Raw genomic sequence first — 144,179 nt, forward strand, 5'->3', positions numbered from 1 at the left:
GAACCCCAGAGATTCTGCCTTCTAATCCTTGCTTTAGTAATTCATCTTGCTGGATGGCAAACGTTCAGACCTTTCCTTCTCAGCTTCCTATCCCCAAGTCCGGCCCAGTGTGAGGCTCCTAGTAGGTACCCTGTATATAAATGTGCATGTGTGCGTTTAATGATGAGAGAATGAGCACACCAGTACCTTCTTTAAAATCAACCACGTCAGCACAATCAGCCTTATACAGACTCAAAAGTAAGACAGGGAGGGCTCCCCCGGTGGCGCAGTGGTTGAGAGTCCGCCTGCCGATGCAGGGGACGCGGGTTCGTGCCCCGGTCCGCGAGGATCCCACATGCCGCGGAGCGGCTGGGCCCGTGAGCCATGGCCGCTGAGCCTGCGCGTCCGGAGCCTGTGCTCCGCAACGGGAGAGGCCACAGCAGTGAGAGGCCTGCGTACTGAAAAGTAAGATAGGGAATACTTTTCTCACAGAATAACATAATATGATTACTGCCTCTGGCCGTGTTCTCAGAAATGAGGGAGATGTATCTCAGGCTATGAAATATGCCATAGGTGCTAGAGTTTACTCTTCCTCGGCCGAGGCAGCTTCCCTAGGTCTATTGTCTGACCAGATTTCAAATCAGGCAATCCATGAACACATCCAGGATTCAGACCAGAGACAATGCAGACTTAAGGAAATAAAAGCCTATAGGACCTGCAGAAAGAGAGGAAACAGTTTGCTTACACTCACTTACGGACAGATGAGGTAGAGACAGCAGCTTGTCCCCGCTCCCAGCCCTCCGCTCACAATATCAGAGGCTCAGGCATATCAAAGGCAGAGACTCCCTTTAAGTTCTCATCACTGGACCCTGCTTTGTATTTTACTTCCCCTACATTACTAAAGTGATGACAGAAAGGCCCCACAGGCCCCATAAAAGATAGGCATTTTGCAACTTTGCTGAGTCCTTGAAATAATTTCCAGACCCTCTTTCCCAAAAGAGACAGGCGTAGTCCACCATGATGCTTGGTGTTACGTCAGACGAGATTGTGAGTTACGAAGGAAGCTGGAAGAGGGATGCCTTCTGCTGTGTTAGGTCTAATCCAGGTGTTTCATGGGGGACCCAGGGGAACACGGCTGGGCAAAGGGAACTAGAATCTAGACACAAGGGTTGCAGAAGTGTGGCTGCCCCAAAGTAGGAGAGGGGGAGCGAGGGCCATTCGCGCCTCAGACACCCTTGGCTCTTCTTGTCTGGGGTTGCCATGGGATCGAGTTCATCTTCCTTAAGTGGTCTAGGGCTAGCTGCTCCTCAAAAGTATTTTTTCCTTCCTTCCATTTTTAAGCCAAACTGTTCAATGGGAAGCATTAGCTATCGATGCCTAGGCTGAAAGGCCCCAACACAGACTGGAAGTCCTGGGACACATCCTAGCTGGGTTCCACTGCTCCGTGACCCCCTTCACGCCAGCATCTCTGCAGTGGACCTTCTCCCAGGGGAAGGGGCTACAGCTCTTTTTCCTTGCTCTGCCTCATTCAAACATCGCCTTATCCCACTACCCTGAAAGATTTTTAAGAATTAAGAAAATGTAAGAAGAGTTCCTTTTACAAAACAAAGTCTTAAACTAGGCAATTCATTCTTTCCTCACATATTTATTGAGTACTTAGCCCGTCTAAACCAAATTCGGACCCCAATATCCCATTTGGGGGGATCAGTCAATATCAGCCCAATGTCAGTGTAACATCTGTCATTTCCCATATTTTCCCTTTCCTTTGGCTTGCACCTGGACACTGGCCCCTTACAGGTGTGTCTCCAAAGACGTGTGTTATTGTGTGATTGTGTGTGTGTGTGAGTGTGTGTACAGGGGACAGGAAAGGCGTCTGGTTATCATTTCACACCGGTTACCCTCGGCATCACTCTGCCTTTGCTGCACACTGCTGCTGCTAACTGGCCCCTGTTTCAGCAGATCTCCACCTTCACTAGAGGTCTGGGTATAAGGGCCCAGCTCACCTCTGAAGGCCAGCAGAGTCATTTGGCATCTGGCCTCTGTAGGCATCACACAGGTCCTGCTGGTCAGACCCTGCCCACGAGGAACACACGCCCTACCTCTCTCCTAGTATCCTGGAAACCAACGACCACAATAAGAAAAGGTGCTCTCTTTTATCTTCAAAATACAAAAGGCATTCTCCATGCAAGGCAATTCTCCATGCAAGGCAATACTTTGAGAGTAAGGCCTCTTTGGGGTTGTCTGGCAGTTTTCCTTCGGGGTGTGTGTGTGTGTGTGTGTGTGTGTGTGTGTGTATGTAGCATCACATATAAAATTTACAAAACCACTGTTAATTCCTCCTTGAAGGTTAGAATAAAGGGCTAACTGCCTAGCCTTTCTTAGTGGAGAGAAGGGGGTAAAATTCCCTTTGTTTCTTTCCAAATGTCTAGAGTAAGGAAGAGAAAAACAAACAAAAAGGCAACAATTCATATTATAAGAACTCATCTTGTTACATATTAATTCATTCCAGACTCAAAATCAGGTTACATCTGGATTCCAAAGCTGAAATAAATGTGAGCCAAAAGAAAATACTGGAGTGGTGGGAGAATTTATGTCAGTAGAAAAGGCGTTCACAGCGAGAGGGGGCAGGGCCTAAACGCTCAAAGATCTAGGCTCCTAGATTCTAAAAAGTGGAAGGAATCATTGAGACACAACTTCCCTCCCCATTTCAAAACCAATTTCATGATATCCCTTGCAAGTGATGACCTAGTCTCAGACTATCTACACATAGTAGGAAAGGGCTTTTTCTTCTTTTGGAGGAGGTTTATTCCTTGTCTTAAATCAAAACATTCTAAGTTTCATCCCTTAGCCTCCGTTTTGCTTTTCAGGAGTAATGTGGAAGCAGGCGGCACAGCTCGAAGGCTGAAAGTCAGTTATCACCCTAACCCACCTGGCTCCCTGAGCGCCCCTGTTTCCACAGCTGGAACTGCTTCCTCCTTACTGCAGGCCAGTTAGAGACCCAGAGAAAAGCAGCCTTGAAGTTCAGCCTCTGTGCTTCCCGTCAAGCAGTAAGATGGTTTGTTCTACTTCACCAATATACCCTAGTTCTAGTGACTCATGTTAAGAGCAATGTTCGCAAGGCTTAAATATGCCAGAGTCGCTGGTGTAAGTGCTTTTTGCATGTGTGTTTGTGTATGTGAGAGGTTTACTCCTCACAACTACCCTATGAGGTGAGTACTACTTTTATCACCATTTTATAGATGAGGAAATTGAGATCACCCAGCTAGTTACTGGCAGAGCTGGGATTTAAACTCTGGCATTCTGGCTCTAGAGTTCCTGTGCTTAATCACGAAGCCAATGGTTCTCAAGTGTGAGCACGCATTAGAATCACAGAGGGCCTATTCAAACATAGATTGCTGGGTGTTTCTAATTCAGTAGGGCTGCGGTGGGCGTGAGAATTTGCATTTCTAACTAGTGCCTGGATGATACTGATGCTGCTGGCCTGAGAACCACTAGTTGGTGCTAACTGACTCCTTCTCTTGATCCCCACTTTGATGCCTGCCTGGTAACCCAGCTCCTCGGGAACTGGACAGCTCCAAGTACCAGAATACGGCTGGGTCTCCTCTCTCTGCTGTCAGATGCCCCTGATACTACTTGCTTTCCTGGACCTCTGCCTGTGTTCTGTCATCTGCATTATGTTCCTGTTTCCATCCACCTTCCTGGGCTTTCAGATGCTAGAAACTTCCCCAGTCATAGCCACTCTGTGGTAGGTTTATCTGGTCTGTGGATTCTACTCTGTCCTGTCCTACGACTGACCGAGCTGTGGCTGACAACTGTCACATAACCTTTAACTTTTCTCTGACCTAGAACAATTAACCTAGGTCCTGTGTTCTCAAGTGACATGGTCTTCAAGATCTGTCACTGTTCACATGACCCTCCTCTGACATCAATGCCTGTCTTTAGTGTGTGGAGCTCAGAACAATGCCCCTATGGGATCTGACCAGAATTCATTGGAACCACCGCTTCCCTTCTCCCAGACTCTTCTATTTTATTAATACTGCCTATGATTGCATTCATCTACCCTTTTGGCACATATAGACTTTGAGCCCAAGACGTCCAAATATTTTGCAAATAAACTGTTCTCAGGCCCATCTTTTTCCCATTTTATGCTCATGTAATTTTTTTTACCTTAACACAACGCTGTATAGTTATTCTCGTTAACTTTCATCTGGTTTGTTTTTATATTGTTCCAGACAATGGAATTTTTTCTTTTTGAAATGTCCCTTTATTATTTTTCTTATTACGAAAGAAATACTTGTTCATTACCAAAAAAAGTCATAAAATATAATCTAAAAGAAGAACATTCAAACTTTTATTATGCCACCCTCCCAGAGTTAATCATTATGAATACCTTGGTGTATATCTTTCCAGACCCTTAAAAAACATCTCTCCAAATTATCCATAAATAAACTTCTGTACATAAATGACCAATAGAGATCATTTTTAGACTCATTCTTACATCCAATATATTTAGTATATATCTCTTCTAGCTCTAAGTCAGTCACAAAGTGACTTCTCTGTTTTGGTATAAGTTGTCAAAAAATATTGTATACGGGGCTTCCCTGGTGGCACAGTGGTTGAGAATCCGCCTGCCAATGAAGGGGACACGGGTTCGAGACCTGGTCTGTGAAGATCCCACGTGCCACGGGGCAGCTGGGCCCGTGAGCCACAACTACTGAGCCTGCGCGTCTGGAGCCTGTGCTCCGCAACAAGAGAGGCCGCGATAGTGAGAGGCCCGCGCACCGCGATGAAGAGTGGCCCCCGCTCGCCGCAACGAGAGAAAGCCCTCGCACAGAAACGAAGACCCAGCACAGCCAAAAATAAATAAATAAAAATAAATAAATTTATAAATAAAATATTGTATAAGACAGGCAAGAACAGACTCCTGCAGTATAGTCCAAGATCCTGCCCTCCAGAAGGCTGTTGATTCATCATTCAGCATGTATTGTACAGCAGTTTTCAACCAGTTAGAAATCCACGTTAGTACTTTTAATCCAGTTTTCCATCTTATTCTGATAGACGGCGTGAGGAGATTCACTTAAGTTGTGATAATCACTACATAGCCCGCAGGTGTGATCTAAGTCTTGTAATTCCCAAAACACCAGGCTTCATATTAAGTAGACTATTTGTACATTACAAACCCCAATATTATACTATCCTACCTCCTTTCAGGCACCTTTTCCATTCCATTTCTAATTTTCAGGCACCTTTTTTATTCTTCTTGATTTTCCAAAAATTACTGGCAATAACTCTGCAGTTACTTTGGTTAGTTCTCTCAGCCCCCTTGGGATAGAATTCATTCAGGTCTGGAGACTGCAGTCTTTTACAGAGAGACATCCTGTTCTCTTACTATCTTGGCTCCTATCTTGGACGTCAATGACCCCCTAACCATGTTTATTCCACACAGTCAGGTCTGAAGAGCTTTCTCTTTTATTGAGAAGATGGAAGCCAATTAGGGGCTGTGAAGAAATTCTTTTCCCCTCCTGTCATCCACTGGCCTTAGGACATTAGCCTCAGTCCACAATCCTGGCCATTTGTGCTCTCATCATATCCAACAAAAGACCACTTTGATGACTCCAGATTTTTCCATAAAAAAATTCCTTTCTTGGCTTCAGCCTTCCAGCTACATTTTTTACTCTTTTACACCAATCTTTCTTTTTCCCCTTAGTAATGCACTGTTCTCGGATCTTGTGTGTGTGTGTGTGTGAGTGTGTGTGTGTGTTCTTTTACAATCTGATTTCATTGAAGTGGCCCATTTGCTTCCTATATTCCTCTCTCTTTTCCTTCACACCAAGATCATTTTTTAAAATCATTTTTTCAGATTTATTTCTTTATAGTCTTAAGCCACTTCTCCCTTTATAGGCTCTAGATATACCAACATATCTATCTCTTTGAGGTTTTGAAATATCAGATAGATGCCTCATTCATGCCCTGTTTTCCTCTGGGCTATCACAAGGATGGTATAGAGTATAATATTCAATAAAGAGTGTATGGATGTCATATGCAATATGGTTATTAGGTTAGTAGCAGCAGAAACAGACTCTGGCTAAGTTAAACAACAATGGAATTTGTTGGGAGGGTTATCAGGAAGCTCACAGACTAATAAGAAGATTTGGAGCCAGGCTCTGAAACTGACAGAACCAGGATGGCTCCAGAAGTTCACTTACCAGGAATTATTCTCTCCTTGTGTCAATCCACTTAAAAGTCTTAGGAGAGGGCTTCATGGTGGCGCAGTGGTTGAGCGTCCGCCTGCCGATGCAGGGGACACGGGTTCTTGCCCCGGTCCGGGAAGATCCCACATGCCGCGGAGCGGCTGGGCCCGTAAGCCATGGCCGCTGAGCCTGCGCGTCCGGAGCCTGTGCTCCGCAACGGGAGAGGCCACAAGAGTGAGAGGCCCGCGTACGGCAAAAACAACAACAAAAAGACTTAGGAGAGGGCTTCCCTGGTGGCGCAGTGGTTGAGAGTCCGCCTGCCCATGCAGGGGACACGGGTTCATGCCCCGGTCCGGGAAGATCCCACATGCCGCGCAGCGGCTGGGCCGTGAGCCATGGCCGCTGAGCATGCGCGTCCGGAGCCTGTGCGGAGAGAGGCCCGCGTACCGCAAAAAAAAAAAAAAAAAAAAAAAAAAAAGTCTTAGGAGAGACAGTGCATCTGATTGGCCTAGCTAGGTACGACAGCCATCCCTTGGCTAGGGGAAGGCAGGAAACCTTGACTGACATGCCCCAAAAGACTGCATGCAATGCGGGGGGAGGGAATCACTCCCCAGGGGATTGGGGTGCAATTACATGTCGTGGGATGAATAGAGTGCTGAAGAATAACAAATGTCCACTAGCTACCATCTCCCAAGGATAACCTCACTTCCACTTTACCAATAGGATCTAGCTTTTTTCTCAAAATTAAGCATTGATCAGCATTGATTTTATCTGCTTCTGAAAAAAAGATGTTGTTAGCAAGGGGCATTAGGAATTTATGAGATGCTCTGTTTTGAGCAAGGAGAGGCTTCCCACAGGTATCTGAATAGTGGAAGGAAATCCTAGGAATACCAGTAATCTCTGCCAATGTTAATAATATCTCTGAGATTCTATTTCCCTTGTGCTCCCAAATCTTCAACAAACAAATGCATTTACCTCATATTAAAATACTAAATTAAACCATAGTTTGGGCTTATTATGTAGACACATAAATGTTGTTCCTGAACCTTTCCCATGATTTCTTCCTTAAAATTATTACTTGTCCTCTTAATAACATTAATAACCCTTTTCATATGGTGCTGAATATGGACCTCCTGATACTCTGTTTCGTCTTTCTTTCATTCCTGTACCCTTCATAATATTCGATGTTACTTTTTTTCTTAGACATTTTTTCCCCTCATCACTGTTTCAGGAATGTCATTTATTATTAACCTATTAAATGTGTTCCTTCCAGGCTTTATAAGTGGCCCTCAACTTCTGCCAGGAACTTCTGCCAGTCATGCGTGTAGCCATTCATTTCTCATGACTGTCTTCCTTTAAGGAGAGAATATTCAACAAGAAGGAATAAAAAAATATTGTGATGCTTAGCTCTTCTCAGTTTCCTATCTAGAATCCTATCTAGATATGCAAGTTTCTTCTAATTTTACCATTTGCTCCCACGTGGCAGGTGACTTATGACAGGCTTTCCTTTTCAAACACCCTCCAAACAGATAACCCAGCTCTAAATTAACCAGGACATGTCAGCTACAGTCATCTCCTTATCCCTCACCACGGAAAAGCTCCACAAGACACCTTCGCCTGGAAAATCATTGAGCACGTGGATATTGGAGGAGTAAGCAATTCTTAGAATCATTGATTCAGAGGCAAAATCTTACAGGATAATGATAGTGGGTGGAAGAATGAGATTAAGGGAGTAACGGGGTAGTAGAACAGCAAAATTCCTTGATGAGCTTTTCTCGTATCATCCTGGAGATCTCCTCCTGCCTCACAAATCAGAATGACAGTAGAACTGGGAGATTATTTTTTAAAACTTCATACTTCCAGGGACTGTATTTGAAACTGAGGAAGGGCACACAAATAGCCTACATGTCATACACAGGTGTCATCAACCCCAGAAAGGCTTGGGCTTTATAAGAGAGGCTGGTGACTTGAGCCAAGACACGCTGAGAGCCCTGTTAAAATTTTATATTGGGACCTGTCATTGGGATGCCCTTTTAGTTTCAAGGACACACTAATCTGGAAATTTGAAACTTGCCCATGACTCAGTTTCCTTTCCTTTCAACTGTCTTTAATGAAGTCATGAGATCTGACAATGGCTAAACAACCAGATATGGATGGACCTAGGCTCTGGCACTTACTAGGCAAAGTAGCCTTTGGGGGGTACTTAGATGTGAAGGAAGTGAGAGTGAAACAACGTTTGTCTAAAAGAATGCTAAGCGTCAAATGGGGGAAGCCAGGTTCATGGTCCAGGGATTCAAGAACAACACAAGAAGAGAGGAGAAAAAGCAGGAATAAGGAAAGACCATTTTGTCCTGAGTGGGTCTGGGAGACTGGAACTCTCTCTCTTTATAGGACTGACCCTCTGGGGTGTGGGTAGGGCAGCCTGGGTTAAAGGTGCTGGGCAGACTGAATAAGAACCCCTGTTTTCAAAGAAAGAAATACCCTTCATTCTCTTAACCTGACAGCAAAGTAAAAATCAAGAGACTTTCTCCTAGAATGCCAGCCACTCAGCTGATCCCCTTATCAATAGAAGCTGAAACATCAAAGGCACGGTTTGTCACACAGTGTACCCAAACCAGCAGCTACCCCTGAACAGTGTAGGACAGCCTCGGGATGCAAGCGTTGTTGGGAGAGGGGCTAGGAGGCTTAATTGAAGCTAGATTGAATCAGATTGTGTATTTATTTGGGGTCAGCTCTAAAGTTGATGGAAATGAGGGCTGATGCCTCTGGAGAGGCCACAGTCCTCAAACCACCTCTTGGAACCACTTCCTTTCACAGTCAGATTAGCTTACCCCACCGATGATTAAGGCATGCGAAAGATGCAGAGAACTGTGGAAGAGATGTTCTTGGGGAGCAGTGATGGTGGTGGAGAACGGGACACACAATGATACCGTCTGACCCCAATAATTTATCCAATGATTGTAAGGGAATACAATTCAGATTTCCAGTCTATATTTCCATTTTCACTCATGCAAACAGGAACACAATGAAAAAGATGGTGAAGGAAAAAGATATCATAAGAATGAGATTATTTCATCATATCAAGGAAAAGAGAGAGAAAGTGTTCATGAGTAAGTCAAAAAGGGATGTTGGGTAAATAATGAGCACATATTCTCCGTGACGTCAGGGTACACATAATAAAAGCAAACAGACTGCAGCCACAGCCAGAGGGGACATTGACCTGGTAGTAGAATTTCCTCCTCGGGAGCTCTTTAGAGCAGAGGGGATGCTCTTGTTTTAACATGGCTTCCGGCTTAGTTGCAGTCCCTGCCCCTCACACACATCCTCACTGCCTCGGGCGTGGTAAGCTCACCTCAACCGAACACCTCAACCAAACACACCCCGCCGCTGTCACCAGTCTCTGCCTGAATTCCTGACCTACAGGGTAACAGTTCACATTGTTGCTTAAGATGTTAAGTTTGGGGGTGATTCATTACACACACAGAGAACCAAAAGAGCAACCTGGGGGGCAGGAGGGAGGGAGGTGGGTCCAGGCAGTGGGAGCAGTTGAGCTGTGAGAGCCTTAGCTGTCCCTGTGAGAATTTCTGAAGCCGGCATGACCCTTTAGAGTAACATGTTTTCTTCTTTTAAATTATAGCAATTTTATTTTTTCACCTCCTCCATGTAAGTAGATAAATGGCTTCATTATTCTTTTCCACAGCTATATAGTATTCCACCGTGTGCAGGTAGGTACCATCATTTATTTAGGAAATCCCCTATTGGTAGGAATTTAGATTGTTCTGATATTTCAAAGCATGCTTCACAGTACATATGTACACAGTCCTTTCCATGCAGAAGCACAGGTCAAAGCATAGAACAAAACCCTAGAACTGGAATTGCTGATACGCAGGTTTCTCACTCATGGTCCAGTACTGATCTATAGGAGTTGTGACCTGGGAACTGCCTACAGACCCCACTGTACCCATCACACAAGGGGCACTTCATGTGAGCTCAGAGGAGATGCCGTTAAACCTTACGGGTGCATTATACAAAGACATTAAAAGAGAACTGCCTCAACAAGTCCTCTGCCGTGTCCTGCACAGACTTTCAGGTCAATACAAAGTTCTCAAACACCTTCTGTGCTAGGACACCGTGAGACAGCCAAAAGAAAGAAAAGACTTCAGGAGCTGAAGATCAATCTACCCACTCAGTGGGACCCAGAAGAGCTGCATCCAATCAGCTGGGTTTTCTCCCTCACTGAGGCAGTTCCAGTTACCAGGGGAGAGGCTGCCCTGAGGTCACTGAAAGATCATACTCTGTGGTGGTCTTTCCCTCCCTCTTACCTGCTCTCTCTCTCTCTCTCACACACACACACTTTTTGTGATAAAGTACACAAAAACAAAACAGAAGACACTAGCTGAATGATTTGGGTTTCCCATTATCTGCATATAATTCTTTACTCTGGAGTGGGTATTTTCATTTGTTTTGATAAAATGCACATATGTATTTCTGTACATCTAGTATTTCAGTGGCTTTCAAACTATTTTGACTATGACCAAAGATAATAAAAACATTTACAACACAATCTATCCATCTATGTATATCTAAAAAAAAGTAGCAACCACCAAAAGCATTTAGCTTTGTTGTGCATAAGACTCTCGGATATTTTCAATTCTAGTCTATTCCATTTTGTAAAAATGCTGGTCTCAACCCACTTGATTTCATGACTCACTCATGGGTCAAGATCTGTAGTTTGAAAAACAGGGCACACCACAGGCCTGGGGTAAAACTCAGGTGTTTGTCTTGTGTGATAAGAGCCTTAAAAGCCTGTGCTGTCTGCTCGCTAAATTGTTCTTTCTTTCAAAGTTAAAAGTCATCCTCGTTAAATGTACAGGAAGCAACATAAATCTGCCTTTCTCAGAAGTTGGCATTAATGTGCTGTAATTTGGTGCCGGTGCTGGGAATATCAGTAAGTGCACCTGGCTCTGCCATTCTGCTTGTCTCTCTGTCACAGTTGGGGCATCCCTCTAGATGCCCTTTGATGCAGCTCAAATGAAGAGAATGCAAATGCTAGTAGGCCTGGGCCAAGAATCTGTCTCCCTGACTGGCTCCGTGGCAGAGAGAGGCACGTGCATGTCTCTGTCACTCGCAAGAGTGATTTCTTGTAAGGGGAAGCCAGGCAATGGAGTAAAATGAGAAGCAAGGAAAGGGGTGCAGGTGTGGGAGAATTCTCCCTAACCATATGCTATCACCCCCAAAGCAGTATAAATGATGCCACATTTGTGTTCAGGTCAGTTCAGGAGGATGGGGGAGAGAAACCGACATGGTCTGTAAGTCACCCGTGTGTCAGGCCCTTTGCCAGGCACATCCCCATGTGGTCACTGTAGTAAGTGTAATAGGAGCTAACTGTATTGAGTGCTTATTTTGCTTGAGGCATCTATAAGCATTATCCCTCTTAAATCTCACAGTTCTATGAGGCAGATGCTATGTGATTCCTAACTTTGCAGAGAGAAAACTGAGGCTTCAAGGGGGAGAATCGCTTCCTCCAGGTTACATCACTGGTGTAAGATGGAACCAGGACCACAGTCCAGGTGTGTCCGAGCCCAGAGCCTGTGCGTGTCACCACTGATACGCACCATCTCTATCTGGCAGATAGGAAACCAGCTCAGGAAGGTTAAGAAGTCTGCCCAAGGTCACACCTGTCGAGGTGACACAGCCAGGATTCACATGGAGTCTGCCTTGACACCATGTTCTTTTAATAGAACCACTCGGCACTGCTGCACCCCAAGCCCACAGTGACCTGGAGTAATCTAAGGGGAAATGCGGTTCTTCCAGGAATGCAAGCATGAATGTGGTGGGGTGGACCGACCCCAGGGCTGCTGCTGAGAAACGTGGACACCGCTGTTGATTCTCCATAAGATGGCTGGGCGGGGGGCGGAAGGGGGTAAGTCTCAGATGAATCATCCCGTGTCTTCAGACAAATAGCTGTGCAAGCTCATGGACATTTCTGAGCTCCCTAAGGGTCAAACGCAAAGTTGTGATGGCTTTGAAAATTTTTCAACTCAATCTAAAGCCTTGACTTAAAATTCCGTCTTAAACCAGGCACCTTCTGAGAGGCCAAGAGAAATATCATACTTCATTGCTTAGATAAATAGAAGCAGATCGCTGCAGGGCAGGAGCCATGCTGCTTGGTTCTTAGCAAGTCTTTCTTCACTGTTACCTTCTAAAGCCCCAGAAAAGGAATTTCTAATGCCAGGGAAGACATTTAAAACGTGGGGGAAGGGAGAGGTGTCTAGACAGGTAACCTCTACCAATTCCACTGAAGGCATTTGAGTAATAGTTTTTAATATTATACATAGTTAATTTACATGAGTAGAATTCTAGAATCATCCCCTCAACAGGAACTTAATTATTCTGCTTGTAATTTGAGAACTTTCTATACGCCTGATGTATAGTTGTTTATTAGGGCACTCACATCAATGGTCTTTTTATTTATTTATTTAAAAATTTTTTTTTTACCATATGATATCACTTATATGTGGAATCTAAAATATGACATAAATGAACTTATCTATGAAACAAAAACAGACTCACAGACACAGAGAACAGACTTGTGGTTGCCAAAGGGGAGGGGGATAGAGGAAAGGAAGGATTGAGAGTTTGGGATTAACAGCTGCAAACTATTATATAGAGAGAATGGATAAACAACAAGGTCCTACTGTATAGTACAGGGAACTATATTCAATATCCTGCGATAAACCATAACGGAAAAGGATATGGAAAAGAATGTATATACGTTATAATATATATGTATATATAACAGAATCACTTTGCTGTATGCCAGACACTAACACAACATTGTAAATCAACTATACTTTAATAAAATAAATTTTTTTAAAAATTGATTTAAAAAAAATTGAATTTAAATGATGTTAGGTGGGGATGTAGCTCCCAGTTCATCACAGTTCCCCCAGCTCTACATTATCTCACACAAGCCCCAATTCTGATTTTATGCTACTTGCCTGACCCTGCAGGAGTCAGTGTTTGCAGCCTTTCTGTTCAAGGCAACCCGTCCCTTTGCAGAGAAGGAGCGTGAAGCCCAGAAGGGCTGGGTGACAGGTCCAGGGTTGCTCAGGGATCACTGTCAGGGCACAGAGGAGGGAACCCAGGGGTCCTCCCTTCCAGCCAACACTCACATCTAGAGTTGTCAATGGCCTTTTTATAAAATGGCCTCCTGAGATCAGTGGGGATGGTGACTGTGTGATGCTCATTCTGGTATCTCCAGAGCCTCCCAGCACAGTGCCTGTCACATAGCAGGCACTCAGTAAACATTCATTGAATGAATAAATGAAGTCGCTGATGCCCCTTTTTAAAATTTCAAATGGGAAAATAATGGTTGGTAATACTACAGACAGATTTTTAATTTTAAGAGTAAGGATCAAGGTTTTGATGAATGGATACCGTTCCCTAGTTTTAGAGGCTAAGTATAGACTTTGATCACTAAATGACTCATATTAGTACTAAATTAGCCAAACACGTTCTTTCTCTCTAAACAAACAAACAAAAGTCTCATAGAGGTTTTTTGTTAAAGTTTTTTAAAGTTTTTACAGTGTAAAATTGTAAGCTTGGACAAGGGGATAGACAGTTCCCAGCAACTTGGCTCCTGGTTGGATGCAGGTTCTACTGCGTCCGTGTGCATGGGTGTCACCACCCTCCAGTCTCACCGAAATGGAAGGGGCAGCTCTGCCCACTATTCACAGACAAGTCCCAGAAAAGACTAACCCCAATCTATTTGGTACAAATTTTACAAGGGCCAACCCAAGGTATATCCATCCAGCTTACTGTAGTTATTAGCTCACCTGGCAATTCAAGGTCAAGGGAAAATAGGATCAGGAAACAAAAAAGAAAATGGACTAGTAAAACAGAATAAAGCAACTGGGATAAAGACTTCTTTTCAAAACTCAAGCAGAGTCATTGTCCTTTGAAGGACAGGAGGTACCAAAAAACAGCAAGACAACAGGAATAAACCCCATATAAATCACTGGAGCATCCACTTTCTGTTTACAGGGAAAAAGCTCTAGTCCATCTTTTACTTTCTATTTTTATATTCATGAGAAACAAACAAGTAGATTATAAAATGAATTATGGATCTCAGCATTAACAGCTGAACAGATAAAGGAATTTAAATAAAAAATTATGATCACGATGAGATACCATTTCACACCTATTAGGATGGCTCTTATCCAAAAAATGGAAAATTACAAGTATTGGAGAGGATGTGGAGAAATTGGAAGCTTTGTGCATTGCTGATGGGAATGTAAAATGGTGCAGCCACTGTAGGAAACAGTTTGGCAGTTCTTCAAAAATTTATACATAAAATTACCATATGACCCAGCAATTCCACTTTTAGGTATATATCCAAAATAAATAAAAGTAGGGACTCAAACAGATATTTCTACACTAATGTTCATAGCAGCATTGTTCACAATAGCCAAGAGATAGAAACAACACTATGTTCATTACAAGACAGATGAATGGATAAACAAAACGTTTATCATACAATTCAGTCTTAAAAGGGAATGAAATTTTGATATGTGCTACAACACGGATGAACCTTGAAAACATTGCTAAGTAAAATAAGACAGACACAAAGGACAAATATTGTGTGATTACACTTATATGAAATTATCTAGAGTAGTCAAATTCGTAGAGCCAGAAACTAGAATATAGGTTACCAGAGGCGAAGGAGAGGGGATACTTATTGTTTGGTGGGTACAAAGTTTCTGTTTGGGATGGTGAAAATTTTTTGGAAATGAATAGTGGCGATGTTGTACAACATTATGAAAGTACTTAGTACCACTAAATTGCACACTTAAGAATGGTTAATATGACCAGTTTTATGCCACACATCTCTTACCACAATAAAAAAGAATATACTGTAAAACCTGTGAATATTTCTCCACAATATCGTACAAACATCACCACCAGCTGCTGCCACCTCCCCCAGAGTAGGTGTTCCATAACACAGAGTCAGGCGAAATGGGATCTGCTGAGGTTCACTGGATGCTCGGCTGGCCTAGAATCGTTTTCCTACACCAGGAACTGGGGGAAACGGGAGCTGCCCCTCGGCTTCTAAATCCCCTGGAATAGCTCTTGCACAACGCAGGGCTGTGGGGAAGGAGGGGCTGGGCTCACCACTGCCCCGCTCAGCTCCTCCTTAGTGAGCAAAGGTTTGGGTGGGGGGGAACTGACACCACCGCCTGGTCACCCACCCAGGATAGGTCTTCTGCACGGAGCTGGGCAGGTGGGAATTACTACCTGGCTGTCAAGCCCATGGCAACAGTCTTGCACAACATGGATCTGGGCAGGTGGGGGGCGGGGGCGGTACAGACATGCCTACCACTGTTCCTACTGAGTTTCTGCAGATTTTGTTGAATACACATTTCTGAAATTGTAAGTTCTTTGGTCAGTCTCCAGAGATTTTAAATGGTTATCTTTGCTAGTTTTTACCAGTTTAATAAATGTCTCTCTGGGAGTGAGGTTGCACTGGGATCCTCACACTGCTGTTCTGGGAGCCCCCTCCTTCGCCACAGAGTTTTAACCATAATGGAAAGATGCCTGTTTTTGAATAGCAGCATTTTGTACAGGTCCCCTTGAAGGATACTCCTGGTAAGTTCATGTGTCGATTTTATACCCTTCTTACAGTATTCCAAGGAGAAGCAGAGATGATGGCCACATCCAATCTCAAGTCTGTCTAAAACCCTGCTGGAGGTGGTGCAGTGGTGGCCAAGTCCTTGGCTCAGAGAGCTAACAGTCTGAATAAGGAGAAACACCTGATTAGATAAATCTGAGATCAAAAGTGAAGTGTCCCTGCAGGAAGGTAAGAGGATTAGCATCTTGGAGGCACACAGAGCTTTTGGAAAGACAAGCCCTTTGAAATCCACAAAATCACCTGTGTTCTTCAGATAGGCACTCAGAGTGACTTCTGAAGGGATTAGACCTGTCTGCGGTGCTTGCTTCACAGAGATGCATCATCACATTTGATGAATGTTTATCGAATGTCCCCTGGGAGAGTGACATTGTCATTACCTGTTTCTAAGGCTCTGGATAACCTTGTTTCGATTTGTGCTTTCTCTTCCTGTAAAGATGTGGCTATTGCTGGGGATTTCATACTTCTTTTATGTTTAGTTGGTTTTTAAAGAGTGAGAAGAGGTAGCTGACTCAATGCTCTATACATGCAGTCTTGCAGAACCACAGCTGAGGGTATTAAATCATATTCTGACTTGGATAAACTGCCACTCAAAGTGAAGGTGTTTTCTTCACTAGGCTTGCTACAGGTTGGAAGGGAAACTGTCCTTCAACAGCGGCAAATGACACAGCCATCATGTCTGCAAGTCCAGAATGATTGATAGATTTTACCTCATCTATTCCCTCATCTCACACAGGTTGGAGACCAGTTTCATTATTACTACTTTCTAGAAGAAGAAATAAAATTATTTTCCGGCATGCTCAATGTGATGAATCGCTAAAACGAACGAAGTAACCCCTTTAGATTTCTCTTAATGTATCTCTCCATTTTCCTTCCAAAGGCCATTTGTTTATTAAGATCTGCCCAGTGAAGAGACTTGTAATGCATATTTCAAACATCAATTTAAAATGATTCTTCAGGTACGCTGCCAGAAACTAATAGCCCCCCCTTCACATTGCCTCTGTGATCTCCGGCATGTCCTTCCAAGTACCCTCCCCCTTTCCCCCTCCCTGCCCACGTGCATGCTGAATAGCAAGGATTTCTGGCTGCACTTATTGTTTGGGTCAAGTTCAGAGAGTGTTCTTGTGTTTCTTTCATCATCTAATAAAGATGGGGGGCAGAGGTCAGGGGAAGTACGTCTTGGAGATGAAGGGCAAATTGAGATCTTTGGTTCAAAGACTGTGGCTCCATCACTTTCTCTTACATTGAAATGGTATTCATCCCACACTTCCTACTGCAAATCACTCTGGTACGACGTGACAATGCAGCAGATACACAAGGACTTTTCCCACATCACACTACAAACACAGACACCCTCTCCGGGGAACCTAAGAGAAACTTTTGGGCTTCCACTTCCCCTCGTTTGTTTGAAGGATCAAGAGAACACAGTTCCATTTTCAACAAAAATTAAAAAGGAAAATCATGAAAAGAGCCAACCTCCTTTTTTTTCTCTCTTAATATATTGTTGCATCCAGGGAAGAGGAAACAGTGAGCGCCACTGATACTGGGTCCCCAGAGACCCTGTAAGAGTCACTCCCCAGCTCTCAGATGAGCTCCTCTTTCTCCACTTGCAGAGCAAGTTCCTAATGGGGCTGGAAGTTACTCTTGGCTCAGGGCTGCTGTGCAAAAATGAAATGCCATGGTGCTTCAGGGGACCAGGCTGCGTTCGCACCTGGGATTTTACAAGGAGGACAGTGTTTAGCTTTAAGGCTTTGGAGATTAGGATAAGGAGATTTGAAAAACTGTGTTCCTGCCACCCTCCATAGGCCTGTAAGAACTCTGTGTTCCTTAAGGGCAGGGACAGACTCCTGCCACACATTTTTGTTTTTTATTTCTTCTTAAGGTACTTACTGTCTGTGGTGCCGTGGACCAATTCACTTTGGGACGCAAAATATGACAACATCTTGTTCATTCTGCAGTGTTGCAAAATAATCTGTGCACTGGATAAAATTTTCCAGATAACTGGACTGTCACCCTTTGAGAATTGAATAGTTTAAAATGAAAATGGATTTGGAGTACATTTAGTTAGTAAATATGGTAGAGAGGATGAACTGTTCTTTGACTGTGCAAGTCCGTTATCATGAACATGTATTATTTTACTGGCTGGATCAGAGATGTCCCCAGGGCCTGGGGAGATGAAAAGGACTCTTTGAGCCTCACCTTACAGTCTTGGAGTTCTAGCCTCCTTCCCTTGGTTTACTGAGTTCTAACTCTGTGTCCCTTTCTCTTCACTGCTGCCATTTCTTCCCAGGATCCGTGTAGTAAGGTTCACTGTCTTTTTCAGTCTCAACTATTTTCTTTTTCGCCAATCATAACCCAGAACAAAATTGAGAGAAACCAGATGGACTTACTTTTACGTATATTACTTGGAAAACAAGCTCTTGCCAAGAGAGTAAAGAGCGTGGGTTTTATGATAGCTATAAAAATCTAATTCATCCTTTCTGTCATTATGTGAGGAGATGGACTTTATATCAAGTGGCATTCTATTTTGTACTTAGAAAAATATGTTTATCTTGTTATTAAAATTAAAATTTGCTTTAAGCAGAACAAGTCGATGGGACCTCCAAAACCGATTTGGAACCATCCATTTCTAACTTCCTCTTTGCTACCTTTTAAATCCAGGCCAGTATTATCTTCTACAGACTATTAAAACTGCCTCTTACGCAGACATAGAGAATGGACTTGAGGACACGGGGAGGGGCAAGGGTAAGCTGGGACGAAGTGACAGAGTGGCATGGACATATATACACTACCAAATGTAAAATACATAGCTAGTGGGAAGCAGCCGCATAGCACAGGGAGATCAGCTCGGTGCTTTGTGACCACCTAGAGGAGTGGGATAGAGAGGGTGGGAGGGAGGGAGACGCAAGAGGGAGGAGATATGGGGATATATGTATATGTATAGCTGATTCACTTTGTTATAAAGCAGAAACTAACACACCATTGTAAAGCAATTATACTCCAATAAAGATGTTAAAAAAAAAACAGAATTAAATGTAAGACCTGAAACCATGAAACTTCTAGAAGAAAACATAAGAATAAAGCTCTTTGACATGGGCAAAAAAACCCTGCCTCTTAATGGTCTCCCAGCATCATCCTGGCTTCCTTCCAACCCACCCTTCACACGACAGTCAGAATGAGCTTTAGAAAACGTAAATCTCATTATTTCACCCCCATGCTCAGTGGCTTGCCGTGTCAGCCTCACCTTGCACCACCTTCCCGCTCCTGCTGTGCCCTCCGCACTGTCCTTCTTTCCTTGGCCACGTGCCCGTAAATCACAGACCTTTGCAGATGCTGTCTGCTCTGCCTGAAATGCTCTTGCCTTTGTTTTCTCCATGGCTGGGTCTTTCCATCCTTCAGCTCTCAAATTAAACGTCACTCCCTGACCACTCTAATTAAAGTAGATATTCACTATTATTGTCTATCTAGAGTAGAGGTGTGTGGATAGACATATGGGAATGAACACAAAGTATGAAAGTCTTTGTATCACATGCTAACACCCATCAGATAGCATCCACCATGGATGAACATTAAATAGTGAGGCAGACAAGTGACCTTGCCAGTTGACTTCAGCCCTCTGTCAACAGCCACTCCAGTGCTGTAACAAAGAGCATATGAATGAAGTGGCCACAGTGGCAGAGATGGAGGCTACACGTGAGCACAACAGCATGAATTGCATTTACCAAGGCTGATCTATCGCTGAATATCCAACATACTGATGCTGAGCTTGCAATATGGCACCATTGCTCAAGAAGACCAATTAGTCACTTGGTGAGAAGTTGACTATACCGAGTCCCTTTTGACTTGAAGAGCCAGTAGTTCTTTGCCTCAGGAATAGATGCACAGTACTTCAGGTGTAGGTTTGCCCTTTCTGCTGGTAGGACCTCAGCCAGCAGTACTTTGCAAGGGGTAGGGTTATGGAGTGTTTGTTCTATTGGCACAGAATCCTATATAATATCACATCAAACCATAGAATTCACGTTACAGTAAATGAGGTGAGAGATGGGCCTATGACCACAGGATCTATTGGTCATATCACATACACACCACCCAGAAGTGGTTAGCTCCCTAGAGCTCTTCTTGGAGAAAATACTCCACAAGGATGGGGTGTCATCCTCCAGTGCATTCATTGAATCAAAGGCTTTTATATGGTCCTATGTCCTCAACAGGAAGAATGCCTGGGTCCAGGGATGAAGGGTGGAAGCAGGAGTGGCCCTACTTCCCTTCACTCATGTGACATGCTGGGAGACTTAGTATTTCTCGTCCCTGTGACACTGAGCTCTGCAAGGTTAGCAATTCTCCTCCTCAAAGAGGGTACACTTCCACCTGGGGCATAGCAAGAGAACCACTGAATGATAAGCCATGTCTGTCACCAGGGCACTTTTTATTCCTTGTTTCCAGGGACCAGCAGATAAGGAAAGGAGTCACCATCTTGGCAGAGGTAAACCACCTGATCAGCAGGAGAGAGTAAGGCTGTTGTTACACAAGGGGTCAGGGAAGAATGCGTAGGGAACCCACTTAGGGTTCATTTGGCATTTCCTTCCCCACCTGTGACTGTAAATGAACAGGTACAGCAACTCCATTCTGAGAAGGACATCTGTCTTAGTACGTTTGGGCACAGGCTGAGTGGCTTACCCAACAAACGTTGATTTCTCACAGTTCTGGAGGTTGGGAAGTCCAAGATGAGGTGCCAGCAGCTCCTGTGTCTGGTGAGGACCCTCCTCCTAGTTTGCAGATAGCCACCTTCTTGCTGTGTCCTTACATTGTAGAGAGAGAAGACTCTGATCTTAGCACTGATCCCATCATGGGGGTCCCATCCTCATGAATTTATCTAAACCTAATTATCTCCCAAGAGTCCTACCTCCAAATACCATCTCACTAGGGGTTAAGGCTTAAGGGGCGTGGCGGGTGGGGAGGACAAAGCCATTCGGTCCAGGGCAATATGATGACCAAGGCTCAGACCCTTTGGAGATGAGGGTCTGGGTTAAGCCACCTGGAAAGCCACTGAGCCTGGCAGAGAGGGATCTAGACAGGTAATGGAGGAAGGAGAAAATGAACATCAGTGTGTCTCCTAGACTAATGGCAGCGATGGGGCTGAAGTTTATCCACTACTCTCCCCTTTCTTAGTTCTCCCTCAGGGAGAGAGGCCCACTGGAATCCTGGAGAAGATATTCTGTGAGTGTACGTGAAGAAGTGGATTGGAGTGATGCAAGAGGTGGGCTGCGGCAGACGCAGAGATGAGTGACCCAGTCTCTCTTCAAAGACGGCCTTGTGCTAAGCTGTGGGCAATGCAGTCAGCAGACGCCTCCAGCCAGCAGCTCCCTGACGCCCTCAGGGTCTGTCCCTGCTGCAGGGTCACACCTTCCTGAGGTCACGCTCTTCCTGGACAGCTCACATCTGGAGACTGAGCAATGAGATCGAGTGTATAAGTCACCTGGCACAGTGCTTGGCAAATAACAGCATATAACGTTTAAAAGGGAGGCTTCCTGAGAAATGGACAGCTTCCCATGCTGACACAGCTTTGTGAGTGCTCTGGTGAAGAGAGAGAGCTGAGTGTTCAGTTTTCTGGCCAATTCACTGATGGTAATAATAATGGCTAAGTCTTACAAGGCATACACTGTGAGCCAGACACAGGAGTGTCTTCATATATTAACTCATTTAACCCACAAAACAATCTGGTGAGAAGGTGCTGTTCTGGGTCCCATTTTACAGATGAGGAGACTGAGGCACAGAGAGATGCTCACAAATTCGTCTCAGGTCCCAAGACTGGAAGTGAGAGAGCTGGGCTTTGAATCCAGGAATCTGGCACCAGAATCTGTGCTCTTGCCCACGAGAACATACACTGTACAAAGAACTCGACGCAGAATAAAGTAATCCTGCCTCTAACCTCCCATTTCTCCATGACACCCTTCCAGAACTAATTTTTCTAAATAGGAGAGAAGAGGATGATGAAGATGTCACCTGCCTGCTGCTGAGCTGAAGTTTATTAATCCTTTTTGAAGCCTTAAGGGAGGGAGACATCACCCGTGTCTCCCTGGGGCCAAGATGCCCACCAGTAGGAACTGCTCTGGAAGATCATCTGAGGGCAGGAGTAAGACATTGACAGTGGCAGCTTCCTTGCAAAATTTCAGGTATTCACAAATAATTAACTCAGTTTTTTCAACACGTCTTTATTTGCTTAAATTAACAAAATATAGGTTACATGCTATTTTCAGGTAAACTGCTTTTTCACTGAAGCAGAAAGCAATATTCACAACTTGGGTTGCTACACACTTTGAGTTTTATTTTTAAATAGCAAGCCAGAATTCTGTACAAAATCAACATTTGGTGTAATGTTGTCCAAATATGTGAAGGATTTTAAATGTTAGCTCTGTTACATTTTGTTCCAGCAAAGCAGACAAAGATCATAATTCAAAACACGATGTTAATATTTTATTAAATGTCCTCAGGGCTTAATAAATACAGTATGCACATTGGGTTGTCTCATGTAACTACTCATATACAAATATACCAGTTACCCTTCTGGGGTCATGGAAAGTCAGCCTCAGTCTCATGGCCAGTGGGGAGTCAAATTTTTAAAAAGAGAGAATGAGTTGAAAGGCAACAACAGGGGGTAATCATAGGCCAGAATAAGAAGGATAAAAGAAAAATATGCCAGTTGGCTGGGTCAGTTGGTTGGTTCGAAGACAGTGGTCAAAAGCCTGGAAAGCATTTGGTAGTGACCTATTTTCAGAGTGTCACAATGTGATGGATTTCATGCTATCCTGGTCCTGGGATTGCTGATGACCTTGGATGGTTTCCTCCCTTAATTCTCTTGAGGATGGCCTCATGGCTTCTCTTTCAGACTTGCATCCTGGTTAATTAGCTCTAGGCAAGTTTGGCCAACCCTTCCCTTAGCTCTGCACTTAATGCATAGGGTGCCTTTTTTTTTTTTTTTTTTTTTTGGCGGTACGCGGGCCTGTCACTGTTGTGGCCTCTCCCGTTGCGGAGCACAGGCTCCGGATGCGCAGGCTCAGCGGCCATGGCTCACGGGCTCAGCCGCTCCGCGGCATGTGGGATCTTCCTGGACCGGGGCACAAACCCATGTCCCCTGCATCGGCAGGCGGACGCTCAACCACTGCGCCACCAGGGAAGCCCCCAAACTGGAACACTTTTGAGAGTTAAGGTGACACTCTTAGTAACTACCTGGGGACAACAGGTATAAGCCCGGGTTGTCCCAGGCCAACCAGGATGTTGGTTACATACAAAACCAAGGTTTTAGCCTTGGTTCTCAGAAGGTCAGTGCATATGAACCAGTGGGTTATATGTAATTAAGTCTCTCATATCCAGAGTCAAGAATGAAAAACAGGCTTTAGAATACATTCCATAACAATTTTTTATGACTTTTCCTAGACCCTTTTCTCTTCCTCCAAATGAAATTTTACTTGGAAGGCTAACACATAAAACAGATGGAATCTGAGCTGCTCTGAGTGAAGTGGGAGTATGGGTTGAGAGTTTTCCCTCCCCTGGCAGCTCTAGAAGGGCCTAAGAGGGACCGCTTGCTTCTCAGCACACAATGTGGAAACCAGCATTCTAGACCATACTCTTTCCATCTCAACATTAACTTGTGCCTCAAACACCCCCACATGATTCGTTTTGGGTGGAAAAGTCTACAGCTTGCTATTCTAGATTTTCTAGTTCCTATTCCAGCCCTGCACACCCAGAACAAACTGGAAAGCTGCAGCCTTTGTAGCAGGTCCTCAACACCTTGCTGCTGAAAGAATGAATATGTAACAGGACCCTAGGAGGAGGCCTCACAGAACACTCTGCCAGCCTCGTCAGAGGCACTGCTGAGCTGTATTAAAAATAATGGATGGAAGGCAAATTGCCCCTATGAAGATCTGGATGGATTCTTGGCCCAGAGTTGTGCTGGTAACCGCAGAAAACCACACCCTTCCCTTCACCATCCCCTTTGCAGGTGCTCTGACCTTGGGGCATAGATGGCAGTAGCCAACACAAGCAGCTTTGGCACGCTGTAGTGGTGGTGAGGCTGGGCGAAGGAGGCTTAAGCAAGGCAGCGGGAGGAACGCATCAGGGATTGACAAAGCTCACATGTGACTGATGGGGACTAGATGAGGCTGATGGGGAAGCACCTTGGCCAAGAGAAAAAGCCAGCATTCCACAGGCAGAGATGGGCCAGATCGTCTAAAGAAATGTACTGGTAACTTTGGGAGGAGAAGAAGCAAATAATAAACAGTACCTAGCTCTACAAATACGAGTTGAAACTACCAAGGGACAGTTTTTACATAAACACAGACACAGTACCAGAGGGTCACTGCTTATGGTCAGGCACACATATGTGACATCCTGTCAGCACTGCTTTATTTGTCAGACGCCGGTGCCTAAGGGAAGCCTACCTGTGGGGCTCGACCCACCCTTTACAGTCACTACCACTCACTGGACTCACGATTCACACATCTAGGAAGAAATAATTAGTCACTGTAGGCTGGCTATGTATTTTTAAACATTAAGTGACCATAAGCAACACAGGCATCATTTCTAGTACAAAAAGTGTGTGTTTATACAGTTTGTGTGTGTGTGTGTGTGTGTGTGTGTGTTTCCTCTCGTGAGGCTCTTACAGAACAGGTAAAAAGGTCTAAGTCAGCAGTATGATTTCAAGGTTTCCTGCTTTCTATCTTAATGAGTCTAAAGCCAGAAGCTGAAATATTTATGGAGTGCCTGGGAGGGCGTCTTGGGAGCCACTATTTTAGCCTAGTCAATCTTTCTCAACCCTGGCTGCACGTAAGAGTCATCTGGGGCAACTTGGAAAATAACCAGTGCTAGAGCTCCACCCTAGACCAATTAAATCAGGACCTCAGGGGGTCAGGCCCCAGCATTGGTATTTTTTAAAAGGCTCCCTGAGATGATTCTAATGTTCAGGTAGCATTGAGAATACAGCCCAGAAAATCCTTTACCAGTGATTAGCCTATGGTTATTCTAATACTCTAAATAAGTTAGAGCTTAAATTTCAGGGAGAATTCCTCCCCCCACACACACACCCAGCTCCAGCACTGAGGAGAAATCCACTGCTCATGGGGTGACAACTCTTCCTGCAGCTGCTTTATGAGGCATGAAGCCTCGAGCAAGGTCTTCAGGAGGTAGCCTGCAGACGCTGAGCACTGTCGGGCTATCTGAAAATATGCTCCAAATGCCACATCTGATGAAGGCAGCAGAAGCCAAATGAGGCAGACCCAGGCAGGAATCTAAGCATTGCTGTTTTTTCCTTAGTCAAAACTATTCTTCTTCTCTTGAAATGTTATCTTATATCTGCAGCAACTACTTGAGAACGTCCTCTTCAATAACTCACCCTCCTGTGTCATTTCTGGCGTTTTTTGATTATTTAATATAGCAAATTTTAAACTATATACAACTATTCATATTTTCATCTATCTGGAAAAATATTATACCCTTTACACATTCAACTAAAGAGTCATTAATAAGGTAACATGTCAAGCACCATATTTTTGCAACTAGAAAGAAATTTACCGTATTAGTCAATGGAAGATATAATTTCTAAAAGCACCTCAGCATCAGCTTACAGTTAGATGTCTAGAAGAATATGTACAGTTTATTACACTGGAGATCCACGAAATAACATTGAAGAAGACCTTGCATGTGTGTTAAAAATCAAGGGCCCAATGAATGACCTGAGAAGCATTTACATGAGTGAGGACGTCCCTGCTCACTTAGTCTGAGCCATTTGTAAAGATTCGTGCCCTTCTCCGGCCTCCAGCAAATGAGAGCTCATGCGGAAAGCTGTACTTGCACAGCCTAGTGCTCATTTTCCAAGTGTAATTTTTAAACCGTCCACTTAGATCCCTAAAAGCACTGCTTGGTTTTCCATTTTCCTCTCCAGTAATTCTTTTAAACGCTCATCTCTGTGCTTGAAGTACAAGTAATCAGAAAAGGAGGGGCCCCGCCGAGCTCTCTGCAGGGCCCGGAGGAGGCCGGGACACTCGTCTCTGCGGGCAAACTCTCTCTCCCGGACGCCCTCGGGCCCGGGGCTGGCCCGGCTCTTCGGCTGGAGGTCCCCTTGCGGCGCGTCCTCCCCCGCCTGCGCCTCCGCCCTGGGGCCCGGGTCGGCCTTGGCGGACAGGTCCTGCGGCACGCAGAGCGGCGGGCTGCGGGGGCCGAGGCCCGGGCTGTCCCGCCCCGCCTCGCAAGAGTTGTCGTCGTCGTCCTCCTCGTGGCAGGAGCTGCCCCTGGCGCTCTCCGCGTCCGGCTGGAAGGCCGGGCCCTTGGCCCGGCGCCTCTGGGACAGGTCGAAGGGTTCCTCCTGCTGCAGGCTCCTCAGGCCCCCCGCCGTCTGCGCCCCGGCAACTCTCCCCCTTCCAAAACCTGCCGGAGCAAAGGCACGTTCAGGCCCCGGGAAACATTCAGGTCGCTGGGCGGAACCCAGGGCCAGTTAGTGTAGCTTGCTTTTGCATTTGAAAAACAGAGAAATCCCCAGGAAGGCTGTAGAGAGATGGGCCTTGTCACAGATGGAGTCTACATCGGTACGACTCCTTTCAGGGGAATTTGGCAACATGCAAGAAAAGCTTTAAAAATAAGCACACCTTTGACTCAGCAGTTACACCACTGAGAATTTAAACTATGAAAATAGTCTGGCAGGTGCACAAAATGTATATGTAAGGATGCTCATCACCACGCTTCTAATAGTGAGACTGTGAAAACAATTATCAATTTAACGATAGAGGTTTGTTTAAATAGTAATAGTACCTCCATACAATGAAGGTATTATGTGTGTAGAAGGTACTTCTATGTGTAGAAGATGTAGAGACCTATTACTGATCATAAAAGGTATTCTCTATATACTTTAAGTAAAAGAAATATATATTTATCATATATATTATTTAGCATATATATTAATAGTGTAGATTCTATTTTATATATCAAAAAATATCTGGAAGGACATATGCCAAAATCTCAAAAATGATTAACTATGAGGTGATTTTTACATTTTCCTTTTCACTTCAAATATATTTCTTTTTATTTTAACAGTGAGCACACATTTTACCATAAGAAAAAAAATAAAACAATAATAGAGATATTTTCAACTTGAAAAAAACCCCAGATATTCCATTTGGGACCAAGGGGGCCACCCCATAACTGGGCCCCCTGAGCACAGACAGAGTAGGTAGGGAGGGCGCAGGAAGGTCCTCTGAGGAGCTCAAAAGCCCTTGTGTCCCACCACAAGGGTCCTTGCTGTTGGGCACAGTGATGTAAGAGGGTCTCATTTTTAGTTTCAGTTTGAAGGCCCTTGTAGGGATGGACTTTTCAGCAGCCAACAGGCATGTGGTAGGGCTCCACCTGATTTGATCTTGGAGGTGTCTGCCCATGGTAAGCCAGCAGCCAGGCCCTGAGGACCAGGTGGGGAGGACTGAAGAGAGGGATAGGAGGGAGGGGACTGGGGTGCGGCCAGACCCTGCTGCACAGGGGGAAGCAGGCTTCTGGGGTGGGGATGCACAAAGGAAGCCGAGGTCCAATGCTGCCTGCTTTATGGTGTGGCCAGGCGATGAAGCTGTCTGTAGCTTTAATCTTGTCAGGGGCACAGGGAGGATCTTTTTAATCTGGGTCTTGATTTTTGAGCCATTTCAAAACCTAGAGTGAAGAAATGCTAACACCTTTTGTAGTTGAAAACATTAAAATTGTTGAAAGTCTGTTAAAAACTTTCAAAGCAACTCTCTGATATATGGTGATGCTCTTGATTTGTCCAGAAGAATGACAGTCTTTAGTTTGCCTGTTAGGATATGAGTATCCATATGGGGTACGTCCTGGTGACCAAGTCAGGTTTTCAAACGGAGGACTGTCTCCTCATCACCTCCTATGTCTCTAGCCCTGGTGACTGAGCATACTTCACCTATTCTGGAAGAATCCAGGCCTAGCTTGGGAAGTAGCTCAGGCAACCAGAGATGCAAAGAATGATTCAGAAAAAGAACATTCTCAGGGAAATAAAGTGCTTTTGTTTTTTAACCAGAACTTTTTCAGGGCTTTTGTACAAACTCCAGGCCTTGTTTTATGATGATCACAGTTTCCTCTCAACCAGGAGTCACCATAAACTCAGCGGGTGTTTGAGAAATCTGAAAGCTACCATCATTTTGTTTCATGCTGGGTGTGCACGCGTGCATCCTATTCATGAATACGGGTGCCTAGCTGACCACCTCTTTTGTAGGGGTGGGAGAAGCAGCAAACGTGAACACCCCCCCCCATGTTTTTACCCAGTGCAGTAAGCACTGGCTTGAGCCAGAAATTCTTGAGTTAGAATCTCAGTTCTGCCTTCAGACTTGCTGTTTGACCTTGAGCAGTTTATGTAACACCTCTTGGCCTTGGTCTCCATTTACATAAAATGAGAATTACACAGTCTACTTTGTGGAATATTGGGGACGAGCAATAAAATCTAAGTGCATCACCCTGTGCTTGGATCGTATGTGAATCAGAACATATCAGCCAGTTAGCATGATATTGTAAGTTACATATATGTGTGCCTTCTCTCCCCACACACAGACCTCCCAGAGGGCGAATGAAGATAGTCTCATTCCCCTCGTATCTGCCATGGCATATAGCACACTGCATTGGACAGAGAGCATTTACTGCCCATTTATTGAAGGACAACCTACTGAACCCAGTACATGTGGAACATAAACTCCTCACTGCTAAGGAAGGGACCGAGAAGATGAAGGAGGCAGAAACTTTCATCAGTTCAGTTAGGGCTCAGCTAGGGAGACTCACTACTCTGCCTATGGGCCAATCAGCCCTACCAAGCAGGAAAACGGTCCTTGCGAGTTTCTGGTTGTGAACAGATAGACGAGACCTAGCCTGCTACAGACACACTTCTGCTGACAGCAGAACTTGCAGACCTGCCCCTTAACGGCAGTGCGATAAAGACGATACAATAAGGCTTTAGAGTCAGAAAGGTCTGTGTTCAAATTCTTGGTCTGCTACTTTACAGTTGAGCAAGTTAATATTTCAAAGCCTCATAACAGAAGTTCCTCCACCCTGGAGTTACTATAAAGATTCACAGAGACCAAGCACCTGCTGCAGGGTCTGGAACAAAGAACTAATAGTGGTACCGAGTGGCATCATTATGATATACTAATCTACCTCCTAAAATTCACTTTTACTTACTACCTTCAGATACCAGCTTTACGTGTGTTACAGCAACACTGCCAACCTGCTCCCGCTACTCTGCTGTGGTCTTGAGAATTATGCTCCCTTTTATGACAGTAAGAATAACTCCCCAAAGTAAAGCTCCCTAAAGACAAGTTCAGCTCCCATTTGTTCCTCACTGGCCTGGAAGGGTGATTACCTTGAGAGTGGAGGCCCCGCTCCATGACCCCATGCTTCACTTTCATGTGGCGTGTCAGGTTCCCCTTCAGGGTGAACTTGCTGGGGCAGTAGAGGCACTTGAAGGGTTTGCTGTCAGAGTGCAGGTGCATGTGGCCCATTAGGTTGTGCATCCGGTTGAATTCCTTCCCACACAGCTGTGAAGACAGTGACGAAGAGAACACAGGTTACTCAAAGGCGGGGACCCTGCCCAGGTGACCACACCCAGGCCTGTGTGAGGACGGATGTGTCGCCACTTTGTCTGGATCTTGGCATTTTTAAGCTGCTTCCAAAGAAACTGTCCCCATGGAAGTCAAGGAGGGGCTGGATCGAGCCCAGGCTCAGAGGTAGAACAGGTAGGGTTGGGTTCACGAGATTTTACTCCTGTTGTATTGGGATTTTTAAACTCAAGGTAAAAATTGCAAAGCTATTAAAGCTTCTTTTGAACGCAACCTTTTGGAAAGGAGAAAAGCTACTCTGAAAGCAATTGCTCAAAGTGTGCTTCACTTGAATGATAAGGATACGGTGACTTGTTTAATATTTACGGAGTGTTTACAATATGGAAGGCACTGTCCCAAGTCTGCCATGGAATATCTCATTTAACCCACATCAGTCCTATGAGATGGGTGCTGTTCTCATCCCTATTTTACAGATGGACAAACTGAGGGATTAAGAGTAAAGACTGGCCAAGGCTCACAGCTGGAGCTGGGATAATAAACTCAGGTCCTCGGACACCAGAGGCCACACCGTCAATCACCATATCATACTGTGTCCCCCCAGTATAACTCTTCTGTTAGACTGTATCAGGCAATGCTTTTCTAATTTTTAAATTTGCTAACTTTGGGGATGGATTTCAGAGTTAAAAGGAAGGAGTGTGTCTTTTCTCTGCGTAGAGATCTGAAGTACTGAAAATATCATCCTAGGTATACAAAAAGCAAACATATTTTATTCACTTTTTAAAATTTCTATTTCCATCAAATTGCAAATACATGATGGACCACAGCAGTTCTCCAGCTCCTTTGGGAAGAACAGAACTGCCTTTTCAAAGGCAATGTGTGCAGATGCAGATGGTGTAAGACAGAAGCAGTTGTTCTGGGGTGCTTTCCTTGCTTTTCTTGTCCCCAAGCTTCAGCACAGCAGGGTTTGGAAGCTCCAGCCCTTCCTTGACTGTGCTGTGAGGAGTGCAAAGAAGGATTCTGCGTCTGTGCTGGGACCAGAGCATTAAGGGAGGAACATTCTCCTTCCCTTTTCCCTTCCCACCCTCAGAGGCCCATGTCGTGAGGGTAGTGATATGAAGCAAGAGGTGCCCAGAGAGAGGATGCAGGGTACGGCATCCTCCGAAGCTGACACCGGTCTTCCTTTCTCACCGAGAGATGTTTTCAGGGCCATTGTGGAGGTTCTGGGGTGAACTTTTATTAATGAAGACAGTGTTTTCTTCAGGTGGCTATGGAGGTGAGAGCTGAGCTGGCCTTGGAAGAATGGGTACACCTAACAACTGTGACCTTGGGAGATTAGCCTAAAAGAATGTGGGGCAGGAAGAGGAAGCCATCCTGGGATTACAGATTTGTCACAGATAATCCATGCATGAATAATAAACGGTTGGTTCTGTATTTTTAAATGATTCCTATTTGGGGGTTTTACGTACTTTTTTCCTTTTTACTTCCTTACTAGCGAGAATGAACTCAGCATACTGGTACCCCACACTCAGTATTCAGAGCGCCCCTCACCACATTCATTTGGAAAAGGTGACCCAAGAGGGGAAAAGCTGAGAGAGTGGGTCTAATTTAGGGGAAAGTATGGATACATGCTTTCTCTTTATTCTCAACCGAGACAATTTATAAAGATATATCAGCCTGTGGCTCAGTTTTGCCCATGTGTGAGAGTTCTGGTAGAGTTCTCTTTATTAGCTTAGTTTATCCAGTTCTCCATCCTGGCTAAGAAAAAAAAAATTGAATCTAGAGCTTCTACATTAGGTATTTCCAGTCATGGGTCATTCTAGAACAGATATATCTCATTTGGTTCATGGGACAGTTCTGATTGTTTGGGGCAATGCTGCTGCTGGACTTGCTGAGCTGAACTGTCCTTCATTAGACTGCAGCATCTCTGAAGGCTCTGCCTGCCTTTTGGTTATAATCCCTGCCTAGCACCAGGCTTGACACATGATAGTTCCTTAGTAAGCCTCTGTTGAGTGAGTGAAGGGGTGAGGCACATTGCAGCAGAAGATCTGAAAACAGCCAAAGCCATGGGTAGTTAAGCACAAGACATGCAGGTGGAGGGGAGATAGAGATTGGAAGGTCAATTAGGCCACTGCAGTAGTCCAAGCCTGGATGGGTCTCATGGTCCTATAGGCCAGACGGAGAGAACCGAAGGAAGAAATGGGTTCCTCTTTCCTTCAATGACTTCCATGGAGGGTGATACTCCACTTCTAGTTATCATCTGTGGTTGCTGAAGAATTAGAAGCTGGACTGGTCTGAATGGGTTTTATAAAGGAGAAGAAATTTTAGTCTAACCTTGAAGAATATGTGGCATGCCTTTTGTTTTTGTTTTGACACAAGAATAAAGTCTCCCCATTAAATATTCAGACACTTCAATCAACTTTAAACTACAGGCACAGTAACTGTTACTATTGTGACAATGATCCACTGCTTGTTGCTGCTGCAACTGCTGTAACTCCGGGGTTAGAGCAGATCCTGTAATTCACCTGCCTGAGGTCGCAGCTCCCTTCCCCCGTCACCCTACCTCCACCCAACACACATGTGCACACATAAAGAGGGCTACTGCTGGGTATTTTCCAGATTCTTCCGCAGCCTCAGAAAAGCAACCTTTTATGATCATCATAGCTGAGTGTGTGTTTTCTACTCTAATGCTTTTCTGGATCAATTCATTCAGTACTGAGCTTCCTGGGACACTTTAGTGGTATATGGGGACATTAGGATGTTTTATCATTTTAGTAAATGATATTGTCTCCTGAAGTCAAGGCCTACAGCCTCAGGGAAGAAGATGCACTGTGGAACGTGGCTGATCAGCTATATTATCTGATGTGTGATTGGTAAAGAAGACTAATTTTGTTGCTGTGGATAAAATTTAATTTTTATATACCAGAGTTACCCTTCATGGTTTATGATAGCCTACTGATAGCCAATGGAGAGCTTTCCCAGGGCTAAGCAATAATGTGTCAACTCTGAAAGATGTTTAGGGCACTAAAAGTTGTCCCAGGTAGTATTCAGAAACATAAGAACTACCTTCCTCTTCTCTGAGGCCAACCCCAGTATCAAGCACAGGGCTACACACGTAGTAACACTTAATGAATATCTAAGTATATGGTTAGGAAATAAACAACCAAGTCAGGAAAAATACCACGTCCTTATGCAAAAATTCCACAAAGCAGCCATCGCCAACTCTCTCTCGTGCCCCCTTTAAAGCTATACACATTAGTTTGCAAACCAAAATCCTCAGTGGCAGAAGGACAGAAACAATTAACTCAGGACCTGAAGTACTTGGACACCACTCACGTCTCAGCGGTTGGGACCCTTAGCTTCTTCCTCTCAGCCTCTGACCCTTCCACAAAGCCCTTCGGTCCTTATCCAGAACGCCTGGCCTCTTCATCCTTCTCAGAGGATTGTCCTCACATAACTATACACAAATGAATGGATATATTTTGTGTCTGTGAAATTTGGAGAGGTCCCTCAGTCACCATGAGTGAAGAGGGGCCACAGAAGGAGGACTGGGGCAATTAAAGATGGCACCCTCAGGTGGGGTTTGAGTGTGAGTGAGCTCTAAGCAGAATCCTTGTAGTAGAGGAGAGGAACGGGAAGGAAGAAAAGTTGGGAGGGAGCATCAAAACTCTAGTTTCCTCTCCTGGGAAAAGCTGTCATCTACAAGGCCCGCTTTCATCATGAGACATGAGGCTAAGAGCTTGCCCAAGTCAAGGCTTGCTGAATCACCTGCTGCCAAGGTCTGTGGAGATTAAAGGCACGGTATTGGTACAGGAAGGTGCTGAAGTGATAAGGAGTCAGATGTCATCTTGCAGGTGGTCATCTCAACCAGTCCAGCCCTTTTGAACTCTCAGTTGCTCTAACGAGCAGTATTAGTGTGCTTCTGACATTAAATATCAGTTTTTCCACCAATACCCACTTTTATACCTACTTTTAAAGAGAGAGGTGGAAGTCTGTTGCTTACTTCCCTGGTGGCACAGTGGTTAAGAATATGCCTGCCAATGCAGGGGACCCGGGATTGACCCCTGGTCCGGTAAGATCCCACATGCCGCGGAGCAACTAAGCCCATGTGCCACAACTACTGAGCCTGTACTCTAGAGTTCGCAAGCCACAACTACTGAGCCCGTGCGCCACAATTACTGAAGCCCCTGTGCCTAGAGCCTGTGCTCCGCAACGAGAAGCCACCGCAATGAGAAGCCCGTGCACCACAACAAAGAGTAGCCCCTGCTTACCATAACTAAAGAAAGCCCACACACAGCAACAAAGACCCAATGCAGCCCAAAATAAATAAATAGAGAGAGAGAGAGATGGACCTCAAAATGTAATAGAAAATTGGAACAAATGTTTTGAACTGTCCTTTAAAAATGGGTTGCATGGATCATTAGGCTTTGAGATGGCACAACAGAGAGGCAGTGGTGAAACCCCAGAGGGATACAGAACTTGCTCCATTTTCTCTTCTGTAAAATGTCAATGATAATCTTAGTTTCCCATGAAGGCTTTTTTTCAAAAAAATAAATTGATTTATTTTATTTATTTATTTCTGGCTGCATTGGGTCTTCCCATTGCTGCACACGGGCTTTCTCTAGTTTCAGTGAGAGGGGGCTACTCTTCATTGCGGTGCGCGGGCTTCTCACTGCAGCGGCTTCTCTTGTTGTGGAGCACAGGCTCTAGGCACGCGGGCTTCAGTAGTTGTGGCTCGTGGGCTCTAGAGCACAGGCTCAGTAGTTGTGGCTCATGGGCTTAGTTGCTCCGCGGCATGTGGGATCTTCCTGGACCAGGGCTCGATCCCGTGTCCCCTGCATCGGCAGACGGATTCTTAACCACTGAGCCACCAGGGAAGCCCCTCCTATGAAGGTTTTTGATTCAGGTAAAGGGATTGGTAAATAGCAAGAGCTCAATAAATACTAGCTCTTATTACTGTCATTATCATGTACATTTTACATTCTAGAAATGGTAAGTTCTTTGTGGATAAGGGTACTGTCTTTTTAAACCAAATTATGTGGAAGGAATATTAAGGAAGGACCTCAATATTAAGGTATTGAGTAAATACCTGCCAGGTTACTTGAGGCATAAGAGAAATGTAAGCAGGTGTGGCTGAGGCAGCCCTGGGAATGTGGATGGAAAGAGAAGATTCATCCTAGATTGCAGGCTTTGGAGAGCCTATTATCTGGCTCTCTGATCCTCCGTCAGCCCTTTAAACAGCTGGCAGAGGCCCTGTCCCCTTATCTTCATAGAAGCTCCTAATTCTGGCCTCCTGACGCCCCTTCCCTCCCGAGTCCAGGCAACTTCCTGTGAGTCCCAGAGACAGCGCTGACAGCCAGAGTCACAGAGAAGTCGCTGTGCACAGAGGCAGAGTGATGGCAGTGGGCAACCACTGGGCTGGGGCCAGAGGCCCACAAAGCCAAAAAGAGGCACACTACTGAGACTGCGATGCACCAGGAAGCCTGTGTTTCCCTATTCTGAGAGGAAAGGTCAAAGAGCTGCAGCCTGCAGCCTCGGAGAATGGCCTCCGCTAAACTGCCCTTCCCTTACATCCTTCTCTCTCTCTCTCTCTCTTTTAATAAGAAGGGTGTTCCTTTCCTCAAAGGGAGAGAGAGGGAGGGAGGGAGAGAGAGACTGTAAACTGTCCAAAAGGACCGTGAGAAAACAGGAAGCTTTGAAAAGTACAAGAGAAAGCAAGATGAAATCTATTTGCAGGCGGGCCCCTGGGGACATGCGGGGCATTGTTGAGCAGGCAGTTCATACAGCTATATCCTTCCTTCTGCTGAGGAGGGCTTTGCTGCCAAAAGGCTGCTATCTGGTCACTGCCTTAACCCCCTCGATGCCAGCCTGAGAACCCTGATCCCAAGCACTGGGCCCCTGTAAGTCCCCACTGGGTTTCTCCCCCAATGGAGCATCCAAGAGCTGGAGGGGGAGATGGAGCCAGTTTGGCGGAGGCGGCGGGGACCCTTTTCAGGGAGACCTCATCCTTTTCTATGTGTTCTTGCCTCAGCCTTCAGCCCTCTGCTTTAGGCCAGGCTGCAGATGACCTGGTGATTCATAACATCGGCAGCTCCCGGCTTCACCCATCTCAAAGGAGAATTTGTCCCGGAAATTCTGGATGACTGCTTTTCCTGGACAGGTTTCCCAAAGACAGCAGCTGGTTCTTTGCTATTATGGAGTGTGGCTGCTACGAGGAGAGCATCCAAGTCAACCCCTGCGTGCTTGCACAGAATCTGGGAAGCGTATTTCTGAAACGTGGCTTAAGTCTACAGGCGCAGGTCTCTGGAGAACCTCCAGCTGGCTCCAAGAAGCAAGGAGTCCAAAAGTCGAGCCAATAGCAAAAGAACCCAGAAGGGCAGTATTTTTTTTATAAGAAGAAAAAAAACCAGAAACCTTTCCTCCTCGAATTTTCCATCCTATTGTTAATGCCTAATCCCGCAGTAAACGAATGTTTCTGTTTGCTGTGGACAGCTGTTTCCACTGAGCCAGGGCCAGAGAGAACCAGTTCATGTGGCCACAGCGGGAGGGATTTATGTTAGGAAGAATTTTTAGTGGTGAGAATCCCAGGAAATTAGAATCTGTTACTTAAAGAGTCTCCCTTTTTTTTTTGGCAAGTTTTGGGGTAAAGGAGATGGAGCCAACTCTTGGAATATGGCTGGAGCAAGGTCTGCCTCTTTTTTCCAGCCATGTCGGTCCCATAAATGGAATAACCCTTCCCCGTTACCGCAATAGAGCTCGGGTTTAGTTGTCTGGGCCCGTTCTCCAGCATCACTGTGTAGCCAGCCATCCACTCTTCTCTGAGGGCTGTGAACTGCATGGTGATGGGCAAATGGCCCTCTGCTCCTCTCCCAACTCTCAGACCCCAGCAACCCCTACCCAGGGCCAGATTTCCAAGAATACAGCACAACGTGAGAAAGAAGCAAAGTCCACAGGACACCATCTGGAGATGGCCTATCCCACAGTGGGACCTGGAGCTAGTTTATAAATACACAGGGCCCCATTACATACTCTGCAAATTCAGACATGCTCTGAAATTCCTTTGAAATGAAGAAGGGCGATGGTATGAAGAGGACACCAAGCAGGTGGCACTGTGCAGGGAGACGGGGACGAAGAGAGGAAGAACCTGGCAGTACGTTCTGGCACTCGCCAGGGGACAGAGGCTCTTGATCGAGGTGACTGACACCTGTTCTTATTTCAGGAATGTCTAAGAATGGAGAAGGGCCACCTAAGTTTGACAAACATACACTTTAACATCCAGTTCTTTTTGTTCAAATGATACATACTGCCTTCTAGGCAGCCTCTGACCTCCCGTGGTCTCCTGAGAGAACCTGCTCATCAGGAAGAAATGACCTGTGCAGGTGACCAGTCCAATTCCTGTGCCAGGCCCAACTCCCACTGGAGAGTTAAACTGTATTCTATCACAGCTGGCATTTCATGCTACAAGCCCCTCTCTTATGGGGTTTGATGGTGTGACCAGATATCTGGAGCCTTTATCCACCCTCAAGGAGACGTCAGATTGAGTTTCTGAACTGTATAGTTGACCAGCAGACACCCTTTGAACCATGTGTGGTGCGCTGTCATTGGGGTGAAGGGAGGCCTGGCATCATTGGGCCCATCATGTCCCATCATGTCCCGTCTCTATGCACTGGTACCAGAGAGAACACTCTAAATCCTCAAGGACCACTTGGTCCAAGATCCTCCAGGCCCCTCTGAGGCCCTTGAGGTAGAGAAACAGAACTGCCTCTGTGCCCCCAAATCACACACAGCTGGCAAGCCCTTTTCCTGCATTGGCTCTGCCCTGACGTATCCCTCTGTTTCAGGGATGTTTTCTGCCTGGTTTAACCACTACTGCTGGCTCTGAATTGGTGAGGTGGAGGAGGGAGCTGGCTGGTCTGGATGGACGTGGATTTTGGGGGGACTACGAACTATGTAATGGCTCCTGAGTATTTTAACGACTTTATGTGCCCCACCACCAGCTCATAAAAATACAGTTCATGCTCGAAGCCCAAGAGTAAACTCAACACAAGGAATGAAGAGGGACGATGAGCCGCTGACAAGCACCTCTACTGTAGGAGACAGTAAATCCCTGGCAGGCGGGAACAGCTCTGTAAAAAGTGAAGTGTTCAAGGGACTCAGCGAGGCGGAAGGGAAACCAAAGGCGTGTCTAAAGGGAGACAGAAGAGCTGGTCTGTAGAGTCCACAGGGTCCCGCAGTCAGGCCTGGCTTGACGGGTATGTGGCCTATGTGGTCACACGAGGCCCTGAACTCAGAAGTGTCCCGGGTTTGGTGTTTACGCTCTGCTTTCATCATCTTGAAATTCTGCATAGCATCTGAACAAGGGGGCCCCGTGTTCATTTTCCACCAGGCCCTGCAAATTACGTACACCATCCTGCATGCAGCTTCCTCCCCCTTCAGCTCAGATCACTCAAGATGGACATAAATTGACTTTCAAACCACTGGGAACTTGAAGGAAAGGAGGGGAAACACAAGTGGGTGGCAGGAAAAGGGCTGGAGGGAGACCCCTCCCTCCCCCACCTCCGGAGAATGCCCACACAGGTCTAGGGAAGCTCTGGCTCCTGACCCCTCTCACCCCGTCCAGGAGTGGCCAGCACAGGAAAGAAGTCAGCTTCACAGGGGGTTCCTTCAAGTGGGGGGACATGCTGCTGAGGGATTAAGGCAGGAACAGCCCCTGGAAGCAGGGAACCCTACTCCAGGAACAGGGATTGACAAAGAATATCATTTGGACCCCATCAGACACGCAGGACAGAGAGAAGGCAAATCCATTTCAAACAGAAAGGCTCTAACGATATCTGAACGTGGCGATTTCCCTCTGCTTCCCCCTCAGCCCTCTCCTGTGACTGAGGTGTCACTTGCCAGTACCTTCCTTGAATTAAACTGCCCAATCCTGAGCAAGATTCCTTCTCATCTTAGAAGTGGAGGAGAGAAACAATGAGGGGAGGGGAGCCAGCCTGGGAAGGCGAAGCATTTCTGCGTTGTACCCGTCAGCACCTTGGGCTTTACACATCTCCAGCTCACACTTTACCTTAGCGCATGAAATAAAAACCCCACCAAGTTAATGTGACACACAGATTGTAACGAAGATGCTCCATCATATTCAGGAATAAACGAGAAGCACCTCAGTTGTTCCTCTGCCCACGCAAGCATCTCTGAGGTCACCTGAGGGGCTAGCCTTGGAATCTCTTCCATCCCCTCCGGGAGACCTGCCTTTAAATTACAGTGCTCAGTCCAAGTGTGCGGAGGGCAGGAGCGGTGGGGGGGGGGGGGGGCGGGGAGTGGGAAGGAAGGGGACAGGGCTGGAAGCTTCTCTGACTCCTCTCTGTGTTCCACTCACTGGCTTGTAAGGGGAAGAGGGCTACACCTGACTGCTGCTTTCTAGAGCACCAGCTCTCACACCGCCTTCATCCTTTAACGACCTCATTCCCCAAATGGGCCTTCCACCCTCAGCGCTCCCTGCACTGGCTGTCTCCATGCCCTGTGCACCGATTACACAGCGAGACACACAGGGCAGCTCCTAGGGCTCAGCTGAGCACAGCTGCGGTGGAGAGAGGCACAGAGCAGCAGACAGGCCTGGGCCTGGCCGCAGACCTCTCTGAGCCGCAGAGGTCCCTCTGATGAGACTGAGTAGAAGGTTCCCTGGAGATTCTTCCTGCGCACCTGCACAGCCCCTCTGAGCCCTCCCTCTCCATGCTCCTCCCGGGCAGCCGCCCACCTTGCATTTGAAGGGCTTCACATCCGAGTGGACGATCATGTGCGCCTTGAGGGTCTGTTTCTGCACGAAACTCTTGTAGCACAGGTGACACTGGTAGGCGCGGATGTTGGTGTGGATTAGCACGTGTCTCTTCATGTTGGCCAGCAGAGTGAACTCCCGCCCGCAGATCCCGCATTTGTGCTCCTTCACGCCCTGGGAGGGGTCAAGACGCAAAAGAACCGTGGTTAGCAGGTAGCAGACTTTCATCAGGACAGTAGTCTTTGCTTTTCTCTCTGCCACATAAATCCACGAAGGATTTGGTGAAAGATGTTGAGTTCCAAATGGTGTGCCTGTAGCCTTGTTAAACCACTATTTTCTTGAAAAGTGTCGATTACGTAATCCTTTTTTTCTTCTAAAAACCATAAACTAGCCAGACTGCTAGAGGAAAAGAAAGCTACTGGTTTTGTTGCTCCTGCTGCTGCTGGGGTTAATTCTATGGTAACAGTTCTCAGGGATTAATAAGACTTTGGTAAGAGCACCATGGAATGAATGGTATGTGAAATGAGTCTAATCCGGCTTTCGTGATAATGAAAAAACAAAACCCCCTAAACTGATAATATCATTTCCCATATGAAAACCAATGTTCTCTTGAGTTCTCATTAATGGATTTGAAAATCCAAGAAGAACAACTCACATCCACACTTCAAAAAACTACAACTCGATAATCGCCTCTTGAGATGGTCCCCTGGGCTCCCACGGGCCACAGTGGCCTCTGTGTGATTTGGCTATGGAGCCTCCAAGCTGGCTTCTGATAGAGCAATTTGGCAGAGGAAAGCTTTCTGAATTAGAAAAGGGGAAAGAAGAAGATTTTCTAGTTCCCTTGCTGTTTGTGAAGTGTTTTAATACTTAAGCATCAATGCCCTCAACTGAAAGCACTTCTGGGGACTCTCGGCGTGAGTAGAGTATTACCTAATCCTGACTAACCAGTGCTTGTCTGAAACGGCCGTTGCAAGAAATCTTGACCCAGAATGACTTTTTGGAAGGACCCAGAACCATGGTATTAAAACTAGGTTATTACAGGTTTAGAACAAGTCATTTAGCTAACAACTGTATCTTATAAAACCCATATGGCCTGATATTCATAGTGACCTAAGGCAGGAGGGGCTCCAAGGTTCCCTCTGCCTATATTTTCATTTCTTTAATTTGGGACATGGTAAGAGAGTACCACTCCTCAGTTTAGGTGAGGCCATGGCACTAAAGGGTGAGTTTGGGTCTCTGCCCAGCTGCTTACTGGCTGCATAACCTTAGATGAGTCCCGCAGCCTTTCCTGGTGAAGGCTTCCTCATCTCAAGTTGAAGTGCTGGGACATGAGAACCCGGGGGCTCTTTCTGACTGGAATACTGTCTAGTCTAGATGATTGCAGCTGACTACGGATTTATGCTAATGAAGAGATCTAAATTTTAATGTCCTCCTAAGAAGATGAATTTTTAAAATGTGTTGCATATTCAAACAGTGAGTTTAAAAGTATTAAATTAATAAAAACTATTTTCTTGATGGGTTTAAAATTTACTTCAGCATCTTTCTGCTCAAGATTGTCCCTATACTTGGTTATGATCTAGTTAGCACCTACTTATGGCTGTTTTTGGAATTCTCTAAAGAGAATTCTGTGAACAAAGTAAAATTCACATGTGGGCTGGCCTAGACCTCAAGTAAACGAGAGACTGGACACAGCTTAGGGAACAAAGGAAGCTGCTGTGTCTTTAATAAGATCAGTGAAATCTCAGAGAGGGGACCTGCGGAGCTGCTGGGTGAAGGGAAAGAGGGAGTAGTCCTGATAGTTGTGTTCAAGAGCTCAGGTGCTAGAGACAGAGATGCTGGGTGACTTCCCATGGCTTGGTATCTTCATCCGCAAATCTGGAGTCACGATACCCATAGTAGCTCTTACAGTTGTTGAAGAGGATTAAATGAGACGTACAGTACCTGGCACTTAGCAAGTGCTCAGTAAATACTACCTCTCACTGTTTGCTGACTCTTTTAATTAAAATGCATTTTGCTTCCTAATTCAAACAAGACCTATTTCAGATACTAGGCTCTTTCCTCCACTTTGAGTTCATCTTCTACCATCTTACAGAATTTTTATGTGTTCTAAAATGCATTTCTGATTCCTCTTCCACACATATAGGAGTCCCTGGAATTAGCACATGGCCCCCCTGGTGGCTGACTCTCAGTTCAGGCTCCTTGTTGATGGCTCCTGCACTAGGCAGGCACCTCCTCTCTGGATGCATCTAAGGTGCCTTTTGCAGGGCAGCTGTTTGTGCAGAGCCCACGAGGCAGTCATGCATTTTGTCCATATTTGGTCCTAACCTATCAAATGAAACCCACAATGCCAGAGCAGAAATATTATCTTGGCTGAGCAAAGTCCTCCACTGACCTTTCAGAATGAAAGAATGTTTTAGAAACTCTGGCTTGCTAGAAGTCTCTTCTGCCAAGAAAACCACTTGAGGTCAAGGGTGTGAGAGTAGAGTTCAGTGGGGCAAACTTCCCCTCTTGGAAGCTCAAAGCAGACCCAAGTTAGCTTGGCTGGGTAAGAGTTCAGGAACGCACTGGGGCCTTGTTTTAGTTCATCCTGAATGACTCCAGGGCTTTGTCTGCAAACTAGGCTGAACTTAGACATGCAGGCCTATATTTCTCCTTGAAGACCTGAGGCTGGGGAAGGTAAAACCAAACCCAACAGAGAAGAATGCTCTCTCATGCCTCCTATAATACAAACCACAGAGCACTGCCACCAACTAGGCAGAAGCTCAATGGAGGAAGCACAGACCCGGCTGGACCCAGGCCAGGCTCTGCTCCCCTCAAAGCCACCTGCAAATGAAGCAGTTGAGGGAGAAAATAAAGCAAAAGCCACAACTAGCCAAAACTTTAGCAGAAAAAGACCAAGAGAATGTTCTAGAGTTTTCTAGAAGGCTCCGATTCGTGTATCCCAGGCACAAAGCTGGTCTTGGGTAGATAGGGACTGACGCACCCTCATGCTAGCGCCCCGGATGAAGTTTCCAGAAATAAAATTTTAGGGATTCTGGGAGGCGAACAAGCACCAGCCCAAGCACCAGCTGCTTCCTGCATCCTTCCGCACCCTCCTCTCCAAACTGCATTCTTTCTTTCTAGGACCGCCTGAGACTCCAGAAGTCGAGACGGGAAAGGGCTTGATGGCTAGTCTCCTCGTTCTCCCCCATTTCAAGGCGAGGAAGAAGAACGTCTGGGCTCAGGTAAGGGACGCCTCCTGCCCAGGGTGACACGTGTCAGGGTTGGGAAGCAGCGCGGGTCTCCCGGGCCCTCGGCCCGGGACTCGCTCCTCTCCCCTGGGGCCCCGCAGTACCTTGTGCGTGAGGGAGTGCTGCTTGAGGTGGTGGGGCTGCACGAACTCCATGCCGCACTCGGAGCAGATGTAGGGCCGGATGTCCTTGTGCTTCATCATGTGGTTCTGAAGCTGACTCGGGTACTGGAAGGTCTTGTCGCATTCGGAGCAGCTGTACTGGATGGGGCCGCGGTGCGTGGTGAGGTGCCTCTTCAGCTGGGCCAGAGTGGGGAAGTCGAGGCCGCACTCCACGCAGATGTTCTCCCGCCCACTGGCGTGCTTGGCCTCGTGGGCCTTGAGCTCGCTGGGGTAGGCGAAGCCCCGGCCGCACACGCGGCAGTTGTGCGGCTTCACCTCGCTGTGCTGCATCATGTGGCGCTTCAGGTGGCTGGTCTGGGTAAAGGCCTTGTGGCACACCTGGCATTTGTGGGGCCGCGTGCCCTGGTGGGTCAGCATGTGCGTGTGCAGGTGGCTGAGCTGCTTGAAGAGCTTCCCGCAGCGGCTGCACGCGTGCGGCTTGATGCCGCTGTGGCCCAGGATGTGGGTCACCAGGTTGTACTTGGAGGTGTAGGACTTCTCGCAGGTGGGGCACTGCCAGCGCTTCTGCGCGCCGCCCACGTCCACGTAGTAGCTGTCGTCGATCTGCACGTTCACGTCCACCCTCTCCACCTTCTGCTTGGTCTCCTCGCTCTCCCGCGGCTCGGCTTTGCGGGGCAGCATTGGCTCTGGGGGCCGCTTGGGCAGGAAGGTGTGCCGGCTGAAGGGGAAGGGCGAGGCCGAGGGCACGAAGAAGGGGAACACGAGGCCCGGGGGCACTTTGGGGTAATAGGGGTAGGGCGTGGGCAGGAACGGAGAGGGCGCGGCCCACGTGGCGCTGGGCTTCACGGGCTCCTGCTTGACGGCCTTGCCCCCCAGGTGCTCCAGGCTGCGGTAGAACTGAAAGCCCACGTTGCACAGGTCGATCATCCGCGAGTCGTACTTGGGCCGTGGCGGCGGCGGTGGCGGCGGCGGCGGCGGGAAGAGCAGGCGTAGTTCCGGGGGCCCGGGGTTCTTGCTCTCCTCCGGGTGCAGGGCAAGAGCGGCTTCTTCCGAGGGGTGGTTATAGGGCATCTTGGTGGGCATGCTCTTCCGTTTGCGAGACCCTCCTCCTTCAAAGACGCCCGGGAATCCGTCTAGGTCTCCTGGAGGAGGCTCATACCGGAACTGGGAAAATGGCCCCCGGAGAGCTTCCGGGAAGGGGTGTCTTGGAGGAGCTCTTCCTCTGGAAACCACTGGGTGCAGGCTGTGGGGGAAGGAGGGGGCCCTCTTCGCACCCAAACTGAAATGCACACCCTCGTCTTTGACCATCTTCGTTTCCTTCTGCATCCTTGGCAATTTTCCTTTAAAGAGAAAGAAACTTATCGTTAAAAAAAAAAAAAAAATCCCTTTTTCCATAAAGAGTTGTGGCTAGATGTCGGTACTAATTTATGAAGAGTAATGTTTGTTTAATACCGCTCCCCATTTATCCGAAGGCTGTTTAAAATATCATATTTTCCCCCTTGCAAACCCGGTTACTAATATGGAAAGCACTGACCTCCTGGAGTGGGACCCTAGGGCTCCTGTGTAAATCACAGCCACAAAACCATAGCTGGGGGTGGAGGAGGGGAGGTATGAGAGTGGGCTGGATTGGGAGGAAACCTGAGAACTCATCTGGCCATTGTCCCCATCTGAGATGAGGGTACCAAGGCCCAGAGAGATGAAGCAACATGCTTGAGTCCCACAGCCACTCAGGGCAGGAGTCAGAACTGGAACTCATTCTTCTGCGACTTTTCAGCCTGAGATGGAATTGCATCTGCCAGATGGCACTTTAAATGTCTTTTAGGGGCAGTTCTTCTCTAAGTGAATTGATTTCCACTGCCTCTCCCTGTCTAGGGGCCTTGGCTTCTGGAGGGTGGGGATATTGAAGGCCACACAGGAGAAGGGACTTTACTGCTTAACTCAGATGTCAGGCTTTCTGAGTATCCACCCCCAGCAAAGTGTGCTGCTGGGATATATCGAGCAGATGAAATCAATGTGATTAAGAAAAGCATATAATCCAATGTTACAGAGTCATCCTGGCAATTCATGAATTCTAATCCTCCACCTGAAGCAACTTCAGGGAAAAAATTCCAAGATCGTGAGTCTCTAAAACTGCACTTGTGTCTCTTCCTTCACGTTGGTGTCATTCAGAATAAAGCTTGGCCTTTGGTGTTGGTGACTCCTGTGGTGCCTGTCATTTCCCTGCTGAACCAATTACTGTGTCCTGGTGACAGCATCAGCTATGTCTAGGAGAGCCCGTAGGGCCAGAATCTAAACCAGGGGGCCATGCTTCCTTTCACACGTCTCCTTGCCAGTTTTCTATCCTCCTCACTTGGATACAAGTGGAAAGAGCCAAGTGGCTGACTTCACATTTCCAGTGAAGCCCTTTCTACCTAGATCCTCTGAGCTTGAATGGGATTGGTCCCCTTTGCTCAGCAGAGGCTCCCACAGAACCAGTCAGCCTGGTCAGGTGTCAGGTCTGACCTCAAGCCACTGAAGACAGGGCTGGGATAGGTTCTGGACTAACTCAGGTCTCTGGCCCCGGGAATGACTACATGCTGAGCAGTGCAGGGTGAGGGTTCCAGGGGTGAAAGGACCAGTGATTTTCTGTAGTCCCTGGTGAGGCAAATGCAGTTTTTACAAGTACCTGGATATTCCCAAATCACATGTGTGTCTTTATGAGAGGTTTGAGAACCACAGCACAATTAGAACAGAAATGGGTCTTTTTATGTTGGATTACCAATTCATACACAGAAATCCAACTGAGGGAAAAAATATGTGCCCTTATTATATGAATATTTGGACATTCTTTAAAACTGTTATGCGAAAGTGTTAGAGAACTAAAGCATAATTTCAATTAGTCTTTGCTTTGTGTTTCTGTGAGTGGGAAGATAGCCCTGACTTGTCTTCTTTCTGTGGGTTTGGGGCTTAGTAATTAAGAGGGGGAGTTTGACTGTCCAGCCTGTGCCCCATCCTTTTATTGCTTCTTCCTAAAATTCTTACTGAAATGCTAGGTCTTCTACCACTGCTGCCTCAAGGACCACGTACTTGTAGGAAGTGATGAGAGCAGTACGAGAATGCAATGTCTAGCTTTGTGAGTCCAGGAGGGGTGTGGGGACGCCATCAAAATGAGGGGAGTAGTGCAGCTGCTGTGAAAGGACCAGGACAAGGATGGAGAGGGCAGAGGCTCTTGGATCATTTCCTAGATCATCTCTTGCCTAATTCATCAGGTCCGGAGCCCTGGATTCACACACAGCTAACGAGGGGGTGGCCCTGGCCCACGAACTTGTTGCATCTATGAAAATAATTGGCTTTCAGACAAAGCTAATATGTCCCATTGAAATAGAGGGGGAAAAGTGGCAGCTCCTTTCTCTGGAATTTCATTTTGGCCACAGTTGGTTGTATAGGAGATCCTATTTGCAAAAAGGCTGCTCAGACTGGAGAGAACTGTTCCAGGCTGCAGTGACTAGGGCAATCCACAGCAGAGCCTATCCAAATGCAAACAGGTTCTGTTTTATTCTTATCTGGTTAAAAGTGGCAATGGTTCCTATGTCATATTAGAGAGCTTGATTGGAGAATTGGTAAAATAGACACATATCAGAACATGGGCCTTAACTTATTGAGTTTTTTGTGTATTTTATCGTTAAAAAGCTATTTGAAAGTGCATGGCTAATGCGCTGTATCATACCAGAATGTTACTTACTTGGAAAGGAGTGTTATCACTAATTTTGAAACTTGAAGTTATTTTGGTTTGTACACATTATTATGGTCTTTGTTTAATACTTTTGTTTTTAGTTGTGACATAGTCTACTAATTCACTCATTTTAATATATTAGGAGTGACACTTCTAATATAATGTTAAGTTCAAAAGCATATTTATTTTCAGTGTTTACATTTTTATTTTGTCACCATTGACCTAGTAAAGCAAAGAAACATTGTTGAACAGAGCTGATGTGATTTTTAACATAAACGGCAGAATTATGTCTCCCAAATCTAGAGATTTTACATATGTACATTTTAATTTCCTCCCTATTTTAATATGGTAAACATTTTTACCCAGTTTCTGACGTATGCATATACATACCCCACCTCTAAAATAGTAGTCTGCCTGCTCTAGAATAAAATCAGTAACTCAGGAGGTTTCAGAAAGCATTGAGATCCATCCATGGACATTTTCCCAGACCTGTAAACAGCAGCCCCTTTCTGCATAAAGATCTGAAGGAGCACTGCCAGTCCCTACAGAGGTCAAGGAGAACTAGATCTGCTTCCTTCCGACCTTCTTGAGACATAAGCTAGCTGTAGCTGCTGCTAGTTATTCATATCGCTGTCTTTTGAGTCCAGGGTGCCAAGGAGAGCCCTGGGGGGTGGGTAAAAGAATTACACCCCCAAAACAAATCCATATCAGGGATGGGGAGTGTTGAAGGGACGAGCAGGGAAAGGATGTCTTCCTCTGGAGGTCATTTATCAGTCAACTTAAAACTCTGAACGGCCTCTGCAAAAATATTAACAGATTCCTAGAAAACCTGAATGTGTGCCACCGCACGCTCCCCTCTGTCTCTAAAAATAGCTCGGCAGGCATCCAGGACAGATGCGGGATTCTTATGTAGGAGGCAAGAGAGTCTTGGGGGCAGCGTAGGGGGTGGAGGAACCGCAGCCCCTCCCCTGGCCAGTAATCTGTGGCTGCTCCCAGAAAACCAGCAGGTTAGAAGACCATTCCTCACCAGGATGTGCTGAAATAATGTGCAAAAATAAAGAACTGAAATTGTCAAAGTAGACAGCTATAGGAGAGTGCAAAGAGCATTGGTTTGGAGCCTGAGGATCTGGGTTTGAATGCTGGCTTTGTGTTAGCAGCTGTGGGAACATGAGCAAATTAATTTGGAGGTTTGATTTTCTCATCCATGAAATAGGGGTTGGGCTATCCCCATGGGGTTGTTGGAGACTTAAAATAGAATGTGTATGTGAAAGTTTATTAACACTGAACAATGTGGTAGTGCTCTTGAGTGGTAAGAAAGAATAGACACGAGAGGAGGGTTGGGGTGATGACCAGTGGATTGAAGCTGACTGACCTCATCTCTGTTTTCCAAGCTGAAGCTCTTGGTCAACAGTGACTGGCATCTGGGCCTCCTCAAAACCAAGGCTTTACCCATTTAGCCCGAGCTGGTCTTATCCCAGCAGTGAATGTGAACCACACTACAAAAGGCCAATGGGTAAAGCCAGGATAAGTTTATTTATTCAGTGTGGAGATCAACCTTCTAGTATAAGAATACTCCCCCATCCCTTCTCTATGGCTCTTTCCTCTTACGGACATATCTTTGAGCTTGCATTAGTAACAGATGACTTTGGTTACAAAAGGGATTGGGGGTTGGGTGGGGACAAAGGGGACTGGGTGGTCTCATGAGCTATTTTAGCCAGTCTGTGGGAAGCTGAGGAATTGTTCCTATTTTAATATCAGAGGTCACCTTCCAAGAGACAAGAGGACCTGTTTGTCAAACCCAAAGTTTCAGACACTGGGACAATGCTGGGTCAACACTGGCAAACCAGCTCTTGCAATGCCTGTGGGACTGTGAGGGCAGAGACTGGGTCTGTTTGATTCACTGCTGGGTTTCCAGTCCCCAGCATGATGCCTGATGCAAAGTAGATGCTCAGTAAACTGCTGTGGGATGAGAGAAGGAATGAATGGTTCTTCTTTTTAAAGTCTCCATATGGAACTTTAAATGTTTAATTTTATCTTACATTATCTAGACTGCAGGTGACTTTTGAGCGACATCCCTAATCAGATCATGAGCACACTCACATATTCTCGGGTCGTTATTGTGGGAAGAACCTGATTTACACACCTTGTGTGTGCTCTTGCTTGGCTCCGTTCCCAAGGTTACCACTCTCTGAATAGACCCTCAGGTTTAGGGTAAGCCCTAAATCCTGGCTATACTAATGCTAGGATATAAGATTCTGCAACTCAGTCAGAAAACAGATGCCTGAAAAGTCCAATAGGCAGAAGATAGAAAGACCCCTGGACTGAAACTGAAACATAAACCAAGAGTGGGTGGTCACCCTGCACTCTTCCACCCCAAGGAAATGTTTGGGAAGTTGGTAGCATCTATCCCTTGTACTAATGTGGGGTGGAGAGGGAGAGGCCTCTGAATAATCATGCATCTTCATTGCTAGAGTCAGACAATGTTCTAGGGTTCCTGGCTTTCTTCCATATATACTCAATCGCCAAACCCAATAGGCTGTAAGTCAGGAAGCAAATGGTTTGAGGAGGAAAATATTCGGTTGATCTGTGTTAAGGGAAAAAGGGACTCAGGATGTCTGCTGTAACAGGTATTATCCATAAGAGTTAGTTATGAGGAAATGGGGAATGAATGGATTTTAAAAACAAAAACAAAATCTCTTTGAACCATAAATACCAATTAGAAATGCAAGGCTTAACCAAGATGAAACTACTGGTTTAGGGAGAAAATTCTTCTAATAATGCCCTTTAATTGGGAATTCACCTACTGCACCAAAATATAAATATTCCCCAGATAAAATTACTGGTATTTTGTGGTTCTCATTGGAATCGGAGGTCAGTCCAGTAAATGCTATTAGAAGAGTCACTGTGAGTCAGCATCCCAGGGGCAGATCTATTTATCCCTACTCTACAACACTGATTTCTATTCATTCTGAAATTCATGAAAGAATATATTCTCTCACGTTCTTTATTCCTTGAACGTTTCCAGTGTTTCATTGGAAAACATTACATTTTACTACTGGAGACACTGACTTCCCTTTTACTTTGAGAGAATAGCACTTTACTTATGTGGTCAGCCCTGGAGCTCTGCCCTCAACAAAGACGGAGGCAGTGAGGAGGTGCAAGTGGAGGAGAAGCTTAAGAATAAGAAGCAGTGCTGAGAGCAGCGAAGGGTGGAGAGTTGTGGGAGGATAACAGAAGGGCAGGATGGGAAATGTATGGACTAATTGCCAACCTCTCTCTGTTCATACAAAGGGATCCTGTTATAAGGCTCCTCCAAAGTGGGATTTTATTGGATCACCTGGTTCTTTCTGAATTTGTGACTACAGAGACTTTGAGTCATAGAGTTAAACATTCTAATGATTCAGCATAATTGTTTTAATATATATGTAGTTGTACTGTCGAGTTCTTCATCTGCAGGTGTTTGGCAAGCAATGATTGCATTCCTGATATTGGCAGGAATAGAAGGATCTCCATATGCATCTGGCAGGTAGAGCAATATGTTCTAAAGAGATAAATGGTCTGCCTTGTCACTCCCTGGGTTAGAGGCAGAGTCAAGAAGAGGGAACCAGAAGCCTGGTAGCCAGATCTCAGAGCCCTTCTGGATGCCCCTGTGGCCCCTGTTTAATGTATAAACCTGAATTCCTTGCGTTTTGTTATAAAATGTAATCTGTCAGCCATGGCATGAGCTGAGTTTTCTAGGTTGGTCAGAAAATATTACTTGGTGATGAGACCTGTTCACATGTGAAATAGTCAATTGAACTCATATATTATTTTTTTTAAGTTCCTAAATACCGCCAAGACATAACATAAAGTCAAGTTTAGTTTTCCATTGTTTAAATTGTCCATAATGAGCATACATATGTACCATTTACATATAGATGTATTTTGTAAAGAGCCCTATTAAGACAGCAACAAGAAATTCAGCTACTAACTTGCATAGGTTAAATGGATATGGGTTTCATTTAGGAAAGTGCTTAATGCCTAGGTCTAGTGTCTGAAAAGCAGGGATAAATATAATTACTTGAGCCCTGGAACAGTTGCTAGCATGTTGGGGTTATCACTGCCCTCATGACCCATTTAAAGGAAGGAAATGAATTGGAGATATGACTTAGCAGTTCTCTCTCCCATCTCTCAGAGCTAATATATCTCTTGGGGATGGAGCTTCAACTGGAATGTTAGAATTTTTCTCCTAATTTCTTTGGAGTAATGTCCTTAGAATATATCTCAATTTTGTTGTTGTTTTATGTTCACAGATCAAGTAAACTTGATACACCCACTCCTAGCCAAGCAAATAGACACATGCATATTCAAAAGCTTCATTTTGTCTGTCTCTGAGGATGACTGCATATACCGTCTGGTGGGCCTTAGAATTGGTAGATAATACCAGAAAATATGATGTCTGGCAAGCAAAAGTAGTAAGAATCAACACATAATAGATGAGGTTAGCCATCTGTGGAAGGAACCTATTTAAAAATGTCACTCAAGGCAATATTTTTGTGTGGAGGGGAGTAAAAAACTGTTTTGTATCATGATTGTGGTAGTGGTTACACAACTCAAATAGAACACAAAAAATGAATTTTACTGTATATAAACTCAAATAAGTTAAAAAATATAAAAGAAACATACAACAAATGTTACTCTGTACATTATAAAAGGAGTAATTGAGGATATTTGGGAAATATCCAACAACAGTTAAGGTGACCAGATTCTACTCTCTAATCAATTCATATCTTTGGAATGCATCCAATAATATGCATATGGTATATAAAGAGGGGTCCTGGGTTTTAAAAATTTGATGATCTAAATTCCTGCTCTATCCAAAGGGGAGACTTTATATATGGCAGATACTAGCTTTTTTTTTTTTTTTTTTTTTGCATGTATTCTATTCAATAAGAACATTGTGAGGCAGGGATTGTGCATTAAGTTATACTTCAAGGTCTTCTAATCTTTGGCCCTTCTTGGATGTTCAGCAAATAGTCCAACACTCTTTGAACGTAAAGTAGTCTGCTATTAGTGGATAAGATCATTCTGGTGACTAGAAAATATACTCCTACCCCTTGTCAATTAATAGGTTGATATTGACAGTTAGGTCCATAGATCACTCTTATGAATGAATCATTTACCCTGAGACTGATTAACTGAGTGCTCTTACAAAATGGAACTCATGAATCTCCAAACCCACTGACCAAATCCTGAGTCATGTCAGCCCCACCAGGAGCTGCTACCCCATGAAGTCTACCTGAGCAGCCAGCTGCCTTCCTTCTCTGATACCTTTCACTGAATATATTAGCCAGACTGTCCCAAGTTTCTACAGGGCAGGAGGTGGAAAGAACCTCACCTACTGGTGGCTTTATGGAGACTTAGAGGTGAAACTTTCCATTCCACCAGAACTGGAAGAAAATTCCTCACTTCTCTGAAGTCTATCACATTTGTTTGATGTTCCACTCCTTGACTGGGTCCTGTGCTGCTAGTCACCTTTCTGTGTGGGTGGGTAGCTTATATTTCTAACAGAATCCGGTAGAAAGTCAGAAACTTTCCTGTTGCCTTATATATTGTTGGGATCTAATCATTACTTGGGAATTTATTTGACAAATGCCATGTTCTAGCTTGCTCTTGCTCCGTGATCCCAAGCAGAATTTTGTGTTACATGAAAGAAGGAATAACTGCTTTACCTGGCCTGTCCCAATTCATCCTGAGCCAACTTCACATCAATAAACTGCCAAGAACATCTCCAGTGAGGAGAGGGGTTTAGTGAAGGTGTAGCAATGACTAGGGTTGTGCTTTTCAGAAAACATGGCCCCCTCTGCTTTATCCTGGCTCAGAATCTTTGGCCAGTATGTGCTGCATTCCTTTGACCTGGAAGATGGAATGTCTTATTACACTGAAGTAATATGAATGATTGTGGGAGGGCTCTGGAAATGCCGAAGGGCACAGTGATCAAATGCCACTGAGTCTCCCAGGGAACGTGTCACCGTAGAGTACAACATGCCCACGTTCTAGCAAACAATATCCCGGGAGGGCAGGCCACCACCATTTCTCTCACTTACTCGACAACTCCAAGTGCCCCATGCTCTCCTGGCAAATGCTCATTAGCTTTGTGGAAACACCCATCCTAATGGGCAAGTGGATCTGTGACCTCACCCTTTCTTTTTATTTTTACATGCGTAGGATTCCTGTTCTTTTTCTGCCTTCTGATGAACGATTACTCTTCTTTTTTTCCCTTATACTTTTTAGTTCAAAATCTTCTCACTGATCTGCTTTCTGTTGACTTTTCTATTGATTCTGCTCACTAAAATCATTCTTGGAAAATATATATACTTACAAAATATATAGACTTATCTCCTCATGTACTTGTACCCATAACCCATCTTTGGCAAGAAACACAGGAATCTTGTAATATTAGTTGCCTCTGGGGAGAAAGACTGTGTGGCTCGGGGTGGAAGGCTTGGGAGTCTATCTAGCAGCCAGGTTACCCACTTTAGGAGGGACCAGTCCCATCAGAGTCTGTAGGAAGGTGCCGCTCAGTTGTACAGCTCCCTGGGCAGAGAGGAGACTTTTAAATGTATACCCTTTCAACTTATATTTTTGTACACTCTGACTGCCTTAGCTATTCACATACTTGCATTTAAAATATAAAAATGCATATTGTCTTTCAAACAGCAAACATTCAGACAAAATTAGTCTTGAAATCCCCTTCCTTTTGAATGCTGAACAATTCTCTTGAAGCGTTTCTTTGGACTCTCCATTTTTCTGCCCCTGGCAGAGTTTACCCTGGTTTATACTTTGGGCATGCAGCTTTCTGACCCAGGCTTATATCAACAAGGAAATAAGTATAAGCAGCCACAAAGACCGCATGAAGAAAGTCAGGTGTGTATAAGTCACAAATAAACTACATTCAACCTTGGAAGTTAAGATAAAGATGAGTCTGACTTGAAGATTCACAATAATTACAGAATCACACTGCAAATATGACTAATCCGGTTTCTCCATTCTACCCACCCCTGAGTTTTTCCTTGGCTCCTTCCCCAATGCTGAGAGGGAACACTAAGATGCTAAGGATGAGATTGTTGGATTGGGGGCAATGTCAGGTCCTCCCCCCGGGCCTCAAGGTAGTTAAGGATAAAAGTATGATCGTATTTATGCCACTGCAGAATCATGAAATGTCAAAGCGCAAAGCATGCTCCAGCCCTCAGATGGGATTAGCCCCTCCTTCCTCTCAGCCCCCGAGTCTGTACCCACGCCCCTGATGTAGCCTCCGCCCGGAGTATTGCAGCCATCTGCCTCCGCAACACACTGTGGTCCCCTTGCGGTCGGGACTAATTCCCAGACTTTTCTGTGTCTTCGCTGACTTGTACAAATGACTGGTACTTACTAACATTTTTAAGTAATACATTTTCAAATCGCAATAATTTTCTAGTCTTAAAATGATTTCATTCTGTTTTTATATGTAATAATATATAATGTAAGATACTCTAGGACTTGTTATTGCTTCAGCATGTCTCTGATTCTGGGATTTTTCTTTATCAATTTCTCCTTTCTAATAAGTTCTGTCTCATCCACCCCAAATGTTAACTTTCTACATAGAAAAAAGGACCAAGAAGTCAGTTTGCCAACACCTTGCATCCTGACCATTCATTCTTGGGTGGTCTTTACAAAATCCTGTTCGTTGTTCCTTGGACATGACTATTAGCTTCTCACCTTCTTCCCATTCCCATACCTAGTCTTCTGGTTCAAGTGCCCACCACATCACAGTAGGGTTACTTTCAACAGTTTCCATCCACTCTTCCAGATCTTCCTTCTCCTTCCTTCCAAATCCCTTGAATACCAATGCCAATTCCATCGTCTGAAAATTCATCAATTTTCAATATTTTTTTGGCTGCACTGCACGCTTGCAGGATCTTAGTTCCCTGACCAGGGGTTGAACCAAGGTCCCTTGCAGTAGGAGCTCAGGGTCCTAACCACTGGACCGCCAGGGAATTCCCTGAAAATTCATCATTTTTCCTAAGACAACTCTCTGTTCAGGATCATACAACAATCGTGTGTAGAGATTGCTAATTGCTGCTCCAATATCCATTCCCCCTTCCTTGAGAAATGGAACCCTGATTTTGCTTGTGGTGACAATGTGCCCAGCAAAAACACTAACCTTCCCAGACATTCTTTCAGTTAGGGTACCTAGTGCCACAGTTCTGGCCAATACAGATGTAAGCAGAAGGCTGCTAGGAATTCCTGAGAAAGCCTTTGCATTCCTAATACAGAAACCACCCACTTTATCCTTTCCTGTCTCTTTTTTCTGCCTGAAATGTGGTTATAAGGCTGGAGGTGGAGCAGCCATATTGGAACCGTGAAGCAGTAAAGTTAATGACAATGCCTTCCACAAATCATGGCAGAGGGGAAGAGGGAAAGTGTCATTGTGGAACTCTTGAACCCACTTGGTGCTAGTCTTCTTGCTTTCTGAGAAAATGAATCCTTTACTTGCTTAAGAAAATGTATTCAGATTTCTGCGGTTTGTAACTAAACACATTCCCCATCTGATACACAGAGCAAATCAAATGTAAATATCTCTCCCTGACCTTCCAAGTCCTTTATAAGCAGGTCCAGCTCAATTCCCTTTTTCTCTAAAATTCTCTCAACCCCAGTGAGACCAGGCCTTCACTATTCTCTACATGGGGCAAACTAATTCCTACCTCTTTGCCCTTACTTAGATTGGTTGGTCATCCAGGAATATTCTTTCTATTGACCCACCTCTTCTTCCAGACTGAACTTAGATTCAGCTTCTTTCTGGAAACTTTTTTCCCTACTCTTATGCCCAATTATCTCTCCCAAGAAAATAAATCCTACTGCATCATCTCATGGAACCCTGGAGATTCCCTAAGAAATTAAAAGTAGAACTACCATACAATTCAGCAGTTCCACTGCTGGGTACGTATCCAAAGAAAACAAAACTATTATCTCAAAGAGGTATCTGTACTCCCATGTTTGTCGCAGCATAATTCACAATAGCCAAGGTATGAAAACAACCTAAGTCAATCTAAAGTTATGTAATCTAACGTTACAGATCTCCCCACCTTCCACCTCTCTTTCACAGCCCCAGCTTTACTTTCCTGGCAGAACGATTAGAATATATCTTGGCCATTCATTTATTTATTGTCTGTCTTGCCCCACTGGGCCATAAATTTTGTGAGACCAGGTACCTTGCCTATGTTCTTCACTGTTTTACCCACCTAGAAGAGTGCCTGGCACATAGTAGGTCAACACGTTAGGATCATTTGGGGAGTCTTAAACATGTAACACCCCCCCACACACACACCTAAAATAAATGCAATGCCTAGACCCCTCCCCAGACCTGTATTACATCAGGATCTCTGGGGGTGGGGCTCCAGGTAAGGCACTGGTGTTTTTTAAGAGCTCTGTAGTTGATCCTCATGGCCATTCAAGGTTAAGAACTACATTAGGGAGGTGCTCGATACAGAGCCTACACAATTAGGGAAGCACGAGCGGGCATGAGGGTGGCGGTAAAGGAGGGATTCTGATGGAAGAATCCCTGTGACTTGCAGTCATCCCTGCCTTTCCGCCTCCTACCCAGGCTCCTAGTGATGGGGTGTGAGGGTGAGGAGAAGATTCTTCTCTATGCCAAGGCTGAGTTGATGAAGCATAGCCCATGGCAGTGGCCACTTTGGGGTCCAGGTAATCCACAAAGGAAAGCATCCTGGAGAGGTCATGCTGTACCTGGTGAGAGGAAGGGCACCACAGTGCACTGTTTGCACACATACAAGTCCTAGACTGGAGAAGCCTCCTGACCCTTTTCCTCCTCCCAGGCCTCCAACCCACCCCAGGGCCCTGCCTAGCCACCTTGCAAGAAGCTGAGCTGGAGATTTGCACCCACCCTCAATGCCCCACCACAGGGATGGCTCTTCTTGGCTCTTTTAACCTGCAAAGGTTGACAATAAGGAAGAGGTACGAGAAGATGTTCTCCCTACATGATTATGATACTTCTGAAAGGTTGAGCTGTGGGATTTTTTTTTTTTTCACTTCTCTCCTGGAAATCACCTCCATATGCTGACTGGACTGTAGGATAAGACTTCTTCTTTACACTGAGAAAGCATTTCCCACTATATTTAGGAGACAAGTGGAACTGCTAATTTTTCAGCTTCCTTAATGGCTTTCAATGCTATTTGTCAAGGCTGATTTACTTTAAAAATTTTTTTTTTAAATTTTCTAACAATAAACAACTAGATGTAAAATCTTCCCTTGTACTTTGATTGGTGGTTCACACCTTTTGGAATATCTAGCTCATAATTTCAGAAGGAAGCAGCTGGTACTCGACGTTTAATTCCAACAAAATGCCTCATTCAATTCCCCCTCTCCCAGATAGGGTACACAGGCAATTGGAAAATATTCAGTGACACTGATCCAAATGTCCACATTAAGTGTGGAGAAAAGGTAGAGTATGCTTTTAATATCCTGGAAGCTGAGCTAATGGCATTGAAATGTCTGATCTTAAGAAAACATGATTGTGGCAAGAAAGGGTGACTATTTTAGCTGCTGTTGATATCTGCATGGGGAACCTTTGAAACTAGAGTAAACACACAGGTTTTTGTTCCTGAGTCTGGGTGAGTGTTTTACCCAAGGAGCTTTGCTGTAAATCAATGGTTTAAGTATTAATAATGATAGGTATTGTTAACTGAGGACTCACTGTGTGCAAGGCTTTTACATAGATTATCTTGTTCAATCACTACTTTAATTATCCCTATTTTATAGATAAGGAATTTGAGGCATAATGAGTATAAATAATTTGTCTAAGGTCACATAGCCTGGAAGTAGTAGCTCGTAGCCAGGGGTTGGCACACTTTTACTGTAAAGGGTCAAAGAGTAAACTTTTTTGGCTTTGTGAAGCCTACAGACTCCATTGCAACTACTCAACCCTGCTGTTGTAACGAAAGCAGCTATAGTCACCATGTGAATAAATGGGAGTGGCTGTGTTCCAGTAAAACTTTACTGGCGGGCTTCCCTGGTGGTGCAGTGGTTGAGAGTCTGCCTGCCGATGCAGGGGACACGGGTTCGTGCCCTGGTCCGGGAAGATCCCACATGTCACGGAGCGGCTGCGCCCGTGAGCCATGGCCGCTGAGCCTGTACATCTGGAGCCTGTGCTCCACAACGGGAGAGGCCACAACAGTGAGAGGCCTGCGTACCGCAAAAAAAAACCCAAAAAACTTTACTGGAGATAGGTATATAAATGGGAGAGAGAGAGAGAGAGAGAGAGAGAGAGAACTATATCTCAATAAAACTGGAAGAAAAGTTAAAAAAATAAATAAAATTTAAAATTATGAAATTAAATTTTAAAGGCTACTGTACTGTATATTTGAAAAAAATCCTTTAAAACAAAAGCAGGTAGTGGCAGCCTACATCATTCTCAATGGTGAAAAGCTGAAACCATTTCCTCTAAGATCAGGAATGAGACAAGGATGTCCACTCTCACCACTAGTATTCAACATAGTTTTGGAAGTTTTAGCCACAGCAATGAGAGAAGAAAAAGAAATAAAAGGAATACAAATTGGAAAAGAAGAATTAAAGCTGTCACTGTTTACAGATGACATGATACTATACATAAAGGCTCCTAAAGATGCTACCAGAAAACCACTAGAGCTAATCAATGAATTTGGTAAAGTAGCAGGATACAAAATTAATGCACAGAAATATCTTGCATTCCTATACACTAATGATGAAAAATATGAAAGAGAAATTAAGAAAACACTCCCATTTACCACTGCAACAAAAAGAATAAAATACCTAGGAATAAACCTACTTAAGGAGACAAAAGACCTGTATGCAGAAAACTATAAGACACTGGTAAAAGAAATTAAAGATGATACAAACAAATGGAGAGATATACCATGTTCTTGGATTGGAAGAATCAATATTGTGAAAATGACTATACTACCCAAAGTAATCTACAGATTCAGTGCAATCCGTATCAAACTACCACTGGCATTTTTCACATAACTAGAACAAAAAGTTTCACAATTTGTATGGAAACAAAAAAGACCCTGGATAGCCAAGGCAATCTTGAGAGAGAAAAACGGAGCTGGAGAAATCAGGATCCCTGACTTCAGACTATACTACAAAGCTACAGTAATCAAAACAGTATGGTACTGGCACAAAAACAGAAATATAGATCCGTGGAACAGGATAGAAAGCCCAGAGATAAACCCATGCACATATGGTCACCTTATTTTTGATAAAGGAGGCAAGAATATACAATGGAGAAAAGACAGCCTCTTCAATAAGTGGTGCTGGGAAAACTGGACAGCTACATGTAAAAGAATGAAATTAGAACACTCCCTAACACCATATACAAAAATAAACTCAAAATAGATTAAAGACCTAAATCTAAGGCCAGACACTATAAAACTCTTAGAGGAAAACATAGGCAGAACACTCTATGACATAAATCACAGCAATATCCTTTTTGACCCACCTCCTAGAGAAATGTAAATAAAACAAAAATAAACAAATGGGACCTAGTGAAACTTAAAAGCTTTTGCATAGCAAAGGAAAACATAAACAAGATGAAAAGACAACCCTCAGAATGGGAGAAAATATTTGCAGATGAAGCAACTGACAAAGGATTAATCTCCAAAATTTACAAGCAGCTCATGCAACTCAACATCAAAAAGAACAAACAACCCAATCCAAAAATGGGCAGAAGACCTAAATAGACATTTCTCCAAAGAAGATATACAGATTGCCAACAAACGCATGAAAGGATGCTCAACATCACTAATCATTAGAGAAATGCAAATCAAAACTACAGTGAGGTATCACCTCACACCAGTCAGAATGGCCATCATCAAAAAATGTACAAACAATAAATGCTGGAGAGGGTGTGGAGAAAAGGGAACCCTCATACACTGTTGGTGGGAATGTAAATTGATACAGCCACTATGGAGAATAGTAAGGAGTTTCCTTAAAAAACTCCAAATAGAACTACCATACAACCCAGCAATCCCACTACTGGGCATATACCCTGAGAAAACTGTAATTCAAAAAGAGTTGGACTTCCCTGGTGGCACAGTGGTTAAGAATCCACCTGCCAACGCAGGGGACACGGGTTTGAGCCCTGGTTCGGAAGATCCCACATGCCGTGGAGCAACTAAGCCCATGTGCCACAACTACTGAGCATGCGCTCTAAAGCCCGTGAGCCACAACTACTAAAGCCTGTGAGCCACAACTACTGAAGCCCGTGTGCCTAGAGCCCGTGCTCTGCAATAAGAGAAGCCACCGTAATGAGAAGACCACGCACTGCAAGGAAGAGTAACCCCCGCTCGCCGCAACTAGAGAAAGCCCACGCACAGCAACAAAAAGCCAATGCAGCCAAAAATAAATAAATAAAATTAAAAAAAAAGAGTCATGTACCACAATGTTCATTGCAGCTCTGTTTACAATGGCCAGGACATGGAAGCAACCTAAGTGTCCATCGACAAATGAATGGATAAAGAAGATGTGGCACATATATACAATGGAATATTACTCAGCCATAAACATAAACGAAATTGAGCTATTTGTAGTGAGGTGGATGGACCTAGAGTCTGTCATACAGAGTGAACTACTTAAGTCAGAAAGAGAAGAACAAATACCGTATGCTAACACATATATATGGACCCTAAAAAAAAAGGTTCTGAAGAACCTAGGGGCAGGACAGGAATAACGACGCAGACGTAGAGAATGGACTTGAGGACGTGGGGAGTGGGAAGGGTAAGCTGAGACAAAGTGGCATGCACATATATACATTACCAAATGTAAAATAGATAGCTAGCGGGAAGCAGTCGCATAGCACAGGGAGATCAGCTCGGTGCTTTGTGACCACCTAGAGAGGTGGGATAGGTAGGGTGGGAGGGAGACGCAAGAGGGAAGAGATATGGGGATATATGTATATGTATAGCTGATTCACTTTGTTATAAAGCAGAAACTAACACACCATTGTAAAGCAATTATACTCCAGTAAAGATGTTAAAAAAGAATAAATAAATAAGCAGGTGGTGGGCTAGATTTGGCCCTGGGGCAGTAGTTTGCTAACTCCTGCCTTTAGCCAAGATGCTAAGCTCTGTTTTGAGGTCTGTTGCTGGACTCTTTTATTTCAATAATCCTCTTTCAAGATCTTTTACATTTACGTATGAGCCATTGAGCCTACTTACACGATGACCTACTGAGCAAATAATTGTGATTTTTTAATAAGTCACATTCTTTAATGCCAGCAACACTCCAAATGTTATAGGAAAGAGCTTCTGGATGAGTGGGATTATAAGCCAACCAGGACTCTTCAGAGGAAAGCCTCCGTGTGCATCTTAGCTCTCAGGAGCTTGTAAGCTGGCACGGTGGGAGAGGAGCTGGGTTTTGCAGCATCCGCTCTGTGCCAGGCCCTGTGCAGAGGCTCTTCATGCTCTCCATGTCCTCAGAATGTCTGTATACCACTCTTTCCATACAGGCTTCAAGGAGGCCCTCAAAAACACACAACACCAACAAGATAAAAGAACTGAAGAAGATGGAGTACTGTATCATTTAATCCCCACATCAATCCTGCAAGACAGGCACCATTTTTCCATTTTATAGGTGAGAAATAGAAGCTCAGAAGGGAAGTTACTTGCCTGAGGTCAGAGAGCGAGTAAGTGGCTGAGCATTTCACCCCAGATGTGCCCAGTTTCTTTGCCTGTACACCTTCCGATTGGCTACAATTCCCCTTTGTAGTGGACTGCACGCCTCACCTTACTTCATAACTCAATCATTGAATGAGTTTGGAAAGTCAGTTCAATCTGAAATTCTGTTTGCTTCCACTCTGTAAAAATGAGGATAGGAAACCTTGGTGTATCCTACTCGCTTGACATAGTTGCTAAGATAGTCAAGCGAGGTAGAGTACATGAAAGATCCTTGCAAAGTGTGGAACTCTGCCAAGGTGCCACGGTGGCATGTGCCAGAGAACTGGTCAGAGTTGCCGTGAGGCAGCAGCTTTCACCCCCTCACCACACTGCTGGCTACTGAAAGGGTTCCCCTGCCCCCAGGGGACCCTGGGCCACTGAATCATTCAGATTGCCCAAGTCTGGAGAGGAACTGGCCCCCTAAAATCCCCTGAAGTCAGCCCAAAGCTCAGGAACTTGGAAAACGTAACAGAATTGTCATCCAATTTCTATTCACATAAATGACTCTTACGAAGGCACTCATAAGTGTCATCACCATCTCTCCCCACACCGCCTTCCTCCCAAGGGACCTTCCTCCTACTTCTATTCTTCTAGTCTCAAAAAGGGCTCTTTCTCTTCAGGATACGTATAAATCCAACCCTTTCTCCCAGCTCTAACCCCTGCCTAGTTGTTTCAACGACGTGGTAAGGAACGCGGTGTGAGACGGCTTTCATGGGTCTTTGCCTCAAAGCTGTGACGTTTCAAAACTCTTGGCTGAAAGTTAGAAACTAGAAAAGTGGAATAGCTTGATTATATAAGGAAAAAAATGTCTGTATGTCAAAAATCACATAACATTCAAAAGGAAATGGCAAACTGGAAAAATATTTGCAACACAGGACACAGAACTAGTATTACTCGGTATCTAAGATCTTCTACAAATCAATCACAAAAGTGACTACTCAAAGTGGGAAAAAGCCATCAAAAGGCAATGCACAAGACCAATTCTAAAGAAAAATTTAAAAAACTTTTTGCCTAGTTTGAAGTAACACCAGATATCCAATTCTTATGGAAGCATCAATAAAGGAAACGTTTAGACAAAACATACAGGATTACACCGGCATATTTAAATTGTGTGCATGTGTGTGTGTGTGTGTGTGTGCACTCACGTGGGTGTGTGTAATCTCTCTGTATAAACCTACACCTGCCTGAGCCAATTTGGATAACTGGAGAGAGTGATATTGGAGACGATGATTGGACTGAATGTCAGATTTAAAACTTATGAAAATCACATATACAAACATAGCCAGGATTTCAACTCTGAGAATTTTGACAAAGGGAGAAAGAAGCAGATATGTTTAGGGAGGAAGCAGCCTCATAAACTCTTGTTTTGCAACAGTGTCTGGAATGAAGTATATAAGGCCTGAGGCTCCATCTAAGGCAAAATCATACTGGAGAAAAATCCATTCATGAAGCTAAGTCATCCTAATGTAAGTGACATTTCATGAGTAGAGACTGAAACTAGTGTGAAGGACATTTTCTAAATCAATGTAAAAGTGTGCAGAAATAGCTGGATCTAAATTGAATAAGAATTGTGTGACAAATCGATAAGGTGGTGAGGAAAAGCCAGTTAAGGTACTGATGGGCCTGTCAAGAGAATCTGAATGCTACAAGACCGAATCTAGAAGATTCTGGGTAAAGATGTTTCCTTGGAAGGGTTAGCAAAAGAAAGAGTTCTTTTAAGTGCTTTCCCAAAGCCTATTTTCTGTCCTTTGGAGCTTTTTCACTTTGAGTGGTTGGGAATGATTGGTTTTGATGATCTCAATCGCTCTCTCTCATTCTCTCTCTCTCTCTCTCTCTCCCTCCATTACCACCAACAGGCTGACTCCCCTTACCCCCTCCAATAACAGGCCGATTCTATTAGATCATTAACTTTCTCTTTCTTATAAAAAGAGTGCATTTGATAACATCATTTAATGGGGCACTTGAGAAATGGCCCCTTTCAAAGTGTTCATCTTCATTTGTCCTGGTTGAAGAACTGGTGAGGCTAACTTAAGACAGAAGTAAGCACCTTTCTACTGAGGGTCTCACCTGGTAAGAGGTAGCTCATTTGGGTCCATTTAATGATAAAAATATGAACAAATCCAATCTAGAGGTTAGGGGATTGCCTATATTTTGAAAATCTTTTGAGTTTCAGCTATTCTGTAAGGATTGACGGGGAATTCAACATGAGAGAACATTCCTGCCTTAGAACTTCTTAGGGAGAATCAAGCAAACCACAATGTAAGAGTGACCCTTGGTATATCTTATTCTAGAAGAAATGAGTCCTGGGCCAATTCATGTTTTCTGAACTTCATGTGAAGAGTCTGTGGGATATTCAAAGAAGGAGTGAGCACCATATGTGGACACCTTAAAATTGACAGGTGACTCAGCTCTCTTGGCGCTATCTAGGCTGCTGGCAAATGACAGGCATAATACAAAGCCCATACAGTGTCGTGCTTAGCAGAAAAACTGGAAGAAAGTCATGAAAGCAGTTGAGATAAACTGGCTATTGATCAAGATGGATTAAAAGACAAAATGAGTTGGCACCAGAAATAAATTAAGATGAGCAACTCTACACACTTTATTTTTAATGACCTTTAAATAATATAAATTCATTACCATTTTTTTTTTTTTTTTTTTTTTTTTTTTGCAGTACGCAGGCCTCTCACTGTTGTGGCCTCTCCCGCCGCGGAGCACAGGCTCCGGACACGCAGGCCCAGCGGCCATGGCTCACGGGCCCAGCCGCTCCGCGGCATGTGGGATCTTCCCAGACCGGGGCACGAACCCGTGTCCCCTGCATTGGCAGGCAGACTCTCAACCACTGCGCCACCAGGGAAGCCCTCATTACCATTTTTAAATTTAATACTGCAATGTTTAAATTCTTAACCCTGGTGGTGCAGTGGTTGAGAATCTGCCTGCCAATGCAGGGGACACGGGTTCGATCCCTGTTCCAGGAAGATCCCACATGCCGCAGAGCAGCTAAGCCCGTGTGCCACAGCTACTGAGCCTGTGCTCTACAGCCCGAGAGCCACAACTAAGCCTGTGCGCCTAGAGCCCATGGTGCCCCGAAACAAGAGAAGCCACCACAATGAGAAGTCCACTCGCCGCAACTAGAGAAAGCCCGCGCGCAGCAAGACCCAACGCAGCCAAAACTAAATAAATTTAAAAAAAAAAAGAAGAAAATGAAAATAATCAATAATACCACCACCAAGAGTAACTGTGTTAATATTTTGGTTTGTTTCTTTCAAGTCTTTTACTATGCATGAATACATTTTCTTTTACAACACCGATTATTTACTATATACCTCTATGCAATATACAATTAACTCTGTAGTAGACAAGTCTGTATGTAAATCTTGGTTGAGTGTCTGTCACTTCCTTAGATTAAATTCTCTAGAAATAGAATTACGGAGTCAAAAGATATGAATTTCGGACATGTGGACACGGGGGGAAGGGGAGGGTGGGACGAATTGGGAGAGTAGCATTGACATATATACACTACCACGTGTAAAATAGCTAGCTAGTGGGAACCAGCTGTATAGCACAGGGAGCTCAGCTCAGTGCTCTGTGGTGACCTAGATGGGTGGGATGGGGGGCAGGGAGTCCCAAGATTGGGAGGTATATGTATACATATAGCTGATTCACTTCGTTGTACAGCAGAAACTAACACAACGTTGTAAAGCAAATATATTCCAATAAAAAAAAAGATATGAATTTTCAGGTCTTAACACGTATCACTAAATTGATTTCTGGGAAGGTCAACCTAACTTATTCTTAAATTATCCATTTCTTTAAATGCATCTTTTTACCTTCTATGGAGCCTTTTATTTTCCCCTTGAAATTAAATAATCTCCTAAACTTGGCTCAATATTGTAATAGGAATAAAAAACAAATCCAGGTTTATTGAGAGAACTATTTTGTGATTTTGTTGTAACTTATACTGAGATAATTCTCAACTTTCTCAAATACTTTCATACCTGTTATTACATTTAGTCCCCACAAAAAATCCCATGAGGTGAATAGAATTAATTAGAGAATGTTTTAAGCTTTGGGAGAGGGTTTCAGGCATTATCTTGTCCAGATTTTATTAATGTTTCCATCTGACAAAGGCACAGGGAGGATATGAGACTTTTAAAGTTCTAGAGCCTAAGTGTTTGGAATCTCAGTTCATATATCACCTTCCCACTGGATGACCTTGACTTTATACTGGTCCATGTAAGGCTTTGTGGCACTCCCAATTTCCTCCTCCCCCTGCACTGTTTTATCAATGCATTGGGAACTACACCATTCAATCTCTCCTTATTATAGGGATATGCAAATAATTGGAAATCTGGACTGAGACTCATAAGCAGAGACAGAGCACACTTGAAACAAACACTTTATCTATGATGTGGATGATGACCTAGAAGAGTATCCCCAAGAGTATGTAGATGAAGATGAGCCAACGGACTTGAGAGAGCTCTGAACTTGGGGTGAACTTGATAAAGCAAAGTGGGCAAGGGAAACTTAGTGAGAACAAGTTTAGAGCTCCAAGCTCCACCTATTTTAGTACTGCACTGTTCTGACCACGAGGACTGCTGAGAGCTGGAGTACGCAGAGGCTCAGAGGGAATTGTGTCCACTAGTAATTCTCACCTGCTCACGTGATTTAAGTAGCATAGGTGAGTTTTGTCAACGGAGAGGAAGAATCCTCAAGAAGAAACATCAAGCCTCCTTCCACCCCAAATATTTGGACATTCTTTACAGGTTATCATCTGCCTAAATCAGTGTGGATTACAACACACTGCGTAGAAGTTAAAACAGCACTCTGCTGATGTCTGATGACCAACCAATGGTCTATCGTGGTCTCTGGTCAGTTGTTGCTTTGTTTTCCCCCAGGGGTCAAATTTACTTTATTTAAAAACATCTCCATAGCATTTCCGTTTATTTTGTGTGTGTGTAACTTTAAATTCGGAGGAACCACTTCTCAAAATGCCTGACATTTAAGAAAATCTGGTGCTGTATTGCCACCATGGAAGCCAAGTATCCTGTGTATAGAATGTAGCACGGTTTAGCACGTTGAGTGTACCAGATTTTCCTTAAAATTAACATTCATGCCATATGTTGGTGCCCTAAAATCAATACTACTTTGGCTGATGAAAATGCAAAAGGAAAACATTCTCAGACTGAGTGCTGTTCTCTTTCTTTGTAGACAATGTTTTATGTAGACATTAGCAATTATCTTTGGGAGAGAATGATGAGTGCCTGCTCTGTAATTCTTGGTGAGAGGTCAAACACCCAAAGGCATGGAAGCCAGAAGGTCCAGCTTGTAAGGCAAGGGAACCTCCAGGTATTGGCCCTGTAAGATAGTCCTGTGTTCTCCGTTTACTATTCAGCTCCAGACAATGCCTTGGCAGAAACTTGGAGGTAGACTCCAGACTCATCCACCATCATTATGTTCAAGAGGGCAAGGGGGAGAGGAGGGGCCCAGAAATCTTTCACTGAACTTAGAGAGGGCATGACACCAGAAATTTAGACAATGCTCTGGCAACCCAGGGCAACAAGTGACCTATACTCACACATTCCCTTGTGCGTCCCAGCTGGTGGGCCTTGTGACCTTTGAGGTCACACTCCCTCTGAGTTGCTCCTCTGCCCCTACATGCCTCTGCAGCATATGGCCTCCATGGTGCCAACAAGAAGTAAATCTTTATGCCTATGTTTCAAGCATCTGCACTGCTCTCGATTTGCAATGTGCTTTGCCTATGTATTTACATCTCTATGCTCCCTGGGCCCCTCTATGGCTTGGGCAGAGTCTGGGGCTCTCCCTGACACACAGGGGGCACAGCCTTTTGTTTATAAATATTTATCCAAAACCCATGCTAAAGGGAAGGACAAGAGGACAGGGTCACATTACTACTGAAGCCACCAGACATATTTGAACTATGATGGGAATTCTGTGCCTGGGGCTTCGTTGTGCTGCAGTATTAAATAAGAATGGTGTGTTCTCAAAGCTGAAGCAGGCTTTTACATCTGTACTGTAAAGGATACATAGTATTTAAGGGGAACATTTGAAAATCCTACCAGTAGTAGAACCTAAGAAAGTCTGGAAATCTATCTTTAAAAAAAACTTTTTATTGTGGAAAAATTCAAACTATAAAAGTAAAGAGAATAATATAATGAATCCCCATGTCTCATACCAAGTTTCCATTATGACCAAGCTTATTCCACCTATACCCATTCACTCCCTTACCTCCCAACTAGGATGATTTTGAAGTAGATCCATGACATCTTATTATTCCATCTATACCTATTTTAGGATGTATCTCTTAAACATAAGCACTTTTTTCTTAAAACATAGCTACACTACTATATGTAATATCTAAAATAAATCAGTAGTTTCCTTAAGCATTAAATATCCAATCAGTATTCAAATTTCACTAGAAAATCCAGTTTTTTGCCTTGGAATGAAAAACATTCTTGGAATTGTGTCAGTTTACTAGTAAACTAGCCAGTTTTCCACCTCTCAGATATCATAGAAGAGTTTGAAATGTTGAAAAGAAAGCTCCTTTTGGGAGCTCTGATAATGAAGATAAAGAGAAGGAAGAACTACTTGGACTTCCTTAACCCAGTGTCAATGAGTGTTGTGACTGAAAAGGTTGTTACACATTATCCAGCTCCACCACACTTCCTTGTTGTAAGCTGAGGCACAGAGGAGTAAACTGACTTCCTCAAATTCACACAGCGAATTAACGACAAAGTATTCAATTTTAAAATTTAAGAGGCTCTATTTAAGGTATTACTTATTTTGTTTATAAAGTTGTTTTAGAAGGACCTCTATTTCCAGGGCTTTGTGCATGGATTTAAGGTCTGTGTGGCTGTTTTGATAGTTTAGAGCTGTGCTGTCCTATTCAGTGCTAACCAGCCATACGTGGCTCATGAGCACATGAAATATGACTAATCTGATTTGAGACATGCTATGCATGTAAAATATATGCTGGATTTCAAAAATTTGGCGAAGGAAAAGTAAAATATCTCATTAATTGTTATTTTATTGATTAATGTTAAAATAACACTTTTGAGTTACTGGGTTAAATAAAATAGATTTGTTCAAATTAAGTTCACCTGTTTCTTTTTACTTTTTGAGTATGGCTACCAGAAAATATAAAATTACATTTGTGTCTTACATTCTATTATGTTTCTGTTGGACAGTGCTGGTTTAGAGATTGTGTTTTTGATCCAGGCAGGATTCCATCAACTCATTACACAACCAGGCCTTGGGGCTGGAGAGGGCTGGGGGAGGTTATCTATCCTACCCGTCTCTTATCACTAAGGCTGGAAACTAACTAAACCACCCTACAGTAAATCTTATTTTTAAATATTTGTAGAAAAATAAGACTTCTAACTTCCCATGGCTTTGCCTAATATAAGTAGGTGAGTTCTACAAGTAGGAGAGTCATACATCTACTTGTGCAAGTATTTTAAACAAAGCACTAGGAATTATTCTTGAACTCTCCCTCCATCAACCCTCATGGCCAATCTAAAAGCAAGTTCTACTTTCAAAATACCTCTCAGATCTCTACATTAATCCTCGTCGTGACCTCCCCAACCAACTGCATGGTCCAAGCAACAACGATCTCACCTTAGCTGCGGCGTTTGTCTCATAATTAGTCTTCCACACCATTCTTACTCCACTCTTGTAATCCATTCTCCACGAAGCAGTGCAGTGGCTTCTCAGAGAGCACACATGACCATGTCATTCCCCTCCTTGAAGGCCTCCAGTAGCTCCCCATTTATTCCGGGATAAAATTCAAAATCTGAACGTGGCCTTCAAGCCCAGCATGGTCTGATCCATTTCTTCGGCTGCATCTTGACCACGTTCCCCAAGCTCTCTGCAGTTTACTCACATTGGCCTTCTCTCAGTTCCTCATCCATACCGTGCTGCCCCTCCTTTCAGAATCTCCATACATGTCATTCCTATTGCCTGAAAACTCTTCCCCTCCCTCCATCTACCTCTGTCTAATCAATACATATTTATTCAGATCCAGCTCAAAGCATCCCTTCCTCAGCACTTCCTGACCAGAGCAGGTATACTAATTTCAACACTCAGCACGGATCAGAGTGGCCATTTTCACTTATTTGTGTGATTATTCACTTAATGTCTAACTCCCTTTGTAAATTGTTTGCTCCATAATTGCAGTGAGCCCATTAGTTCACATTCACTATTGTATCCCAGCACAGTTCCTGGCACGTAATAGGCCCTCAATTAACGGGAAGGACAAAGGAAGAAAGGCGAGGTGGTTGTACCAACAAGAATCCTGTCTTGGGCTTCCCTGGTGGCTCAGTGGTTGAGAAGCCGCCTGCCAATGTAGGGGACACGGGTTCGAGCCCTGGGCCAGGAAGATCCCACATGCCGTGAAGCAACTAAGCCCATGCACCATAACTACTGAGCCTGCGCTCAAGAGCCCATGAGCCACAACTACTGAAGCCCGCATGCTACAACTACTGAAGCCTGTGCACCTATAGCCTGTGCTCCACAACAAGAGAAGCCACTGCAATGAGAAGCCCGTGCGCCACAATGAAAGGTAGCCCCTGCTCGCCGCAACTAGAGAAAGCCCACGCACAGCAACAAAGACCCAACGTAGCCAAAAATAAATAAATTTAAAAAAAAAAAAAAAGAATCCTGGCTCTTCTTTCTTTACTACTCTTGAGTGGAGAGGAACACCCCTCATCACCATTCCTTCACAGCTCGTTAACTTATTCCTGGACAGACTACCTGAGTACCCCAGTTATGGATTAGCAAATTCTATGGGCTCTATTTTCAGTGTCTATCCATAATCCAGCCACTTCTCACCACCTCCACTGCTTCTACCGTGGTCTAAGCCACAGGTTTCTTCTAGGAACTTTGACCTTTACTCTGAAATAATGGAAAATTGTTTAATAGCCTCTTAACTCTTCTCCTTACTTCCACATCTGGCTCCTTGTACACTCCTGTGTACGCAACACAATAGTCAAACTGATCATATTAAAGTGTAAGTCAGATCTTCTTACTCTCCTGCCTAAAACTCTCCAACAATCTTCTATTTTAGGGTACAGCCAGAGTCCACCCTGTGGTCTGCAAGTATCTCCATGATGTCGTTACCCCGCTGACCTCATACCCTACCATACTCTCCCTGGCTTACTCCACTCCAATCCCAATGACCTCTGGTTTTTCTCACACACACCAGGCTTTCTCCCACCTCAGGGCCTTTGCACCTGCTGCCCTTTCTGCCTGGACAGCCCTTCCTCTGGATACCTACATGATTCTCTCTTTGCCTCCTTTAAGTTTTTGTTCAATATCACCTTTTCAACGAGGCCACCCTAACCCCGCCCTGCTCCCCACCCCTGCACTCCCTCTTCTTTCTCCTTCCTTGTTTTATTCATTTACTTTTTTAAAAATTTATTTATTTTTTGGCTGTGTTGGGTCTTCGTTGCTGCACGCAGGATTTCTCTAGTTGTGGAGAGTAGGGGCTACTCTTAGTTGCGGCGTGTGGGCTTCTCATTGCGGTGGCTTCTCTTGTGGAGCATGGGCTCTAGAGCACAGGCTCAGTAGTTGTGGCACATGGGCTTAGTTGCTCTGCGGCATGTAGAATCTTCCCGGTCCAGGGCTTGAACCCATGTCCCCTGCATTGCCAGGCAGATTCTTAACCACTGCGCCACCAGGGAAGCCCCCTTGTTTTATTTTTCTCCATATCTTCTAACATATTGTATAACTTATTTATTTTATTCATTGTCCACTTCCCTCTGCTAGAATGCAGGCTCCATGAGGACAGGGATGTTTGTCTTCTGTTTCCTGTTATATCCCCTAACTCATGGCCGATCTAAAAGCAAGTTCTACCTTCAAAATACCTCTCAGATCTCTACATTTAGAGAGATCTGTCCATCAGACCTCTCTAAAGTGCCTAAAACACTGTCTATCAAGAGGTGCCTAAAACACTGTCTATCAAGAGGTTGCTGCCGGATAAATGTCTGCTGAAAAACAGGCAGGCTTGCAACCAGCCATCCAGCGTGACCAGGCAGAACTGGCCTGTGTTGTCAGCAGGGCCAGCTTGGCTCTACCTCAGAGCTAGCTCAGGAGACTTGGAGGCTCTCTAAGCCCAGGTCAGCTGCCCAATGTCCTAGCTCAGTTCTGGTAACTGTCTGTGAGGCCAAGGAAGAAATATGGTTCCAGAGGGCATCTAAATGGCTCCCCCCAACATCCTCCCCACCTCCCCCTCCTCCATCCCCACCACACACAAATATACCACACAACCGTCTCCCTTTCCAAGGACACAACTCAGGCTATTTCTAAAACTGAGATTCTGATCCAAAACGGTAGCCAACACACAGTGCATCTCCATGTGCACAGGAAAAGACAGGAGACCTCTGAGCAATTTCCTGGCCCTATATTTTTCCATTCCAGTAAATGAGGCCTTCTTTAGCTCAGGAATCTATCTCTGAACCCAGCCAATGCCTTAATGGTGCATTCCATTCATTACTGCCTGGGCTTGTTTCTTTGTTCTTGGATTTTCCATTTTAAGTGATGGACACCTGGATCCCTTCTGTCATAAAAATTTTGACAAGGAGCTCTCCTGGGTGTTGACTACTAGTTAAGGTAACGCTAATGGAGAGTTCCTTTCCTAAATAGGCATTTTATTTAATAATATGTAATACTTAAATTGCACTCTCTGCCTTCAAAGGGTTTTGCAAACTTTACACTCTATTAAGCTGAGCAGCATTCATGCTTTGTGGCTGAGAACCCAGCAAGGTTAATTTGCCTAAGGCCACAGCTAGCTGTGCTTTGGACAAAGTACTTTGTCTTCTTTAACAGATAAGGAAAATATAACTAATACAAGTTGTAGTTATTTAGCAACTGTCATGATCAGTAAATTAGTTTTGAGTTCTTTCTGTTTGTTTTTTTAAGGCCCTGTTTGGAGTTCTTTCTTGGCTGTACTAGCTCCTCCATGTCTCCAGATACAATTCCATGTTCCTCTTCTTCTTTGTCCCCAACCCCTACCCTTCCTCCTCTTCCTCATCTTTATTCTCTGTTGGGTCTGGGATACTCCAGCTGCCAGGAGGAACCCACCATATCCCCAACCTGACAGTTACCCTTATCCCTGTTTCTCTGAGACCTACTTTCAGGAGATAAGCATATTGTCATTAATAGATTACGAAGGCTTGAAGTCAAGTTCCAAAGGGTGGAGAAAACCAAAGAATAAGTTGTATAATATCTTCCTGGCTTATCAGTTTTAGTGGTGAGTAATTTAAAGCATTTTAAATGCAAACAAATATGGATATGTTATGGAGCGGAATGCAAACACTAGGACAGGCTAAAGGCTGAATTTCTACCTAAGCAGATTACTTAGGATTTCTTTTCTAGATTTTTCTCTCCCATTAGCAGTACTTGGATTAGAAAAGTCTAAGAAGAACTGATATAACACGGCACTTCCTCTGAGCTCCATGGAGGTGAAATATCAGGATTGATTTTCTAAGGGCTGGTAGAATCAGTCTTGTTATTGTATTGTGCCTTTGAACAAGGAATGCTTTTTCTGGGGACTGTCTTGAAGGTAATGGAGGGAAGCTGGGGCATCCTTTCCTCTGGATCTTGAACATCCACCAGGCAGCAGCCTTACCAAACTGAGGGCAGAGTGGCCTTTTTCTCATTATTCAACAAATAAAAGAAATACGCAAGGAAACCTATCATACCTGAGACTATGATTAAAAAGAAAAATCTGGCATGTGTTCAAGGATGAAATTTCTATTACAAACTGATTTCACACTGAATGTGTTGAAGACCTTTAAAGAGAATGGAAATATGTGAAATAAAAGCTAAGCCACGATTACTTGGATTTGGCTTTAACCTGTCCACACTGAGGTGCACATAACCTCAAGCCCCAAGGATACTTAAGCTCATCACAGCATGTGGAGATAAGGTATAGAGCCATGCATGTAACGTGCCTGTAGAATGCACTTGTTATAGAAGAGCAAAGAGCTCAGGACACAGAGTCAGAATCCCAGCTCCCCGACCTACTAACTTTCCTAAGCCTCCCTTTTCTTAACCGTAGTAACAGGATAATAACACTTTATCAAATATTTCTAGCTCTTCTTCTGAGCACATAGTCAGATTGCACTGCCCTATTCCCTTTACTTGTAGGCACGGCCGTGTGACTTGCTTTGGCCAACAAAATGCGAGCACAAGTGACGTGTCATTTCCTTGTGGAATCTTTGAGAATCAGTCCATGGTTCCCATAATTTTCTTTCCCTCTACCATAGCAACCTGAAACATTTCCAGTATAGCTGTTCTGTCAGCCTTGGTCCTAAAGCTAAGGTGACCTGGGTCAAAGCCACTGTTGATTTACAAAATGGATATGTAATGGAAGGGAGATATAAATCCTTGTTTTCTTTCTTTTTTCTTTATTTTTTTAAGCTGTGGGGATTTAGAGTGTGCTTGTCACTGAAACGTTACCTAGTCTCTCCTGGCTAATACACTACTTCATGGATCTGGGGAAAGATTAAAACGAGATACCTAATAGTTGTTACTATTGCTATGTACCTGCATGGTGCATAGCAAGTGCTAAATAAATGCTAGTTCTTTCCTCCCTTACTAAATTTCTCTGCTTTGTGATCCTTCCCAGCCCTTCCTTATCAGCCCTGAGCTATGCTGCTCTTCAGATGGTTGTTTTCAATTTGAGAAGAATGAAAATCTTCCAGAACCTCCAGTGAGAGAGGAGACATGCAGAAAAATAGGAAAGGTGACAAAGGAGAACGTTCATTCAGAGATTTGTATTAAGCATCTGTGGAAGGATAGGTGCTGTGCTGGGCATGGATGGACAATGGTGAGAAAAGTCATGGTCCTGACTTTCTCAAGGGGAGAGGACACTATTGCTATTTTGTGTGGGTTCACGGTAGAACTTTATCATCCCTGCCCACCCCCAACCACTAGATGCCAATAGTGCCCCCTGGTCATTGTGATAATCTCCCTGTTTCCAAATGCCTCCGGGGCAGACTCTACTGTCCCCAGTTGAGGACTACTGAGCTTGAGTATGATAGTTGTTGACGGTGCTACATTAGAGAGCTCTCAAAGGGGCATAAAGGACCCCAGTGAGAGGAGGAGCCAAAGAGAAGCTCACCCTGAGATGGCACTGGCTCTCTACATCTTGCCCTGGTTTACAGATCCGAAGTTCCAAAGGAGGCAGGACTAGGTTTGAGGTGCTGGTGGCTCTGAAGATACTCTGAATTTACTTGAAGTTTCGGGAATGAATAGAATTATTTGAAGAGGAGGAAGCTATAAGGGGTGCGGATTGGTTAGCAAGAACCGCTAGACATCGCTCAATAGTAAGCTAGTCGGCTAGTAGATTAACAGGGGCCCTTTAGAGCTGGCCCACAGCTCCTTGGAAGGAGCTTAGAGGGCTAAAGGCACATCATGTTGGTACTGATGTTGCACGGCCACCTCAGGGGCCTGGCACATACTTTTGGCAACTCACAACCTTCTTCCTCATTTTTAGGTTGCATTAGTTGGAGGACGAGAAAGGCTGATAAGAGAAAGAGAAACTAACATTTACTGAGCACCTAGTATGGTCAGATAAAGCACTAGGAATGTTCCAATGTGCTATATCACAGAGAGGCTGAATCAGGTAGAAGGAGCATAAACTGAGAAGTTAGGCAGCCCAGGGTTTAAATTGTAGGTCTCTCACCTACCAACTGTGACCAGTTACTTAATCTCCGAGCCTCAGGTTCCTCATCTTGAAACAAACAAAAAAAAAGAAAACCACCTCACGGGGTTAATTATGAGACTTCATAAAATAAGGTATACAAAACACTTGACAGAAAAAAAAGCACTCAATAAATATACTAGTATTTTTGGCTTCCTAACAGTACTAGTAAGAAGAGATTCTCGTGGTTGTAAAGAGGAAGGAGGAAGACCTGAAACAAGATCAGGGCTAGAGATCTAGAAAAATAACAAGACAAGTCAATAATGCTCATTCCAAGTTCCTAGTTTGTTACTGCAGGCCTTTTCATCTGGACCTTTTGAGGGAAAATCTCAGCAATTGCTGCAGCTCTGAAAATGGGCCTCAGAGAGCCCCTCTCTCTACTGTGCACTGGCCAAACCATTGGGATGCGGGGTGGGGTGGGGGGCATTCTGGATCAAACCTTACGGACAGGGACACACTGGAGAGCACACAGAGGAGTGCAACCTGCTGGTGAGGAGATGCAAAACCACACCTTACTGAGATGGCTGACGGAACCTGGAGTGTTAAGAAGGAGGTGTGTTGGAGGTCTGGGGATTTGATAGCTTCTACATGAATACTTCAAAGGGCCGATACTTGGAAGGACTGGATTTGTTCTGTGTGGTCCCAGTGAGTAGAAACAGTGTCAATGGATGGAGGTGACAGGGAAGCATATTCACCTCCATTCAGTATAACCATTAATTTACTGGAAACTTCTGGAAAGCTTGAACTGGGTTTTATTCATGTAGTGCCCACAGCACCAGCACAGAGCCTTGCCCACGTGGTATAGCCAACGATGAGTAGCTGCTACGATTATTACTGCCTGGTCTTGGGAAAAGCAGCCAGTTTGGAGAAGCTGATTATCTCTTCATTGGCCCATCAGCCTGAGACCTTTGTTAGAAACAATTATGTCAGGCAGTAGTGACACTCAGGGCAGCCCATTTTTAAAAGTCTAGCAACAGGTTCTTTTTTTCTACCTTAAACAACTCACTTTGCAAACACTGAAAAAAAAAAAAAGTTTCTATCGGGCTCAAAGGTTGTTCATGGCATAAAGCTAAACAACTATCCATGGGATGATCTGGAAGTGAAATTTTAAGCTACATAAACATTGAGCCTGCTGTGAAAGGTCATTCTGACTTCCTTTGACCCTCTCATAACTGTGATCCTCAGCATTTTGGTTTGTGGCAAGAAAGCATTGCTTCTCTCCTCCTATCTAGATGGTTTACTGGTCTTGTTTCCTCTCATGGTTTCTAAGGAGGAATAAAGCCTTGACATCTGCTCCAAGCCCAAACTCTTCCTGCCTGATCTACTAAATGCATATTTTGATGACATAAAGTTGATAGATTTGTAACAGCTACTGGACCAGAATATATAGAAACAGCATCGTCTCTCTAGCTCGAGCTCATTGAAGCAAATACTCCCACAGTATCTGCATAAAAGCCGCTGTCCTAACTGCCCGCCTGTGACTAAGGAAACGTAGATGAGGAATTACATATCTAGAATTGCCCTTTCTTCCTATTCCACATTTTCACTTATTCATAAATTTATCCCCCAAATGTCTATCAAGTTCCAACTATGTGACAAAAAGTGGTGCAGCAAGTGGTGCCTAACACAACAAGACCACATTTGCTCTTTCCTATGTGACAAGAATGTGTTAAGGCATCACGTGCATTCACTCACGTGACCGTCACAGCACCCTATGAGGTAGGCTCTACCCTTTTCCCCATTTTGCCAATAAGGAAACTAGTACGCAAATAGGTTAAGCAGATTGCCCAATGTCACACAGGTCAGAAGGGAATCTTTAGGGAGACAGCTGTTAGACGAAGGAAGAAATTAAACAATAATGATGACTACTTCCAGACACTTTCTATCAAATATAGGTATAGGTAGCAGTTTAACAGTAGAAAATCTCACTGCCACCAGAAGACCTAGATTATTCAAAATACCGCCCTGTAATTTATTAGTGAACACCAGCTTTGCTCTACAGACAGTGGGTCCCAGGTTTTTCAGCATTATGCCCTTTGTAAATTTCATAAATAAATAAATAAACCCATTTTGCAAATCCCCAGAAAGTTTGAAAAAATACAAAATAACCAAAAGCTATTTTTAATTCAGCAACATTTGAAATTAATTTATATTTTATTCATTACCACTATATAACAACATTTGAAAGCAGAGGTACGCGTACTTTCAAAACATTATTTAGTCAGTGTGCAAACAGTAGGTACTTGACATCCAAATACAGACCTTGACTCCTTGCAATAACTCCACAGACCCTGGAGATTCACAGAACTTATGACTTCTGCCGAATCGCCTATCTTCTCTGAGTCTCGGTTTACTCATCTCTAAAGTGGGGACAATAAGAGCTTTAATGTGAGACCAACAAGAATTTGGAGGGCTCTTGTCTGAGAGAGTATAAAAATAGTTAAAAACAGCCTCTGACAAATATGGTTCCAATGTAGTTAGGGAGAACAGACACACGTGAAAGAATTAGTACGCAGGGCAACCCACTATGCCTTCTGGAATCTAGTTCTAGAATGTGATCTGATAATATATAAGGCAGTGAGTGTATGTAAAGAGGGTTCACTATCACCTTACACACAGAGGGAAAATTCAATTCACTTAAAAGCCGTCAAATGTTTTTTATTGTTTTTGCTGGAGGGCTGCTATCCATGGCTGAGACACTTGAAGTTACAGGGGCGCACAGATACATCCCTTGCTGGGCTGCACCGAGACTGAAGCTGGGAAACACGGGCATAGGCACGTCATGGTGATGGAAGATTTTTGGCCTGGTTTGGTTTGGTTTGAAGCTGCAACTCATATTTATTAAATGACTACCATGGGGAGGAAGTTATACAATGGCCCTAATATTAATATTTAATGATATTTTGATCCAAATGTGATTTAAGGAACATTTTTCATGCAAATGGAAACTTGCTGCTTAACTTAACTGGCACAACCCCCCGCATAATGTCACAATCTTGCAATTTTCCAGCCTGCATTTATCACATTTTCAGGATATAATTGACTCCAGGGGATAGAATTGTGGAAGTAGTTTCCCTGAATGATACTAGCTTGGGGGCAGCAGACATTCCTCCAGTCTCTCCCTTTGTGTTGTTGGATTGGGAAAAAAAAAGCCTTTGAATCAGCCCAGGACTCTCAGTTCATGGTGCTAATGAGCACACAGCCTGAGGACTTAGATGCCTCTCTTCCCCACTTCCCCAGGAAAGCTCCAGATCCCATGGGCAGGGAGAGTTCAGATAAATAACTAAAAGGGCTAATATTTATTGAACATTACTATAAGGCAGTTGCGTGCATTATCACTATTAATCCTCACAACAAACCCTAAGAGGATGGTGCCCTTTTATACCTGTCATGCACATGAAGAAATTAAACCACTCATGACCACACCGCTGGCAAGCAGGTGGGCGGGGACTTGATCTCAAGCAGCTGCCCCCAGAACATGGGTTGTAACCACTCCTCTATACTGCCTTGCCACTCCCCTCTCAAACTCGGCTTCCTGGCCTGCTTTCTCACCCTGGTTGACACCCATATTTTACACGTTGCCAAGGGAATGGGGACCCTACGATTTGAGAGTCAACTGAAGAAGGAACAGAGCCTTTGGTTGTGGCTTTGTATGTGGCATTTAGTGACATGCGGGCAGGGAAAGGACAAGAGGAATGTAGATGGATGTGAAATGATCATCCTTAAAGAAATTATCAGAGCATGGAACATAAAATCAGAGGCATTTTCATTATATATATGTACTGTACTTAATTGAGCCAATCCCTTATTGGACAATTATGCTATACCTAATCTGTTTTTTCTTGTCTTGCATTGTAGGTATGTCTTTTTACATCTTACAAGTATATCTGTAATATAATTTCCAAGAGGAGTCGCTTTTACATTTTGATAGACACTCACAAATCGCTCTCTAAAGTTTTACTAATTCACTATTCTACCATCGATATATGACAGTACTCTCCAGATCCCCAGAAACAAATATGTTAATAAATGTTTTATCTTTTGTTTCATCAAGTAGGTAAAAAATGGTATCTCATAGTTTTAATTTGCATCCATTTTTATGAAGTAGGTTGAGTATCTTTTATTTTTTACATGTTTAAGAACCAAATATATTTCATTTTATGTGAAATGTGTTTCATGTCATTTGTCCATTTTCTGGTCATATTAAGTTCTTTGTGATACAGGTTTAAAATGTTTCCCCCAGCTTTTTGTTTGCCTTTTTCACCTTGCTTATTGAGTTTGGGCCCTATAGAAGCTTTTTAATTTTAATGTATAATAAATGTTAAGGCTTCTAGATAAAACTAGAAAGACTTTTCCTACCCTGAGATTCAAAAAAAAATAAATCTGCCATTTTCCTATTATTTTTATGCTTTTATTTTTAACATTTTAAATCTTTGATCTATCTGGAATTTTAACTTAAGAAATAAGGAAGAGATATGTTTGTTTTTCCCAAATAGCTACCTAGGTATGCCAACACCATTAACTACATAATCCAACTTTCCTCTCTGATATGCAATGCTATTTTTGTCATATACTAAATTTCCATATGCTTTTGGGTTCACTGACTTGCCTTCTATTCATGTGTCAGCAAGCACACTCAAGCCTCTATCTCTGACTCCAAGTTTAGCCTTCTCTTCTGCATTACTTACATTTTCAAAACAACACACAATAAGTGAATGGAACCCTTTATGAATTTCTTGCAATAACACTTAAGTCCTCTCTCACCTTCTCCCCTACTGCCACTAGCTAACAAAATTCAAGCTCTTTTTTTTATTATATCTAAGAAAAATATAATTACGATGGTAAACCTGTTTGAAAGTATAGGGGACTGAGAATCAGATACTACATTCTTGAGTCAAATAAACAGTTTGGGGCTAATCCACAGTTTCCTTCCATAAGAGCCAATGATTTTGGATAGTCTGTGTGTGTGTGTTTATACACACGTGTGTAAGGCACATGTGCCACGTACAGGAGAGATAGCACTTTATTAAGTAAACCAACTCCCCCTCCCCCCAAATCCATATTGGTTGAAAAGCAAATAAATTTAGCACTTTATGTCCTAATCCTTCTGGGATAGGATCTGCTCACAGCAGAACGTCCTTCCTAACTGCAGGTACCGAATATGCGATGCCGAAATCCCTCTCCTAGGAGGCTCAGAAAGAGCCCAAGGAGCCAGTGTAAAGTGTGGAATGTCTGAGCACTTAAAGGTTGTAAAGACAAACCAAAATGATGTAATATTGAGCTGCACCTTCTTTTCCAAACACTAGGCTCTCCACTCCTTCTCCAACATCCTCTTTAAGACTCACGACTCAGGCTACAGCTAGGAGATAAGAACTCTCCATCCCTGCATACTGAATATCTCCTGAGTGTTAAGAAAGATGGATGGTGCTTGCCCAGCTCTCTCTCTCTTTTTTTTTTTTTTTTTTTTTTGGCTGCTCTGCATGAGAGCGCAGAGTCCTAACCACTGGACCGTCAGGGAATTCCCCCAAACTCAAAAAATCCGGTGGGAGGCAGGATTCTGGATATACCTAGGAGTAACCTTGTAGAACTTTTTGCATGTTCTTCACCCTAAGATTTCAAGTTCTAATAGTTCAGGAACCCCACCTTGGTGGATTAAGTACGGTGCTCCTTCGCACCTTAAAAGTCTTCAATGTATACATTTTTCAGGATAATGCTGAAAGATCCCCTTTCGTACATTTTTTTAACTGAAAAAGCTGTCGGGGGGGAGGGGAGGGGAGGGAGCTCCACTATGCTGTGGGGAAGAAAACTGCCTGAATTAGAAAAACAGTAAGAGACAAGCAGTGGCTTTTGTGGTGGGTGTTCTATAAAACAACGTTGAAAACACAGAGTTCTTTCTCTCCCTGCACTTCCCGTGAGGAAGGCCAGAGGGCCTCCATTAAGGGGGAGAAGCCACCGTCTCCATCCAGGCAAAGGCCTTGTGTCCAGGCTGAAGCAAACCAGAGGTTATTCCGGTCCTCTCCCTCACTCTCTTCCGGCCCTGCTTCCTTTCCCCCACCCCTCCAACAATAGCCCCTCTTGATTTCTGTTCTAAGTGAGAACGGTGAGTCCCCAGTGCAAAGGAAGCTCTAAGGATTCTTTCGAACTGGGAAGAGTGAGGGGTGTGTGCTGGCATCTGCTCCTTGGCGGTGATGCTGGGGACCCGCCCCCCAACCTTCTCCCAGAGGCAGGTAGCAGGGTTTCTTGTCCCCATTCTCCAGCATTCAAAGGGAGAAGCTGGCAGCGTACCTCTTCTTCCCAGAAGGGCTGAGATACTCTCTCATACTGTTGCTTTTAAATATTTTTTCAAACCGCTGAAAAAGCTGTACACCTTTTTGGAATGATGTTCCCAAAACTTGTCACTGCCCCTGCTGGGTCTTCCTTACCTTGAGCCAGTAGCCTGTGGGACAGTCAGAGCCTTAGGCCCCTCCCCAGATTCATTAGAGCTGGGAAAGGCCGAGTAATCGGCCCCAGGTGATTCTGATGTTTGGTTCTCAAAAGACACTTGAAAAACAATACCCCAGACCTTTACTCTCTGAGATTATTAGGGTACCTTGGTACCGCGTTAACTTGCTAGGTGAGACCACAAAAATCATGCCTAATGCTGCTCAGAGCTGAATAGACTTGAGGCTTGTCCAGTAACACCATTATCCAAGAGGGAGTTATGTTGTCTTGGACAAGTTCAAAGTTTACAAAAGGGCTCTGTAGAACAGGGGCCTACATTCTGAAATCGATCTGTGTATACAACAGATCAAAACCCTAAGGCAGTGTTGCTCAAACTTGAATGTGCTCCTGAATCATATGGAGATTATGTTAAAATGCTGATTCTGATTCAGGGGGTCTGGGGTGCAGCCTGAGATTCCGCTTTTCTAACAGACTCCCAGGTGATGCCATGCTGCTGGTTCTTGGACTACACTTGAGGAACACTGCCTTAAGGGATACTTAATTAAAAAATAATAATTATTAGCTGCTTCCTCCTTAATGAGAAACCTGAAAACAAGGAACATCAATTCAGTGACCTTGAGAAAATCACTTAACTTTTTCTAGCCTATCTGTTAAACAAGGTGGTTGCCTTTCCTCATCTCTGAAATGGGGAGAATAAAGCACCTACTTCTTAGAATGGGAGGGTTAAGTGAAATAATGTATGTAAAGTTCTTGGCGGTCCCCAAACTTCGTCATGACTCCTCCATAAATGTTGCGAGTGGTGGTGATCCTGTGGTTATCTCATTCTCCCATTAATACCAGTGGCTGTCACAGAATGAGGTCAAAGCGGGGCCGTAGCAGATCATAGGAAAATTGGAGAAGGGGTCAGAATTCCTTTGTGTGGCCCTGGTATTTGGCACTAAAGAGACAGGCCTCATCAATGTGAACAAAGAGAGGTTTTTCCGTTCCTACTATGGATAATGGAAACCTAAGACCCCAATGTTGTTATATTCATACTTATATTTACCACTTTAAATTTGCCAAATAAGTGCGAAGCTGCCTCAATCCAGGATTTGTTCATTTTGGCTGTCTCCAGTGCCTAATTATATAAAGGAAAAGGTATTGTGTGCCACAAGGATATCACATTTCCCTCCCTGAATTCACTCCTTCGTGTTTGTGTAAACTCAGTGGCATCCCTTTAGCTTGGATTTACAGCCCTGCCTATAAAAAAACCTGAGAGCACTGAGCATTTCCTACAAGGCTAAATCCTGGCTCACAACTCCTTTAGTCAAGGAGAAACAAATGACCACTCTCTCTCTGTCTCTCTCTCTCGCCAAAAACAATGTGCTAACCCATCATCTGTCCAGAAAACGAATGGAAAATGAAATGCAACCAAAGTCTTTTCTGTGTATCTGATAAATGTTTATCTCCCAGAAGCAAGAGGGTGGGCTCCTTGCCAAGATGACACATTAATATACATGTAACAGCCCCATGCATGTAATGGTGGAACAAGCCATAATTCCAGTCAATTCAGGTGGGAATAAACATGTCAAGCTGGCAGTTTGGCACTGTCCAGAACCCCAGGAACTCTGACTAATTTTCAACTTACTAACTGCTGTATTTAGCATTATATTAAGATAGCATATTTCACTCTACAGCCCACTTATTTATTGTCATCTAGTCCACAAAGATTTATTGTGCATCTATTTTATGCCATGCGCTATTCTCGGCCCTAGGCGTATAGCAGTGAACGAACAAAGGCCCTGTCCTCATGGTGCTTACTGTCTAGTGAATTTATGTATTATACATAACTTCTGATGAAGACATGTTCTTATTCTTTTATCTATATGTCACTGTTTTAAGTAAATGTATTTGATATTTGAATGGTTAAAAAGAACAGCCGTCATTAGACTAGCTGTTTCTGAGAGTGCACATCCAAATATTTGCTGCCTCTCTGCTTCTGTCAGCTGGAGACCTGCGTCCGCTGCTGCTCTACTTATTAGCCATATAAACATGTGAGAAAAATATTCAAGAGATTTGGGTAGAAATGAAATTAGAGAAATCAGAAATTTTTCTCTAAACTACAGATTTTTCTTACGATTAAAGCAGATTTAACAAGACTTGTGGGTGCCAGTTTTTCAAACGCCATTATCAGTCTTTTGCCTTTCCCTGTCAGTATTAACTTAGGGACAAGGATCTAACTTCTAAAATAGGCTCAGCACAACACACACTGTAAAAAGGTAAAAACAAAACCAAAATACTTATGAGATTGAATCTCCAAATATTTTTTTTAAGTGAACAGAAAAAAATAGTATCTGTGTTTTCCTTGATTAAAGAAAGAATGCATTTGTATCTTAATGTAAGATGCAAATAATATATAAATGCATAAATCGAAGAGTGCTATTCATACAGAATTACAATATTCATAATTCTAAGTCATTGCTCTTTTATGATACATATGTTGTTATAGAACATTCATCAATCTCATCCGATTGGTTGATATTCCTTACTCCATAATGCTAACAGCTTCTAGAATAACAATTGATACGTCCAAACTAATTTCTGGAGAGAACATCAAATGCTGAATAGGAATTAGGCTTAAAAGTATGGCTCTTAAAACATACGTTTTAGTTTAATGTCAATGCAATCCTGAAGAAGACAGAGCAAGACAGTGACCATCTGTTTTAGAGAATCACAGGATGTCAGCATAAGAATCTCATAGGTCATCTAGTGCAGTGGGCAGGGGAGAAGAGTGTAAACAAGGCCCAGGTGAATTCTGATACGCACTCACACAGGCCACTTTGAGAGTCACTGATTTGGTCCAACCTCATCATTTTACAGAGAAAACTGAGGTCCAAGCAAGTGCAGAAACCTATCAGGTCGCACGTATAGGGGGCAGCAGAGGTTGGACAAAACAGAGCAGAAATGTTCTCACTCCCAAACTGGTCTTTGTTCCCTGCTCTAAGCCACCTTAGAAGACACAGTCTTTGCACATTAGGGTAGAAAACCCCAGCTTCAATTTGCTCTCTGAGGGTTAAGCTGTCCAAACAAGTCTCTATTGTATCAGAGCCTCTTATTCTAACAAAAGAACCTCAGAGTTTTGGGTTATTTGTGGTAGATTTTGGTTGTCGCTCTGGTTGTGTGTTTTGCTTTTGGAAGATGGAGAGGGAAGTTTAACTAAGACCTAAGTTAAAGTATCATTATTACTTAACAGACTAACCAGGATGTAGGTTTTAAAGATTAGAGTGAGAGAAAAATAGCAGTTGGATCACACACACACACACACACACACACACACACACACACACACAAAGTGGTGATACTGGTATTCTATTCATCAGTGATAAAGTAAGTGGCTTGCTGCTACAATATTTGAGGAGAGGGATCTGTTAGCCTTCACTGTGGGGAGAACATGTCACTTCAAGTCCTTTTCTCTTTGGCTGAGTCACTGCCACCATGGTCTCCAAAAAAAAAGTCTCCAGCCCTCCACTGCTAGGGAAAAGGTCACCAAGAGCACAGAGCTCGAGAGCTTGGGGAAGTGGGTGAAAGGAAGAATGAAACATCTACAATATCATGTAGTCTCTTCAAACATTCATCTAAGTTCGAGACTTTTATCCCAAGACAAACTCTTCCCTACTCGCCCCTCTATTGAACACAGCGGCATTTTAATGAGGCTAAATCTGGGGTTTCTGCCATTTAGTGAAGATGAACATCAAAATATTAAGCTCTGCTTTCCTTCGTTTTAAAAGAATTGAGCTTCACTCAGTGTGTGCCCAACTCCAAAGCTATGAGGCATGATTTTTGTTCTGACAGACCCTTGGTATAGTATTGATCAAGGATAATGTCACAAATTATGGGGATATAGTCTACTCTCTACATTCCAAAGAGACAGTACCCTTAAGTATTAACATAAAACTTAAAAAAATTACAACTGACATTGGTTGACTCCTATTACTTGACATGCTTTGTGTTAATCGTGTTACATAAATAATCTTATTTAATCCTCACAACAACTCTATTATAACGTAGATGCAATTTTACATTAGGGGAAACTGAGGCTTAGAGAGGTTAATTACCTGGCCGAAGTAAGTGTCACACAGTAAGCAACAAAGCTGGAATTCAAACCCAGATTTGTATAACAACAAAGCCTGTGCTTTTGATGTTCTGCTTGCTCTCATTTGATTCACGTCCCAGCACACAGACCTATAGGACACATCCTAACATAATTTAACATTTATATGACAAATTTATAATTTAGTTATATGTACAGTTTGGGCACAAATTAATTAACACAACCTCTGTGTGTCAAATTATGGCTCATTCCAAGCTGGAGTTCCCCTAATGTTATCACAGAAGAGGCTCTGATGACCCCAAAGAAGAATCACACACTGGAAGTTTCCACAAATGCCAACTCACTCCTTGGAGTTGAGTGAGGACAGATTGGTAGCAAGTAGCCTAAACAAGTCAATGGCTTTCTTCTTTAGGGAGCTGATTTTTTCCCCCCAGTATCCAACAAATATTCTCATGGCAATGACTTAACGACTCAAATGGAAATACTGAATACATATTTTTTTCTTTTAAAGAAAAGAATCTATCCTGAGCTCCTTAATCTTGGGCCATAGTGGAGACACACGCTCGAGGCTGTTTTCTGCGCCATTGGCATACCCACCTTTTGCCTTACTTGTCTTTGGTCAGTGTGACTCTGCTGTCGTTTTTTTCATACTGTGTTGCATCTGATGCTTTTATTCAATAACCCAAATGAGAGAGTGTTCTCTGATGTTGTTCTAATTGGACATAAAATCAAATACATTATCAAGGAAAAATGAAACTGAAAGAAGCAAGAAAACTCGCAGCCCTGAGTTTTCTACTGGGGTCACATTTGCTGATAACAGATGCAAAATAAAAGAAGTGCCCAAGCTGATCAGTCCCGGCTCCCTTTTGACCTGAAGATCTATGAAATGGGGTGGCTGGGTAAGTGGTAGGGGAGCTGGAGAACACTTCAACTGTTATTAGCATGATTTTGCCTCCTCAGCAGGCAAACGCTAATCACATCTCTTTTCCATTGCTCGTTTTATAGTGCTCCTAAGGAAAGCCTCTTGAAAAAAAGGAGAAGAAAAAAGAAGTCTGACTAATGGAACAAAACCCACATAACAGTCCAGTTCTATCATATTTTCTTATTCTTATTAAGATGATGGCTCGGTTTCGAATAAAGATTAATTACTTGATTGTGGTTAATGCATAGTCTGGCCAAGTTAATTTATAAATGAGAGAACAGCTATTTTTATCACACTCTTCACATCCCAGATGACTTCAATCAGTAAATTTCATAGAAGTGAATATATGAGAAAACCTCTGCCTGTCCTTTGTCTTTCACCCATTCAACACCTCTCTGAGTTGAATGATTAATATTAGTAAATATACACAGTCTTTCAGAGTGACCTTGCTGGCCTGTTTCTGACAATGTGATCTTGGCTTCCTTGTGGCTTGCCATGATGAGTTCTTCAAAACATTATACTTTCTGCCGAATTTAACTGAAGTAAGTTAGACTTTTAAAAACTAGTTGTGTGTGTAATCTTGACTAGTTTGCTGTATTCTATTTGGTGCTTCGAAAGCCAGGCACGGGGTAAGTATTTTTCAACATTTAGCTTGGTTTTTCACTCCTGATCACAAGAGATCAATCTCAATCTTCCTGTTAGTGGCATGTTGTTTTCCAAAACTAAAGCTACATGCCCCAAAATCTTTGCCTTCTTTTGTGTGGCAGATGACATCCTCCACTGACAGGGGATAATAAATTTACATTCAACCCACACGTGGAACCTGAACACATAAGCCCCCCCCCCCCCGCCATGAAGTACAATTCGAAGTGACATTCCCTTCTTTTTTTCCTCCTACCTCAGTGATGCAGAATAACAATCATAAATTAACAGTTCTCTTTGCGGGGGATGCTGAATGAAAAGAAAGGAACAAGAGAAGGCACCTCAATCTAGACAATGGGTAACAAAATCCCCACAGCAAACCTCAGTTCTTAGCAGACACCCTGATAAGGTTCTCAGGACACAGCGCTGAGGAAGAGTGAATTCCCCAGTGAGACCCATCACATACTTCAGTGGCTCCTGGTTAACCCAGCCATCTTATCTGTGCCAAAATTCAGATTTAACACAATGTCCTCCTTAGCCCAATGCAATTCTATGCCCAGTTCTGCCAGCCTCAGCTCTGCAAAACATCAGTATTCTCTTAAAAAAATATATAAGCTTAAATGCTGGGCCATCCTTCAGTCGTACACTTTGATTAAGGATTACACCCAGTAAAGCATTTTCTGTTGAAGATGCCCACAGCAATATCCATCCCAGGGACATTGAAATGGAGGTAGAAAGGATTGCATGGGTAACTTACCAGCTCCTGAGTCTCAATGGCTGCAGCAGCCCCCGTGCTTTACCTGATCCCTTGCCTCTCTGTCTCTCTCCCTCTCTCTCTCCCTCCTTGTCTTGTGTACAGATTGCAGGGAACTTAAAGAACTCGCAGGGACAGTGTTCAAATGACTTAAGAAAGAGAACAGGAACAATACTTCGTTCTCTTTTTCTCAGATGAGTACCTTCGGGAAGAAGGAAGGAAGGGAGGGGAGAGGGAGGAAGTCAACAACCCTTTGCTTTCCTGAAAAAAAATAAGGAAACAGAAGATAGACATCTCATTTTCTCTTAAACAAAATGTTGGAAGGGGCAAAAAAAAAAAAAAAAAAAAACTTTGAAAAAAGGAATTCCTCAAATATGCTCTCTGCCCTGGGAGCTTTAAAGAGATGAAAAGCCTTACTGGCTTGGCCTGTCCAAACAAATGGTGTTCCAGAAAGTCAGGCTCTCCTGAGCTTGCAGCCTCTGGTATCTAGTTTGCAGAACTGACACAGCCAAAGGGGGACAAATCATGTCTTGTCCACTCTGAGCAAGGCAAAGTTTGGTCTGTCATGCTAACTGAGGCAAAGCGGCAGCCTGTGAGGCCAGGCAGCGTGCAGGTCAGCCAGAATGCATGGCTCTTCCTAGGCTCTTTGAAACACCAGCATTGCTGCAGTTCTTCAGCCTGACTCTAGAGCCTTATAGTTCTTCCCAGATCAAATAACAGATTTATGCACTGGTCCCTGCCACGGACCAAGACAATAGACTAAAACAAGCTTCCATCTCTGCTGGTGGATGAAAAAGAAAAAAAAAAAAAACAAAAAACTTGCCACACTGCTGTTGGACATAGTTATCTCAGAACTGTTGTTTACATTGTCCTATCCTTTACATTCTTAATGTTTCTTGGATTTGGTCCCCTCTGGAAAAACTGGAAGGTGATTTCTAATTTGTTTTCTAAATATTGCACAGGTCTTAGATAAGTCAGCCACAGTTTGTGGGGCTTTTTCAGCAATATGTAGATTTTTTAACATTTATTTTTTTATTTTATTTATTTTTTAACATCTTTATTGGAGTATAATTGCTTTACAGTTAGTTTCTGCTTTATAACAAAGTGAATCAGCTATACATATACATACATCTCCATATCTCCTCCCTCTTGCGTCTCCCTCCCTCCCACCCTCCCTATCCCACCCCTCTAGGTGGACACAAAGCACCGAGCTGATCTCCCTGTGCTATGAGCCACAGTTTTTGAAAACGGATAGGGAGGCTGAATACAAAGAGCTAGAAAATGGAGGGAATATCCTTTACCAAGTTAGGGGCCCTAGGAGTTCAGTGGGCAGTCATGAGCTCTGTTTAGGGTTTGTTTCGTTTAGGAATAAGCATGGTTTAAAATTCTCTGATTTGTGTTGTTGTGTCTTATGCCCTTCATTCATCTGGTTAAGACCATTTTTCACCACGAACAGGAACCAGCAGTTATGCAGATCTTTGTTGCAGCAAAAGAAGAAACAGCTTTAAGTACTTCCTTATTTCAACCAATTATGAAGAAATAGGGTGGAGAGTCACACCTGAGCACGAGGTGCAAGTCAAGGGAGTTCGGGAAAAGAATGATTCTGATTCAGTCTCTCTGTAAGACTGTTATGGTATTCAATGGACTATAAGATCATTCATTTATCCAGTTTTCTTCCACCAGTAGTTATCTATCAATTTATCTCTCTACCTGAATATGTGTGTGTATGCATATGTATGTGTCTGTGTGTGTATCATAGAGAATATAATGTCATTCGGTAAGTTTGTAAGAGCCAGAACAGTCTTATTCTTTGCATTCCCGTGGCACCAATACTGGCACAACACATGGCATTGGATTTCTGCCATGGGTGATCCAACCCCATCTACAGATGAAAAAACTAACGTCCAGAGAAGGCTCTGTACTGTTTGCCCGAAGTCGCACACACAGTGACTAAAACCAAAATGCTCATCTGTCTCCTGATTCAGCTCCGGTGCTCTTTGCCCTCTGCTGGCCTTCCTCTATATCCTGCCTTTGTAGAAATGGAAAAGAACACGAATATGAAAATCTGCGAAAGCAAGAGAACGCCATGAAAGAATGGCATGGGGGAGGGATAGGAATCGATTCTTGTAGAGCAACAGCGACACTGGGGGCAAACCTTTGAGTAACTGTGAGGTTTAAGAAGCGCTCTGCTGAAATGTACAATAAAAAGTGGAAGTAGGTGGGAGGGAGGTGAGGGTGAGTGAGGAGAAGGGGGGAAATGCTGGGCTGGGTGCCTGAGGCACCAGTCAGCGGAGTCAAAGAGGGGACGTGAAGACCAAAGAAGATCGGGCTGCAAACGTGTCTGATCACCTGGAGAAGCGATGACAGCAACACGCAGCCCTTTCCTTGTTCGTATTCCTCTTGCAGCCTCGGGGCAGAGCCAGGGCTGAGCCCCAGGAGCCCAGTCAGAATCCAGAGGATTTCCCTTTCAAGTCTGCAGAATGTGGGGACTGTCACGTTGAGGCGTGTTGTTTTCTCCAAGCCAGCTGACCCGCCCAAGGACAGCCTGGATGGGGACATGTGCCATCCGAGCTGGACGGCTTTGATGTCGTGGAGCTGCATCCAGCTGGGAGCTTGTGACTTCACCTCTGGAAAAGCTGGAAGGTGATTTCTAGTGTTTTCAAAATACTGGGAAGCAGCATGGGTCTTAGGTAAGTCAGCCACGGTTTTTCAAAAGGGATTCTCAGCCCTGCCTGTGCCCAGCTGTTCCATTCATATAGCTCGTTGTAACCCTCCTGTGAGACTCATAGAACGGGCTTCTCCCTCTTTCCCTGCTCTGCCAATCATACGAAGATGATCCCCTACTACTTGTAAAATCACCCACTGGGTGTCTAGAAGCTGAAATTCCTAAGTCCCTCCCATTGGGTTTCACGGGAGAGATTTCTCATCAGGTCACTCAGGCTGGTGAAGCTTCCTCTCCAGCCATCTCATGATTTATTCAGATTCTGAAGGAAAGTGAAGGGAATGGATGTTTGTACTGCAGACAACTGAGGAAAGGCTCGTGTAGAATTGGACTATGGCCGGGCCTCTGACCCAACAGGTGAGCTCCACATTGCACTCGATATTATAGAGATCATTTGATTAGAAAGAGAGGGCTACAAGATCAGGGGACAAGGAGAAACACCAAGGTTAAAATCCAGTGAGGCAAAAGCAGTGACCCAAGACTCAGAACCAGCACTGCAGAAACATTAGCTCTACTCAGAACGCTTCCCACTTCTGAAGCATCCTAACTGGTATGTCTCCAACTTCCGAATATCCAGAGCTCTAGGGCTATGTGTTCACCCAGGACTAATTTGACCCCTAGCCATGGAGGGCGGGGAAGTGAAGAATGAATTGAAATCTAACATATGTTCAGAGCAGTGCACAAAAAAGTAAGTGTATACGTCAGTGAATTTTTATAAAACCAACACATCTGAATAACAGAAACCTAAGTGGAGACACCCTGTGGCCCTCCAGCCTTCTACCTCTCCTCAAGGGTCACGTGGCCCTAAATTCTCAAACCTGACGTAGATGATATTACCTGGTTTCCATAACAAATGGCATCAAATTGTACTTTCTGTTTTGTGTTATATTTGTGAGATTCGCCCCTACTGTTGAGTGTGCTTATGGCTCAATCACTGTCATCGCTGGAGAATACTTCATTCTGTGACTGTACCACAATTTACATATCCACTCTACTGAAGATGATATTTGGGTTGTTTCTATTTCGGGGCCATTAACAACAGTCTGCCAGGAATATTCCTGTCGCTGCCAGATGTCTTTTTAAAGCCTGGTGCAGGACTCCCCTCTCTCCAGGAAGATTGTCCACTCCAGTGATTCACAACCTTTTGTTTGGTTTCTTTGCACCTACTTCCTCTCACATGGGACGCATGGCATAGTTTCTTTTTTCTTTAATTCAAGTGGATTTGGTTTGAGGACATGGTGATGCCTTTGGAGACCCTGGCAGAGTTCCTGAGTCGTTTCAGAACGGATTGGGAGCCACGGCTCTCACTTCCTGCTATGACCTGGAGATGCTGGTCCCTGCTGCTCTGAGTCACTCTCCATGGACTCGCCATCTCCCTTCCAGACTCTGTGCCAGTTGGGTCTCCCCTCCCTCGTGTAGGCTTCTCACGCATTAGACTAACGTGCGAGGAGAGGGCCAAGTCCCGGGCCTGAAACAGCTTTGAAACTTCCTTTGTTTCTTTGATTTATTCTCTTCATCTTGCCAGGCCCTAATATCCTCCAAGTCCCAACTCCCAAAACGTGAGAACATTCATTTCTTTCTTTCTTTTTAGTTTTTTTTTTTAGCATGAAAAAATGATATGAAGGATTATAAACAAGTTACTAAAGAAAGCCTGTTTTATGCATCTAGTTTCCTCATCTGACAAGTGGGGATAATAACATAACACCTATTTTTCATATTCTTAGGAGTAGAGAAGAAGAGGAGCTAAAATCTTTCATACACTTACCATGTGTGAGGCACTGTTCTAACCATACTACATGTCACAACAGTCCTCTGAAGTAGGTGCTCTTGTTGCCCTTTATCTCCTCCTCTTTTTTAATAGATGAGGAAACTGAAGCATGGAGACGTTACACTACTTCCCAGTATCACACAATTAGTAAGATTCCAAACCAAGGGAATTCTGGCTCAGAGCTCTATTTCAACCAAAAGCTAACAAACACTGCCTGTCACACAGTAAAAACTGGTCCCTAGAATTGGAGAACATGTTGTATAATATAAAAGGTAAAAATGTACAGCACAGAGGCGCATTCTGCAACCATTTAGTGAGCATGTCTTATGGACCAGACGGCTCCATGCTAGGAGTGGGCAATGCACTTATGAATTTTACTTCCTGGCAGAGAGAGACACTTTCAATTAAATAAATCATGCTTGGGTATCTGAACAATTACAATTGCAGTCACTGCTCTGAGAAGGAAACCTAAGAGTTAGGAGAGCGTGTAGTCAGGTACCAAATCTGTACAAAAGGTCAGGGAAAGTCTTCTTAAGAAAATGAAACATAAACTGAGACCTGAAGAATGAGCAGGCATGTGTCAGGCAAGGAGGGGAGGCAGCAGCTCCTGCAACGGGCAGCTGGGGGGTCCGAGTTCAGATTCTGAACTTGATCCTAAGATGGTTGGGAAATCATTAAAGATTTTACACAGAAGAAGGACATGATCAGATTTGCATTTCAGAAAGCCTGTGTTGGTCACTGTGCAAAGAATGGCTTGTGGAGGGGCAAGAGTGGAAGCAGATGAAGAGTTGTAAAGTCTAGCCTAAATCTGGTTGTGTCGAGAAGGGCCGTCAGGAGCTGCACGTGGACGTGTTGGTGCCTAGAGAGGTCGTGGGTGGTAAAGTCTGAGTGCCACCCTCATACACTGTGTGGCAAGGGTTTACTGGAGAGTGAATATAGGCAGTGCCTGGCACGCAAACAGCTGGTTCATGAAAGATTCACACTTTTGAACAGCAGCACCTTCTACCATGTACCCACCCCCACCCCCAATCTCCAGAGATTCCAAACCTGAGTACCTACCCGCCTTTGCTCCACCCCAGCCTCTTGGTCGGCTTGCCTTACTGTCACTGTCCTCACGCGTATCCTGTGCCTGCATTTCTTAATATTCACCCAACAGAGCTCCCTTTTCTCCAGCACACGCCCACGCTGCTCCTGAAAAGCTGGTAGCGTTCTCAAAGCTGGCCCAGGAGGGATGAGTCTGAGGGATAGAGCAGAACTCAGGGTTTGAACTAGTAGGGTTGGGGAAAATGTACTCTAGGTATTCCATGTTAGGACCCGGGCTGAAATTCTCTAAGGAAAGTCTGTTAAATGTGGTTGGTAGATGGATAGGGTTATGATTTAGTTACAGGACTAAATCTTAAGAACTGGCCTGTGGACTTAATCACCAAGGAACACATGGTTTCTACAGGAAAATGCACTCTGAGCTCCAAGTATCTGATAGAAGCAAATGAGGATTTTTAAGTTGGGGAATGGCAGTAGTTGTATTAAAAAGCACCTGTGGGTTTCTTGTCAGGCCAGAGGTGAGCAAGCATCCTCCTCCAGTACTCACTTCCATTATTCAGTAGGGCTCATTTTTCCACAGTCTTCCTCCAGAGTGGTCATAAAGGCCTTTTCTTCTACTTACAGGCTCTCTCCAAGCACCCTAAGATCCTATGTTTCAGTGACACACAAGAGACAAGAAATAACTTTATTTTTATACATTACATGAAGTGTGATTAAAGTTCCCCCTCCTTGGTAAAGTTGGCTAACAGTTCTATATCATTATTTTTCATGACTCTCACACTCTTCCTTAGGTAGTACCAGACCCAGGACTTTCACAGCCCTAAGAAAATAGCACTGAGGCTTGATCCATGTTGGCTGATTCATGGTCCCCTCAGAGGTGGCTGGCTCTGCTCGTGCCTCTACACCCTCAGTGCCAAGTGCAGTCACAGGAACGTCCACCCAAACTTCCGAGGCCATATTGACCAGATCTCTATGGTTATCCTTGTCATCTTTACAGCCCTACATAGATGAGACCCAAGGTTGCTGCAACGTGTCTTCTTTCCTAATCTTCTGGGATCCAACTCACACCAGGGGTCAAGCTACCCCCTTCTTCAACCCCATTGCCACACGTTTCAGCCTCCTTGGACCTAGACCAGGGGTAAACTCAAATGTTAAATGAACCAAGCAGGTTCATTTAACCAGTGCCCCATGTGTAATGCAATAGGGTGTGGTGGGGATCAAGGCAAATCGAAGAGTTCATATCCCACCTAGAGTTGTTTGTGACCATGTGAGAACATAGGCCTAGTGTGACCCAGACCATCTTATTTTTTAAAAAATAAGCTGAACATCTGAACTTCTAACGTGGAATTTCTTGATTTTAAAATTTTAGAATTGAAAAGAGACTATTTTTAAAAGAAATTAAGGAATTATTATTCATCATTTGGGGTGTGATAATGGTGTGGTGGCTTGCTTTTTAACTATATAGTGAAGTATTCACAAATGAAATGTGATTTGTTTAAGATTCTACATGAAAAAGTAAAATTTAAATCTGAAGGGAGTCTAAATTTGACGGTTTTAAACTATGCCCACAAATTCTTTACTCTTCTCTTTGAAAGACAGAGCCTAATTCTAACCACTTAGACTTCGTGATTTGTTCCCAACGCTAGAATAAGGCAGAAGTGGTGTGGAGTGACTTAGAAGACCAGGGCACAAAAGGCACTAAGGTTTTCTTTTCCCTCACTCTCAGATTACTTGCTCTGGGGGAGGTCAGCTGCCATGCCATGAAGACCCTTAAGCAACCTGTGGAAAGGGCCACATGGACAGGGACTGAGGCCTCCTGCTGTGATCTCAGCAATGGATCATCCAGTCCAATCGAGCCTTCAGATGACTGAAGGCCCTGCCACATTCCGACGGCAACCTCACCGGAGATCCTAAGCCAAACCACCCAGCTAAGCTGTCCCTCAACTCCTGACCCATAGAAACTGTGAGATAATAAACATTTGTTTTTTTAAGCCACTAGGCTTTGGAGTAATTTGTTATACCCCAAAAGATAATGAATACATTAACATCAGGAAGCTGCTTAGTTTACGACTTTTGGCCTTAATCTTTTCAAACCAAAACTCCCTGGTAGGAATATTTGCTGGTGGCAATCACAGTTTGACTCTGAAACTCAACAAGGCTGTTAACTGTTACATCCACCTCCACTCACCACCAAACAAAGGGGGTCAACTTTAAAGGATCATATGCTTATCCTATTCTACATGGAATTCCTGAGAAGAGAATGTACTAGTGACCCCTGGTACCAATATAATGGACTATGAGAGTTCAGCTCAACATCTATACCATCAGTTTGTTTCTTTGTTTCACTCTCACATTTGTCAGTGAGTGATACTGTCTGGGCAAGTTTTCTTTTTAGGTGTCTTTTCTTGGTAGAGTTTAAGCTGTCAGAGTCTGGAAGATGAGCAGCTGATTTGTTTTATGTAGTGGCAAAATCTCTACTTAATGTTGTGAGTGTTTGATAGGTCCCAGTTAATGCTTTGAAAGCTAGATATTGGAAAGATTTTATTTGCTTTAAAAGAAAAAAAAAAATGGACAGAACACTTTGACCAAAAAGTAATCTTACTTAGAAACTAATACAGAAAACAGAATATAAGTTTCGTGGGAACCCAGGCTTTGCTGGTTCCTTGCTGTATCTCCAGTGTCTGGAAGTCTCTGGCACATGGAAGCTGCTCAACAGACATTTGTTAAATGAATGAATGAGTGAATGAGTGGATGAGACCAAAGAGAAGAGACTCCATTGAAGGAGGAGGGTGGAGTTCCATCCAGTAAGTATTCTCCTCCCTTCCCCCATCCCCTCTCAAACGTTACCATCACTGAGGCGCTTTTGAGGCAGGCTGACTGCCTGAGAAACACAGTTCTAAATGTGAGGCCTGGCAAGAGCCCCTTGGAACTAAACGCGAGCAGACCTGGGCCCCCCGTTCTTCCACTTACTGGCCACAAGGCCCGGCAGTGGTTTTCAACCGCTCTTCTTTGGTCCTGATTGCTTCTTCTGCAAAATGAGATAGAAGCTTCCAGCCTTAATTCCAGCGGTGTCATGAGTATGTCCAGGCTTCCCCTTCTTTTAACATTCACCCAGAAGGAGGCAAGTCACCACTTGTGAGGCACTTTGAAGCTGACAAACAGGAGGCCTCAGAGCGATGTGACCAGAGGCGCACAGCTTGGCAGATGAGCTGCACTGACTGACGTTCAAAGCAGCTGTCGGTGAACAGAAGGCGGCCTGCACAAAGGAGCTAGCCAAAAATAATGAGGGAGGTGAAGAGAAAAAAGAAAGAAGGAAAGAAGGAAAGAAAGAGAAAGAAAGAAAGAGAGCGAGAGAGAGAGAGAGAGAGAGAGGAGAGAAAGAAAGAAAGAAAGAGAGAGAGAGAAAGAAAGAAAGAGAGAGAGAGAAAGAAAGAAAGAAAGAAAGAAGGAAAGAAAGAGAAAGAAAGAAAGAAAGAGAGAGAGAGAAAGAAAGAAATAAAGGGAGGAAGAAAGAAAGGAAGAAACAAAGAAAAACAGGCAGGGCAGGGCTTGGGGTCACTTGGGCTTCCTCTGGTCTCACCACCGCCCCCGCCTCCCCGCCCCATGCTCCTCCTCCGCCCAGTCCTCAAACAACCCCCTTCTGTCTCCTCCAGAAGAAAAGTTAAAAGCTTTCTTTTGGAAAAAGAGCAGCTGTTTACCTTTGGTAGGACAGCCATTGGTGGTGAGTTCAAACACAGGAAAAGGCCTCTTGGTTACAGGAAGAGCTGCAGACAGGTCTGGAAGACTTGCCACGATGCTGCGGAGATGCACCTTCCCCGCCATGCACAGCCCCGGGACCGACACTGGGTCCTTGCCTCCACATCAGGCAACCCGCCTTCAGCTATTTCTTGAACGTCGCCTATTCCTCCCTTCCCTCAGGGATATTGATCCTAAAGCACAGAGACAGTGAGGGATGGCCGATAGGACCGGAAAAGGGGAACAAAAAGAGAAAAAGAGGCTTACATTACAAACAAAAACACCATGACTTTATTTCCAGTCTAGTATGGAAAATACAATTATAACAAGCAGCAAACCTTGGGTTTACATTTGGGGGTCTTATTTGTTTTCAGTCATTAAAGTCATCCTTCATGAACTAAAGAGGTCACATTTGCCAAAACAGGGCCAAAATTCTGCCCCAGAAAACTGATTTCTCTACAGCTACCTCCAGAACTGCATGATTTATTTGTGAAAGGGAAGGGAAAGAATCTGCCTTTGTATTTTCAAAGTGCTTGCTCATGAGACCTACCCGCCCCAAGAAGGGTTAGACTAAATTGTGAGAGAAAGGAAGAAAATCACACTAAGGGAACAAATGCTGTCAAATAATCAAAATCTTCTGGGTCTTTCCCATTTCCCCCAAATTTCTTTTCTCTGATTCCACTTCAAAAATTCCCCTGGCTCCAAGAAGCTATAGGCTTTCTGTTCAGACCATTCACAAGTTTACCATGAGGATCTCACTTCTCTTTCCCTGATTTTAGAGTCATTTGGGTCAAAATCTTTATGTCTTCCAGAGAGCTTGCAGCATCCTGCTCCCTCCAGAAGACTTTACCCAACCAAAATCGAAATGAAGGGCTGCTAATCTCTTTTCCAGCCACCAACCTCCATCCTACCTGGCACTCATCGTCAATGAACTTCTCACATAAAGGATGTGCTGTAGAGAAAAGCAGCAATTTCTCCTCCCCTGAAATATTCCCCTCAGTACTCCAAGTCCACTAAACTTTAGCTGCAGTATTTTACTTGGTGTGGAATGAGTCTGTAACAAAATCCTTTGGGTTCTTCAAGATTTTTCTCCTAAACTTTGGTTTTTAGCAGTTTGACTCTGATAGGCCTGGGCATGTGTGTGTGTGTGTTTTTAAATCTATCCTGTGAGGAGTCTGCTCTCCTTCCTAAGTCCATAAATTCATCTCGTTCTCCAAATTTGTACATTTTTTATCTATTCTTTTTTTTTTTAATATTCTTTGCTGTACCATTTTTTTTCTGTTCTCCCTCAGAGACTCCAATTGCACATATATTAGACCTTTTGATACTGTCCACAGGTCCCTGTGGATCTGCTCTTTTTTTTTTTTAATCTCTCTTCTGTCTGTTCTTCATATTGGATCATTTCTATTGAACTATTTTTAAAGTGCACTGATTTTTTTTCTTTTCTCTCTAATTTACTGTTAAGCACAACCAGTAAATTTTTATTTTGGATATTGCAATTTTCAGTTCTAGAATTTTCATTTTTTTAAATACTTTTTTAAGAATCATTTTCTGATCTATCACCATACTCATCTGTGAAACATCCATATGAAGAATGGTGAGATAATTTTCTTAGTTCAATTTTACATCTATAAAAATCAAAGAATTGAGAGGTTAAGCAGATTGATCAAGATTGTAGAGGCAGTGATAAATAGAGCCAGGATATATAATATATAGTATGTAATATGGTGGAGGGTGATAGAGAGAAGAATAGGACAGGAAGAGATTAAGAAGGGTGGGAATAGGGACTTCCCTGGTGGCACAGTGGTTAAGAATCTGCCTGCCATTGCAGGGGACGCAGGTTCGAGCCCTGGTCTGGAAAGATCCCACATGCCGCAGAGCAACTAAGCCCGTGCACCACAACTACTGAGCCCGTGTGCCACAACTACTGAAGCCCACACACCTGGAGCCTGTGCTCCACAACAAGAGAAACCACCGCAATGAGAAGCCCACCCACTGCAACGAAAGAGTAGCCCCCTTTGCAACAACTAAAGAAAGCCCACGCGCAGCAACAAAGACCCAACACAGCCAAAAATAAATAAATAAATTTATATTAAAAAAAAAGAAGTGTGGGAATGGGGGGAGTTTGCAATTTCAAATGAGATGTTTAGGGAAGGCTTCATTGAGAAGGTGAGGATAGAGGAAATATCTGAAAAAGGCAAGGTAAGGGGGAAAGATTTTCATTCAGTGGGAAGATCAAGTGCCCTCAATAAGTATATATTTTGTGCATATGTTATATATGGATCACTGGATCTTCCATTATATTCTTATGAGTTGGTGGGGCACAAGTTTATCATACAGAATTTCAAAGGCCAGAAGTAGTCAAATTGTTTTATGAACGATTTTATTTCATACCAGATTGGGTTCTTTTAAAGGATTTGATGAGTCCTACATTGTAATTTTGGTTCTACAGAATATATTACATCCTTGGCATGTGTAAAGTGCTTTATAGGAACTAACAAATTGGTAAGCATGAAGTAGAGATAGAAGACTATGAAAAATTTTCTTTCCTCTGATGAATATATAAATTGTAACTTTTACTCCCTATAATTGATGACTAGGAAATTTAGACCGACCCTCCCTCTAAGGAAACCTAAAATACTGTATAAAGTATAAAAAATGTTTACTTAAAAGCATCAAAATGTTAACCAAGTAGTGAGGAGCTTAAAAGGCAAAATCTGGAAGTTAAGAACTCAGAGAACAGGACTGATATTCAAATCTAATTTCTCCCTAAGAGCATTTGCCAGTCCTAAAGAAACAGCTGCAAAACTGAGCTATACTTTCGACAAATTTCTGGGGCCAGGGAGCAAAAGGCAAGACATGCAACCTACCAGAGGTAGAAATTCTAATAAACTACCTCCACTTTAAACTGGGGTCCCAAAGAGTTGCAGCTTCAGGTAAGGTGAATCATGAGTAAACCAATCCTTGCACATAATTTCCTTCTGGCTTCATGTTATCTGGGTGGTCCAAGGAACCTCAAGCCTTGAACTTGGTTTGAGATGTATCCAGACTGGTAGGACCTCAGGTGTCTGGCAGAGGCAAATGAAAATCCTCTTTGGAAGAAGGTGCTATAATACTAAGCCTCAAATTATTCTTACAAATGTTTTTTGAAGTACAAGGTCCAACCACTATCAAAAATCAATAGTCATACAGGGAAACAAAATACATTGAGCAAGAACCAGCAGAAACAACAGAAAATTAAAATAGGCTCATAAGCACTGGAGTTAATATCTGTTGAAATCATTAGCCACAAACTATAAAACCACCTTGCTATGTTTGAAGAAGAGAGCAAGAGGGAGACTTTTGTTTAAAGAAGGTTTTATGCTTGAGGAAGAGAGAGAGCCAAAGGTAATAATTTTTTAAGATATAATAACTGAGAATATTCAGAACTGATGAAAGACATCAATCCATAGATTCAAGAAGCCTAATTGTTTCTACACATTGTATCCACTCAGCACTTCCAGACACATCAGAGTAAAACCATAGCAAGCCAAAGAAACGGAACTGTATATATACCATACATTAAAAGTAGCCATAGCGAAAAGGACATAATGCCTTCAAAGATGTAAAGTTAAATTGACAGCTGACTTCTGAAAATCAATAATGGAAGTCACAAGATAGTAAAATGGAATCATCAACAGGCAGAAAGAAAACAATAGCCTGCTTAGCATTCTATTTCATATATATATATATATATATATATAGAGAGAGAGAGAGAGAGAGAGAGAGGGAGCACTCAATAATAAAGATGAATGAAGACTTTTTTAAAAGAGACAGTTTGGGAAATTCTAAAAGATGTATGTTAGAATTCTAAAAAATGATCCAGATGGAAAGTTTGGGATACAGAAAAATATGAAGAACAAAAAAACAATTAAAGTATCTATGGAGTTTAAAATTATATAGAATTAAAAATTTTGACAACAATAGCAAATGAGTTGGGATGTGGGTAAATGGGGTTAAAGTGTGCTTATGTTTCTGAATTGTATAGGCCAGTGATAAAGGTCAATATTTAACTATACTATAAGTTAACAATGCAAGGTTAAAAATAAAATAATAAATATTAAAAAAGTAGTTTCTAAGCTTTTAACACTGAAAGAAGAGGTAACTAGTGTAAATCTTCCAAAATAGTAAATAAGAAAAAATAATAATAAATCTTAGTCAATCCAAAAGGAGTCAGAAAACAAAAGACAAAGAATCATAGAAGAGGTTGGACATAGTGAAATCATGAAATAAGATGATAGATTAAAACTCAAATATATCAGTAATTACATTAAATGAAAATGGGCTGGCATTACTATTGCTTAACAAGTACACATAAGAGGGTTGTGAAGAATATTAGAGAGTGCACTGGGCAGAGTGTGGGAAGCTTGAATTCAGGTGCTGGTTTAGTTATCAGCTAGCCATGGAATTCTGAGCAGTTCTCTGGACTTCGGTTCTCCCAAGAAATGAATAATGAATAGAGAGTGAGCTTCATTCAGCCCTTACAGATGTAGAGACTGCTCTCATGACCTTTTCATAGGTCCTAGGTCTTAAGACAGCCTCCTGTTGCTAAGGGCTTGCTACATTCCTAGAAGGAAGGGACGCCCTCTGCTGAGATAAAATTGAATTCTCTTAAGTCCTTGTCAGCTACTGGGCAAGAAGATATCTGAGATGGCATACGGAAATGGTATATTTAGAGGTGGAGAGGCCTTAGTTAAAGGCAGCATAAACACCCTTTAAATGACTGTTCATACCCTTGCCAGAATCTCCAACTTGAGTTAGCAAATGAACGATGCAACTCATTGGTCTCTAAAGAAGGCTGGGCAGAACTCCCAAAGAAACTTATATTCATCCTCCTCCATAAGAAATTTAGATTTATCAACATTTAGTATACCTAATCACACTGGTGCCCTCACTTGGTTCATATGTAAGATTGTCACAGGTCACAAACAGAGCTGGAGTTATCCTGAGGGAAAACTGGGAAATCCACAATGGAAAGGGGTTCACCCGAATACCATCATTCCTTCATCGGCTTTCGGTGTATTGTAACATAATACAGCTTGTATGTTGCCAACTAACAATTTGAACAATTGGCTTAAAAATATTCCTGCCAAAAAATTACAAACTGAATAGAATATTAATAGTACAAGCTTAAGCAAAGAGCAAGAAAATGGCAGAGCTGACCTTTTTCCTGCGCCTTCATCCACATTACAAAGTAAAAACAAAATAATTATTCAGATCTGCAAAGAGGCCTGCTGAAAATACTATCAAGAAAGCTTTTTGAAATACAGATTTATACCTTACGTCAATAAGGAAAACCTCAACTAATATCAGCTGATAGCCGCTCATGATCCAACAGGGCCACTGCAGTGAGCAGGAAACCTTAAAGTATGATTTATTACAATTTTTCCCATCCTTTTAAACTTTCTTTTGCATTTGTTTTATACTAAGCTAATATGATTGCTTGTGTGTATAATTAGTAAACAGACATTTTGGAGGTGGGGTGGGGGTAGGGAGTGGGCACTACACAGAGAAATCTGGAGACCCCAGGGCTAGTTAAAACCCAGATCCCTGGGGCTGACCTTGAGAATGACATGAATCCTAGGGCTACCTGGGAACTGAGTAGCCACAGGTCCTTCGACCAGAAGGGGTGAGCACTGTGGTGTAGTGGCTCTGAAGCCACACAGAGACTCCAGTTCCAGTCTGGGTCCTCTAGGCAAGTGGAACATGTCTAGCCATTGCTGGGTGGTCAGGCACGGTTATTTCAGTCCCAGCTCCCTTGTGGATGTGCTGTCTCAGCACCCAGCTTAACTCAGAAAACCTGGTCCACCATGATGCACACAGTCCGCTTAGCCCCATTTCCAGCGGAACTCTGACAGAACCTACTTTCCACGTGCTCCATGACTTCAACTTTCCAAACATTTGCTATTTTTAATTTTAAAATGAGATTTTTCCTTTAGTTTCTGAGTATGAGTGATATTGTGATTTGTAATAAGGAATATGTATATTTGGTCTTCCTCCACTGTTTCTGACACAGAGCTCCTAAAACCCTTGGAATTTCTGAAGTGGTGTGAGCGGAAAGGTGTCTTTTGTTATGTTAAGGATTTGACTTTTGGAGGCACCTAAGGATGGGGGCTGGTTGCCAGTAAAGCCAACCATGTGGTTAGAGGGCTGGAACTTTCAGTCCCATTCCCAGGGAGGGAAGACACTGGAGGTTGAATCAGTCACCAATGGCCAATGACTTAAACAATCATACCTATGTAATAAAGCCTCCATAAAAACCCAGAAGTCCAGGGTTTGGAGAGCTTCCGAGTTGAGGAGCACATTGAGATTCAGGGAAGCTCCTCAAACTTTTCCCATACCTTTGTCCTATGTGTCTCTTCCATCTGGCTGTTCCTGATTTAGGCCCTTTTATAATAAACCGGTAATCTAGTAAGTAAACTGGTTTCCTGAGTTCTGTGAGTCACTCTAGCAAATCAGTGGAACCTGAATAGGGGGTGGTGGGAACCTCTGAGCCTTAGCAGTTTGGTCAGAAGCGCAGGTGACAACTCGGACTTTCAGGTGGTGTCTGACACGAGTGGGGTGTGGACAGTCTTGTGGGACTGAGCCCTTAACTGCCGGGATCTGACGCTATCTTCAGGTACACAGTGTCAGAATTGAGTGCAGGACACTAAGCTGGTGTCCCCAAAACTGCCTGGTGGTGTGTGGAAACCATCCCCTGTGTCCCCCTCCACATTAAAATTGGGTCCTGAATGTTCTGGTATGACATATTTTTTAATGTTTTGTATTCCATTTATATCACCATTCCTATGTATTAAAGTAGGGAGAAATATTCATGTGATTATTTTGCTATCTTGACTCAAAATCTTTGAACATTGATTTGGAAGGTTAACAAGCTGAAGCCCAGACAGGGTCGTTGAGCTTTCACAGGTGCCACAGCAAGGTGTTATTAAAGTCAGGTCTCTTGATTAGGATACAGTGCTCTCTCCTTTCCACCACATTGAGCTATGGGATTTTATTTGCTTTGTTGGTCTATTTATGTAAACATATTTATTAAGCTTCAGTAGCCTGGGGATCAAATAAAATAGCAGTTCTATTGTATTTCAAGCTAAATCAGCTCAGCTGGGATAGCAGAATGTGTAATGACCCTTGCGAGACATGTGCCCTCTCCCTGAATTGTCCAAGAATGTCAGGGGTTGTTTAGTCCAAAATAGCCATTCTTCCTGTCATGGTCCTGGTTCTCTTTCCAACAGATGTCTCACTCCAGATTACTTCAAGCCATGCAGTATCCGATTACTGAGCTGGTGAGTGGCTTAGCTGAACTATGTGACCCAATTCTGGCCCATTAGATAAGAGGGCAAGGGGGGAGGTGGGAAGGGAGGGCACATCTGGAGAAGACTTCCTCACTCCTAAGAAGAGAGATAAGACAGGTAACCACCCCCCTCCCCTTTTGCTTCCTCTGGACATTAAAAATGTCTGCATGTGACTTTTGGGACTTCCATAGATATATTCCCCTTGAGCTGAGCCAGATCAGAGTAAAGTGGAAAAGTGAGAAGCACCAGGTCCTAATGATGCCACTGAGCTACTGTGTTAGCAATCCCAGTGCTGGGGCTTCCCTGGCGGCACAGTGGTTAAGAATCCACCTGCCAATGCAGGGGACACGGGTTCAAGCCCTGGTCCAGAAAGATCCCACATGCCGCGGAGCAACTAAGCCTGTGCGCCACAACTACTAAGCCTGCGCTCTAGAGCCTGTGAGCCACAACTGCTGAGCTCACGTGCTACAACTACTGAAGCCCGCATGCCTAGAGCCCGTGCTCTGCAACAAAAGGAGCCACGGTGGTGAGAAGCCCGTGCACTGCAACGAAGAGTAGCCCCCACTCGCTGCAACTAGAGAAAGCCCGCGCACAGCAACGAAGGCCCAACGCAACCAAAAATAAAAATAAATAAATTTAGGAAAAAGAAAAACAACAATCAACCCCAGCGCTTCCCAGCCCCGGACTGTTTTCTCATTATTATTTACATCACTTTGAGTTGAGGTTGCTACTACTTGAACACTGAAGCATCCTAACTGATAATCCCTGCTTCCAAATGGCTCCAGCCTTGAGAACAGGATCATCTAGACCAGCACTGCCCAATAGAAACATTGAATACAATGCAAGCCACAAGTATGGGCCATGTATGTCACTGAACATTTTTTAGTGGCCACATTAGGATGAAATTAACTTCAATAATGTATTTTTAACCTAATGTATGTAAAAATTTATCATTTCTGCATGTAGTCAACATAAAAATTATTGAGATATCTTACAATCATTTTTTGTATTGTCTTCAAAATCCAGTTTGCATTTTACACTTATAGCACATATCTTTATTCAGACTACCCACATTTTAAGAGTTCAAAAGCCATCATAATGGAAAAGAATATGAAAAAGAATGTATAGAGGCATAACTGAATCACTTTGCTGTGCAGAAGAAATACAACATTGTAAATCAGCTATACTTCAATAGAATAAATTAAAAAAAAAAAAAAAGCCATGTGTGACTAGTGGCTGCTGATCTAGGTTCTCCAGCAGGCTGCGCTGGGGACTGGGTTGACTCTCTCACTGGGGCATTCAGGATTGGAAATGGACTAAGTGGGGACCCCTGCTGGGGCTCCCGAGATAAGCATTTTGGTTGAGTCCATTATACCTGGGAAGTTGGGGATGTGTTCTAACTTCAACCACGTGCTGACCTGGACCAGGTCTCTTCACAAGGACATCCAGGCCTGATACTCAGCCCAGGTCACCAACCAGACCCTCCTCCTTCCCTGTGGGCTTTCCTGAGAGAGCCCTCAATGTCTTTTCCTGCTGGTGTGTACTTCAGTCAGGATCACACTGGACTTCAAAACAGAAGAGATCTTACATCTCTCTTCCCAGTAAGTTTCTTCATCTCCCTCCTTACAATTTTTTTTTAACTCTTTATGGGCCACCTCTTCATAACAAGGGCCACTGGGGTGGGCAGAAACTTGTTTTTTAGGCCATAAATGTCATTTTACCTTCCAGGGCATTAAGTCCCAATTCATCTTATGTTTGGATAATTGAGAGGGGACACTTAATTCCCAGGCAGGCAAAGAAATCAGTAGCTACTTTTAAAAGGAAGCATTTCTGCTCAAGTTCCATCTAAGCAGCTAACAAAACAAAACTGAAAAAACAAACAAAAAAACCTTTCATGTTTTCTTTCAGTTAGAGATTTGGAAGTGTAGATAAATAGGCACAGTAGGTGCCTGATGAAGTGTAACTTTATTATTTTTCTAATAGTTGAAGAGCTATAGCTGGTTGCTTCCAGCAAAGGTAGCCAAAGATAGTGCATCAACCTATCTTAAATAATGGGTGTCACGTGGCAGTAACAGAAGTAACGGCAGGAAAAGATAGAGGACCTGCTGGAGAAGGGAACAAATTCTACATCTCTTTCTCCATGAGATGCTTAGAATCAGAATGGCCCTTTGGACTGAGTAAGCTGCAGAGGTTTTCTTGGACAATTCCAAGGTCAGAATGAGGGGGAGGTCTAGAGAGGGATGTAGGGTTTCCTATGAATTAGTGCTGGTTGGGGGGTGGTGTGGGGAGGCTCACATGATTATTCTGAACACTAAAATTGAGTTTTAACCTTGTTTATACACATGGCAATCCATACAATTACAGCAGATAAGAAACACCAGATATTGACCGTCTGTAGTTATTGACATTAGCTTTTAACTTCAACTACATATCTAGTTCTGTTTTTTATGTAGAATGTGTAAAATAATGATGTACTATGATGATGTTTCTCAGATTTTCCTGTTTTTAGAATCACCTGGAGAGCTTTTAAAAATTCCCATGCCCAGGCTGTGCCCCAGACCAATTAACCCAGAATCTCTGGAGGAAGGACCCTGGCATCGCATTTTCTATAGCTCCCTTACGTGATCGCTTTGTGCGGTGAGGTTTGAGAACAAGTAAATTATGAAATTCATGGTGTCCCTTTTAACAACGACTTCAAAACATTAAATAGGTTTAATACAAAATATCCAGGTGAAGTTGGTGCTGTTGACTGTTTGCTCAACAATTCTTCCCACTTCTTGTTTTCCAATAGAACCCTCATTTTGGCCCTGTGCTTCAAAGAGTAAATCATGATGGGTCTTTCCTTTGTGGTAGGGGTGGAAGGATTGGGGATTACATGCTGGGAATGGGGATAACATCCCTCCGTGTACTTGCTGAGGGCTGACCTTTGGAAAAACCAAGTAATACTCCTGCAGCAGAACAGAGGAGAAGGTGGAGAGAAGAAAGTGTTACATTGTTCAGTGTGGGTGGAAAGATGCCAGTAGGGTTCTTTCCAGTCTAATGATGTTGTGCATAAGAACCAGTCACCAAGTTGTGTACAGGGTTCTGAGAAAAACATGTGCTCCCAGGGAGTAGCACTATTGGCTCTATTCGCTTTGTCCTTCCTGTCCCTATCTGGGTCTGTGATGCCTGGTAACATTCCTTGAGCAGGAGAGCTGTTTTGAACTCCTGCCACTCGGAGTGACTTTGGATGCTGGGTGAACCAATTATCAGTCACTCAAAATGTGCCCAGAGAGGCAGGATTCCCGGGGAGCGGGGCAGCCACTGGAGAGTCCAGTCCAGCACATAGAAGAGGCAGGTCCCTGGTCTGTGTTTGCCTCCGGGGACACATTTCTAAAGGACTGTTGTTCTGGAGGCTGACTCTCCATACCCAGTCCTAGCCTGTGGGAGGATTCTGTGAGCACTCTCCTGCAAGTAGGCAAGAAGTCCTGGCAAATGGCTCTGAGAGGAAATTAACTTTAACTTGTTTAAATGTAAGGCAGTCTTACAAAAAAAAAACCAAAAAACCCAGGGAAAGCCATTCTAGAGACTCACATATACATGAGTTACCACAAGTTATCATATGATCTATAAGAAAGCCTATATTTATATCTCTTCTCCTCTTTGATCTTCTTTGAATTGTTATAGGAACTGGACACCTCCCACAAGGACAGGGCTCACTTCCAGCAATATCTGAGGCACTCTTATTGAATCAACCTCCCTGAAAATAATAACTATAAACGCGTAACAGGGTATTAAGAACCCACTACCAAAAAGCATTGAAGAGTAAGAAAAAGCAGGCAGATGTTGGAGAGGGTATAAAATCTGGAAGAAGGGAAGGCCACTGGGTGAGCATCCTATTTTTCGTTTTGTCTTGATTTTTAATTAATTAATTTAGTTATTTTTATTTTTGGCTGTGCTGGATCTTCATTGCTGCATGCGGGCTTTCTCTAGCTACGGCGAGCAGGGGCTACTCTTCGTTGCGGTGTGCGTGCTTCTTGTTGCAGTGGTTTCTCTTGTTGCAGAGAACCGGCTCAGTAGTTGTGGTGCACAGGCTTAGTTGCTCTGTGGCATGTGGGATCTTCCTGGACCAGAGCTCGAACCCATATTCCCTGCACTGGCAGGCGGATTCTTAACCACTGAGCCACGAGGGAAGTCCCTTTTGTTTTGTTTTGTTTTGTTTTACAAATTTTAGCCTGAGGGCAGACCCAGTCCCCAATCTGCAGCTCATAGAAACCTGTAATCTTATGCTTGAAGAACCAGGGGGCCGAGTTCAGGGCAACTGTAGCATCTTGAAAGGGAGAGGAGAAATTCCAGAGACAGAGTCAGAGAAGAGAAGCCCTTATAAACTGCTTATAAACTCTGCTTACGTTTCTGGCTGACCTCTGAATTGTTCATGTGCAGGGCCAACTCCAAGCAGCCCAGCTGCTAAGACTAAAGCACTGAACTGATGTTTTAGACTCGGGTTCTTCCTGCTTAAAAAAAAAAAAATCTATGTTCTTTGGAGAAACATAACAGAATCAAGATTCCCTATAACATTTGCTCATAATGTCAAGGATAGGATAAAAAATTATTTCACATGAAATTAGTTCAAGATGGCAGAGTAGAAGGATGTGTGCTCACTCCCTATTGCAAGAGCACCAGAATCACAACTAACTGCTGAACAATCATCGACAGGAAGACACAGGAACTCACCAAAGAAGGTACCCCACATCCAAAGACAAAGGAGAAGCCACGATGAGACGGTAGGAGGGGGGCAATCACAATAAAATCAATTCCCATAACTGCTGGGTGGGTGACTCACAAACTGGAGAACACTTATACCACAGAAGTCCACCCACTGGCATGAAAGTTCTGAGCCCCACGTCAGGCTTCCCAACCTGGGGGTCTGGCAACGGGAGGAGGAATTACTAGAGAATCAGACTTTGAAGGCTAGTGGGATTTGATTGCAGGATTTCGACAGGACTGGGGGAAACAGAGACTCCACTCTTGGAGGGCACACACAAAGTAGTGTGGGCATGGGGACCCAGGGGAAGGAGCAGTGACCCCATAGGAGACTGAACCAGACCTACCTGCTAGTGTTGGAGGGTCTCCTGAAGAGGCGGGGGGTGGTTGTGTCTCAGTGTGAAGACAAGGATGCTGGCAGCAGAAGTTCTGGGAAGTACTCCTTGGAGTGAGCCCTCCCAGAGTCCGCCATTAGCCCCACCAAAGAGCCAGGTAGGCTCCAGTGTTGAGTCACCCCAGGCCAAACAACCAACAGGGAGGGAACCCAGCCCCACAGATCAGCAGACAAGCAGGTTAAAGTTTTACTGAGCTCTGTTCACCAGAGCAACACCCAGTTCTACCCACCACAAGTCCCTCCCATCAGGAAACTTGCACAAGCCTCCTAGATAGCCTCATCCACCAGAAGGCAGATAGCAGAAGCAAGAAGAACTACAATCCTGCAGCCCATGGAACAAAAACCACATTCAAAGAAAGACAGACAAGATGAAAAGGCAGAGGGCTATGTACCAGATGAAGCAACAAGCTAAAACCCAAGAAAAACAACTAAATGAAGTGGAGATAGGAAACCGTCCAGAAAAAGAATTCAGAATAATGATAGTGAAGATGATCCAGGACCTCAGATAAAGAATGGAAGCAAAGATCAAAAAGATGCAAGAAATGTTTAACAAAGACCTAGAAGAATTAAAGAACAAACACCTAGAAGAATTAAAGAACAAACAAATAGAGATGAACAATACAATAACTGAAATGAAAAATACACTAGAAGGAATCAATAGCAGAATAACTGAGGCAGAGGAATGGATAAGTGACCTGGAAGACAGAATAGTGGAATTCACTGCCACGGAACAGAATAAAGAAAAAAGAATGAAAAGAAATAAAGACAGCTTAAGAGACCTCTGGGACAACATTAAATGCAACAACATTCACATTATAGGTGTCCCAGAAGGACAAGAGAGAGAGAAAGGACGTGAGAAAGTATTTGAAGAAATTATAGTCCAAAACTTTCCTAACACAGGAAAGGAAATACCCACCCAAGTCCAGGAAGCACAGAGAGTCCCAGGCAGGATAAATCCAAGGAGAAATATGCCGAGACACATAGTAATCAAACTGACAAAAATTAAAGACAAAGAAAAAATTATTGAAAGAAACAAGGGAGAAATGACAAATAACATACAAGGGAACTCCCATAAGGCTAACAGTTGATTTCTCAGCAGAAACTCTACAAGCCAGAAGGGAGTGGCAGGATATATTTAAAGTGATGAAAGGGAAGAACCTACAACCAAGATTACTCTACCCAGCAAGGATCTCATTCAGATTCAATGGAGAAATCAAAAGCTTTACAGACAAGCAAAAGCTAAGAGAATTCAGCACCACCAAACCAGCTCTACAACAAATGCTAAAGGAACTTCTCTAAGTGAGAAACACAAGAGAAGAAAAGGACCTACAAAAACAAAGCCCCAAAAATTAAGGAAATGGTCATATGAATATACATATCAGTAATTACCTTAAATGTGAATGGATTAAATGTTCCAACCAAAAGACACAGGCTCACTGAATGGATACAAAAACAAGATCCATATATATGTTGTCTACAAGAGACTCATTTCAGACCTAGGGACACATACAGACTGAAAGTGAGGGGATGGAAAAAGATATTCCATGCAAATGGAAATCAAAAGAAAGCTGGAGTAGCAATACTCATATCAGAAAAAATAGATTTCAAAATAAAGAATGTTACAAGAGACAAGGCAGGACACTACATAATGATCAAGAGATCAATCCAAGAAGAAGATATAACTATTATAAGTATATATGCACACAACATAGGAGCACCTCAATACCTAAGGCAACTGCTAACAGCTATAAAAGAGGAAATCAACAGTAACACAGTGATAGTGGGGGACTTTAACACCTCACTTACACCAATGGACAGATCATCCAGACAGAAAATTAATAAGGAAACACAAGCTTTAAATGACACAATAGACAAGATAGATTTAATTGATATTTATAGGACATTCTATCCAAAACCAGCAGATTACACTTTCTTCTCAAGTGCACACGGAACACTCTCCAGGATAGATCACATCTTGGCTCACAAATCAAGCCTTGGTAAATTTAAGAAAATTGAAATCATATCAAGTATCTTTTCTGACAACAATGCTATGAGATTAGAAGTGAATTACAGGGAAAAAACCGTGAAAAACACAAACACATGGAGGCTAAACAATACGTTACTAAATAACCAAGAGATCACTGAAGAAATCAAAGAGGAAATCAAAAGATACCTAGAGACAAATTACAGTGAAAACAAAACGATCCAAAACCTATGGGATGCAGCAAAAGCAGTTCTAAGAGGGAAGTTTATAGCAATAAAAGCCTACCTCAAGAAACAAGAAAAATCACAAGTAAACAATCTAACCTTACACCTAAAGAAACTAGAGAAAGAAGAACAAACTAAACCCAAAGTTAGCAGAAGGAAAGAAATCATAAAGATCAGAGCAGAAATAAATGAAGTAGAAACAAAGAAAACAAGAGCAAAGATCAATAAAACTAAAAGCTGGTTCTTTGAGAAGATAAACAAAATAGATAAACCATTAGCCAGACTCATCAAGAAAAAGAGGGAGAGAACTCAAATCAATAAAATTAGAAATGAAAAAGGAGCAGTTACAACAGACACTGCAGAAATACAAAGCATCCTAAGAGACTACTACAAACAACTGTATGCCAATAAAATGGACAGCCTGTAAGAAATGGACAGATTCTTAGAAAGGTATAACCTTCCAACAGTGAACCAGGAAGAAATAGAAAATATGAACAGACCAATCACAAGTAATGAAATTGAGACTGTGATTAAAAATCTTCCAACAAACAAAAGTCCAGGACCAGATGGCTTCACAGGTGAATTCTATCAAACATTTAGAGAAGACCTAACACCCATCCTTCTCAAACTCGTCCAAAAATTTGCAGAGGAAAGAATACTCCCAAACTCATTGTATGAGGCGACCATCACCCTGATACCAAAACCAGACAACGATATCACAAAAAAAAGAAAGTTACAGACTGATATCACTGATGAATATAGATGCAAAAATCCTCAACAAAATACTAGCAAACAGAATCCAAAAACACATTAAAAGGATCATACACCATGATCAAGTGGGATTTATCCCAGGGATGCAAGGATTCTTCACTATACGCAAATCAATCAATGTGATACACCATATTAACAAATTGAAGAAGAAAAACCATATGATCATCTCAATAGATGCAGAAAAACTTTTGACAAAATTCAACACGCATTAATGATAAAAGCTCTCCAGAAAGTGAGCACAGAGGGAACCTACCTCAATATAATAAAGGCCATATACAACAAACCCACAGCAAACATCCTTCTCAATGGTGAAAAACTGAAAGCATTTCCTCTAAGATCAGGAACGAGACAAGGATGTCCACTCTCACCCCTATTATTCAACATAGTTTTGGAAGTCCTAGCCACGGCAATCAGAGAAGAAAAAGAAATAAAAGGAATACAAATTGGAAAAGAAGAAGTAAAGCTGTCACTGTTTGCAGGTGACATGATACTATACATAGAGAATCCTAAAGATGCTACCAGAAAACCACTAGAGCTAATCAATGAATTTGGTAAAGTAGCAGGATACAAAATTAATGCACAGAAATCTCTTGCATTCCTATACACTAATGATGAAAAATATGAAAGAGAAATTAAGAAAACACTCCCATTTACCACTGCAACAAAAAGAATAAAATACCTAGGAATAAACCTACCTAGGGAGACAAAAGATCTGTATGCAGAAAACTATAAGACACTGATAAAAGAAATTAAAGATGATACCAACAGATGGAGAGATATACCATGTTCTTGGATTGGAAGAATGAATATTGTGAAAATGACTATACTACCCAAAGCAATCTACAGATGCAATGCAATCCCTATCAAATTACCAATGGCATTTTTTTACAGAACTAGAACAAAAAATCTTAAAATTTGTATGGAAGACACAAAAGACCCCGAATAGCCAAAGTAACCTTGGGGGAAAAAAATGGAGTTGGAGGAATCAGACTCCCGGACTTCAGACTATACTACAAAGCTACAGTAATCAAAACTGTATGGTACTGGCATAAAAACAGAAATATAGATCAATGGAACAGGATAGAAAGCCCAGAGATAAACCCACGCACCTATGGTCAACTAATCTATGACAAAGAGGCAAGTATATATAATGGAGAAAAGAAAATGTCTTCAATAAGTGATGCTGGGAAAATTGGACAGCTACATGTAAAAGAATGAAATTAGAACACTCCCTAACACCATATACAAAAATAAACTCAAAATGGATTAGAGACCTAAATGTAAGACCAGACACTATAAAACTCTTAGAGGAAAACATAGGAAGAACACTCTTTGACATAAATTGCAGCACTGGGATGGTGGGAGGTTGGAGGGAGAGATAAATTAGGAGTTTGGGATTAACATATTCACACTACTATATATAAAATAGATAAAAAACAAGGACCTACTGTATAGCACAGAGAACTATATTCAATATTTTGTAATAACCTATAATGGAAAAGAACTTGAAAAAGAACATTCATATATTTATATACATATAGTTATACATATATATGTATATGTATAACTGAACATATATATATACACATATATATGTATAACTGAATCAGTTTGCTGTACACTTGAAACTAACACAACATTGCAATATATTAACTATACCTCAATAAATTTTTTTTTAAAAAGAGCTATCTTTTCCAGAGAAGGGTGGAAAATTAAGGGAATATGGGGCACTGATGAAAGTTGAGGATTTTTTTAGCATCTGCATAATCTCCATTTTCACCTCCCTAAGATCCCCCTAAATCAGTCAACTCTCTGGCAAGTGCAGCTTTAAGACACGCCCCCCTGGCATCAATCTTCTAACTGGATTGCCTTTCCTAAACTCTCTAAGCTTCTTTTTTATAGAAATATAAGAACCTTCCTTGTTTAATCCTGTTCACAGAGTTAAACTGTGTTTTCAAACAACTGTCTTCCAGCAATCATTAATAGGAGAGTCATATATATATATATATATACACACACACACATATATCTGAATCACTTTGCTGTATACCTGAAACTACACAACACTGTAAATTAACTAGACTTAATTTTTAAAAGTGGTTTAAAAAGCATAGAAAGCTTAATTATTAATTCAGGAATAAAACTGGAGACAAATGAACAAATTACCTGAATTATTTTTAAAGCTGAAAGTTTAATCTTTTTCTCTAGGCCATATCAAAACGCCATGTATGCATCCCAGTATTAACCATTACTGAGTCTTATTTGTGATGTGTGCAGTTTCAATCCTTTTTAATATGCCACTAATTATTATAAAGGAAAACAAGTACTTGGAGTAGAAATAGTGAAAGAGTTCCATCTTCTTTAAACCATCTCCCCAGTTAAAACTAGAAAGCCTCAGAGGTATGGCAGATTTAACGGCATTTTCCTAGAGCTAACTTTTGAGGGTAACTTTTTAAGTCAGTTGTGATGACCATTATTCCATATACTCAATTCTGCTTAACTGAGTTGGGTCTTAACTATGAATTTAACTAGCATTTCCCAAATAAAGATTCTAGAGTACACTTTGTATAGGAGGTCAAAACATAAGTCACAAAGAAAGGGTTTAATGATTAGATACTTTTGAGAAATACTGAGTTAAACAGATCTGTTTTTTCTGCTAAGGCCTTTCAGAGCCTTCAACATGGGAGTGTGCATTGTGAGTCAACAAGGGTGGCAGGCGTCAAAAGCCTGTCAATCAAGTGTAGAACAGAGGCCATGGATATGGCAAGGACTCTGAGGTTCTCCCAGGGGAGGAGCTCATTTATTCACTTGACAAACATTAATTGAGCACTTACTACATTCTAATCTAAGCACTTGCAAATATATGATAGATAAGACTGCTCTCACTGAACTTATTATTTAGTGAGAGAAGCAGACACAACCAGGTAAATAAACAAATAATAATATAATTTCAAGTAGTGCTACAAAAAAAGAAGCAATAGAGACGAATGGTGTGGGATGGGAGGCTAACTAGATAGAGCAGTTAGGAAAGGTCTCTCAGAGGCAGTGATAGACAACATGAGACCTCAACAACAAGAAATTGACCATGCATGAAGAGCCAAAGGACGAGTGTTCAAAGGAGAGGAAGCAACTTGTACAGAGGTTATAAGGCAGGAAGTAGTTCTATGTGTTTAAGCCCCTTAGAGGGGACCATGTGGCTGGAGCATAGAGAGGCATTTAAAGACGTAATGTATTAAAAGGAAGAAAATGTCCGTTACATAAAGTGACAAAATGAGAGCTGAGTCTTAACTTGCCAGACAGGAAACACATACCAATAAAGAAATTCATAGAATTTTCTGCTAGTGAAAATGTAAAATAGTACAATTACTTTGGAAAGTAGTCTGGCATTTTCTCACAAAGGTAAGTGTATACCTATAACATGAGCCAGCCATTCTACTCCTTGGTATTTACCAAAGAGAAATTAAAGCCCATGTCCACACTGAGAATTGTAAACAAATGATCATAGTAGCTTTATTTGTAATACCTCAAAACTGAAAATAACCCAAATATCAATTACTAGGTAATTGGATGAAAAACTTGAGGTATTTCCATACAATAGACTCAACAACAAAAGGAACAAACTACACAATACATAATACACAAACAAATACGCACAATAAAAATAAATGATTGTGGCTTCCCTGGTGGCGCAGTGGTTGAAAGTCCGCCTGCCGATGCAGGGGACACGGGTTCGTGCCCCGGTCCGGGAAGATCCCACATGCCGCGGAGCGGCTGGGCCCGTGAGCCATGGCCGCTGAGCCTGCGCGTCCGGAGCCTGTGCTCCGCAACGGGAGAGGCCACAACAGTGAGAGGCCCGCGTACCGCAAAAATAAATAAATAAATAAATGATTGGAAAGGGAAAAGTAAATTTGGCTTCATTTGCAGAAAACATAGCTGTAAACGGAAAATCCTAAGAAATCTACAAATTAATAAGTGAATTTAGCAAGGCCATATAAGGTAAAAAAAATCATCTGTACTCATATATTACAATTAAGAATTAGCTAATTAAATTTTAAAAATTCAATTTATAAGTTCATCTAAAAACACGAAATGGGGTAAATTTAACGAAGTTTTTGCAATACTCCTACACTGAAATCTAGAAAATATTGCTGAGAAAAATTAAAGACCTAAATAAATGTAGCAATATGCTCTACTCTATATTGAGAAACTAGATATTAAGATGTGAATTCTCCCCAAATTGATATATAGATTCAATGCAAGTCCTTTCAAACTTTCAGCAGGCTTTTTTTTTGATAGAAATTGACAAGCTGGTTCTGTAACGTATATGAGAATACAAAGAACCTAGATGAACCGAAAGAATTTTGAAAAAGAACACAGCTGGAGGATTTACACTGCCTTATTTCAAGATTTACTATAACACTAGAGTAATCAAGACTGTCTGGTATCAGTGGAACAATAAGCATATGTAGAGATCAATGGAGAGTCCAGAAATAGGCCCACACATATAGACAGTAGATTTTTTGTAAAAGGTGCCACAGCTGGATGGGAGGGGAGTTTGAGGGAGAACGGATACATGTATATGTATGGCTGAGTCCCTTTGCTGTGCACCTGAAACTATCACAACATTGTTAATCGGCTGTACTCCAATATCAAGTAAAAAGTTTAAAAAATAAAAGGTGCCACAGCAGTTTGATGAGGAAAGGATAATCTTTTCCATAAATGTCAGTGAAACAATTGGATATCCCTAGGCAAAAGCCTTTGCGACCTTGGAGTAAGTAAAGATTTCTTAGATAGGACACAAAAACACAAACCATAAAGGAAAAATTTATCAAATTGGACTTCATCAAAATTAAAACTTTAAATTCCTTGGAAAATACCATTAAGAAAATGAAAAGACAAGACACAGACTGGGAAAAAATATTCATGATACATATATCTGATGGAGTACCAGAATATATAGAGAACTCTTACAACTCAATAATAAGACAAGTAATCAATTAAAAATAGACAGATTTGGGCATTCACTTCACAAAAGACATACAAATGGCAAAAAAGCACAGGAAAAGATGCTCAACATCACTGATCATCAGGGAAATGCCACAATGAGATATAATTACAAAACCTCTAGAACAGCTAAAATGAAGAGGAGGAGGATTGGTAAGGATATGGAGCAGCTAAAACTCTGACATCTTGCTGGCGGGTACATTTTATTATATGTAAATTATATCTCAATAAAGTTTTTTTTAAAAAAAGAGTTAAACCAATAAAGTTTCAAAACTAGCAAATGATTTCCAAGAAAGGCAAAAAGAAAAAATTACAAAGGAGTAGTGAAGTACTACTGCTAATATTTAAAGAGGCACTATGCTCATTCTTTGCTATATGTTTCCTCATTCGACCTTGGCAAAGAGCTTATGAGGTAGGTATAATTATTATCTCAATCTTAGAGTTGGGCAAACTGAAACTTATAGAGCTTCAGTGGTGAGGTCTGGGCAGGCTGACAACAGTATCTAAAGCATTAAGGAAAAGAAGCTAACATTGCCAACTTTGCCGGGCTTATTTAAGGCTGGTCATAAAAGTGGAAGGTGATAATGCTCAAGAATATATGTTAAATTTACTTTAAACCAAACTCCAGTTTTATACACAGCACTGGATGTAGTAAGATCTTTATGGAAGAAAATTGATTTGAAAGGCTTACGCTCTAGTTCTGGCTCCACAACATGCTACCCTATAACCATGTGGAAATTCCTTTCCCTTGGTTTCCTCGGCTGTGAAATGGAGATCTAATCCCTGCCTTCTATACTCAAAAGTCTACTGTGAGGATGAAATAAGCATCACATTTGAAGATGCTTTATAAACTATACAGCCTGACACGGTTGCAAAATCATCTGAGTAAGCGAGAAAGTCATGGTGGAGATGACCTGCGACTTACGTTTCCTTCTTCGAGTTCTTATTTAAGTTTAAAGGACCTGCAGGTGTATATATACTTTCATACATTGCATGAGTGAACCAACTAACTAGTATTCAATTATTCTTACTGTGTGACCAGTGCTGGACTATGGTAATTACCAGAAGATGCCTCAATTCTTGCTTTCAATCTCTGACAGTCTAGCCAAAGGAAAAAAGAACTTACACAACACAGCAGAGGATTGAATTTCTTAACCCAAACCAGTAAGCCCACACCTCCTTGCTCATCTTGTCAACTTTATCTTTCAGTGCCTAGTGCCACCTCTCCCATGACACCTTTTATATCTCTTCTAGGATGGATTCCCTAATAGGACCTCATTTAACATCCATCTACTTTCACTCGGTTGAATTTCATTTACTCATTAACGCAACATCTTCCTACAAGTTGATTATATACATAATATGCTCTAATCACTTCATTTCTGTGGCTCTAATTTCTCTCAAATTAGTAACCTCTCCAAAAAAGGGTTCATCTTGTTCTATTGTATTTGCCACACCACTAGCAAAGTACCGGGAACAAAATGAATTAAAACTAAATTGAATGTGGTGAAAGAAGATAGCAGAGATGTGATTTGACAAGACCACATGGAACAGTGGCTTTGGACTGTGGGTTACAATTCTGGCTTTGGCTCTATAGCTGCTGTGTGTGCTCTTCAAGTTTATTCATTTGTAAAAGAGAATAAAATATCTCCTTGGAGATTTATGGTCAGGATCAAATAAATTAACATATATCAATATAAAGTGCCTAGCATACAGCAGGCACTGAGATATATTTATTTTCTTCTCCTTCCTAATGGAAAGCAACATGTTTCATATGCTGATAGAAATTTAATCCTTAGGTCATATAGCAGTATTGAGTCCAGAATAAACTTGACAGTCACTTTGGCTTAGGTTTTGAGTATTCATAGAGAAATCCCCGTGTACATTCATTCCCTAGTCCCAAACAAAACCCCATCTCCATGTAAATTGTTTAGAAAGTGAGAAATATTTATTCTAATTAATCCTTGATATTCGAAGGTAATCAAAATATGTTCACATCATTATCAGAGTCGGTGCAAATACAGGAAGAATCTGGGTTTGGTTAATCAAAAGAAGATTGCCCCTTTGAGGACAAGGGTTAGTGGAAGCTATAAGGAATCAAGTAGGAAGTGGGTTAAGTGGATTCTGCAAAAATTCAGATATAACCCAGTGCTCTTCCCTAGTATAATTCTATTTCTGGTTCTGCCAGACTCCGCTCTACAAAGCTGTGATTTGCTTTGTCTACTCCATCTCTCTGGATTTGGCTGTCATGTCCTTGTCTGCCTTGAGTAAGGACAAAGACCATTTTCTCCACTAAGAGGATTCAGCAATGATGTGGACATCTGTGGCAGCAAAAGTAAACCAGCCTTGAATTGTCTCCATTTCACCAAAGTTTGAAAAATAAAATGTGGTGTTAAGTTACACCTGACAGCAAGGAGCTACTATGATTCAGTCTCTAGCTGTGTGTGTGTGTGTGTGTGTGTGTGTGTGTGTGTGTGTGTATCAGAAAAAATGTAATGCTATTCAGTAAGTTTGTAAGAGCCAGGACAGAGTTTTATTCTTTGCATCCCCGTGGCACCAATACTGACACAACACATGGCATTGGATTTCTGCCATGGGTGATCCAACCCCACCTACAGATGAAAAAACTAACGCCCAGAGAAGGCTCTGTACTGTTTGCCCGAAGTCACACACACAGCGACTAAAACCAAAATGCTCATCTGTCTCCTGATTCAGCTCCGGTGCTCTTTGCCCTCTGCTGGCCTTCCTCTATATCCTGCCTTTGTACAAATGGAAAAGAACACGAAAATGAAAATCTGCGAAAGCAAGCGAACGCCATGAAAGAATGGCATGGGGGAGGGATAGGAATCGATTCTTGTAGAGCAACAGCGACACTGGGGGCAAACCTTTGAGTAACTGTGAGGTTTAAGAAGCGCTCTGCTGAAATGTACAATAAAAAGTGGAAGTAGGTGGGAGGGAGGTGAGGGTGAGTGAGGAGAAGGGGGGAAATGCTGGGCTGGGTGCCTGAGGCACCAGTCAGCGGAGTCAAAGAGAGGACGTGAAGACCAAAGAAGATCGGGCTGCAAACGTGTCTGATCACCTGGAGAAGCGATGACAGCAACACGCAGCCCTTTCCTTGTTCGTATTCCTCTTGCAGCCTCGGGGCAGAGCCAGGGCTGAGCCCCAGGAGCCCAGTCAGAATCCAGAGGATTTCCCTTTCAAGTCTGCAGAATGTGGGGACTGTCACGTTGAGGCGTGTTGTTTTCTCCAAGCCAGCTGACCCGCCCAAGGACAGCCTGGATGGGGACATGTGCCATCCGAGCTGGACGGCTTTGATGTCGTGGAGCTGCATCCAGCTGGGAGCTTGTGACTTCACCTCTGGAAAAGCTGGAAGGTGATTTCTAGTGTTTTCAAAATACTGGGAAGCAGCATGGGTCTTAGGTAAGTCAGCCACGGTTTTTCAAAAGGGATTCTCAGCCCTGCCTGTGCCCAGCTGTTCCATTCATATAGCTCGTTGTAACCCTCCTGTGAGACTCATAGAACGGGCTTCTCCCTCTTTCCCTGCTCTGCCAATCATACGAAGATGATCCCCTACTACTTGTAAAATCACCCACTGGGTGTCTAGAAGCTGAAATTCCTAAGTCCCTCCCATTGGGTTTCACGGGAGAGATTTCTCATCAGGTCACTCAGGCTGGTGAAGCTTCCTCTCCAGCCATCTCATGATTTATTCAGATTCTGAAGGAAAGTGAAGGGAATGGATGTTTGTACTGCAGACAACTGAGGAAAGGCTTGTGTAGAATTGGACTATGGCCGGGCCTCTGACCTAGCAGGTGAGCTCCACGTTGTGTGCGATTTACAGTTTAAATAAGAGCCAGAGGTCTGAGAGCCTTGAGCTGGGATGCAGTAAGGAGGAGAAGGACTATGGTTCACAATTGATGGGGTGGAAGCAGTACCAGCAGAACTCTGAATGTGCACCCCCAAATCCTAAACTCATTCAAATGGCTGCCCACCATCTGGGGTAACTTTATTTCTATTTCCTATTTCAGGTCCAATTTTTCAGACTAGCAAGCCTGGCCATTCAATCCAAGACTGATTTAACACCAGACTACTATTGTTTCTTGTTTGTTTATCTAATTTTTTAAGCCTAACATTTATACACAAAAACACCCAGATCATAAGTAGTCAGCTTTTATACCCAGCCAGGTCCAGAGATAGAACATGGTCCGCACCCAGAAGCCTCCTCAAGTCCCTTTCAGCAACTGCCTCCTCAGGGATAACCATGACCCTGACTGACTTCTGACCATGAGGCTTCGTTTTGCCTTTTTCTGGACTTAAGAGTCATACACTGCATCCTCTTCATTGTCATTTTTGTTACTCAACCTTGTGTTTGTGAGATTCGATCTTGCTGTGTGTAGTTGTAGTTTGTTGACTTTTTCGATGGTTGTTGTAAAAGTATTCGGTTGCTTAAACGTACAGGATGCGTATATCCAGTCTACGGGAGAGGACATTTGACTTAGTCAGGTTTGCCATGGCATGCAGAGTGTTGCCATGAACATCCTGCACATGCCAGATCATATTTTAAAAGTTTGATGCAGTGCTGCCTACTGTTGCTCTGACCCTTTCTACCAGGAAGATGGTTCACTCTCAAGATTCACAACATTTTTGGAGTTATGATACCCTATTTTTATTTCATTAGGGCATCTACTTCCTCCCCAAATGGTGTACTGTATAGAATTTTTAAAATAAGAATTAACCTAGTTTAAGGACATAGCAATGTCATCAGCATTTACTCACTTCTGTGTGCCCATTGCACCTTGTCCTGCGCAGGGCAAGTCACTACAACATTTGTTCAACTGCACTGAATTCTTTGAGAACAATCCCCCCACACACACACCAGCAGCAATTCTCACCTCTCTTCATCTTCTCTAACTAAAATATCATTGCTCCCTTAACAATTCTCTACAGCAATTGTACTCTCTTCTTTGGCTTTGATATCCCCAGGGTAAAATATTTTTGGAAAACTCTATACCCATTCACACATTTTTAAGCTGGCATCTAAAAAATTTATCATCAGTTTAAATAAATGTAAAGAGTAGAATTTCCACCATGTTTTAAATCAATATTTTAACTTTTTAAAATTTTAAAACTACAAGCTTAAAATAAATAAAATGCAGGAAACAAAAAGTATCTAGTGGATTTAAACCAACTGTAGCAGGATGATAGAAGATTGCATTTCCATTATAATACCTACAGAAATGGAGACAAATGTCATTAGGTCACAAAAGATCCGTCAGTTTTACTCTGTGACATTTGGGGAAGAATGTGAATGATTAGTGGTTTTCAAAAGTTCTTTGTAATCAATGTCCTGTGTAGATATTACTTGAAAAATATTTATAGGTTCTGAGTCAGTGAGATGCAATTTATTCCTCCATGGAATTCATTCTAGAATGTGTGGAATACTGCCTTGAACCTTAGTTATTCCAATATATTCCCTGGAAGAATCATTATTGTCAATAAACAGGTTGTTCTGCCAAAAAAAAAAAAAAAAAAACTACAAGCTTAGCTCATACAATTTATAGAAAATGGTCCACCATGTTACATAATTGGCAAAGCTGTCTTCATTCAAAATTAATTAGCAAAGTCAGATTTACTTTCATTCAGATATGGCTTTCTGTATTTTTAAATTTTTATCATTTCAAATAAATGTTAACACACATCCCTTGGCAAAAATTACATCTAAACTTTAATCCTAAACTACATGTACGGATGGATGGAGGGAGGGGTGGAGGGAGGGGTGGAGGGAGGGGTGGAGGGAGGGATGAAGGCATGGGTGGAGCCTTGGAAACTCACCATGACCTTTTCCCCTGAATGAAACAAAGTGCCACATCTTCAGTATTTCCTCCCAAAGCTCCCTTTGCTTTGCTTTCATGTGACTCTCTCAGAAGGGATGCATTATTGGATGTTTATTTGTTTGGTGCTCAGAAGGCTTTTACACTCCAGGGTAATAATGCTCCACAGTAAGGTCCAGGGTGGATGAGAAATCTGTTTTTCTACCCTTTAAAGTGGGACAAGGGAAAGGGGGAAAGCTGTGCTCTGAACCAATTTGTTTCGTATTTTCTTTCTATAATCATGCAGAGGAGAAAGTGGTGTTTTAAAGATGGTGGATCATTTTACTTTCTCTTGGTATTAGGCCAAGCTGTGATCCCTATTTCCAGCTTTATCGGAGACGTAAAAGACCCATGGGACTTCACAAACTAGTCAAAGGATAGGTTTTCCAATCTCTTAAGAAAATGGACTCAGAGATTTCCTGATAGGATATTTGCTTACTATGTTCAGGTGTTTTCTAGATAGTATTAAAATCAGCAGTATCATCAGTTCTTAATTATATAACAATATTTATTGCGTTCATTACCGAGGTCAGTTTTTAATTCAGGTTGATGTTTTCCTGAAATTTAGCACAACAAAAACCTTGGCTCATTTGCCCTCCGGTGCTCAACTAGTTTGAGCCAGTGGAATGCAAACTAACTTTAAAATAAGCAAAGGACTCCAAAGGGAAGACTTTGCTGCTGCTAATAATAATAATAATAATAATGCATTGAGCCAACTGATATTACTCTGACATCTGGCACCCCCTATTCTCCACTACAGCTGCAAACCTGAAAATATTTCCAAAAGCCTCTGGGAGTGAGCACTCTGGGAAGATTCAAACCTTGAAGGTTACAGAAGACATAAGACAATCAGTTCTTCCCCCAGACAATAGAGCACACCCAGGAGACAAGGACCTCTGAAGGTTATAAAAGTCAGCCACGGAAATGTCAAAACTCAAAAGCCCAGGAGAGTTAAGTGGGAGGAAAACAGAAGTGGAAGCAAAACAGAATTAGCAGAAAAACGTGATGAAAAATGAGAAGCAAGTGGCAAAAAAGAGAAGCCAGAGCAAAGCTAGAAATGTTGATGATTCAGGAAGAAAGAGAGTCCCCAAGGGTGAGGAGAAGGGACTTAGGGAAACCCAGAAGACAACATAGGAAAAACAGTAGCAGCCCAAAGAGCCGAGCAGACTGGAAACCTTCAGTGTTGGCCCCCCTGCCATCAGGGCCTGTACATAATATTCAGTCAGGGTCCTTGTTCCATTTCTGTCCTTTGAGCTTCAAGGAACAGAGATCCACTGATGAGCCCAGAAAAAAAGGAAGGTACTGAAACAATCCAATTTAGAACCGGAATGCCATCAGGAAGTAAGATGGCTCAAGCAGTTGGCTATTCCCCGCTCTTCCTGGATCACAGTATCCCCAGAGACCCTGCTTCTCTCTGCATATAGGCTCCTTAACCCTCCCTCAGTTAACCTTTTATCTGCTTCCTCATGGTTACTGCTTCCTTATAGCTGAGCTTACTTACAGACCTTCATGGAGTCTTCAGCCCCAACGTTTATGTCACTCAGTTTGCCAAAGATCAGCCTGCCAAGTATACGTCTGTTCCCATATCCGTCTATACCAGGAGCGTTATTATTATAATTACATAATTTAATTAATTGATAGGTAAACTCAAGGCATGTAAAAAGAAAAAAAAAGAACTGTTTCTACAAAAACTAATTTGAATGCTTTGAAAAGACTCATAAAGTTGAATCTCACACACACAGAAACCTCGCTATCAAATTAGATTGTGATAAAGACAAGTCTAAAAGATTAGGGAGGGGCTTCCCTAGTGGCGCAGTGGTTGAGAGTCCGCCTGCCGATACAGGGGACACGGGTTTGTGCCCCGGTCCGGGAAGATCCCACATGCCGCGGAGTGGCTGGGCCCGTGAGCCATGGCCGCTGAGCCTGCGTGTCCGGAGCCTGTGCTCCACAACGGGAGAGGCCACAACGGTGAGAGGCCCGCATACCTCAAAAAAAAAAAAAAGATTAGAGAGAAATATCCCAAAAATCTAGAAGTGTTCTGTACTCAGCTTACTTGAAAATTGTCTTTAGGTTGTTGATTCACTTGAAAGAAACCCAAACTGGAAATGGTAGATGACTCACCATGGGTGTCATTTATTCCAGAAAGACAATACAGAACTCCAATCAGCCAATCGATAATCAAAGCAAAGGTCTTAGCTTTACATGAAAAGATGGCAAGTGAATTTACATTTATAGGTATTTATATGAATTCATGTGTGCATCTACTAATTTACATGTATACATACAATTAAAATAAAAAATTTTCGGTAGTATCATTTTTTAATTATTTTCCACAGTAACTGTCAAGCATCACTACAGTCAGATTGGGTAGGAGGATTTCTGCTGCAATGTTCATCCTTCCCGCTGCTCCCCACTCAGTGACTTGCTTAGCACCAAGTACATAACAGGTATTAATGGACCCTTGTTCCTTGACAACCTCAGAGGAGGTAAACAGGCCAAAGGTGATAACATAAACCCTGCTCCTAAGTTATCTTGAGGAGGCCGAATACTCTTCAAGCACTGAGCCAAGCATAAGTAATAGTGAACTCAACCCAGTTCACTGTTGGTTCCAAGAAATAAAATAACATAGTCTCTTGCTTTGAATTAATTGTTAAAGGATTTGGCATGCTTTTCAAGAGTCCCTTAAAGAGCAAGGAAACTGCCCTAAATACTGCCCTACCCCTGGAGGTGGGGTAAGCAGGACAGTGGAGACAATCCAAATAATGACATGTGTTCTCTGTCCTCCCAGCTACTGTGACAGGTTAAGGGCACAGCTCTGGAGTCCAAAGCTCCTTGGCATTAACTTGCCATAAGGCCTTGGCAACTACTGTACTTGTCTCAGTTCTTCTTCTGTAAAATAGGTGTTGTAAGAACTAAATGAGGTAATGGATAAATGGCAAGATAAGGTTTTCTTTCCCCTCCATCCTCTCCCTTTGTTAACCAAACCTGGTCTGTTTGCCAGATGAGCAGCTTGCCAAATGCTGAGAAGCTGAGGTTTACAGCCAAAAATGAGTTTACCCACAAGGCAGCCAAGCAAGAAGATGAGAGAATAGGTCTCAGATCCACCTCCGCGAAGGTCAGAGGGCTGGGGTATTTATGGGATAAGCAGGGCAGGTAGGGAGGTAGGGAAAAAGTGCAGTCATCGGTGTTCTGCGCAGGCACCTCTGGGTTACACGCTCTGTTTATTCACGATGGAGACGCTTAGCACGATCTGAGGGTGGAGTTTTCCAGCCCTCTGACGTCAAAAGGCCATTCACCTGGACACCTCTACAGGCCCAGTTTGAGGGTGGGTGGCCCCAAGCAGCCTTAGCCAGCTCACACTGGGCAGGAGCTGATTCCGTATTCCTGTAAAACTACTGGTCTATGTGAAGCTGGGAGGGAATGCAGTTAAAGAGAAGAGAAAGAAAAACAAAATAACTTAAGTGAGCTTAATCAGGTTACAAGCAGAGGGGTTTCAACAAACTGTTCCCCTATCTGTTGCTCTGCAAGACAAGCTCAAGGATTCCTCTTCACCATCAGTTTCTGTTTCTTAAGGGGGCACAGTTTCTGTTTCACCTTTTCTTCCCCTACCCGTGGTAAGCATGGTAAAGAGAAGAAAAAGCACTCTAAGAAGGCCTAGAGTCATTTGCAGAACAGTTAACTATAAGAATAAAAAGGTATATCATTATGTTTGCCACTCTCTGAAGAATATAAAGGGCCTAAAACCTCCACGGCATCTCACTGTAAGGCCCGCAGCAGAGTTGAAGACATCCCAGTTGAAGAAAAGACAGAGACTAAGAGTCTACCTGTGAAACCTGTGCACAATGCCATAGTAAGCTCTCAATAAACACCAGCTATTTTAATTATTGTCATTATTATTAAAATATGGCCTTTGACTTCATGCCATGTATAGCTGTTTCCTACCCTAAAGCTGGAACCACCTTGCACTAGCTTTCTCAGAAGCCAACCACAGGACTCCTGTTGCCAGGACTCGGAGCACAAAACTCCTTGGATTTTATTATCTTTCCCCTCCCCCAGCTTCCTACCTGTTTTCAAGAATCACAACCCTTTTCCCAGTTCTCCAGAGGTTAGGAATGGAAGCTGGGGAAGTCAGAGCTATAATGCTCTATTAAAATATGAATTATTGATGCTTCACCTCCCATCCTATTCTAGAAGTGAAAGACAGCCCCTCACTTCAAGGGTCTTGCTCAATGCAAATCTGTGGACACAAAGAAGCACTCCTAAGGGACTGCCCTGGGGCAGGGGTAACTAATCTGCAGATGGTCTCATTCCTTCCTGGCACCTTTCCATCGTGTGGCCCTACCCGGGCTTACGTAGGCCACTTGATTTTATATAGGAACCTATCACACTCTGATTCCCCCCTGTGATTTACGTTTTTAAAATATCTTCTAACATGTAATTCACTTATTTATTAGGTATGTTCTTTATTTTCTTTTTCCTCCATGAGAATGTAAATTCTTATGAGGGCAAAGGTGTTAGGTTTGTTCATTGGGGCCGTGCCTGGCACGTATTAGGCACTCAGTAAATATTTGTGGAATGAATGAATGAAAACTTCAGAGGAAAAAGCTTTCTATCGATCCTGGAAGGACCTTGTGGCCCTTAGCGAGGGCTCCAAAAAGCAAAATCAACCAAAACTTGGACAACTGACTGCGACTCTTTCTTGCAAACAGGAAAGCAAAGATGGGGTGGAGGAGGGTGTCCCGCAGCCCCTCTCCCCTTCTCCCTTGCAGAGGAGGTCAAGGCAGCGAAGGGAGGGCAAGGTCTTTCCCGCTTTCTGGAATAGTGGCTGTGTTACCTGCTTGCCTTGCTCCCATTCTCTTGACAGCCCTATTCCTGGATTTTATACTGCGTGCCTGTTCTTTCCACATCATGGCTACTGTGAATAAATACATTGAAGAAAGATGAAAGCACGCCCCCCCCACCCCGCGAAGCATGACTAGCAGTTAGTGGGATTCGGTAGACGGGAAACACAAATATATTGAAACCGGGATTTGAAAGCTGCACCTTCAGTTGCAGGGTCTCGTTCTTAAGAGGACGGATTGCAGAGCGGAGGCTGGTGGGGCTGCGCGCAGGGATGTGGTCCCAGGCCTCGGAGTGCAGGGCGAGGGCAGAGGCAGGGGGCGGAGGGGGGAGAAGAGGGGAGCGCCGGCTCCGCACGTGTCCCCACCCCAGTTAGCTGGAAAAGGCCGGGTGTGCTGTGCCGCCCGCGGTGGGTCGTCGCGGCTTAAAGCGGCAGCAGGCGACCAAGGAAGCGGACGGAGAGGCCGCGGGGAGCCGGGGATGGCAAAGCCGCTCACTACCCGAGGGCTCTCTGCCCTCGCTGGCAAGGCGAGGACTCACTCTGCAGAGGCGTCTCCGAGGCTTTTCCCAGTTTTGCTCCGGGACCCAGGGCGCTAGAGCGGGCTGGATGGGGGCGCGGGCTCCCCTGGCTGGACCCGGCCGCAGAGGCGCCGCTGCGCTCTCCGCCCTTCTCCGTGCCTCGGCCGGCTGGCCGGCTGCCGTGCTCACCCCGGCGGCCCCTCCGCATACGCCGGTCTGCCCACCCCGCCCTTCGTGGCTCCCCCGTCCCTGAATTCCTGCAGCGTTTTCACAGTTCACACGGTCATTCATCTCTCAGTATGTTATATGTCTCCCCAGTTAAATTATAAAACACATAAACAGCCATATGCTCTTTTTTTCTTAAGCTTTCTTTTTTTCCGATTATAAAGTGCTTCTCTAGTTCCTGTTGTGCTCAACCCAAAGCAATGGCCCTCACAGGCCTCTAATTGTGTGACTTCAGGAAAATCCTTCTGGAATGGTTTTCTCATGTGCAAAATGAGATTTTTAAGGTCCCTTCCAGCTTTTAAATTCATGGACTTCCCAAGGAGAACTAGAGTTGGTTTACCAGATAGAGCTGCTCTGGCTACAGTGGTCTGGGGTCCAAATGTTCGGTTTCTGGAGGTTACGGGTGGGTGGCATCTGTGAGTGGCCACCAGGAAGAGGAACCCACAGTGACTCCTGGCTTCTTCTCTCCAGGCCACTCACTACCTACCCAGCTCTTCTAAAACGCGGTCCCCAGGCCATACGCATGAGACCACTTTGATACTGACGGAGGGGTAGGAAAAATCCCTTCTCCTGTAAGTTCTATGCTGAAAAGGAAGAAATTTTTCAGAAAGGCTTTTTGCTAGGAAATCATGAGGTACAAAAACACAAAACCATGGAAGCATCCAGTCAGAGCCCACATTCTTTGAATAACTTTGATAGAAGCCAAACAATTGTTAGCAAACTTTAGGCAACCTTGAGCCCCATGTCATTGCCCTCAGCTGAACCATGAAGAAGAAGGATGCCAAGCCAAAGATACTCAAACTTCCCCCCAACAGCCTATGTGGCCCCTTTCCAGGCTCTGCACAGAGCACAAGGCATGGCTCTGCGATAATCACATGGGAACTTGACTTCAGTTTTGCTCTTTTTTTGGCTGTCTGGCCTTGGAGAAGCTTCTTAACTTCTCTGATTCCCACTTTCTTTCTATTCAGTAGGAATAATATCTTCTGTCTTGTTGATTTGAGCGAATCTTAAGTAAGCATGTTTGTGTATCATTCAGAGTTCTTCATTGAAACACGGGCTTACCCCAGTTGCCTTAATCACAGCAGCAGTTTATTAAGACATGCAGAGGGACCACAATCTCTAGGAAGGCCTGGAGGCAATGAAACCGGGAAGGCTTCCCAAATAACACTACCAGTGCTCCCGGGAGATGCCCAAGCCCCATCGTTTGACTAGTCCGAAGCCTGCAGTGCCTCATTAAGGCTTCTGACCTCGCTGCTTCTGAGAGCTACACTTCTCAGGATACTGCCTTTGCTGCAGCCATGCCTTCCAAACCAAAGTCTCTTGTTCCCTCTGTTATCATTCCTGAAGATCTCTCTCTGGTCCTGGCAAGGCCCACCCTCTCCAACCCATTTTCCTCCATCTTGTTGTTAAGGCTGATTCTACCCTTGGATGAAATTCAAATTCTTCAAGAATAGAACAGTGTGACCTTGGCAGGAAGCACCAGTTTTTCCTGCAACCTCACCACTTTACCCCCTCACAGCCCTAAGTTAGTACCTTATCCCTCCCTGTTATAAAGCCTACACTATCTTTAGACTACCTGCTACACTGCCTTGTCTAGTCTGAGTCAAGTTCTGTTACCAGCTGAGCCACCACCTGGATGTTCTTTGATTCAAATTCAAATGCTTCCAAGGCCTAGACCAGTGGTTTTCAGCTGCTGTCTGCAGAATGAAGGAGGGTGGGAGGCTGGGCCTTGGAGAGTCTGATTTAATTAGTCATGAGTGAGCCCAGATATAGGCATTTTTAACAGCTCCCCAGTTTACTTCAGCAGGGGAACTGTCTTCTAAAATCCCGTCAAGGTTTTACTTAATAACACTGAAAGTTTTAAGCAAGGAGTAAAAATTGAAAGCATAAGATCAAACAAGAGTGGAAGAGGGTAATATACTCCCAGTCTCTAACAACTAACAAATATTAACATTTGAGTTAACAATTTTGCAAGTAGGGACAATGAATTAGGCTTTTAGGGCCATTTCAGCTTCTGGGTTTGAAATGTGAATTCTTCTTGGTCGTTGTGTACCTATTAATATTGAATTTAAATAGAAAATGGGCAGGGGAAGAGAAGGAGTCTTTTTACAGGATGTGACACAATGCCTGGTTGTCTAGTCTAAGATAAGTGAGGAATGGCAGATTGTAAATTCTGTTTATCTCAAATGTTTGGTTCATTCAATAAGAAGCCACGTTTTTGTTTTTTGCAGTACGCGGGCCTCTCACTGTTGTGGCCTCTCCCGTTGCGGAGCACAGGCTCAGGACATGCAGGCCCAGAGGCCATGGCTCACGGGCCCAGCCGCTCCGCAGCATGTGGGATCTTCCCGGACCGGGGCACGAACCCGTGTTCCCTGCATCAGCAAGCAGACTCTCAACCACTGCGCCACCAGGGAAGCCCACAAGCCACCTTTTGACAAAGTGATTGAGATAAGTATCTTGACAGCTGTGAGGATACCAGAGTGTTCATTACTCATCCCTGACTTCACATATCTCTTTTCGATAGATTTCCCTGTGTATTCACCAGGCTGAACTGTCAATTACAGTGGTATGAAGGGAGCAGGAGGAGGGGATCAATATGCCTTCAATGAGGGAAGAGGTAAAATGCTATAGAACAACGGAAGCAACGTCTCAGCATGACTCACATCGGGTACCTGAATCACCAACATTGTGAAGGTGCGGTGTGGATAGCTGCGTGGATAACTATGAGAACAATTGTATTCTACTGCTGCTGCGGTTGTGGAAAAACCATGAGAAGACTTACCTCAAACTGCCGTTGGGCACACAACCAGGCAGAAGTGCAAGGGCTAAGGAACAGAAGGAACCCACCAGTTGTGGATCCTTGTCATTCGTTTATGGCCAATTAACATTTTAAATCCGTGTCCCTGTGGTTGGGAATCAGCCATCTCCCACTATAGAAGTTGAGAGTGTCAGACTCTTATTTTGCTTCCTGCCCTTGTAGCTAGAGCATGGGCATAGCTACCTGACCCAGGCCCCACCAATCACAGGTAACCTCCAGACCTAGAATTAGAAGCCCAGTGATCAGAAGTGACATATGATGACATCAGGCAGTGGTTTTTAGAAGACGGGTCCAGCCTCAATGGCATTTGAAGCACAGGCTACAACATTGAGGCTGCAGTGCTGGCGGTGGAGAGACATCACAGGGCCAGTTCTACACTATGACAGAGCTGGCTTTTAGACCTCTCAGATATTTGATAAGCTACCCAATATTCTTTTAATAAAATTTTTCTTTTTCCTTAAATGACCTTACATTACTGCAGTCATGTAATTGCCACTCTACCTCAATCCTTGCCCCTCTGTAACCTATTCTCAATGGAGGAGCTAGAGTTCTCATGAAAACGTCAACCATAATATTTCTCAGCTCAGAACCCTCCAGTGGCATCCCCTGTCACTCAGAGTAAAAGCCAAAGACTTAGAGTGGCCTAAAATGTTCTACGTGGCCCCTCTGACTATACTGTCACTACGGTCTCTCCCACTCAAATATGCTTGCCTCAAGGACTGTTCACTTGCTGAAATTCTCCCTGGAAAGTTCTTCCCCCAGAAATCCACATGACTCACTCCCTCATCTCCTTTAAGCCTTTGCTGAAATATGCCTTCTTGGTGAAGACTTCCTTGAAAACACTCTTCAAAAAGCAACTGCACCCCCTGGCATTCCTTATACCCTTTCCCTGCTTTAGTTTCCTCCATAGAACTTATCAGCTTCTATCATATTTTATACTTGCCTTATTTGTTTATGTTAATCTCTCAGCCCCCACTAGAGTGTAAGCTCCAAGACGGCAGGGATCTTTGTTTTGTTCACTGCGGCATCTACAGTGCCTGGAAGAGTGAGTGCATGGTGTAGATTAGGTCCTCAACAATTATTTGCTAGATGGATGGATGGATGGGTTGGCGGATGGATGGATGGATGGATGTTAATGAGGATGTTAATGATTAGTGAAAAGTATAAGTTTACCTGACAAAGGGAAAGCAGCAGGAACGAGAAGATGAACTTGCAGAGGCACAACTAGAGCTCCAGTTCCATTGGAGGGTACTGAGCTGAGAAATGTTATGCCATGATTTATATCTTGTGAGGGATGGTCAAAGACATCTGAGGACTCTTTGCTTTTGCTTTTTAAGGAGTAGGCTGATTTTTGCTGGTTCACGAGGGCCAAGAGGAAACCAGCAATCAATCTTGGTTGTCAGAAATTCTGATCATGGGACAACGGTACAAATTCATTTGAGGAAGATCTGGTCGGTATAATGGCAGTAATAGTAATAGTAGCTTATATTCATCAAGTGTTTACTGAATGCTGGGTACTTCTTTAAATGCTTTACATAGACTATCTCATTTAATCCTTACAACAAATATATGAGGCAGGCACTACATTTTTGTTTCCCATTTTGCAAATAAGGTAATCAGAGGCTAAACAATTTGCCAAAGGCCAGGTATCTAGAAATATTTCATTTAATTATTTGGCTATGCTTTGAGATGAGACAAGAAAAAAAATGAGATTGATCTGGCCACCCAGGGTTCTAAAAATGACCCTACAGAATGATAGATACCAAGTATGATGTTGTGGAACATGAACAGGCAGATGGGGTTTGAACATCAGTTTTGCAACTCACTGTCTGCATGGCTTTAGACAAGTTACTTGTCTCTGAGTTGATTTCCTCATTTGTAAAATCATATGCTCCTTGCAGAGTTATCAAGATTAAATAAAATCACACATGGAAACACATATAATGTCTGGCCCAGAGAAGGCACTCAAGAAATGACATTACTACTACTACTACTACTACTACTGCTTAATGCTACTACTATTATTACTGTTACTGTTATTATTGAAGGAATTCAGAGTCCATCCAGCATCTTGGCTCCATACTTGTGAATGTTCCTGTGTGTGCTTTTCAAACATTAGCCGATAGCATTTAGAATCAACTAGACAACAATCTAAAAGCACAAATTCCTGAGTTCCACAAATCTCACTCTTGGATGGAAAACCGACATTCTTTTAAAGAACTCTAGAAACAGAGAGAAACTCCACACCTCCTTTCTAATGTTGTGTAAGCCAAATTCCTTATGGGAAACTGATGCCTCGAGCAGTGTGGCCTAATGGTTAAGGGAGTAGGGTCTGGAGTCCTACTGCCTTGGGGTCTTCGGTCAGATGGACCTCTTTGTACTTGCCTTTATGTGTAAAACTGGGATAATGATAACTCTTACCTCATAAAGATGAAGCTTAAAATAAACATGTAAGACAATTACTAAGAGTTTGGCAAAGATTAGGTTCAATAAAGGTTAACTATTTTTTTTTTTTTTTTTTGCGGTATGCGGGCCTCTCGCTGTTGTGGTCTCTCCCGTTGTGGAGCACAGGCTCCGGACGCGCAGGCCCAGCGGCCATGGCTCACGGGCCCAGCCACTCCGCGTGCATGTGGGATCTTCCTGGACCGGGGCACAAACCCGCGTCCCCTGCACCGGCAGGCGGACCCTCAACCACTGCGCCACCAGGGAAGCCCAAGGTTAACTATTATCATTTGAATTCATTTTCCTTTCTTTGGGCTTCCACTGATGGAACCATTTAAAAGAAAAAAAAAGTGGAGATTTTTCCACTCCCAAACTTTGCAAACAAGTATCCCTGTTTGGTCTTCACACGGAAAGTGACAACATGCTGAGCCCACTTCTGACAGGTCCTGTGCTGAAGAAGTTCAGGCCTGCTGAGCAGTTCCAGACTCATCTTAAAGAGCCTTTGCCAGTGTTTCATACATGTAAACTTACGAAGGTATTCTTGATAGCTAAACTAAACCTTACAAATTAAAATTCCATATATGATAGTGTGTAGAAAAGAGCAAGTGCATTCACTTCCCAGTGCTCTGGGGATCCATCAGTTCCTTTCACTAGTCACACTTGCGTGCCAGAGGCCACTACAGTTTTGCTCTGCCCAGAATCAGGTCTGCATTCTTGGCACAACTGCTTTTCCTTATCAACTTTTAGAGGAAATGTGACCTCTGCAAAGACACCTCTGCCCATACAGAAGAGTTCCTCTTACCCCTGCCCCACACCCAGATGGCTTCACCTTCACCCGACCATTTCCCCTCCCTCAGCCCTTTGTGTACTTCATAGCTCTCATCACAGTACATAATCACATAACTTATTTTCTGCTTTCTTGTTTCCAGGCTGTGCCCCTCCACATGCACACCTGTCTGAAGCTACCAAGAAGCCAGGGATCACATCTGTCTTGTTTCATCCTTTGTCACCAGCATCTATCTCAGGGCTAGGTCTCAACACCTAGCAGCTCTCAACAAATATTGGATAAATAGTGAATGAATCTAAAGACGCATTTCCTCTGGACTCTTCTATCTGGAAGAAAAGGTGAGGGATGGACCTGAATAAACAGTAAAGGAACAAAAACATTAGACACAACCTCTGTAATTTCCCAGAGTGTGGCCATGAGTGAGCTTCATATCCAAACTTTTAAGATCCTTAAATGAAGATCTCCCACCTTAAATGTGAAAACCAGTAGCTACACAGAGGCTCGTGAAGTACTGAAGTCATTAGAAGGGATTATATGTAAAATACAGTATGATCTTTTTTTTTTTTTAGAGAAAAAAGAAAAAACTTTGATGAAATCAAATCTAAAATCTCCTGATCTTTCTGAGAGGAGAGAAACTGGGTCCTTTCTTCTCTTTACCATTTTTGCCATTTTGATGTTTAAAGGCAAACTGTACCCTCGGCTTCCAACTGAACCATTCTCTATGCCCTGTGTGCCCTCATCCCCCTACCCAACCTATATGAATGAGTATTGAGCTGGAGGGACTTTGAAAATAATCTTGTGCAATCCTCCTTTTTGTTGAAGAGGAAAGAAAAGTCCAGACGACACTGTGAGAGGGTCTCAGGAACCAGAAGGGGTCTCAGGTCGCTCAACTCCCCTGCTAACCCTCCGCTCCTCCATGTCAGATTCATCTCACTTTGGACTTACCCCCTCTGACTCTCCAGGGCTTGATCCACTTTTCAGCCCCAATACAATCATCCAGGAGGCAGCTAGTCAATATCCTGTCTACTCTGAAGACAAGAACAACCCCACAGTTGTCAGCCAGACCTTTCTTTTCTGGCAGCACTAAATGAGCCTTCCTTTCTCCAATCAGTAAGTCCAGCCAGAAAATTTCCAACCAGGAAGTGTCCCATCTCTGAAGACAGTTCTTTCACTCCTTAATCAACCTGGGTTCACTCTGTAAGTCTGAAAGGCTGTGAAAAGCCCCACAGTGTACATCCTAATCCTCAGAAAGCCTTGCTTTTCTCTCCCTGAGATGCCAAGGCCAGAACATTCTTAGTCCTCTTTTGCCCTACCCCCGACTCCAGAAGGTGAGAGGACTCCCCCAAATGCTTTGGTGAAGAAAACAATAGGTGTAGGTCCTGACAGGCCATACAGAAGTTGAGGAAAGACAGAGTCCTCATTCACAGCCAGTCTGGGGCAGTGCCCTGGACCCACACAGACCCTGGAGTTTGGCGGACAGAGTTGAACTGGTTAGTTCTGCCTTCCCCTCCTTTCTGTCCACCTGTATGGCAGAAACTGAGATGGGCTGAGAAATCCTTTGCTATAATCCTTTTCTCCCTACAAACTCTGTTCACTCAACAACAAACCCCATGGGCCATTCACTTTTTTCACATGGTTTCATATATTGTCTAGTCCCAGTCTATTCTTGATTTTTTATTGGTTGGTTTGGGATTTTGGGCCAGTGTGTTGGGAGGAGGCAAGGAGGATTTGATGACTTTTAAGACAAAGTGTCTCACCCTCATCTCAATCTCTAAAATTGTCTTTGAGCTCATTTTCCCTTTATCACTGGAGTCATCCACTCACCAATACCAGTCTTTCTGTTGTTTGTTGATTTTATTGTTGTTTATGGGTTTTTGTTTTTGTTTTGTTAATGTAAGAGAGTTACTGATTTTAAGATAAGGAGACCTCAGTCTCCAAAACTGCCTATGCCTGAAGTTATATTCTTCACAATACTCTAGTTTTTTAGGTACCCTCACTGGTATCAACATTGTGTTCCCTCAATCTGTGAGCTAAGATTATCTTTATCTCTTTCTTCTTTTCTCCACTTGGTCACCCATTCTTCTTAAAAGAGTTTCTCATAAGAACTTAATTTTGATAACTTCCAGCTTTGTATTAGTCATAAATTTTAGAAATTATTGGCATGAACTCTGTCAAGATGGTGTTGTAAGTTCAAAATCTGAGGCTTTGTTTTGCTCCAAAGGCATTGTTGTGATACATAAAATAGAAAAAAAGGAAATAGAAAAGCATGGCCGGGACTTCCCTGGTGGCACAGTGGTTAAGAATCCGCCTGCCAATGCAGGGGACACAGTTCAAGCCCTGGTCCAGAAAGATCCCACATGCCGCAGAGCAACTAAGTCCACAATCTACAACTACTGAGCCCACATGCTGCAGCTACTGAAGCCCTCGCGCCTAGAGCCCGTGCTCCACAACAACAGAAGCCACGCTGATGAGAAACCCATGCGCTGCAACGAAGAGTAGCCCCTGCTCAACGCAACTAGAGAAAGCCAGTGTGCGGCAACGAAGACCCAACGCAGCCATAAATAAATAAATAAATAATTAAAAAAAAAAAAAAAAGCATGGCCATGTTCCAAACAAGATAATTATCTCTATGAGCTATAATCAGAGGAGAAAAAGTGGAAAGTGGGACCACTGAGGTCTGAGCAGAAGTGGTCAGGAGTTCTAGCTCCTGTGGGATAACAGGAACCAAAATACCCGAGAACACAGGGACAGAAGCGAGGCCCCCTGCTGGTTACCAATCCACAGCCCCTTCTAAAGGGACAGTGCTAGGAAGCCGTATTTTGGACCATATCACCCTGCCCTCCTCCCTCCAAAACTGCTGACTGGACCAATGGTGGGCTCCTTACCCAAAGGCATCCAAGCCATAGGGCTCCTATGAGGGGCCATGGAATGAAAAGTTTCACCAAACGAAAAGGAACTGGCCCTATAAGATTCTTGATCCAATGAAGTTAAATTGGGAAATACGTGAAGAGGTAAACAATTTTCAGTGCGAACTAAAGCTGAAAGATCCTGAGACAGAGAGGAGACAAAAGGGCTCTGATGGATCACAATCAAGCCAAAATCATAAGGAAGTAGAAACCCTGCGATCACAAAACTTACAAGCTTTAGAGTGGAAGATGAAGATGCAACTTGATAGCTGAAAGAGGAGACCAAACCCATAGAGAAATTTGGAGTCATGATAATGTAGGAAAGAAAGCAAAATTCTACAACTCGCACCACAGAGATCCAGAGGAGTGCTGGCGATTGCCAAGGTCTTTCTGATTTCAGCCTCCAGGAGACACAGCTCTGCAGTCATTTCTGCCCTTTCTCCCAGAGGCTGCTTCTTTGGCTCCACCTTGGTTACTATGAAGCTTGGCCCCGGGCTTGGACCTCTACTTCCCTGCTTTCATGCATAGCTTTCAGCTGTCTCCCTTCTGTCCCTCCAACTACTTGAAGTTCTGTGTGTGAGACTATTCCTTACAACCAAGAAAACTCAACCGAAACATATGTTAAGTCATGTAATCACCCCAACACCGTAAGAGGTAGGAATAATATTCCCATTTTACAAATGAGGAAACTGAGGCTATAAACATTAAGCAGATGGATCACATAGCTCCTGGGCTGGTCATTTGCCTGTTTGCTCTCATACTTATTTCCTGGCCTTCCTCTGCTTTGCTGGCTGTGCAACTGTATTTCCTAGGTTCCCTTACCAACTGGCTTCTGGCTCACAAAGAGGTTCACTGGCAAGAAATTGAAGAGCTGAAGGAAAGGAGAAGCCAGGATATTTTCCCCCCGTGCTTTGGGTAGCATCTCTGGCAATAACTGCATCTTCTTCATGTCCCAGATCCCACAAGAGTGCCTTTCTTCCGTGTTCCCAGCTCCCATCATCCCTTTGACTCTTTAGGCTCCTACTTCTGCTGTTCTTTGGGTGTTCTCATTGTCTCCTGTTTAGCTTTTTATTTCTTTCATTCCATTTGTAATTTGTTTTCTGTATTAAGTCTCATCTGGTAACTGGCACGGCTCTGTTTTCCTGAAGGGACCCTGACTGATACAGCAGTTACTGAGTGGCTAAGTGAGGATTTGAGGTTCAGTCCGTTTGATTCCAGAACCCACACTCTGAAGAACACATAACATTGACAATTAAATGACAGACAGATTTCTCTGGACTTCAACTACAAACTGGGGAGGTTTCCTCCAGAGGAAGCTTGTAGAGAGGGCTTCTCACTTTGTGTTTTTACTACCCACAGCCACATGCTAACTTTACAATGCCACCAACCCCAAAATCAAAATGCGGCTGGAAGAGTTCATTTCTAAGGGCTGCCTCTGGCACCACAACTCTTTACCCTGTTCTGTTCTGATTCTGTTCCCTAAACCCTCAGGGCCAGTCTAGTAGCTCTGGATTTGCTGCCAGAAGAGGAGTTCTCACAACACTGAGTGTGCACCATTGAGGCAGGCTTAAATCTCATGTTGCACAGTAGGTTTGTACTGCTTGAGAGCAATACAGTCCCTTCCTAACACTCTTAGTTTCTTGCCCGTCCCCTAAGCTTCACCCCTTGGAGACCCTATCCTTTCATGAAAATCTGTCCTACTTGCACTCCCTATTTGGTCTAAGTGTTTTGTTTCTTCTCATTCTCTCTCTCTCTTTCTCTCTGTCACTCTCTGCTAGATTCCTGGATTTCTGACCATCTGATCTCCCAGGCCAGAACTTACCTGCTAAGGTAAATCATGTATCAATAGTCCTCTGTTGGTCAGTCATCAAGAACCTCATTACTCCTGACAAGCCACCACCATCTATCTGTTTAACGTTGCACTAAGGTCTGCCTTACTGTACTGTATTGCATTTAGGGGAGACTAGAAGTAGGTGAATATCAAATTTCTCAAAACTAGATACCCTGTCAGAGGGAGCAGAATGTTCAGATCATCTTCCCTGGAAAAAAAAAAATCAAAGAAAGAATTCTCAACTTTATGGTCTTTAAATAAACCCGTAATTGCTTCCCTAATTGTGAATGCCTCCTGCACTTGGTCCCAATCCTTTAAATACTAAATTTAGTCCATTTGTCAGTAAAGGTGGATAATTTCAGCATTCAAGTAACAAGTGTACAATGGAAAATATGCTAAACACTTGAGGTTTGTACTACACAATATCCTGTAACTACTGACGAGTGACAGTCTATGTTTCACAGACCACAGTTGAACGGTCTGTACGATCATTTGTAAAAATAACTTAAGTCTTATAAAAATGGATGCTATCTTTGGCATCTCCCTCTTTCCTCCCTCCAGCTACCACTCCCACATCCCAGCTGTCTCCTAATCCTATGAGGGTTCTTGTTTCCCCAAAAAGCTTCCGTGGCTTCTCTGTTCTTTCCCTTTCCCTCTCTAAGGGAATCTCAACTAAATCTCAATCAGGGACTAAAATGGATGGCCACATGTCACAGAGAATGAAATATCTTTTCCCAGCCTGTGTCTTCTGAGCTGACCTAGAAGCCTAAGAGCCATTCCACTGAGACAGACGAATGGACCACATGGCCTGAGGAAGGCTCCTCGCTAGCTCCTACTCACCAATCAGGTCTTGAGCAAAGAGTGACATCCTTGAAAAGATATTCTCCAACCTCCAGCCTAAGTCAGGGTCTTAAGAGTAATTATCTCAGTTTGTAAATATATCTTCCTCTGCGTCATCTGGATTATTACTGTCTACCCTGGTAGTCTGTAAGAACCGTGAGTATTTACGTCCCAAATTGTATTTCACAAAAGTGGTATTAGTGGGGGTGTCTGTGGCAAGTAAATGTGGGAAGAGTCAAATTAAGCAAATGTCTTGACTGTAGGACTTCTTGGAGTCTTTAAAATGCTAATGTGTGTTATAACCACCAGTGTTTCACAAACCATACCCACCATGGAGCCTTTTCTCATAACGTACGTTGACATTTGGATGAACTAGTGTTCTGTGGAATATAGTTTGAGAAAAGCCAGTATAAAATGAATTACAATTTCTGCCTTTGCTCTAGCATGACAGCAGACTGGTAATTGTTACTAGCACCCAGGTTTCAAATGACCTTGGAAGCTACAGTGGAAAACTGTGACAAAATTTCATTTTTGTCACAGAAAGAGATAGTTGGGCTAAAGATAAGTTTGAGGCAGATACCCAAGAAAGGGAAGGGGGATAAGAAAGAAAGGTGGTTTACAGAATATGCAATAATGGAGTTTCAATTAAAGAAGGAATCATGCCAACTAGCTGAGTAAAAAGAGAACTGATAAGATTCTCCCCAATACTTGATACTGATGAGTGAGAACCAGTATGGCACCTGCTGCTGGTTCAAGACAACAGGGAGAAGTGTGGGGACCTTGGGTCTTCTGGCTGGCCTTCACGTAATAACTGAGCCACGGTTGACTTGTTCGTGATAACGTGAATTTCAAGTTCCATAGGGTTACATTATTCAGGAACACGGAAATGTACAAAATTACAGTTATCTTAAATAATATAAAATATATAAAAATATATTATTTTTAAGCTTTTGACAAAATCATTTAAATATTTTAAAAATGAAAACATATAAGTACTACTGTGAGCTATTGTTATATGTGTGACCTGGAGATAGATGTTTATTGATATTCCAATGGGCTGCTTCAGATCCTTTGTGGAAGTAGAGGTGTACACTTAATAAATAGATGCAGAAACAATTATTCTAAGCTTTGTAGCTAATAAAGTGATGTCTAGGAGGTTACTATGGCTACACATTATCTTTTAGAGTTAATCCAATGAGTAGAGATTTTCTTTTTGGATATAAGTACACAGCAAGCAAGGGATCACATGTGAACAAAGCGAACTCAAAACCTTGTTTTGAAAATCAACAGACATTTAGTTTTCCACTTTAGCCCATCAACTGAGAGCACAGTTCTTATGATGAAGACTCAAAACAGCATTAAGTAAAATTTACTTTTTTATGTATGAATAGCAAAAAGAAAGACGTTAGCTGTTGGAGAGTCTGAAGACTTTCAGACATTTGCATTATTGCTGAAAACAAACTTAATCCATAATTTAATGTAGACTATTTCTGGGTACATAAACACACATATATAGTGCAAAGGCAAAAAAAGGAAGAGAACTTTGGAAAATGCTAAACAATGGGGATTAGGCTTTTCTCTGGTTGTTTTTTTTTTTTTGCGGTACACGGGCCTCTCACTGCTGTGGCCTCTCCCGTCGCGGAGCACAGGCTCCGGACGTGCAGGCTCAGCGGCCATGGCTCACGGGCCCAGCCGCTCCGCGGCATGTGGGATCTTCCCGGACCGGGGCACGAACCCGTGTCCCCTGCATCGGCAGGCGGACTCTCAACCACTGCGCCACCAGGGAAGCCCCTCTGGTTGTTTTTTATGTTGACCCTGGAATCTATCTTCAATTTAAAAAGTTAAGAGAGGTTTAATTCCAAAGGATGGCTACCTTTTAAAAGGGTTCTTGGGTCTTGACACTTAGATGCCAAAGCAGAATTTGCATAGTCTGGACAAAGCAATGGTTAGAAGATTGTTTTAAGCCTCTGTGTTCCTGAGATCATGGCCATTTCACTAAGTTCTGAATTGAGGAGACAGAATACTGGGTGAGAGGTCAGAGAAAGGTTATTGAGGAATGGAATGTGGATGCCTCGGTAAGGGGAGGAGGGCTGGCTGGCTGATCACGTGATCAAGTGCAAATCCAGTCCACTTTCTCATGCTGTGGTCCCCTGTCTGCTTCTTCTCCATCTTCCCAGGCTCAGGGAATTCCCTCAGCAATCCCTTTTGGGTCCAGCCACTTCTACATCCCTGACTCAAGACCTATCCTCTATCACCCTTAACTCCTCCAGAGGGAGTACCCAGTTTAAACTTCCTCAAGGGGCCTGAAAACATGAAAGCTCTTTACTTCCCATCCCAGAGGTATATGTGTATGTTGGGCTGGGGTGGGGGGGAGCTGGGGGCGTAGTGGGGTGTTTTTCGGCACAGGCTGTTATGTGAGGGCCTTTCAGACTTTAGAAACATGGTACTGGCCTCGCTTTCCTGAGGGGGTGAGTAAAGAGACACTGAGACTGGTAAGGCTTCTCAACACCTCACTCTACTGTGTGAGGAATAAGAGCTCTCTGTTCGTTTGGTCCCAGGTTTTTAACCAGACTGCCTGCACACTTAGCTGGGCTCTTGGGAACTTGCTGCACCTGCCTGCTGGCCCAGTACCTGCCGCACCTGCCTGCTCACACTTTTTGCTCTTGCCTCCTCCAGGTTTTGGACATCTCCAGCTTGCTCCCATACACGCGTCAGGCCTGCTTGCTCTGAATTTGTCCAAACGTACTCCTCTGGGCCTGGCCCCAGGATTCCAACTCTAACACAGTGCCAGAAAGGTCTCTCAAGCGCCAGGAACCACAGCCACCTTGGGACATTCTGGCTTCTTTCTGCTGAGGCAGACCAGATACCTTTCAGAAGACAGCCCCCAGAACCAGAGGTGGCTTCTGCCTGTGTCTTCAGGGAAAGGAAATCTCTCCTTGAGGGTGACAGAGGCATGAATAATTTGATCTGTAGCCTTATTATCAGTTCCAGAGCATCCTGGGGACCTACTGTGGTCACCAAACCTTGGCCTCCTAACCCACTGCAGGAGAAAGTCAAGCTTTTCTCCTCCTCCTCTTAGGCTCAGCCTGGCTATTCACCCCAAAAGGGAAAGCTGGGGTTGGGGCCACAGGGCTTGAACCCAGCCTGGAGTTCTCCTTCCCATTTTCTATCTTTCTCACCCAAACCAGGAGGTTGCCACCAGTTGTGGTAAACACTGCCCCAGTGGTCTCCAATACTCCTTTCCTAGTCATCTAAGGCCTTTAGGCTTGACATCTCTTCGTGTAGGACACATCACCATGGCAGAGTCCCTTCAGCTCAGCTGACAGTCATTTTACACACAGTGTACACAAGCCGTCATTGAAGATGAAACTGGAATCTCAACCAGCCCCCCATCTAGACCAGAGATGGGCCTGGGCACCCTCCCTGCCACAGACAGACACCCAAGACAGGCAGGCAGCCTTATGCCCCACGTCAGCCCTGGGCCGTCATGAATCTCCTTACTCATCTTCAGGGCCTTTGTTTCAGCCCAGGGTGAGCAATAGTTTTTTGTTCAAAGTTCAGTTCAGGAAAGTTATAGTATATCTTTACAACCTACCCTCTATTTCATTCAAAGTGAGCATGGCTTCATGGATTCCTGTCGGGGTGTGTATTCTTTCAACTTAGTTTCTTTAATGAATAGGATAAAGCCAAAGGAAATTTGCCATGGGATTCTTTTTTTAAACATATTTTTATTTACATTTATGTATTTATTAATTTATTTATTTTTGGCTGCATTGGGTCTTTGTTGCTGCACATGGGCTTTCCTCTAGTTGCGGCGAG

At 43.4% G+C, this 144,179-nt stretch overlaps 1 protein-coding gene and 1 long non-coding RNA gene across 5 annotated transcripts; both read right to left on the reverse strand.

Moving 5' to 3' along the window:
* Window positions 1–20,231: 20,231 nt before the first annotated feature.
* On the reverse strand, window positions 20,232–87,836 carry ZNF366 (zinc finger protein 366). Of its 3 annotated transcripts, XM_029217059.1 has the most exons (7): window positions 87,573–87,836; window positions 85,849–85,963; window positions 76,983–77,080; window positions 42,539–43,896; window positions 39,187–39,378; window positions 29,243–29,417; window positions 20,232–21,301 (listed from the first exon to the last, which is right to left on the reverse strand). In XM_029217059.1, the coding sequence occupies exons 4-7, from the start codon at window positions 43,880–43,882 to the stop codon at window positions 21,192–21,194; spliced, it is 1,821 nt and encodes a 606-aa protein (XP_029072892.1). In that variant the 5' UTR covers window positions 43,883–43,896; window positions 76,983–77,080; window positions 85,849–85,963; window positions 87,573–87,836; the 3' UTR covers window positions 20,232–21,191. The 3 variants fall into 3 exon arrangements, with proteins under 3 accessions (XP_029072892.1, XP_029072891.1, XP_029072893.1); XM_029217058.1 differs by lacking the exons at window positions 76,983–77,080; window positions 85,849–85,963; XM_029217060.1 differs by lacking the exons at window positions 20,232–21,301; window positions 76,983–77,080; window positions 85,849–85,963; window positions 87,573–87,836 and adding an exon at window positions 22,820–26,274 and having other exon boundaries at window positions 42,539–43,915.
* A 5,637-nt stretch (window positions 87,837–93,473) lies between these two features.
* Window positions 93,474–109,401, reverse strand: LOC114892314. 2 transcript variants are annotated; one of them, XR_003792695.1, is made up of 4 exons: window positions 109,257–109,401; window positions 96,799–97,029; window positions 96,071–96,369; window positions 93,474–93,748 (listed from the first exon to the last, which is right to left on the reverse strand). It is a non-coding gene; the product is annotated as an uncharacterized LOC114892314 (long non-coding RNA). The 2 variants fall into 2 exon arrangements; XR_003792694.1 differs by having other exon boundaries at window positions 96,071–97,029.
* Window positions 109,402–144,179: the final 34,778 nt, after the last annotated feature.

Source organism: Monodon monoceros, unplaced genomic scaffold, assembly GCF_005190385.1.
Source record: "Monodon monoceros isolate NGI ecotype Baffin Bay Population unplaced genomic scaffold, NGI_Narwhal_1 Super_Scaffold_12, whole genome shotgun sequence".
Taxonomy (NCBI): Eukaryota; Metazoa; Chordata; class Mammalia; order Artiodactyla; family Monodontidae; genus Monodon; species Monodon monoceros.

What these genes read in the sequence shown, in the direction of transcription:
- ZNF366 (XM_029217060.1), bottom strand. Translation starts at nt 43,882, where the DNA reads ATGCAGAAGGAAACGAAGATGGTCAAAGACGAGGGTGTGCATTTCAGT. An exon ending in TGAAGCCCTTCAAATGCAAG is followed by an intron (nt 29,418 to 39,186) that starts GTGGGCGGCTGC and finishes CTGTCTTCACAG; the next exon opens with CTGTGTGGGAAGGAATTCAA. An exon ending in GCGGGGCCTCCACTCTCAAG is followed by an intron (nt 26,275 to 29,242) that starts GTAATCACCCTT and finishes TTGCTCCGGCAG; the next exon opens with GTTTTGGAAGGGGGAGAGTT.